At 51.2% G+C, this 121896-nt stretch overlaps 7 protein-coding genes and 3 long non-coding RNA genes across 39 annotated transcripts in view; 7 read left to right on the top strand and 3 right to left on the bottom strand.

The window, feature by feature from the left end:
* The first annotated feature begins 456 nt into the window (after window positions 1–456).
* CASTOR3P (Putative protein CASTOR 3) lies at window positions 457–70944 on the top strand. The gene is given in 8 exon segments (XM_054656117.2): window positions 457–1294; window positions 1296–1333; window positions 39512–39582; window positions 49043–49236; window positions 49420–49474; window positions 49477–49548; window positions 50402–50525; window positions 70857–70944. Coding segments are annotated over 8 exon segments (1329 nt in total). The 5' UTR covers window positions 457–559; the 3' UTR covers window positions 70897–70944.
* Window positions 2065–8298, top strand: LOC107971571 (uncharacterized). The gene is made up of 3 exons (XR_010158634.1): window positions 2065–2147; window positions 4149–6548; window positions 8031–8298. It is a non-coding gene; the product is annotated as an uncharacterized LOC107971571 (long non-coding RNA).
* Window positions 51675–54543, bottom strand: PVRIG (PVR related immunoglobulin domain containing). Of its 3 annotated transcripts, XM_063814878.1 has the most exons (7): window positions 54519–54543; window positions 53737–53911; window positions 53130–53346; window positions 52694–53044; window positions 52485–52611; window positions 52338–52398; window positions 51675–52230 (listed from the first exon to the last, which is right to left on the bottom strand). In XM_063814878.1, exons 3-7 carry the CDS (start codon window positions 53245–53247, stop codon window positions 51907–51909), a joined length of 981 nt encoding a protein of 326 aa, XP_063670948.1. In that variant the 5' UTR covers window positions 53248–53346; window positions 53737–53911; window positions 54519–54543; the 3' UTR covers window positions 51675–51906. The 3 variants fall into 3 exon arrangements, with proteins under 3 accessions (XP_063670948.1, XP_063670946.1, XP_063670947.1); XM_063814876.1 differs by lacking the exon at window positions 53737–53911 and having other exon boundaries at window positions 53130–53445; XM_063814877.1 differs by lacking the exon at window positions 53737–53911.
* LOC134810471 (uncharacterized) lies at window positions 52936–54557 on the top strand. Its single transcript, XR_010158632.1, has 2 exons — window positions 52936–53062; window positions 54330–54557. It is a non-coding gene; the product is annotated as an uncharacterized LOC134810471 (long non-coding RNA).
* On the top strand, window positions 58459–61954 carry LOC129135548 (uncharacterized). The gene is made up of 3 exons (XR_010158633.1): window positions 58459–58529; window positions 60357–60443; window positions 61496–61954. It is a non-coding gene; the product is annotated as an uncharacterized LOC129135548 (long non-coding RNA).
* Window positions 59118–95851, bottom strand: STAG3 (STAG3 cohesin complex component). Of its 22 annotated transcripts, none has more exons than XM_063814817.1 (35): window positions 95463–95562; window positions 92785–92964; window positions 91918–92014; window positions 91267–91369; window positions 90614–90730; window positions 87158–87254; window positions 84939–85015; window positions 84452–84656; window positions 83872–84023; window positions 78083–78156; window positions 76184–76307; window positions 75587–75685; window positions 75297–75376; window positions 74881–74988; window positions 74506–74620; window positions 74092–74197; window positions 73815–73918; window positions 73134–73226; window positions 72920–73009; window positions 72493–72693; window positions 72302–72372; window positions 72111–72198; window positions 71596–71676; window positions 71419–71511; window positions 71120–71288; window positions 70870–71006; window positions 69348–69449; window positions 68691–68839; window positions 68333–68461; window positions 68082–68239; window positions 62306–62480; window positions 61952–62056; window positions 61614–61695; window positions 59686–59757; window positions 59118–59490 (listed from the first exon to the last, which is right to left on the bottom strand). In XM_063814817.1, the coding sequence occupies exons 3-35, from the start codon at window positions 91983–91985 to the stop codon at window positions 59482–59484; spliced, it is 3633 nt and encodes a 1210-aa protein (XP_063670887.1). In that variant the 5' UTR covers window positions 91986–92014; window positions 92785–92964; window positions 95463–95562; the 3' UTR covers window positions 59118–59481. The 22 variants fall into 22 exon arrangements, with proteins under 22 accessions (XP_063670887.1, XP_063670889.1, XP_063670888.1 ...); XM_063814819.1 differs by having other exon boundaries at window positions 61952–62053; XM_063814818.1 differs by having other exon boundaries at window positions 95496–95540.
* Window positions 95721–103945, top strand: GPC2 (glypican 2). 2 transcript variants are annotated; one of them, XM_024357947.3, is made up of 10 exons: window positions 95721–96434; window positions 97103–97261; window positions 97574–97896; window positions 98703–98783; window positions 99463–99625; window positions 101274–101404; window positions 101532–101712; window positions 101813–101952; window positions 102118–102293; window positions 103068–103945. In XM_024357947.3, the coding sequence occupies exons 1-10, from the start codon at window positions 96269–96271 to the stop codon at window positions 103069–103071; spliced, it is 1524 nt and encodes a 507-aa protein (XP_024213715.1). In that variant the 5' UTR covers window positions 95721–96268; the 3' UTR covers window positions 103072–103945. The 2 variants fall into 2 exon arrangements, with proteins under 2 accessions (XP_024213715.1, XP_016813335.1); XM_016957846.3 differs by having other exon boundaries at window positions 95800–96434; window positions 101566–101712.
* Window positions 103946–104791: 846 nt separating this feature from the next.
* Window positions 104792–114288, top strand: GAL3ST4 (galactose-3-O-sulfotransferase 4). 2 transcript variants are annotated; one of them, XM_001147390.7, is made up of 4 exons: window positions 104792–105002; window positions 106277–106589; window positions 106755–107058; window positions 112573–114288. In XM_001147390.7, the coding sequence occupies exons 2-4, from the start codon at window positions 106465–106467 to the stop codon at window positions 113602–113604; spliced, it is 1461 nt and encodes a 486-aa protein (XP_001147390.4). In that variant the 5' UTR covers window positions 104792–105002; window positions 106277–106464; the 3' UTR covers window positions 113605–114288. The 2 variants fall into 2 exon arrangements, with proteins under 2 accessions (XP_001147390.4, XP_009452036.1); XM_009453761.5 differs by lacking the exon at window positions 106755–107058 and having other exon boundaries at window positions 104915–105002.
* A 432-nt stretch (window positions 114289–114720) lies between these two features.
* TRAPPC14 (trafficking protein particle complex subunit 14) lies at window positions 114721–119102 on the top strand. Of its 3 annotated transcripts, none has more exons than XM_016957838.4 (11): window positions 114721–114938; window positions 115589–115684; window positions 115765–115894; window positions 116068–116154; window positions 116313–116433; window positions 116535–116682; window positions 116811–116893; window positions 116978–117141; window positions 117702–117856; window positions 118071–118264; window positions 118362–119102. In XM_016957838.4, the coding sequence occupies exons 5-11, from the start codon at window positions 116396–116398 to the stop codon at window positions 118513–118515; spliced, it is 936 nt and encodes a 311-aa protein (XP_016813327.1). In that variant the 5' UTR covers window positions 114721–114938; window positions 115589–115684; window positions 115765–115894; window positions 116068–116154; window positions 116313–116395; the 3' UTR covers window positions 118516–119102. The 3 variants fall into 3 exon arrangements, with proteins under 3 accessions (XP_016813327.1, XP_016813326.1, XP_016813325.1); XM_016957837.3 differs by having other exon boundaries at window positions 114804–114938; window positions 116068–116234; XM_016957836.4 differs by having other exon boundaries at window positions 114804–115438.
* A 216-nt stretch (window positions 119103–119318) lies between these two features.
* Window positions 119319–121896, bottom strand: part of LAMTOR4 (late endosomal/lysosomal adaptor, MAPK and MTOR activator 4) — a 5332-nt gene continuing 2754 nt past the window's right edge. For 2 of the 3 annotated variants that reach the window (XM_016957839.4, XM_003951083.6), the window contains 2 exons: window positions 120005–120122; window positions 119319–119655 (listed from right to left, as the gene is read on the bottom strand). In XM_016957839.4, the coding sequence (XP_016813328.1) occupies window positions 119558–119655; window positions 120005–120122 (216 nt within the window). In that variant the 3' untranslated portion in view covers window positions 119319–119557. Of the gene's footprint in view, window positions 119673–120004; window positions 120123–121896 lie in introns of all 3 variants that reach the window. The other variant, XM_016957840.4, reaches the window with a different exon arrangement.

The following is a 121896-nucleotide window of genomic DNA, read 5'->3' as shown; positions in this document are numbered from 1 at the left end:
CACCATGTTGACCAGGTTAGTCTTGAACTCTTGACCTCAAGTGATCTGCCCAACTCAAGCCTCTCAACATGCTGGGATGATAGGCGTGAGCCACTGCACCCAGCTGGGTTTTGTTTTTTGGTTTGTACTGTGTTTGTTTTGTTTCTTCGAGATGAACTCTCACTCTATTGCCCAGGCTGGAGTCAGTGGTGCAATCTCAGCTCACTGCAACCTCCGCCTCCCAGGTTCAAGCGATTCTCCTGCCTCAGCCTCCCTAGTAGCTGAGATTACAGTCACTCACCACCATGCCCTGCTAACTTTTGTATTTTTAGTAGAGGCAGGGTTTCACCACGTTGACCAGGCTGGTCTCAAATTTCTGACATCAGGCGATCCACCTGCCTCAGCCTCCCGAAGGCTTCTGTCCTTCAACCGCGCGCCCTCACTCCCTTGCTACGAACTCCCATTCATCCTTCAAAACCCAGCCTGAGTGTCCCCTCCCCCCAGGTCACCCCCTTTGACCTGTCAATCCCCTCCCTCCGGGTCCCCAGCAAGCTTTTCGGTTTGGCTTCTCTGCACTCTCATGACCGATTGCCCTACATCTTGGCGCTCCCAGACTCGGGCCTTCTCCAGCACCGGAGTCGTCTGGTTTGCTCGCTTTACACTCCAAGCGCCTAGTACCGAGCCTGAGTGGGTGCCAGAGGGCGCGCCTAGGCTCAGGCTGGCTCCACCCGCCCCGTGCCTCCCCTCGGCCTTCCCCGTGGTCCTGAGGGTGCCCGCTGTCCTGCATCTCCCGTGCATCGGGCTGCCGGTAGCTCCGGCCGCCCGGCGGCGGCGGCAGCAGCAGCAGCACCGGGAGAGCCCCGCAGGCGGACTACAAGTCCTGGCAAGCCGCGCGCGGGCCGCGCATGCGCAGTGGGGACCGGCGTTTGAGTGGCAAGTTGTTTGTTACAGCGAACACCAGCTGCTCCCCGCGCCGGCGCCCGCGCGCCGCTGCTCCGCAGCTTGGCCCCTCGGCTGCTGCTCCGCTGGCACTGCCTCCCTCGACCCGTGGCTCCCCCTCGCAACTTGGCGGGCCTCCTCCCTTTTGTCCGGCCTGGTCCGGCCGCCGCCGCCCCCCGCGCCTGGCGCCGAGCTCCCGGGTCCCCGGGCCGGCTGTCGGTGCCGGCAGGGCGCGGAGGGGGCGGGGGCCGCGGCTCGTCCCCCCGCGGATGAGCTGCCGCGGACGGGGCGCGGGCGGACGATGGAACTCCACATCCTGGAGCACCGGCTGCAAGTTGCCAGCGTCGCCAAGGAGAGTATCCTGCTGTTCACCTACGGGCCTGATCAAACTTGCCTTCCTGTTCTCCAAGACCAGGTAAGCGCGCGGGGACGCGGCGCCTGCCGGGGACAGACAAAGGGGGCGCACCCCGGGCCGCTGTCCTCGCCGCCGCGCCTCGGAAGACAACTTCGGGCCCCGGGAGCGCCCCCGCCCCGCCCCCGCCGCCGCTTCGCTCGCGTCTGACAAAGCCGGAGCCGCAGGGTCCTGGCTCCCGGACCCCTCGCAACCCTCCACCCCCCGGTGCGCCACCCCCCACCTCTGTCGTCCCCCCCATCTCCCACCCCTTCCCCCATCGCAGCCCCCTTCCCGAAATCCGGGGGGCTGGGGCGGCTGCAGTGACAGATCCGTGAATGGATGAAGGAACGAACGAATGAATGAATGAAAAACAGGTGTGGGGACGAGGCCGTGGAAAAAACAAACTAACGCCCCCATCCCCCCATCCCTCGGTTGGGCCGGCCCCCGTCGCCACGGCGGGGGGAGGGATTCCGCTGAGCGCGGTTACCCAGAGCAGAAAATCATAAAATCATTAGTGGGTGTTTATCTCAAGGTGCCTACGAGGCTTGCTGCGGACGGCCTGGAATTGGGGGGGAAACGGGGGGTAGGCGAGGGCCAGGGAGGGGCTACAGAGGACGTGATTCTTTCTCCTTGGGGTCCTGGAAAGGGGGTGGGGGGATGTTTTGCCCAACCGTAGAAGGGGAGGAGCAGGCATGTTTATGCATCTTCCTTGAGGCTGGGCTTGGATGCTGCTGGGGGAAAAATAGTTGAAGGCCTTGGAAGGTAAAAGATGGAATCACAAACACACACACACAGACACTCACTCTCTCTCTCACTTGGATTTTCCCTATGCCAGGTAAGGGTTTGACATTGTGAGCCCCGGTGTGTGCTTGCATTAGGGTTTTGTTGTTGTTGTTTAAGGACCCTGAGCCGAGGGGAGTGTGAGTGCCAGCTAGCTGCTGTAACTTAAGTCTCATTTGCCCACCATTGTGACTGTTAAAAAGGAATGATAAAGTTGTTACTGGTTGCTTTTTCGCGGTTTGGGGCGGTGGTGGCTCTCCCTCACTGCAAAATGAATGAATACGTTTCGGGTCAAGGTTAGCGTGAAAATGACAGCCCCTGTAGGCTGCCCCCTTTGGCACTGAGCTCAAGGGACACAGGGAAATAATTCCATCCCAGCCTGTTATCTGCCTGTGAAAAGTTCTGGCTTGGAAATCTCACTTTGATGTGTGTGTCTGAGCCGGGTGCTCAGTCCGGCTATTGTTTGCGAGATGGAGCCAGACCTGCCGGTGGCATCTTGTTTACTTTCTTCTCCGGCTGCTCAGTAGGGGATGGAGATTTGAAATAGTCGCCAAGCCTCTGCCAGGGAGCCTGTGCTCCCAGTTGATTGCAAAGGGTAATGATTAAACAGGTCATTTGAAAACAAAAGCCAACAGCTCGGATTCTGAACCGCGCCCCCACCCCTCACACAAAGCCCCCTCTGGCTGTTGACACCTTCAGATCCTGCTTCTGCCTGCCCTCTGCCCCCCACTCCCTAGCCGGGCTTGACGTTCCAAGGCTTGGAGGTAACAGAACAGCCTTGTTTTTCCAAGTCTTGGCCCTCAGCCCTGGGCAGCCCCCTGGCTGATTTCTCGGCCACCATTCAAATGAGGATGATGACTCAGGCTGCGGCTGTGCACAGGGCCTGGGTGCTGGAAGGAGGGGGCATTTGGGGGCTTCTTAGAAAGGCAGCAAAGGACAGGGTCCCTCAGCCCCTTTCCCTTGGTGGAGAGACTGGCCTTCTTCCAGCCCCCAACTCAGGGTCCCCTTTGGGTACTCATGGATAGGCGTGTCTCTGGGGTCAAGCCCCCCTGCTGGCCTCTGGGAACACAAGAAAACCTGTCCCTCAGTGGGTTCCCCTTCCTCCCTCCTGCAGAAAGCAGCCTGTCCTGTCCCAGGCCCAGGTGACCCAGCTGACTAGTCCAGTTTCAAGATGACTCAGAGGCCAAAGGCCATCTCTGTGTTTCCATGGTCCGGCCTCAGAAGGTGCGGAACATTCGTCAAATGCCTGAGGACCTGCCACCCCAAGCACTCTGAGCCCGGATCGTGGCTTCAGGTCATGTGTGACCAGAGCCCGCTGCCTGCGTGGCTGAGGCAAAGTCTCTCCTCTGGCTCACACTTTGTCCGTCTGTAAAATAGAGATAGCACTACTTGGCCCCCTCATGGACACAGAACTGCTGTGTGGATGGTGTGGGATGATTGTGGGAAATGGCTTTTTAGCAAGTGTTAATGGGTCGCAGCCTGCGAACATAGCATTTAAACTGTTTTCAATAATCAGCCATCCAGGTAGAACCCCTTAGATTCTTCCTGTAATACCTGCCCCCAGGTGGTGACCCATAGCTCTGTCACCTCCCTCTCCAAAACCTAAGTTTAGCCCAGACTAGCACAGCATGCCCTGAGGGTCCCTGTGCCACCTGTTTACTTTTCTTTTTTTTTTTTTGAGATGGAGTTTTGCTCTTGTCCGGGCTGGAGTGCAATGGTGCCATCTCGGCTCACTGCAGCCTCCACCTCCCAGGTTCAAGCGATTCTCCTACCTCAGCCTCCCGAGTAGCTGGGATTACAGGCATGCACAACCACGCCTGGCTAATTTTGTGTGGAGACGGGGCTTCTCCATGTTGGTCAGGCTGGTCTTGAACTCCCGACCTCAGGTGATCCACTGGCCTCCACCTCCCAAAGTGCTGGGATTCCAGGCGTGAGCCACCGCTCCCGGCCCGGTTACAGTTTTGTCAGTCACTCTATAGCATCAAATCGTTGCCCTTTGGGATCTAGATCCTGAATCCTCATCTTTATTTTTTTGTTTTTTATTTTTCTCTTTTAGAGACAGAGTCTTGCTCAGTCGTACAGGCTGGAGTACAGTGGCGCCATCATAGATCAATACAGCCTCCAACTCCTGGGCTCAAGCAATCCTCCCACCTCGACCTCCCAAAGTCCTGGGATTACTGCTCCTGGCCTTGAATCCTCATCTTTAGCCCTCCCCCAGCAAATACACAATTTCCCTTATTGTTCCCTACATACCTCTGTGCCTTCGTATCTACCTCTCTTCCATCTGCCTGGAATATTCTCCCCCACCCACCCCTAGTAAATTCCTATTCAATCCTCAAGAGCTAATGATAGCACGCTGAAACCTTCCTGAACCTTTCCCTCCGCCCCTTAGCAGACTTAAGTCACTTCTCTCTTGTGCAGTGGAGTTGTGGAAAGGGAATGGCATTAGGAAACATTCACTCTGTGTGGGGGTGTGGCTGGGTCCAAGGGATGCAGAGATACCTTGCCCCTTCCTCTGCCAAGCCCTAGAGCCTGGTGGAAGAGAAAGAAAGAGGCCATCACTCTACAGCAGGGTGGAGTCAGGGAAGGGCTGGTCTAGCAGGGTACCTAGAAGGCTGGGTGCCTACCTGTAGGAGGTGGCACTAGATCTTAGAGCTTTTTGTTTGTTTAAGAGATGGGGTCTCCGTTGCCCAGGCTGAAGTACAGTGGCACCATCATACCTCACTGCAGCCTCGAACTCCTAGGCTCAAGCAATCCTCTCACCTCGGCCTCCCAAGCACCTGGGACTGCGGGTGCGCACCACCACACTCAGCTAATTTTTAAATTTCTTGTAGCGATGGGGGGTCTCACTGTGTTGCCCGGGCTGGCCTTGAACTCCTGGCCTCACATGATCCTCCCACCTCAGCCTCTCAGAGGTGTGTGTGGACATAACATTTAAACTGTTACAGGCATGAGCTGTTGGTCAGGCTGGTCTCGAACTCCTGAACTTGTGATCCGCCCATCTGGGCCTCCCAAAGTGCTGGGAGGCGTGAGCCACCATGCCTGGCCAGTGAACATTAACGTCTTAAGAGGCATTTATGAGAGAAAAGCTTAAAATTGCAAAAAGTCCATGCAGAGCCCTCGTCATTCCTCGGAGCACATTGGGCTGAGGCCACTGTCTGATTGCAGTTTAGGGAAAGACAGGCTAGCCCAAGGGAGTTAGAGCCCTGGGACACCTCGGCTGGAATCCCAGCACTGCTCATCCTGGCTGTGTGACCTTGGGCAAGTTGCTTGACTTCTCTGTGCTATGTTTCTTACCTGTAAAACAGGGATGATGATCATGCCTGCAACCTAAGTGGTTGTGAGGGCTTGATGAGATAAACCACGCCAAGCACTCTCAAGAGTATCTGGTCTACTAGAAGCTCCAATACGCTTTTTTTTTTTTTTTTTTTTTTTTTGAGACAGAGTCTTGCTCTGTTGCCCAGGCTGGAGTGCAGTGGCATGATCTCAGCTCACTGCAACCTCTGTCTCCCAGGTTCAAGCGATTCTCCTGCCTCAGTCTCCCAAGTAGCTGGGATTACAGCTCTCTACCACCATGCCTGGCTAATTTTTGTGTTTTTAGTAAAGACACCTGGAACTCCCAAAGTGCTGGATTACAAGTGTGAGCCACTGTACCCAGCCATTAAGCATTAACTGGGAAGGCCCTGGGGCCACTGGCTAGCACCAGTTTGTGAGGGCAGAGCCAGAAAAGCCCAGGCTTAGAAGACTTTTTACACACACACATAACGCATCCTGATTCTGGAAAGTGGAGATGCTGTCACTGCTCTCACAGAACTAAGCCAAGGACCTCACCGGTCATTTAGGTGTCAGGCCTCTGGCAGGGGCAGCCAAAATGCTCTAGGACCACAGAGCTGCAAGCCAGTAAGGCTTCCTAGAGGAGGCGGCATCATCTGATCCAAGAATGGGGTGATGGGTGGCATGAGAAAATGTCAGGAGGTGCTGGGGATAAAGCAAGATGAGCAAGCAGAGAACAGGAGTGGGTGGGTACAGATGGATCAGGGGAGGGGTATGGGTGAAGAGTGTACAGGGTGAGCCCCAGAGCCTTGCGTGTGCCCACTCAGGACAGCCATAGTCTGCTGCTGCCTAGAGAAAGGGGCTGGCTCAACCCTAGCTCCCAAATCTTTTTCCTATGACTTTTTCCTTTGTCCTCATCTCTTTCCTGAACTATCCAGATATCTTCCTGCCTCCTGCCTCTAGGGCAGCCCAAATGCTCATTGCTGCCCCATCCCTCTGGGCTGGAGGAGCAAACGCCTGGAGGCTGGAAAGAGAAAGGTGTCTGCAGAGAACAAGCCGCTGTCCTGTGGTGGGTGCAAATTGGTATGCTCTGTTCACGCAGAAACCCCACAGTGTGTACCTGCTGTAGGCAAGGCCCGATAGGAAGCGCGAAAGGAGTTTCTGTCCCATGGGAGGAAAAGACGTGAGTCCTGTGTGTTCTCCAGCAAAGGTAGAGGGTGAGAGGACCAGAGGCCCGCACAGGGGGCATGGCTGGGAGTGCATGGGCAGGGGGGGAGTCCGGGAGGATGGAGGGACACAACTGGAGTGGGTGCTGGGTGGACTTCATGCATTCCTTCAGAATCCCTGGCCACATCTCTGCCTTGTTGGTTTTGTTTGTTTTTTTCAGACAGGGTCTCACTCTGTCACCCAAGCGGGAATGCAATGGCGTGATCTCAGCTCACTGCAATCTCTGCTTCCTGGGTTCAAGTGACTCTTGTGCCTCAGCCTCCCGAGTAGCTGGGATTACAGGCATGCACCACCATGCCTGGCTAATTTTTTGTATTTTAATAGAGACGGGGTTTTGCCTTGTTGGCCAGGGTGGTCTCAAACTCCTGACCTCAGGTGATCCACCCACCTTGGCCTTCCAAAGTGCTGGGATTACAGGCGTGAGCCACCACTCCCGGCCTGAATTCTTTCTTGATCAGATGTCTTCTGTCTATCCACTCTGGCTCTGTCTACTCCCTTCCCAACACATGCTCTATTTTAGGTAACCATGGTAATTTTGTTTTGTTTTGCTTTTGCTTTTGTTTTTGGAGATGGAGTTACACTCTGTCTCCCAGGCTGGAGTACAGTGGCACGATCTCGGCTCACTGCAACCTCTGCCTCCTGGGTTGAAGTGATGCTCCTGCCTCAGCCTCCTGAGTAGCTGAGGTTACAGGTACCACCACCATGCCCAGCTAATTTTTTGTATTTTTAATTCAGATGGGTTTTACCAAGTTGGCCAGGCTGGTCTTGAACTCCTGACCTCAAGTGATCTGCCCGCCTTGGCCTCCCAACGTGCTGGGATTACAGGCATGAGCCACTGCACCTGGCCAACCGTGGTAGTTTTTAGATTTTTTTGTACAGAGGGGGTCTCACTCTGTTGTCCACGCCGGTCTCAAACTCCTGACCTTAAGTGATCCTCCCGTCTTGGTTTCCCAAAGTGCTGGGATTACAGGCATGAGCCACTGCTCCCAGCTGCTGGTGGTTTTAAAAGCTAGGATCGGCTGGGCGCAGTGGCTCACGCCTGTAATCCCAGCACTTTGGGAGACCGAGGAGGGCGGATCACAAGGTCAGGAGATCGAGACCATCCTGGCTAACACGCTGAAACCCCGTCTCTACTAAAAATAGAAAAATTAGCTGGGCGTGGTGGCGGGCGCCTGTATTCCCAGCTACTCAGGAGGCTGAGGCAGGAGAATGGCGTGAAGCCAAGATCGCGCCACTGCATTCCAGCCTGGGCGACAGAGCCAGACTCCGTGTCAAAAAAAAAAAAAAAAAGCTAGGATCCCTCCACCCCCCTCTCCTTTAAATGTCTGTCTTGGCTACTTTCTTCTAAGTCACTAGGAGATAGTAAAAGCAATACCGCGAGACTTCCGAGGCTAGGGCACAAAACGATAGCTTCTGCGTGGTGCTCCCTCTCTCCCAGATCCCTTGCTCTGTGGGAAACCAACCCCCAAGGCCTGAGGACACCCAAGCAGCCCCATGGAGAGGCCCATATGGAGAGGAACTGAGGCATCCCACCCTCAACCGGCAGAGCGGGGCTTTGAAAACAGATCCTTTCGCCCCAGGCAAGCCTTCCAATGGATTGCAGCCCCAGCCAATGCCTTGAACTGCCAAGTTCAGCCACACCTAAATTCCTAACCCATAGGAACTGTGAGAGATAATAAAAGTTTGTTGTTGTTTCAAGCCACTAAGATTTGGGGTAATTTGTTATGTAGCAACAGATAAGGAATGAAATGACCCTGCCATTTATCATTGAGACAGGAACAAACATTTTTTAGAATAGCAGGAAGTACTTAAAATAATTACTAGGTTGGCCAAGTGCAGTGGCTCATGCCTGTAATCCCAGTATGCCTGTAATCCCAGCAAGCCTGTAATCCCAGCACTTTAGGCTGATCGCTTGAGCTCAGGAATTGGAGACCAGCGGAGGCAACATGGTGGGACCCCGACTCTGCAAAAAATACAAAAAAATTAGCTAGGTATGATGGCGCCTGCCTGTGATCCCAACTACTTAGGAGGCTGAGGTGGGAGGATTCCTTGAGCCTAGGAGGTAGAGGTTGCAGTGAGCCGAGATTGCACCACTGTACTCCAGCCTGGACAACATAATGAGACCCTGTCTCCTCCTCCTCCTCCTCCTCATCATCATCATCTTAACAATAATAACAACAACCTGCAGACAATAGGGCAAACCTGACTATGTGATCATGCTACCTTTAGTCCAGCCAGAGAACTCTCATGAGTCCTTAAACCTAACACAGACACTTCTTGAGGTCGGCTTCAGCATCCTCTCCTCCAGGAAGCCACCCTGGTGCCTGGTGAGTGGCTTCCTGGGATCACCCATGCCTCAGGGTGCAGGATGAGAGGGCTGGTCCTGATCCCCTTCTGTCCTCACCCCCAGGTCCATGTCCAGGGCTTAGGACTGGTCGTCCCTCGGTGTTGACTTATCTCCCAGGGATCAAAAAAGTCAGTTGTAGCTGGGCGCAGTGGCTCACGCCTGTAATCCTGGCACCTGTGGGAGGGCCAAGCAGGTGCATCACCTGAGGTCAGTAGTTCGAGACCAGCCTGGCTAACAAGGTGAAGCCCCGATTCTACCAAAAATACAAAAATTAGCCGACGTGGTGGCGGGCACCTGTAATCCCAGCTACTCAGGAGGCTGAGGCAGGAGAATCACTTGAACCCGGAAGGCAGAGGTTGCAGTGAGCCAAAATCATGTCACTACACTCCAGCCTGGGCGACAAGAGTGAAACTCCATCTCAGAAAAAACAAAACAAAACAAAAAAAACCTTGTAAAAGGTTTAATTGGTCTCTTCTGAGCCTGCACACGGCTGGAAAGGTTTTCTCTTATAACAGATCTGCAGTATGAGAAACCAGCCCAGTTGCATCCGCGCTGGGCCAGTGGGATTCTGGGTGTCCAAGGTCCCTGTGGGCTATCCACGGTGCTAAATTAAAACTTTTTGAAAAACATTCTTTTTTTTTTTTTTTTGAGGCAGAGTCTGGCTCTGTCCCCCAGGCTGGAGTGGAGTGGTGCGATCTTGGCTCACCGCAAGCTCCGCCTCCCGGGTTCACGCCATTCTCCTGCCTCAGCCTCCCGAGTAGCTGGGACTACAGGCACCTGCCACCACGCCTGGCTAATTTTTTTGTATTTTTAGTAGACATGGAGTTTCACCGTGTGAGCCAGGATGGTCTTGCTCTCCTGACCTCGTGACCCGCCCGCCTCGGCCTCCCCAAAGTGCTGGAATTACAGGCATGAGCCACCACACCTGGCCTGAAAAAAATTCTTGAGACAGGGTCTCACTGTGTCACCCTAGTTGGAGTGCAGTGATGCAATCTCAGCTCACTCCAGCCTCAATTTCTCAGGCTCCAGCAATCCTCCTGCCTCAGCCCCACTGAGTAGCTGGGACTGCAAGCACTCACCACTACACCCAGATAATTTTTGTTTTTTTTGTAGAGATGGGGTCTTGCTATGTTGCCCAGGCTGGTCTCGAACTCCCGGACCCAAGTGATCCTCCTGCCTCAGCCTTCCAAAGTGCTGGGATTACAGGTGTGAGCTACGGTGCCTGGCCTAAATGGAAAACTGGTGTCTAGGTGCCATATACTCAGGCTTGCCCTCACCATAACACATTGAACATACTCCAACCTCTGAGCTAGATCTCTGCTCAAAAACCTGAGGTTTTGCTTGCACACCCCAATTTTTTTTTTTTTTTTTTTTTTTTTTTGGAGACAGGGTCTTGCTGTCACCCAGGCTGGAGTGCAATGGTGCGATCTTGGCTCATTGCAACTTCCATCTCCTGGGTTCAAGCGATTCTGGTCCCTCAGCCTCCCGAGTAGCTGGGATTACAGGTGCACTCCACCACACCTGGCTAATTGTTGCATTTTTAGTAGAGACGGGGTTTCATCATGTTGCCCAGGCTGGTCTTGAACTCCTGACCTCAAGTGATCCACCAGCCTCAGCCTCCCAGAGTGCTGGGATAACAGGCATGAGCCACCGCGCCTGGCCATGCACCCACATTTACAGCAACCTTATTCACTAAGGCCTAAAGGTGGAAGTGACCCAGGTGTCTACTGATGGATGAACAGATCAACAAAATGGGATGTATTCACACAAAGGAATATTATTCAGGGGGGAAAAAGGAAGGAAATTCTGACACATACTACAACATGAATGAACCTTGAAGACATCATGCTGAGTGAAATAAACTAGTCAAAAAAGAACAAATACTGCATGAGATCCCACTTGTATGAAATACCTGGTGTAGCCGGAGTCATAGAGACAGAAAGAATGGTGGTTGCCAAGAGCTGGGGAGTTGGTGTTTAGTGGGTATGGAGTTGTGTTGGGTAAGATGAAGAGTTCTAGAGATGGATGGTGGCAATTGCTGTCCGTATTGCAAACGTGCTTAACACGATTGAATTGCACACTTAAAGATAGTTAAGATGGTAGGTTTTGTTGTGTGTATTTTACAACAATTAATAAAATTTGAGGCCAGGCGTGGTGGCTCATGCCTGTAATCCCAGCACTTTGGGAGGCTGAGGCGAGTAGATTGGTTGAGCTCACAAGTTGGAGACCAGCCTGGGCAACATGGTGAAACCTCATCTCTACAAAATATACAAAATGTAGCTGGGCATAGTGGCGTGCACCTGTGGTCTTAGCTACTCAGGAGGCTGAGGTGGAAGGATCGCTTGACCCCAGGAGGTGGAGGCTGCAGTGAGCCGAGATTGTGCCACCGTACTCCAGCCAGGCAGTAGAGCCAGACCTTGTCTCAAAAAAATAAAAATTAAAATTAATGTTTAAGATTTTATTTTATTTTAGATTCAAGAGGTACACGTGCATGTTTGTTACATGGATATATGGCATACTGGTAGGGACTGGGCGTCTAGTACGCCCATTACCCAAATAGTGAACATTGTACCCGATAGGTAATTTTTTTAACCTTCCTCCCCTTCCCAACCTCCCCTCTATTGGAGTCCCCAGTGTCTGATGTTCCCATATTTTTTTTTTTTTTTTTTTTTGAGACGCGGTCTTACTCTATCGCCCAGGCTGGAGTGCAGTGCAATCTCGGCTCAATACAGCCTCTGCCACCTGGGCTCAAGTGATCCTCCTGCCTCAGCCTCCCGAGTAGCTGGGACTACAGGCATGTGCCACCACACCCAGCTAATTTTTGTATTTTTTAGTAGAGATGGGGTTTCACCATGTAGGCCAGGCTGGTCTCGAACTCCTGACCTCAGGTGATCCACCTGCCTCGGCCTCCCAAAGGGCTGAGATCATAAGCGTGAGCCACTGCTCCCAGCCATGGCAGTTCCTTCTTGAACACCCACTATGCATGAGGCCTCCGCTGGGAGTTCCCATCATTCACCCTCATAGCAGCTCTACAGGAAGGAGCTGTCTGCCCCCAAGTCACACAATGGACAACAGCAGTTTAGGGTTCAGCCTTGGCCCCCCCACTCTGAACTCCTCCCCGCCTATGCCCTCCACTCCTTTCCACTGTTAACCCAAGATGGAAAAGCTTATGCCAAGGGTCATTTCTCAGGATATGCACATAACAGGAAAATGTGTTTTTATCCAAATTCCCACAACCCACCAGCCATGTGATCTTGGGCAACTTAGAACCTCCAAGGAGGGTCTGGCTCTGTTATCTATGCTAGAGTGCAGTGGCATGAGCATAGCTCACTGCAGCCTCAACTTTCCAGGTGTAAGCAATCCTCCTGCCTCAGCCTTCCAAGTAGCTGGGACCACAGGTGTGCACCGTCATGCCCAGCTAATTTTTAAAAAAGATTTTTAGTAGCAACAGGGTCTTACTATGTTGCCCAGGCCAGTCTTGAACTCTTGAGCTCTGACAATTCTCCTGCCTTGACCTCCCAAAGTGGTAGAATTATAGGCGTGAGCCACCACACTGTGGCCTGGCTTTATCTTTAAAATAGGGATAAGGTGAGGCATGGTGGCTCACACTTGTAATCCCATCACTTTGGGAGGTCTTGCCTGAGGAAGCGGGAGGATTGCCTGAGCTCAGGAGTTTGAGATCAGCTGGACAACATAGTGAGACCCCATCTCTACCAAAAAATAACTGGAGATAATACTATCAACATCTTGGGTGGTTGTGAGAATTAAATGGGGAATTTTATGTTAGGGACCTAGTGAGGTGTTGATTACATAGTGAACCTATTATTCACAGAAATTCAATGGATGTTTATTGAGGTGCCCTCTACTTGATGCAGGCCTCCGCGAGGTGGCAGTGGTGGCCTCTGTCCCCATGGCACGGATGGTCTGTTCTGCTTTGGAAGCACTGGAAGGGCACATCTGACAATTGCAGGATGGCTGATTTTTATTGGAGGAAGGGAAGCTGTTTATTTGTTTCAGATTGGCTGAGCTGTGGGGATGCGGGAGGCTGGCAGGAGGGGAGGGGTCTATAGTAAGGAGACTGGAGAAACTTTGGGGCCAGGCAGGCAACTCCCTGGTAAGAGCTGCTTCTTGGAACACAAAGAGCTGTTGCGTCCTCCAGCCGGCCTTGAGGAAGGTGTGACTTCTCTGCTCCCAGCAACGTCTTGGGCACCCTTCTCTGCCCTGCACAGCAGCTCTGCCTGCAGGGTGCCTGGACACTCTGGGTGTCTACTGTGTCCCCATATGGTGCTTGCAAGTCTTCCTCCCAGACTACCCCCTGCTTCTGTGTCCCCTCCCTGGTGCACAGCGCCACATCCAGCCCTCCTCCCACCCAGCCCACCCAGGTCCTGCCCGTCTGACCCCCAGTCTTTCTCCAGTCGCCCCTCCTCTGCGCGCTGACTGCCATGTCTTGTCCTCTTTTTCTTTTTTTTTTGAGACAGAGTCTTGCTCTGTCATTCAGGCTGCTGGAGTGCAATGGCGCAATCTTGGCTCATTGCAACCTCCGCCTCCCTTGTTCAAGTGATTCTCCTGCCTCAGTCCTCCCTGGGATTACAGGTGTACACCACCATGCCTGGCTAATTTTTATATTTTCGGTAGAGTCAGGGTTTCACCATGTTGGCCAGGCTGGTCTTGAACTCCGAACCTCAGGTGATCCACCTGCCTCGGCCTCCCAAAGTGCTGGGATTACAGGCGTGAGTCCCCATGCCCAGGCTGTCCGCTTCTATTCTAGCTCCCCCACTCCTGATCCACTGACCCTGAGGCCTCAGGACGAAGGTCTCATCCCCTCCAGCCAGGCCCTCCTTGGCAGGGCAGCTTCAATTTGTATAGGAATCAAATCCATCCTGTTGGGGTTTTACCATGTTCCCCAGGCTGGTCTTGAATTCCTGAGCTCAGACAATTCTCCTACCTTGGCCTTCTAAAGTGCTGGGATTACAAGTATGAGCTACCACGCTGGGCCTATTTTTTTTTTAATAATTTTTTTTTTTTTAATGTGGGAGAGTTCAAATGTGAAATCAAGGCCCAGTGCGGTGGTTCACGCCTATAATCCCAGCACTTTGGGAGGTGGAGGCAAGAGGATCGCTTGAGGCCAGGAATTCAAGACCATTTGGGGCAACATAGCCAGACCCCGTCTCTACAAGAAATTTTAAAAATTAGCCAGATGTGGTAGTGCACACCTGTAGCCCCAGCTACTCTGGAGGCTGAGACAGGAGGATCACTTGAGCCCAGGAGTTGGAGGCTGCAGTGAGCTATGCTCACACCATTGCACTCCAGCCTGGTTGACAAAGTGAGACCCAGTCTCAAGAAAAAAAAAAAAAGGTGGGAAGAAGCGTACCCCACCACGCTTCTTCTTTGGGGTTAGAATTTTGGGCCTGCACTGGAATGTGGAACGCTGATAGGGGATGGGGACAGATGGAGGTGTGAGGGGTGCCCTCAGACTCTACCCTCCTTCATTGCCTTCGAGGTGAGGCTGGGGAATGACCCTGGGGTAAGGGGATTGCCCGTGCCCACTCCCCTGCATGCAGGAGCTGGATCTCTGATTCGCTCTTCCCCTTTCCTGATGGGAACTTGCTCCTGCATTTGGCCCCTGGGCCTCCAGGTAACCTGCCCCAGCCACCCAGGGCTTGGCCCCAGGCGAGTGCATCTGTAAGGGCAGATCCCGCGGTGAGTTTCCTGGGTGACTCCTTTGCACACACCCAGGCTGGACTCCCTCCACCCCCTCCCAACTGAGCAATGCTTTTGGGCTGTTTCGTCCACTAGAGCAGCACAGTCAAGAATGAGGGGGTGTATGGGCTGGGCGTGGTGGTTCACGCCTGTAATCCCAGCACTTTGGGAGGCTGAGACAGGCGGATCACAAAGTCAGGAGTTCGAGACCAGCCTGGCTAATATGGTAAAACCCCGTCTCTACTAAAAATACAAAAATTAGCCGGGTGTGGTGGTACACGCCTGTAGTCCCAGCTACTCGGGAGGCTGAAGCAGGAGAATTGCTTGAACCCGGGAAGAGGAGGTTGCAGTGAGCAGAGATCGCACCACTGCACGCCAGCCTGGGCAACAGAGTGAGACTCTGTCTCAAAAAAAAAAAACCAAAAAAAGAATAAGGGGGTGACACCTCAGGACAAGCTGCAGGCCTGGTGTCAACTGCAGATGACAAGGCTACCGTATCCATTCCTCAAGCCAGGCCTCTGAGGAGCCCTGGTGGGTAGGGTGCTGGAGGGAGAACTCAAGCTTGCAGGCAGTAAAACGCATTTTTTTTTTTTTTTTTTTTTTTTGGTGGCGGGGACAGAGTCTCACCCTGTCCCCCAGGCTGGAGTGCAGTGGTGCAATCTCAGCTCACTGCAAACTCTGACTCCTGGGTTTGAGCGATTCTCCTGCCTCAGCCTCCCGAGTAGCTGGGATTACAGGTGTGCACCATGACACTCAGCTAATTTTGGCATTTTTAGTAGAGATGGGGTTTCGCCATGTTGGCCAGGCTGGTCTCAAACTCCTGACCTCGGGTGATCAACCCGCCTCAGCCTCCCAAAGTGCTGGGATTACAGGCGTGAGCCACTATGCCCAGCCACATTTCTTTCTTTCTTTTAAATCTGTGCTTTTCTCCACCCTCTTCAGACTTTGTTCTAGTCTACAATTTCCCTCCTGCAGCTTCTCTCTGATGACATCCCCGCCCCGCCCCGCCCCGCCCCCCACCCAGCCCGTCAGTCCAAATTAGCCTGGTTTAACTGCCTTTATTTGTCAGTTTCTGTAGAAAAATGAAGAAGGTGATAGCACCCACGTTATAGGGCTGTTCACGGGAGGTTTAAGTGAGATCTTACAGAGAAAGTGCTTAGCAGGTGCCCCAGGTCCAGAGTCTGGGGTTGGCTGTGAGTCGTGTGCATCTCCTGCCCTGACCCCCTCTGCAAACTTGGTTCCTGAGTGCTTGAGTGAGGCACACTTGACCTGCTTATGTGGTTCCCATGGCACCATGATGTGGGGAATGTTTCCCAACAAGGCACCTTATCAAGCGCTCTCTCTCCACTCTGCTGTTCCTACCACATATCCCCGGGCAGGTCACCCTGCCTTTCTTGTTTTCTTTTGAAGACAGGTCTCGCTCGATCACCCAGGCCAGAGTACAGTGGCAAAATCATAGCTCACTGCAGCTCCTGGACTCAAGGGATCCTCCTGCCTCAGCCTCCTGAATAGCTGGGGCCGCAGGTGTGTGCCACCACACCTGGCTAATTTTTACAATATTTTGTAGAGACAGGGTCTCACTTTGTTGCCTAGGCTGGCCTCAAACTCCTGGCCTCAAACGATCCTCCTGCCCTGGCCTCCAAAAGTGCTGTGATTTCAGACATGAGCCACCTCGCCTGGCCTGACCCGGCCTTTCTGAGCCTTCAGCCCTCATCTGTGTCTGGGGGCGTTCTAAAAACCAAGGAATAGAATACCAGGGTCAGACTCAGACTTTGCGTTCAGTAGGCCGTCAATACTTGGGTTTTCGCTCAGTTTCTGGGGCATTGAGACTGATAGAAGCAACGGACCCCCTTAGCTCAGGCAGGCAGGCAGGTATTGTCACCAAGAGACCCTGGAGATCAGGGGAGGTTATTTGGGGTTGGGGATCTCCAAGGAGGGGCAGGGAAGTTAGTAGCATCATCGGGCTGGAAATGGGAAGCGTTTGGCTTGATGGAAGTGGTGAGGCTGGGGTGTGGGACCCTCGCCATGTGACCTACATGGGGTGATCTCAGTAGAAATTGGGACCCGCCAACCATGGTTGCCTGGAAGAGTTGAAATGCTGGGTGATACAGAACAACAGGCCAGCTGCCATCTCCCCACCTTTGGGAGGGCACCCTCTGATGGTGGATCCCTGGAGGAAAGGCCCCAGGGACCCAGGAGCCAACACCTCCCTTCCTGCTCCTCTCACTGCTGTTGATGAAGATGACAGGCTCCCCTTGACTCAGGTTCCTATGGGCCAGGCCCACCGCCATGCCCTTTGGATGCATTATCAACTCAGGTGGGTACGTGACCTCCCCCTTGTCACAGATAAGGAAACCGAGGCCCCAGAGGGTGAGGAACCTCCCTAAAGCCTTCTGTATAACTTAGTCGAAGAAGCTAGCTTTGGACTCAGAAGTCTGATTTAAGAGCCACTTGGACACAGTGGCTCACACCTGTAATCCCAGCACTTTGGGAGGCCGAGGCAGTCGGATCGCCTGAGGTCAGGAGTTCAAGACCAGCCTGGCCAATGGGGTTAGTAGAAACCCCGTCTCTACTAAAAATACAAAAATTAGCTGGGTGTGATGGTGCACACCTGTAATCCCAGCTGCTCAGGAGGCTGAGGCATAAGAATTGTTTGAACCCAAGAGGTAGAGATTGCAGTGAGCTGAGATTAAGCCACAGCACTCCATCCTGGGCGACAGAGTGAGACCCTGTCTCAAAAAAAAAGAAGAACCACTCTAGACTGTGCCACTCCTCTCTCTATGAAGGGTGAGCCAGTGAGGCTCTGAAAGATGGGAGGTCTAGCCTCTTCTCAGGGCAGGTCTGGTTCTGGTCCTCGGGGCTCCCACAGAAGCAAAAGTTGAGCCCCTTTCAAGAGTCACTGTCAGGGGGTTGGGGGCAGTGGCTCACACCTGTAATCTCAGCACTTTGGGAGGCTGAGGTGATGGGATTGCTTGAGCTTAGAAGCTCGAGACCAGCCTGGGCAACATAGCGAGACCCCCATCTCTACAAAAAAATATACAAGAAGTAGCTGGGCATGGTGATTCCTGCCTGTAGTCCCAACTATTCTGGAGGCTTAGGTGGGAGGATCACTTGAGCCCGGGAGGTTGAGGCTGCAGTAAGCCAGGATCATGCCACTGCACTCCAGCCTGGGGGACAGAGATTGAGAAAAAGCCTGTCTCAAAAAAAAAAAAAAAAAGGAATCATTGTCAGGAGATCTCAGTTCTGCCCTGATCCTCTCATCCCAGCTCTGCCCTTGCTAACTGTGACAGTGAGCATGTTCCATTACCCCCCAGGTCTCAGTGTCCCGTCTGCAGAGGGGCATGACAGAACCTTCCTTAGGATGGCCTGAGGGTTAGATGGCATCATGGAGAGACCAAGCCCAGCACCGCATATACCACAGGTGGTTGCTCCAGATGGATACCTGGATAGCTCTTTTTTCGTTAAATCATTTTAGCCAATTTCAGCTTTCCATTGACTCCTTCAGCAGATGCTCACCAAGACACCAATGCCACCTTTATTTATTTATTTATTTGGATTTTTTTGAGACAGAGTGTCACTCTGTCACCCAGGCTGGAGGGCGGTGGTGCAATTTTGGCTCACTGCAACCTCCACTTCCCCAATTCAAACAATTCTCCTGCCTCAGCCTCCTGAGTAGCTGCAACTACAGGCATGTACCACCACACCTGGCTGATCTTTTTGTATTTTTAGTAGAGATAGGGTTTCACCATGTTGGCCAGGCTGGTCTCGAACTCCTGACCTCAGGTGATCCGCCCGCCTCGGCCTCCCAAAGTGCTGGGATTACAGGTGTGAGCCACTGCATCTGGCCAGCTCTTTTTTTCTTAAATCATTTTAGCCAATTTCAGCTTTCCATTTACTTCTTCAGCAGATGCTCACTGAGACATGGATGCCACCTTTATTTATTTATTTATTTGGATTTTTTTGATACAGAGTCTCACTCTGTCGCCCAGGCTGGAGGGCAGTGGTGTGATCTCGGCTCACTGCAACCTCCACCTTCCCGGTTCAAGCGATTCTCCTGCCTTAGCCACCCAAGTAGCTGCGACTACAGGCGCGCACCACCACACCCAGCTAATTTTTTTGTATTTTTAGTAGAGATGGGGTTTCGCCATGTTGGCCAGGCTGGTCTTGAACTCCTGACCTCAAGTGATCAGCCCTCCTTGGCCTTCCAAAGTGCTGGGATGACAGGCGTAAGCTGCTGCACCCAGCTGGATACTGTCTTTAGAATATGCCTGCGGGGGTGGATCACAAGGTCAGGAGTTCAAGACCAGCCTGGCCAAGATGGTGAAACCCCGTCTCTACTAAAAATACAAAAAAAGAATTAGCCAGGTGTGGTGGCGGATGCCTGTAATCCCAGCTACTCGGGAGGCTGAGGCAGAGAATTGCTTGAAGCCAGGAGGTGGAGATTATGGTAAGCCGAGATCGCACCACTGCACTCCAGCTTGGGCAACAGAGCGAGACTGTCTCAAAAAAAAAAAAAGCATGGCTGCAGGTCTCAGTGTTGCAGAAGGTTCCCATATCTAGAGCCCCAGGGGCCATGCACTGAGCTCAGATACTGCCTGTGGTGCTTCTGATCACCTGCCCCTTATGCCCCCTTCCAAAAATGTGGGTCTGGGAGAAGGTGGTGATTTTAAGACAGCACAGCTCCTACCTGTACTGCAGGCCCTGCCGTGCACACCACGTGTGTTCCTAGAATATCCCATGAAAAACAAACGGTTTGGCCAGGTGCAGTGGCTCACGCCTGTCATCCCAGCACTTTGGGAGACCAAGGAGGGAGGATCACTTGAGGTCAGGAGTTGGAGACCAGCCTGGACAGTGTAGTAAGACCCCCATCTCGATAAAATTTTTTAAATTTTTAAAAATTTAGCCAGGTATGGTGGCATACGCCTGTAGTCCCAGCTACTCTGGAGGGCAAGGTGGGAGAATCTCTCGAGCCCAGGAGTTTGAGGCTGGCAGTGCACTCCAGCGTGGGCGACAGAGCGAGACCTTGACTTTAAATAACAACAAAAAAATTCAACCATTAGGATCTTCCCCATGTTTATGCTACCAAGGAGTGTTAGTTCTCTAAAGCCAGCACCGGCCGGGCGCAGTGGCTCACACCTGTAATCTCAGCACTTTGGGAGGCCAAGGTGGGCAGATCACTTGAGGTCAGGAGTTCAAGACCAGCTTGGCCAACATGGTGAAACCCCATCTCTACTAAAAATACAAAAATTATCTGGGCGTGGTGGCAGGAGCCTGTAATCTCAGCTACTCGGGAGGCTGAGGCAGGAGAATTGCTTCAACCTGGGAGGTGGAGGTTGCAGTGAGCCAAGATCACGCCTCCAGCCTGGGCAACAGAGTGAGACTCTGTCTCAAAAAGAAAAAAAAAAAAAAAAAAAGATGCCAGGACCCCTAAATCCTCCTATAGAAGAAGGAAGGTTCTTAAGTCGCTCAAACACACACATCTGTTGGGAGGGCAGATTCTCCTGCAGTCTGGGCCTTTCTCCCGCAGAGGGCAGGGACAGGTGGCCCAAGGGAGAGTAATTCAGGCAATTTGTGTGATCCAGGAAGGCCATGCCTCTGGTCTCCCGAGAGCCTGTTCATCACCCCCATGGGGAGTCAGGCCCCTTTCACAGTGGCTGGGGAAGACAGAGACTGAGCAGTGACAAGGTTCTGTCTGGTTTTCTTTTTTTCTTTTAATTTAATTATTTTTTTTCGAGACAGAGTCTTGCTCTGTCACCTAGGCTGGAGTGCAGTGGCGTGATATTGGCTCACTGCAACCTCCACCTCCTAGGTTCAGGCAATTTTCCCACCTCAGCCTCCTGAGTAGCTGGGATTATAGACATGCACCACACAGCTGGCCAATTTTTGTATTTTTAGTAGAGACAGGGTTTTGCCATGTTGGCTAGGCTGGTCTTGATCTCTTGACCTCAAGTGATACACCCGCTTTGGCCTCCCAAAGTGCTGGAATTACAGGCGTGAGTCACAGCGCCTGGCCTTTTTTTTTTTAATAATATTTTACAAAAATTGATATTAAACTGTTCTCACTCTTGGCCTCTGGCTTCCATTGCTCATTGCTCATCTGTTGTTCAGAGATGGCCGAGGTCACGGGCCACTTCTTTTTTTTTTTTCTTTTTTGAGACGGAGTCTCGTTCTGTCACCCAGGCTGGAGTTCAGTGGTGCCATCTCGGATCGCTGCAACCTCTGCCTCCTGGGTTCAAGCAATTCTGCTGCCTCAGCCTCCCAAGTAGCTGGGATTACAAGTGCCCACCACCACACCCGGCTTTTTTTTTTTTTTTTTTTTTTGAGACGGAGTCTCACTCTGTCACCCAGGCTGGAGTGCAGTGGCACAATCTCAGCTCATTGCAAGCTCCACCTCCTGGGCTCACGCCATTCTCCTGCCTCAGCCTCCTGAGTAGCTGGGACTACAGGAGCCCGCCACCACGCCCGGCTAATTTTTTGTGTTTTTAGTAGAGTTGGGGTTTCACCATGTTAGCCAGGATGGTCTTGATCTCCTGACCTCATGATCTGCCCACCTCAGCCTCCCAGATTGCTGGGATTACAGGCGTGAACCACCGCACCCGGCCCAGGCTCCTTTTTTTAAATGGACCTCAGGCGTGCAGAATTTGATGACTCAGAATTTTTGGTTCGTGACATACTTATTGATCCTGCTTTTACTTTATGTTTGTTTATCATTTGAATAACACTGCCCCCTACACCGACCATGACATTGATGGTAACTGCTCTCTGCCCACATTTATCTTTCCCTTGATTTTTGCAAAGGCTTTCATCCCATTTATATGTATGGAAAAGATACCTGGCAGCCTGCGATCTTCTGAGGCATGCTTTTTTTTTTTTTTCATTCCACATTGCATTTCAAAATGCAGAAGATATTCTGTGTTTCTATTACTGTAGGATATTAGGGCATTCAGCCATAACACTGGAGGGAATTTTCCTTTTTTTCTTTTTCTTTTTTTTTTTTTGAGACGGAGTCTTGCTCTGTCACCCAGGCTGGAGTGCAGTGGCGCTATCTCGGCTCACTGCAAGCTCTGCCTCCCAGGTTCATGCCATTCTCCTGCCTCAGCTTCCCGAGTAGCTGAGACTACAGGCGCCCGCCACCACACCCGGGTTTTTTTTTTGTATTTTTACTAGAGATGGGGTTTCACCGTGTTAGCCAGGGTGGTCTCGATCTCCTGACCTCGTGATTCGCCCATCTCAGCCTCCCAAAGTGCTGGGATTACAGGCGTGAGCCACCATGCCTGGCCTTTTTTTTTTTTTTTTTTAATTGAGACAGGGTCTTGCTTTGCCCAGGCTGGAGTGCAGTAGTGCAGTAGTGCAGTTATAGCTCACTGCAGCCTGGACCTCCTGGGCTCAAGCAGTCCTCCTGCCTCAGCCTCCCAAATAGCTGGGACTACAGGAGCATGCCACCATGCCTGGGTAATTTTTGTTTTGTTTTTGAGATGGAGTCTTGCTCTGTCACCCAGGCTGGAGTGCAGTGGCGCAATCATAGCTCACCGCAGCCTCTACCACCCAGGCTCAGGCAATCCTCCCAACTCAGCCACCTGAGTAGCTGAGACTAACCACTGTGTCCACCTATTTTTTTTTTCTGTAGAGATGGGATCTCACTATGTTGCCCAGGCTGGTCTTGAACTCCCGGCTTCAAGCAATCCTCCCGCCCCAGCCTCCCAAAATGTTAGGTATGGGCATGAACCACTGCACCCAGCCTGGATTAATCTCAAAAATAATATATTGAGCAAAATAAACCAGGCAGAAAATAGGACACAATGTGTGTGTTTCCATGGATTTGAAGCGCAAAACAGACACAGTGAATCCACGGCACTAGAGACTAGAGCAGTGGCTGCCTCCAGTTGTTGGGAAAGGAGCACGGAACACTTTCTGCAATGATGGGAATGTCCAATATACTTATCGGGGTGCTGGTTAAATGGGGGATATACACTTGCCAAAAGTCATCTAATTGCCCACCTGAAAATCTGTACATTTTGTTATAGTAAGTTATGCCGCAATTGTAAAAACCGAGTTTGGGGTTAAAAAAAAATACATATCTATAAGAAACCATGACCCGAGCTCAGATTTTATCTTATTAAAAACATGTTTTGGTGCCAGGCACGGTGGCTCACGCCTGTAATCCCAGCACTTTGGGAGGCCAAGGCGGGCGGATCACAAGGTCAGGAGATGGAGACCATCCTGGCTAACACAGTGAAACCCCGTCTCTATGGTGGTGGGCGCCTGTAGTCCCAGCTACTCGGGAGGCTGAGGCAGGAGAATGGAGTGAACCCGGGAGGTGGAGCTTGCAGTGAGCCGAGATGGCGCCACTGCACTCCAGCCTGGGCGACAGAGCAAGACTCCATCTTAAAAAAAATTAAATAAATAAATAAATAAATAAATAAACATGTTTTGACTAGGTGCAGTGGCTTATACCTGTAATCCCAGCAATTTGGAAGTCCAAGGCAGGAAGATCTCTTGAGCCAGGAGTTCAAGACCAGCTTGTGCAACATAGTGAGACCCTGTCTCTACAAAAAATAAAAAATTAGGCTGGGTGCGGTGGCTCACACCCATAATCCTAGCACTTTGGGAGGCCAAGGCGGGTGGATTGCTTGAGGTCAGGAGTTTGAGACCAGCCTGGCCAACGTGGTGAAATCCCGTCTCTACTGAAAGTACAAAAATTAGCCAGGCATGGTGGTGAGTGCTTGTAATCCCAGCTACTCGGGAGGCTGAGGCAGGAGAATCACTTGAATGCGGGAGGCAGAGGTTGTAGGGAGCTGAGATCGTGCCACCGTACTCCAGCCTGGGTGACAAAGTGAGACCCAGTCTCAGAAATAAATAATAAAATAAGAAATTAGTTGAGTGTGGTGTCACGCACCTATAGTCCCAGCTACTCGGGCAGGAGGATCACGTAAGCCCAGGAGTTAGAGGCTGCAGTGAACTGTGATTGGTGCCGTTGCATTCCAGCCTGGGTGACAGAGCACGACCCTGTCTGGGAAAAAAAAAGGAAAAGAAAATCCCCATGCACCTAACCACCAGCCACACTATAGTTGGGCGAGCTGGAAGGTGTGAGCATCTGTAGGTCCTCAGCCCATGAAGATGCCCTGCCTGCCTGGTGGTGGGAGACACAGTGGCCTTTATCACATTCTCCATAATTGGATATGAGGGAAGCATGGGACCGTGACCCCTGGAGGGACTGCAGGGATTGCCCACGCCAGTCATCTCACTGTACAGCTGGAGAAACTGAAGCCAGGACAAGGAGTGGGCCAAGGTTCCATAGTGAGCAGGGGATGCTCTGTCTGCCTGGTGCACAACCCTCCTGTCCAGCTCCCAGTGCCCCCACCCACCCCACCCCAGGCCAGGAGCGGCCTCTGGCACCCAAGACAGGTGCAGAGTCAATCAGCAAATACTACAAGCCTCGCCCAGAACTGGGAGCTGGGGTAGCAGTGACAAAGCCTCCTTGGTCTCTGCCCACTCAGCAGCCCAGGCCAGGGTGGAGTTGGTAAACTTCAGCAGTGATCTAATGGCCAGACACCTCCCTAAGTAGGCACTGACGGTTGGAGGGGAGGTATGGGTAGTGTTGAGGAGGGGACGTAGTGGAGCATGGTTCGTGAAGGTGTCCACCCTGAGACCTGAAGGCTGGGGAGTGGAATGAGGGTCCCGGGGGAGGATATGGCACACTAACGAACGAGGAGGCGCCCAGCAGTGGCCCCATGGGGGCTGGACAGAAACAGCCCAAGTCACGGAGCTGGAAGCCATCCTGGGGCCCTTGGTGTTATCATGGAGACAGTGGGAGCCACGGGAGGTGCTTGACCCAAGGAGCGAGGTCATCACATTTGTGCTTTGAGAAGTACCTTTGCCTGTACTGTACAGCGTGGATGGACAGGGTCTCAGGAGACCCAGGAAGAGGCTTGTGAGATGACAGCAGGGATGAAAAAGGCTGGATTTGAGGTCCCCAAGGGGTCAGTCGAAGAGGGCTTGGTGAATCGAGTGGCACACAGCAGGTGGACACCAGGAAGAGTCTGAGTGGGGGTCAGGGGGATGGGTCACTGCTGGAGGTGAAAGGTCTTCCCAGTTCTGGTCCTGGCTCGTGCAAGGTGTGACCTCTGGCAGATCCCGTCCCTTCTCTGATCCTGGGTTTTTGTTTAAAGATGATCTATTCCATGCTAAAATTCTTTCCCCTTAAGATGCTAATCAAGGGACTATAGGGCCCTGTATGGTGGCTCAATCCTGTAATCCTAACCCTTTGGGAGGCAAAGGTGGGAGGATGGCTTGAGGCCAGGAATTCAAGACCAGCCTCAGCAACATAGTTAGACCCTGTCTCTACACGAAAAGATTTTTTTTTAAGACAGAGTCTCGCTGTGTCACCCAGGCTGGAGTGCAGTGGCATGATCTCAGCTCACTGCAACCTCTTCCTCCTGGGGTCAAGCGATTCTCCTGCTTCAGTCTCCGGAGTAGCTGAGATTACAGGCACCTGCCACCACGCCCAGCTAATTTTGGTATTTTTAGTAGAGACAGGGTTTCACCATGTTGCCCAGGCTGGTCTCGAACTCCTGGTCTCAAGTGTTCCACCCACCTCTGCCTCCCAGAGTGCTGGGATTGCAGGTGTGAGCCACCATGCCTGGCACCCCCCTTTCTTATTTGCTGGTGAACTGGTGGTAAACTGTGCCACAGATTTAAAAAAAAAAAAACACTTGTAATTCTCTTTTCTCTGCTACTTTAGCTGGTTCATAAATCAGACATCTCAGAAAAGGTTTTGCCAGGCAAGTTTACCTGGAAGTGTCTCTCCCCTGCTGCACCCTCCTTCCCCCTCTGCCTTGGGGTTTCAGGTCTGTTGCTGGAACAGGGCTCTGGCTGGGCCAGGGCTCCTCACCCAGGATGCCCGGGGAGAGGCCCCGTGTGAGGGCCTGACTCTGCGGGCTTAGGAATCCCAGAGTAAACAGATCAAGTTACCTGTGTCAGCCGGGCAGTCCACAACAGGCAGCAGCAGCAATTGAAGATGGGAGTGTTCTTCTCAGAGATGACTCAGCTACTCAGCTTCTCGGCCCAGATCGGGGGCCACCCTGGGCCTCAGCTCTGCCCTGGTGCTTGGCTCCAGGCCAAGGCCGGGGTTGGGTGGTGGGGGGAACAATGGATTTTGAGAGTCAGCGACTGGTGTGCAATTCTCTTTCACCCCACCAGGCTGAGGGCACATGTCAACAACTCTGGCAGCGTGAGGGGACCAGCTGCGACCTGGGTCATCTGTAAGGTGGTGGCTCAGCCTCTCTAAGCCTCAGTTTCCTCATCTGTCAAATGGGCAGCAACAACTGTGTCAGAGAGTTGATGGGACAAATGAATCAACTGCCTGGGTGTGGTGGTTCATGCCTGTAATCCCAGCATTTTGGGGGGCTTAGGCGGGTGGATCACTTGAGATCAGGAGTTCGAGACCAGCCTGGTTAACATAGTGAAACCCCATCTCTACTAAAAAATACAAAAATTAGCTGGGCATGGTGGCAGGCGCCTGTAATCCCAGCTACTTGGGAGGCTGAGGCAGGAGAATTGCTTGAACCCGGTAGGCAGAGGTTGCGGTGAGCCGAGATTGCGTCACTGCACTCCAGCCTAGGCAACAAAGCAAGACTCCGTCTCCAAGAAAAAAAAAAAAAGAATCAACCAAGGTGGTTGAAGCCAGGGTGCAGGGAGAGAAGTGCAAGTCTGCAGGGAGAGCCTGGACCATGGTGGTTGGAAGCCCAGGAGTGAGCATCTGGGGAGAGGGTGTAATAGGAGATGAGAGACGACCCCTTGAGAGCTGCCTACGCTGGGGAGGAGAAGAGCAGCCACCACAGGAAGCAGAGGACTGTCAGTGTCCAAGACGTCAGAGGAGACCGTGCGGGAGATTGCAGATTCCAGGGAGGCCTTGGCCAGCCATGTGGGTCCAGGCAACAGGTCATGGGCAGGGAGGCACGAGGGAAGACGTCATTGGGCTGGGCTCAGGGAGGTCACTGATGAACGGAGCGGGATGCCCTGGAGGGCTTGAGGACGTGGCCCAATGGCAGGGGGTCGGGGTAAGGAGGTGGCCTCAGGAGGAGATGGGGATGAAGGAAGACTTTTTTTTTAGGACAGAAGAAACTTGATCCTATTTATTGCTAAGACTAAGAAGCCAAGTATGAAACCGACAGCTCAGGGAGGTGTTTGGGAGAGTCATGAAAGGGGGAAGGAGTTTGCCAGGGTGCTGTTTTCCTGAGGCCAGAGAGAAGGGATCAGATGGGTGGACAGGCCAGACACAGTGGCTGACACAGTGGCTCACATGTAACCCCAGCACTTTGGGAGGCTGAGGCAGGAGGATCACTCGAGGCCAGGAGTTCAAGACCAGTTTGAGCAATATAGTGAGACCCTGTCTTTACAAAAAAATGAAAAAAAAAAAGGCCGGGCACGGTGGCTCACACTTGTAATTCCAGCACTTTGGGAGACCGAGGCGGGCGGATCATGAGGTCAGGAGATTGAGACCATCCTGGCTAACACAGTGAAACCCTGTCTCTACTAAAAATACAAAAATATTAGCCAGGCATGGTGGCAGGCACCTGTAGTCCCATCTACTTGGGAGGCTGAGGCAGGAGAATGGCGTGAACCTGGGAGGCAGAGCTTGCAGTGAGCCGAGATCACGCCACTGCGCTCCAGCCTGGGCAACAGAGCGAGACTGCGTCTCAAAAAAAAAAAAAAAAATTAGCCAGGCATGGTGGTGTGTACCTGTAGTTGCAGCAACTTGGGAGGCTGAGTTGGGAGGATCACTTGAGCCCAGGAGTCTGAGGCTGCTGCAGTGAGCTATGACTGCACCACTGCACTCCAGCCTGGGCAACAGAGCAAGACTTTATCTCAAAAAAAAAAAAAAAAAAAAAAAAAAAGATGGGCGAATGATCAGAGACTTTCTGAGAGGGTGCCCTTCCCAGTTGGTCTGTGTCTTAGGAAATCTGGGGTGTGTGTTGGGGTGCTGAGCAAGGCAGAGGGGCAGGGGTGGAAGAGGTCTGGGGGAGGGAAGGTTAAGCTGACCCAGCAAGGGGTAGATGGGCCCCGGTGGCAGGAAGGGGGATTTCTGAGCTGCATGTCTTTGCTGAGGGTGAGTTTGGGCAGGGGTCATCTAAGGATGGGGCCAGCCGAGGGGGCCCCCAGGAACACCCAGCCCCACAGGCCAGCAGTACACGGTAGGGTTGGAGTGGTGGTGGCCGCAGGAGATGAGTGTGACCGGGAACCAGGGCCACTCCCAGAGTTACCATGTGACAGGACAACAACTCCAGCCCATGCCCCAGCGTGTCCCCAAAGTCCTTTAATAGCAAGGCCTCCAGAGAATGTTGCGTCCCAATTCATAGTGTCAGGGCAGGACTGCAGGTTACTTTAGGGTCAGATATTTCCATTGTGGTCTTCAGCATGTTGACACAAACTGTCTGCATGCTTGGAAAGGTCAGAGATTGTGTGTCTCGGTGTGCTTTCTCAGCTCTGGTGTAAGGAACACAGAAGGTTGAATGTGCTTCTGGTTATGTCGGGAAAGACCAGGGAAGTGTCGTGCCATTAACCAAAACCAGAAATGGATGCTGTTTATGAAAGCAGCCACAGCATGCCTGGTGCTTTTTTTTTTTTTTTTGGAGACAGAATCTCGCTCTGTCACCCAGGCTGGAGTGCAGTGGCGTCATCTCGGCTCACTGCAACCTCCGCCTCCCAGATTCAAGCAATTCTCCCACCTCAGCCTCCTGAGTAGCTGGGATTACAGGTGCCTGCCACCACGCCCGGCTAATTTTTTTTTTGTATTTTTAGTAGAGACGGGGTTTTACCATGTTGGCCAGGTTGGTCTAAAACTCCTGACCTCAGGTGAACCATCCCCCTCGGCCTCCCAAAGTGCTGGGATTACAGGCATGAGCCACCGCGCCCGGCCGCCTGGTGCTTTTTTAATTTTATTTTTTATTTTTTGAGACAAGGTCTTACGCTGTCACCTAGGCCGAAGTGCAGCGGTGCAATCACAGCTCATCACTGCAGCCTCAACCTCCTGGGCTTGAGCAATCCTCCTTCCTCAGCCTCATGAGTAGCTGGGACTACAGGTGCATGCTACCAGGCCCTGTTAATATTTTTTTTTAGATTTTTTTTTTTGGTAGAGGCAGGGTCTCACTGTGTTGCCCAGGCTGGTCACCTGGTGATTTTATTACAAAGGGACATTGATTCCCCACCCTGGTTCCTGAAGGCAGACAGTATATACCCCTCTTGGAAGTTTGGGGAACAGGCTCAGGAGCTGTGTAAATATGCCCAAGACCACAGGATCGGACAGCCAACTCCAAAGCATTGCCTTTTTTTTTTTTTGAGACAGAGTCTCACTAGTCCGGAGTGCAGTGGTGTGATCTACACTGCAGCCTCGAACTCCCAGGTTCAAGCCATTCTCGTGCTTCAGCCCCCCAGGTAGCTAGGATTACAGGCATGTGCCACTACGCCAGGCTAATTTTTGTATTTTTAGTAGAGATGGGTTTTCACCATGTTGGCTAGGCTGGCCTCGAACTCCTGACCTCAAGTGATCTGCTTGCCTTGGCCTCCCCAAAGTGCTGGGATTACAGGCATGAACCACTGTGCCTGGCCAGGTGTTTTTGTTTATTTTTAAATCATAGGTAGTTGTAACTCTGTAAAAAGTGTACCCTGCCATACACAATGTCTGGGGACTTGTTTTTCAACCCACAGTGCTGTGACATTGCTGATACTTGTTTATCTCTTTGCTTAACACTGTGGATGGTTCATGTTGCCTGCTGGGTAATATTCTGCCATTCTTCATGTCCTCTCCTGCTGATGGGCATCTGGGCTGTGGCCAGGTTTTTGTTACTGAGAACAGGCTGTCACGGATCCTCTTGTCTGTGTCTCCCGTTACATATCTGTAAAGGGTGGATGTCTCAGAATGGAAACGCTGAGTCATGGGGCGTATGCTACAAGTCCCCCCTGCCTTCAGGAAGCCCCCAACCTGTAGAGGCAGCTCAGCCCCGGCTCGGCAGACCCCAGGCAGCTAACTCCTTTAACCCAACTAAGCTTCGGTTTTCCCGTCTGTGAAATGGGAATCATTCTACAGCACATTCATTAAGGTCACACTGATTACAGACCTCGTACCAAGCCCTGTGCTGGGCATGGCGGCCCTGGAGGAGGAGATGCAGCCTTGTCTCTTGCTCGCAAAGACAGAAATGGGGCCGGGCACGGTGGCTCACACCTGTAATCCCAGCACTTTGGGAGGCTGAGGTGGGTGGATCACCTGAGGTCAGGAGTTGGAGACCAGCCTGGCCAACATGGCGAAACCCCATCTCTACTAAAAATACAAAAATTAGCGGGGCATGGTGGCACACACCTGTAATCCCGGCTACTCGGGGAGCTGAGGCAGGAGAATCACTTGAACATGGGAGGCAGAAGTTGCAGTGAGCCGAGATCGCACCACTGCACTCCAGCCTGGGCAACAGAGTGAGACTCCATCTCAAAAAAAAAAAAAAAAAAAAAGGCAGACAGACATGGAAGTGATTAATCTCAGTACTATAATGGATATCGCCATGGCTGGGGAGGTGATAGGCTGGTGGGGGTGAAAGGAAGTTGGGCTGGGGACCGTGAGAATTGGGGAGATCCAAAATCAGTGATCATTTTGCACCAAGACCTGACAAGCAGAAGGTATACTCTTGTCTACAAGGACTGAGATCTCCTCGGGGGGAGCCTGGGTTCCTGGGGCTTTCCCCAGATCTTTGTGATTTCTTCTGCCCTATCCATCCCCTTTGGTAGCCCTGCCTCTCCATAATCACCCTGGAATTTGCCAAACACCATCACCCACGCTGTCTGATTGGATTCTCCTGGTCGCCCGTGACACAAGCACATTTTATTTTCTATCTTTTTTTTCGTTTTTTGAGATGGAGTCTCACTCTGTCGCCCAGGCTGGAGTGCAGTGGCGCGATCTCAGCTCACTGCAAGCTCTACCTCCCGTGCTCACGCCATTCTCCTGCCTCAGCCTCCCGAGTAGCTGGGACTACAGGCACCCGCCACCACGCCCAGCTAATTTTTTGTATTTTTTTTTTTTTTCAGTAGAGACACGGTTTCACCGTGTTAGCCAGGGTGGTCTCGATCTCCTGACCTCGTGATCTACCCGCCTCGGCCTCCCCAAGTGCTGGGATTACAAGCATGAGCCACCGCACCCGGCCTTATTTTCTATCTTAAGGCAAAATAACTCCTGTTCAGGATCACCCTTCCAGTTGCAGAACCAATTAAGGGCTTTTTTCTAAGTAAAACTTGAAAGGGCAGCTTCTAGTTGCTAAAGACAAGAGAAATGAAATGTAAATAACACGAGAGACCCATTGAAAACCCAGGAGAAACAGATGAAAAAGCTGCAGCTGGTTAGCAGAACAAAGCCGGGCATTCACCCTCCCCCCGATTTTCCTCTGGGAAGAAAAGCCCCATGAACTGTGGCCCCGAAACACTTCTATCACTCACTGCTTTTTTTTTTTTTTTTTTTTGAGATGGAATCTCGCTCTGTCTCCAAGCTGGAGTGCAGTGGCTGGCGTGATCTTGGCTCACTGCAACCCCTGCCTCCCAGATTCAAGTGCTTCTCCCGCCCCAGCCTCCTGAGTAGTTGGGCACTCAGCCTCCTGAGTGGCAGGCGCACACCACCATGCCCAGCTAATTTTTGTATTTTTAGTAGAGACGGGGTTTCACCTTGTTGTCCCGGATGGTCTTGATCTCTTGACCTTGTGATCCGCCTGCCTTGGCCTTCCAAAGTGCTGGGATTACAGGCATGAGCCACTGCGCCCGGCCGCTCACTGCGTGTTTTAAAAGGCCCCTGTCAGCCGGGTGCACTGGCTTACACCTGTAATCCCAGTACTTTGGGAGGCCGAGGCTTGGGAGGATCGCTTGAGGTCAGGAATTCGAGACCAGCCTGGGCAACATAGCAAGACCCCGTCTCCACAAACATTTAAAAATTAGCCAGTCATGGTGATGTGCATCTATAGTCCCAGCTACTCAGGAGGCTGAGGTGGGAGGACCACTTGAGCCCAGGAGTTGGAGGCTGCAGTGAACTATGATCATGCCAGTGCACTCCAGCCTGGGTGACAGAGCAAGACACTGTCTCTAAAGGAATGAATGAATGAATGAATGCTACTGTTAGCCACATCAGAAAAACATCAGCAGGGAGGCAGCCAGAAGTTGGCTGGCAGGGGCAGGGGTGGGCAGTCTCCGGAAGCAGGTGAGGCCCTGATCCCTTCATTCCCTCACTTGGATAGGCTGCAGGAGATGTGGCCAAACCTCCCTCATTCCAGACAGAATGGGCCACACTTTGAAAGAAACACCCCTGTCCTTCCAGGCTGGTGCTGTAATCCCAAGTGGGCTGAGAAAGGACCTGCTTTAAGTAAGGCCCGAGAATGTTTTGTAAACAGGGCCTATAACATCCAAGACGCCTGTCTTGGGGCCTGTTTGCAGAGCCTCTCTGGTTTGGGTGGGTGGGTCACTTGAGCAGTGAAGGCTCTGGGCTTGTTTCAAAACCCCGCTGGCCAGGCTTTTTTTTGTTTGTTTTTGAGATGGAGTCTCGCTCTGTTACCCAGTCTGCAGTGCAGTGGCACGATCTCGGCTCACTGCAATCTCCACCTCCCCGGTTCAAGCAATTCTGCGTCAGCCTCCCGAGTAGCTGGGACTACAGGTGCGCACCACCACGCCCAGCTAATTTTTTGTATTTTTAGTAGAGGTAGAGATGGGGTTTCACCATGTTGGCCAGGCTGGTCTCGAACTCCTGACCTCAGGTGAGCCACCTGCCTCTGCCTCCCAAAGTGCTGGGATTACAGGCATGAGCCACTGCACCCAGCAGGCCAGGCTATTAATTCCAAAGGTCCTGGCTTGTTCCCAGGCAAGCTAGCAGGTGACCTTGGCAGAGTCTGGCTGACACAGGGTATGGTGACCCTGCAGGAATCAAGCCTGCATCTTTTATTTTATTTTTTAAGACAGGATCTCACTGTGTCACCCAGGCTGGAGTGCAGTGGTGCAATCATGGCTCACTGCAGCCTCCGCCTCCCAGGCCCAAGTGATCCTCCCACCTCCACCTCCTGAGTAGCTGAGACTACAGGGGCACACCACCATGCTCAGGTAATTTTTAAATTTTTTTGTAGAGATGGAGTCTTACCATGTTGCCCAGGCTGGTCTCAAACTCCTAGGCTCAAGTGATCCCCCTGCCTTGGCCTCCAGAAGTGCTGAGATTACAGATGTGAGCCACCGCGCCCGGCCTCCCGCCTGGAGTTTTTTAACGGCACTTAGCACCCATACTGGGTACTTTCTGGCATTTGCTCCTCTTTCCAGCTCTTTGTAGGCAGAGTACAGAGAGGCCACAAACCCCGGGGCCCTGGCATCTGGGGTGTGCACCTGGCCATGACTCATTAGAAAAGGCGGAGAGAGAATTAGAACTGGAGACCTTAGCTTCTCCAAGAGGAGGGTTAAGTCAAGATGATGCCACATGAGGGCAGACAGGGTTTTTTCTCATTGAGGCTTCTTTGATTTTGAAGGCAAGTGTGTGGCCACAGGCCATCCTTTCGCTCAGCAATCCTTGAGTGTTGATTCCATGCCCAGCCAGTGTCAGATACAAGGTGTGTGTACGGAGGACCCTCTGTCCTTGCTTCTGAGCGCTGTGGTCTACTGAGGGAAGTAGACCCTTAAAGTATGATTTGTAATAGATTGTGGGAAGCACTTGGCACTGTCACGTGCAGTTGCATGGGTTGTGCACTGCACAACTCTAAGGGCATAATTCACATAGACTGTGAGATGAACTGTATCCTAGGGCTGTGATGCACCACCAGCCCAGTTGTCCACAGTGGCCTGAAAGTCATCTCATAGACATAGTGTGGGGCTGTAGGCTGTCAAAGGAGGACAACCTCTATGATGGGAGATGAGGGAAAGGAAGTGGCTGGTGTTGATCAGGCAGGGTTTTTGTTTTGGTTTTTGTTTTTGTTTTTTTTTTTCTTTGAATTTTTAGTAGAGGCAGGGTTTCACCACGTTGGCCAGACTGGTCTTGAACTCCCAACCTCAAGAGATCCATTCACCTCCACCTCCCAAAGTTCTGGGATTACAGGTATGAGCCACCATTTCTGGCCAGGAAAGGTTTTACCCCAGAGGAGATGTTTGAACTGGGTCTTAAAGGATGAACATGAAATCTTCAGCCAACAAAGTTGGGAGGCTATGCTGGGTAGATGAAAGAACATTTAGGCTGGGCGAGGTGGGTCATGCCTGTAATCCCAGCACTTTGGGAGGCTGAGGCGGGTGGATCTTCTGAGGTCAGGAGTTTGAGACCAGCCTGGCCAACATGGTGAAACCCTGTCTCTACTAAAAACTCCAGAAAATTAGCTGGATGTGGTGGCAGGCGCCTGTAATTCCAGCTACCTGGGAGGCTGAGGCTGGAGAATCGCTTGAACCCCAGAGGCAGAGGTTGCAGTGAGCCAAGATGGCACCACTGCACTCCAGCCTGGGCAACAAGAGCGAAACTTCATCTCAAATAAAAAAGAAAGAACATTCGTCACTGTTGGAGGCATGAGACTGTGGAGGCAGGTGCGTTGAGGCCAGGAGTGGAAGAGGGAGAAAAGACAGAAGGGTAGTCCAGTCTTGAGTTTGCTTTGTGGGGAGTGGTGGAGAGGCAAAAACGGATCTCAGAGTGACCTTCGAGTAAAGAAGACATGGGGCTGTGTGGAGTGGCTCACACCCATAATCCCAGCACTTTGGGAGGTGGAGGTGGGAGGATCACTTGTGGCCAGGAGTTCAAGACCCACCTGGGCAACATAGCAAGATCCCATCTCTATAAAAATTTAAAAAATTAGCTGGGTGTGGTGGTGTGCACCTGTAATCCCGGGTACTTGGGAGGCTAAGGATGGCCCGCAAGGGGGTGCTGTGCTTGGACTGGGGAATGGCCAACTGCCCAGCAATAGGGAGATGACTTCAAGAAGCAAAGATAGGAAGGTTAAGCTTGATAAGACAAGAAATGCAGCAGATGTAATCCAAAGGCAAAGGGGGGACCTGTAGCTTGAATTAAGAAGTGGTGTGGGCTGGGCGCAGTGACTCACTCCTATAATCCCAGCACTTTGGGAGGCCAAGGCAGAAGGATCACTTGAGCTCAGAAGTGCAAGACCAGTCGGGGCAACGTAGTGAGACCCTGTCTCTACAAAAAATAAAAAATTAGCCGGCTGGGCATGGGTAATGCACGCCTGTAGTCCAAGCTAGTTGGGAGGCTGAGCTAGGAGGATTGCTTGAGCCCAGGAGGTCAAGGCCACAGTGAGCCAAGATCATGCCACTGCACTCCAGCCTGGGCAACAGAGCAAGAGCCTGTCTCAAAAAAGAAAAAAAAAAAAAAAAGGCCAGGTGCGGTGGCTCATGCCTGTAATCCCAGCACTTTGGGAGGCGGAGCCAGGTGGATCACTAGGTCAGGAGTTTGTGACCACCCTGGCTAACACGATGAAACCCTGTCTCTACTAAAAATACAAAAAATTAGTCGGGCGTGGTGGTTGGCGCCTGTAGTCTCAGCTACTCTGGAGGCTGAGACAGGAGAATGGCGTGAACCCAGGAGGCGGAGCTTGCAGTGAGCCAAGATTGCGCCACTGCACTCCAGCCTGGGTGACAGAGCGAGACTCCATCTCAAAAAAAAAAAAACAACAAGGAGGTCAAGGAGAGGGAGGAGTCTGGGGGCTGACTCCTGAGGGTAGTGACCAGAGCGACGGCAGCAGGTGCCTCCGGCTGATCTGCCCTCCCCGAAGCCCACCCGTGCCGAGGTGCACATTCTGAGATGTCCCCTAGCTGGCAGAGCCACAGAATCTCTCAGCCCCTGGGGACAGGTCACTTCAACAACATATTTCTACTCCATTTACACACAGGCCGCTGTTGCCTTCTGCTGGTGTTTATGCCTTCCGGAATAATTTGTGCGGTCTATTTCTGGAGTGTCCCTCAGAGCCGAGGGCGCCGGGAGCAAGGGCCACGTCTGTTTGCCTCCCCGGGGCTCTCGGGCAGCTGGGCAGCCCCACCCCACCCAGGGAGTACCAGCTCATGGCAGTCTGGTGACTGTGGGAGTCCAGGGCTCTTTCTGAGTTCATGGGGGTCCCTAGGAAGGGTCCAGGCCTGACCAGTGATTGCCACTTACTGTGGTGATAATTTGCTGTTGTCCTCAAAGCAATTATAGATTTCACATATCCAGGCAATACTTGCAAATTGGATATGGGACAGGCAGGGACAGAGACGTAATTTGAAAACTGAAGAGCCGGAGGGAAATTGATGAGCGTGGGTGGTTGTTCCAGCAGAATGCGTTACGCCCCTCCCAGGGGGAGAGAGGCCACCTCATGGATGACCCTAGCACAGGATTTTTTTTTTTTTTTTTTTCCCCGAGATGGAGTGGCTCTGTTGCCTAGGCTGGAGTGCAGTGGCACGATCTCAGCTCACAGCAACCTCCCAGGTTCAAATAATTCTCCTGCCTCAGCCTCCCAAGTGGCTGGGATTACAGATGCCCACCACCATGCCGGGCTAATTTTTATATTTTTAGTAGAAATGGGGTTTTGCCATGTTGGCCAGGCTGGTCTCAAACTCTTGACCTCGAGTGATCCGCCCACCTCAGCCTCCCAAAATGCTGGGATTACAGGCATGAGCCACCGCAGCAGACCAAGCATTTTCTTTACATTCAAGTTTATCAAGGTATGACTTACATACAGCGTAATTCACAAATTCACCCCTTTTTAGCAGATAGTTCTTTGGGTTTTGACAAATTTATATGATCTTGTGAGGTTTTTTTGAGATGGAGTCTGAATCTAATCACCCAGGCTGGAGTGTAGTGGTGTGATCTTGGCTCATTGCAACCTCCGCCTCCTGGGTTCAAGTGAGTCTTCTGCCTCTGCCTCCCCAGTAGTTGGGATTACAGGTGCCCACTGCCACGCCTGGCTAATTTTTGCATTTTTTTGTAGAGACAGGGTTTCACCATGTTGGCCAGGTGGTCTCAAACTCCTGACCTCAGGTGATCCTCCCACCTCTGCCTCTCAAAGTGCTGGGATTACAGGCGTGAGTCACCGCGCCCGGCCTAAATTTATGTGAATTTATATGATCTTGTAACCACCGCCACACTCAAGAGGCCCATCCCCCCAGAATTTCCCAGTGCCCCTCTCTAGTCAGTGTCTACCCGTGCCCTGATAACTGCTAATCATTTGTCCCTATAGTTTGGCCTCTTCCAGAATGTCATATGAATAGAAACATACAGTATAGAATCTTTTGAGCTTGGCTGCTTTAACTTAGCAAAATGCACTTTAGATCTACCCGTGTTAATGCATGAATCGGTAGTTTATTCCTTTTAATTGCTGACCCGTATTTCCTCATGTGGACGTGCCTTAGTTTATCCTCTTTCCAGTTGAAGGAAGGACATTTGGGTTGTTTCCAATTTAGAGCAAATACAAACAGGCAATATGTATTCGCATCTAAGTCTTTGTGCGGGCACCTGTTTTCACTTCTTGTGGATGAATACCCAGGAGGAGGATAGCTGAGGCTGGGTGGTCAATGTGTGCTGAACTTTATAAGAAATTGCCAGCTGGGTGCAGTGGCTCATGCCTGTAATCCCAGCACTTCGGAAAGCCAAAGAGGGAGGATCGCTTAAGGACAAGAGTTCAAGACCAGCCTAGACAACATAGCAAGACCTCATCTCTACAAAAACAACTTTAAAAACTAGCTGGACAGTCTGGGCACAGTGGCTCACGCCTATAATCCCAGCACTTTGGGATGCTGAGATGGGTGGATCACCTGAAGTCAGGAGTTCGAGACCAGCCTGGCCAACATGGAGAAACCTTGTCTTCACTAAAAATACAAAAATTAGCCAGATGTGGTGGCGGGCGCCTGTAAGCCCAGCTACTGGGGAGGCTGAGGCAGGAGAATCACTTGAACCTGGGAGGTGGAGGTTGCAGTGAGCTGAGATGCCACTGCACTCTAGCCTGGGTGACAGGGTGAGAGACTCTGTCTCAAAAAAAAAAAAAAAAAAAATTTAGCTGGACATGGTATTGTGTGCCTGTAGTTCCAGCTACTCAGGAGACTGAGGCAGGGGGATTGCTTGAGCCCAGGCATTCAAGGCCTCCATGAGCTGTGATTGCATCACTGCACGCCAGACTGGGTGACAGAGCAAGACCCTGTCTCTAAAAAGAAGAAAGAAACTGCCAAATGAATGTTTGAAGGGCTGGGCCATTTTGTACTCCCACCAGCAGCATAAGAGAGTTCCAGTGGCTCCATATCCTTGTGAAAATTTTCAGGAATAAGTTTTTAAAAGGAGCTGGAGAGGTTCTGTAGATGAGGGGGCTGCAGGGCAGGTGGCAGGAGAGGAGGCCAGGGAGGAGGGCGACCCATGGATACACCAGCCACCCCCATCCCCTGCAACACTGTCCACTCAAAGATCCCTTTTCCATTTGCATATTTGAGAGAGTGATACTTGCCCTTTGCCTGGTGATATGGTTTGGCTGTGTCCCCACCCAAATCTCACCTTGAATTGTAATAATCCCTACGTGTCAAGGGTGGGGGCAGGTGGAGATAATTGAATCATGGGGGTGGTCTCTCTCATACTGTTCTCGTGGCAGTGAATAAGTCTCACGAGATCTGATGGTTTTATAAAGGTAGTTCCCCTGCACATGCTCTCTTGCCTGTTGCCATGTAAGACGTGCCTTGGCTCCTTCTTTGCCTTCTGTCATGATTGTGAGCACCCCCGCCCCCCCAGCCCTGCCAACCACCAACCAGCCACATGGAACTATGAGTCCATTAAACCTTTTCCCTTTATAAAGTACCCAGTCTCGGGTATGTGTTTATTAGCAGCATGAGGACAGACAAATACACCTGGGTTACTTGTGGGCTTCTTTCTGTCCTGGCTCCCCTCAATGGGTGAGGATGCAGAGCCCATGCCCGGCTTTGTGCTTAAGAGCCGGAACACCAGATAAGTGGCCAGGGGTCAGTTTCTTGCAAGCCTCTGCCTGTGCACGCTTGGACTTGCCATCTCTGCTTGCAATACTCTCTAGGGTGCAGTGGGGGTGTGGTTCTGGCTAAATGGGGAACAGGGACACGGGGGTTGAGGGGGTGATGACCCCCATCACCCAAGGACCAAAAGCCTTGAAGCCCAGCCCGAGAGCGGCCTGGACACAGACTTGGGCACCAAAACCATGCCCAGGACTGAGGCCAGCAGGGTCACAGTTCTGGTCCCTGTTTTTGGGGTACAGATGGTCTCGTTTTGGGGGTAGATGAGCAACATACCTCCCCGGCTGAGCGGTGCTATCAGAGGTGATGTGAGGTGGGGCAGAGATCCATGTCCCAAAAATGTCACGGATGGCCGCATTCCTCTCTCTTTAGGGATGGAAAGTTAACCGAGGGCTGGGCTGTCAGTCAGCTGGTGGGAATTAGGCATTTTTGTGACTTGGAGCCCCAGAGTTGCTGAGGACGAGCCCAAGACAATGGGAGGGGAGATGGGAACAGACACCTAGAGGTTACAGTGGCAGGGCCATGGAAAAGACGGCTCCTCTGCCTGACCCACACTGGAGCCACCCTTCGGCCACTTCTTCCCTCCAAGAAAACTTGGGATCTCAGGCCCTCAGGCCTGGACACAATCATAGGGGCTGACTGGCTCAGAGGTCCCCAAAGATTGTGGGGGTACAGTGGGGACAATCAGCATCTCTGTGCCTCTCCTGAGTGAGAACTGAGTAGGGGGACATGAAGGGAGAGACAAACAACTTACCCGCGGTCACCCAGCAGCCTGGGGCTGGAACTCTGGGTAAACTGAGACATCATCCCCGGGGCACGGGTGGGCAGCTGCCCCAGGGGACCTGCCTGGACTAATGAGATATTCTGTGTCTGTCTGTCCATCCATCCAGGTGCAAGTTCTTCAGTCTGACTGAGACGCCAGAGGATTACACTATCATTGTCGATGAGGAAGGATTCCTAGGTAAGTGCTTCTCTCTCTAGGGGCTCGGCTGGACCATGCCCCGAAGTCAGGGCTGGCTACCCACCTCCTTATTTCTGCCCCCACCTACCTTCTTATTTCTGCCCCCATCTGCTGGTCAGCTAGAAAAACAGCAGAGTGTATTTCCTTCTCTCCCTGGGTTCTGGAGGGTCCCCTCCCCTCCTGCTCTTGAGATTGCCCTAGGAAAGACTCCTGAGTAGTAAGTAGGTATGGCATTACCCAGCTGAGAATTAGATCAACCCAGAAGAAAAGGAACATGTTTCACTGAAACCTGCAAAGTGCTTTAGAACATCTTCAGTCGGGCGCAGTGGCTCACGCTTTTAGTCTCAACACTTTGGGAGGCTAAGGTGGGAGGATCACTTGAGCCCAGGAGTTTGAGACCATAGTGAGACCCCGTCTCTACTAAAAAATTACTTTAAATTAACTGGACATGATGGCATGTTCCTGTGGTCCCAGCTACTTGAGAGACCGAGGCAGGAGGATCGTTTGAGCCCAGGAGTTGGAGGCTGCAGTGAGCTGTTATTGAACCACCGCTTTCCAGGCTGGAAGACAGAGCGAGACTCTATCTCTTAAAAATAAAAAAAATAAAAGTGTCTAGCTGGCAAGGGCACAGTTTAAGAGGACTTCCCAGAACTAAAGCAACACTTGAAGTGAACCCAGCTAAGAGTAAAGAGCCAGGCATGGTGGTGTATGCCTCTACTCCCAGCTACTTGGGAGGCTGAGGTGGGAGGATTGCTTAAACCCAGGAGTTTGAGACTGTAGTGTGCAATGATCACGCCTGTGAATAGCCACTGCACTCCAGCCTGGGCAACATAATAAGAACCTGGATTTTTTTTTTTGAGATGGAGTCTCACTCTGTCATCCAGGCTGGAGTGCAGTGATCTTGGCTCACTGCAACCTCCGCCTCCCAGGTTCAAGCCATTCTCCTGCCTCAGCCTCCCAAGTAGCTGGGATTACAGGTGCCCACCACCACGCCTGGCTAATTTTTGTATTTTTTAGTAGAGATGGGGATTCACCCTGTTGGCCAGGCTGGTCTAGAACTCCTGACCTCAGGTGATCCACCCACCTCAGCCTCCCAAAGTGCTGGGATTACAGGCGTGAGCCGCCTCGCCTGGCCTGAGAACCTATTTCTTTTTTTTTTTCTTTTTTTTTTTTTTTGAGATGGAGTCTTGCTCTGTCACCCAGGCTAGAGTGCAGCGGCGCGATCTTAGCTCACTGCAAGCTACACCTCCCGGGTTCACGCTGTTCTCCTGCCTCAGTCTCCCGAGTAGGTGGGACTACAGGCGCCCACCACCATGCCCGGCTAATTTTTTGTATTTTTTAGTAGAGACGGGGTTTTACCGTGTTAACCAGGATGGTCTCAATCTCCTGACCTCGTGATCCACCTGCCTCGGCCTCCCAAAGTGCTGGGATTACAGGCGTGAGCCACCGCGCCCGGCCCTGAGAATCTATTTCTTAAAAAAAAATTAAAATTAAGTGCCCCTCCCCACCCCGCCCCCTGCCAGGTGGAAAACATAATGGAGGGGCACTTTCCAGGCAGAGAGAACCCCATGTGTGTATAGCCACAGCTTGTAGTACTGGGGACACACTTGGCATCCCCAGGGAACTAGAGTGTGGGAAGAGAGAGAGGAGGACAGGGCTTGCCTGGAGGAGGAGGGATCAGGAAAGATTCCTCCATGTGGCTGCACACACATGGGCTTCTCTGCCTGGAAAGCACCCCTCCCTTCATGGTTTCTACCTGGCATGCAGGCACTTAATTTTTTTTTTTTTTTTTTTTTTTTTAGAAACAGGTTCTTGCTATGTTGCCCAGGCTGGAGTACAGTGGCTAATCACAGGTGTGATCATAGTGCATAGCAGCCTCAGACTCCTGGGTTCAAGCAATCCTCCCACCTCAGCCTCCCGAGTAGCTGAGAGTAGAGGCGTGTACTGCTGTGCCTGGCTCTAGACTTTTTCCTGAACTCCTCTCCTGTACTTTATTTGGGTTAGAAGCAGCATGGGGAGACTTCTGCAGCATGGCTCTTTCTGGGGGCTCAAAAGCAGAAGTTCCTGGTGAGCTCACGTGGTCATGGAGGACTTCCTGGAGGAGGTGATATTTTTGCTGGCCTTGTGGGGAAGGAAGAAAACATGTCAGAGGAGAGCTGAATGAGAAAGTACAGGAGCAGAAGCAAGGGCCAGGTCCAGCATGTAAAAAAGGGGAAGACAGAGGTAGGCAGGGAAAGTTTGGATCTTATTCTTCAGGCACTGGGGAGCCACTGAAGGTTGTTCGGCTGGGTTAGGGCTGAGTTGGGGTAGAGTCTCCTGGGGTGTGTGTGTGCAGGAGAGGGAACAAGGAGTGAAGTAGGAAATTCCTGGGGGTGAGTAAGCTCTCTTCATATAGAGGTCCTTGGGCCCAGGCTGAGACCCTCGGCTGGCCCAGGGAAGGAATTGCCCGCAATCCCTCGACCCTGCCATTCCCCAGAGCCTTGTGACTTTTGAAACTGCCTTGCCCTGCCCCTCCCTGAGCCTTTCCCAGCCACAGGCACAGCACTGAGGAACACAGGGACCACTGGGAAAGCAGGTTTCAATTAGCCCAGCAAGGCCGGAGGCTAGCCAGCCAGCCAGCCAGCCTTACCTCTGTGACTTCAGGGTAAGGGCTTCCATTCCAGGGTGCGTTTCCTGGTCAGCAAACTAGGCTGCTTGGAAATCTATTATTGCCCAAGAAAAAAAAAATTGAGTGGATTTGTTTTTTCTCTTTTTTCTTTTCTTTTTTTTTTTGAGACAGAGTCTCACTCTGTCACCCAGGCTGGAGTGCAGTGGCGTGATCTTGGCTCACTGCAACCTCCACCTCCCAGGTTCAAGCGATTCTCCTGCCTCAGCCTTCTGAGTAGCTGGGATTAGAGGCACCCACCACCATGCCTGGCTAATTTTTTTGTATTTTTAGTAGAGGTGGGGTTTGGTTTCACCATGTTGACCAGGCTGGTCTCAAACTCCTGAACTCAAGTGATCCACCTGCCTTGACCTCCCAAAGTGCTGCCAAAATATTAGCATTTTGGCCAGGCACAGTGGTTCACATCTACAGTCCCAGCACTTTGTGAGGCTGAGGCAGGCAGATCACCTGAGGTCAGGAGTTCAAGACCATCCTGGTCAACATGGTGAAACCCCGTCTCTACCAAAAATACAAAAATTACCTGGGCATGGGGACACATGCCTGTAGCTCCAGCTACTCAGGAGGCTGAGGAAGGAGAATCGCTTGAACCCACGAGGCAGAGGCTGCAATGAGCCAAGATCATGCCACTGCACTCCAGCCTGGGCGATGGAGAAAGACTCCATCTCAAAAAAAAAAAAGTTCGAGGCCGAGCGCGGTGCCTCACACCTGTAATCCCAGCACTTTGGGAGGCGGAGGTGGGTGGATCACGAGGTCAGGAGATTGAGACCATCCTGGCTAACATGGTGAAACCCCATCTCTACTAAAAATACAAAAAAAAAAATTGCCAGGCGTGGTGGTGGGCGCCTGTGGTCCCAGCTACTCGGGAGGCTGAGGCAGGAGAAAGTCATGAACCCGGGAGGCGGAGCTTGCAGTGAGCCGGGATCGCGCCACTGCACTCCAGCCTGGGCAACAGCAAAACTCTGTCTCAAAAAAAAAAAAAAAAAATGGAGTTCGAGACCAGCCTGACCAACATGGAGGAACCCCGTCTCTACTAAAAATAAAAAATTAGCTGGGTGTGGTGGCACATGCCTGCAATCCCAGCTACTCGGGAGGCCGAGGCAGGAGAATCGCTTGAACCCGGGAGGTGGAGGTTGCAGTGAGCCAAGATCGCGCCACTGCACTCCAGCCTGGGGGACAGAGTGAGACTCCGTCTCCAAAGAAAAAAAAAAAAAGAGTAAAGACCCATTTTACAAGCAAGAAAGCAAGCAGACATTAACTTGCCCAGAGTTAGTGAGTGACAACCAAGCCAGAACGGAAAGTAGGAAATGCTCTCAAGGCGCCTCTAGCCTAAATAAGGAGAAAGTGCTGCCGGAAAGTAATGGGAGAAGATGGTATACCACCATATGTGGCCTAGGACAGTCTGAGAAGACTCTCAGGGGGCTGTGGCAGGATTTGGGGTGGGCCTAGGGGCTGCAGTATGAGACTAGGAGGACAACTGTACCCCTCATCTCCTTGGACGCTCTGCTTCAGAAGGAGAGTTTAGTTTTTGTTTGCTTGCTTTTCTCGAGGTAGTCTCGCTCTGTCCCCAGGCTGGAGTGCAGTGGCGCGATTTTGGCTCACTGCAACCTCCACCGCCCAGGTTCAAGCGATTCTTCTGCCTCAGCCTCGTGAGTAGCTGGGATTACAGGCATGCACCACCACACCCAGCTAATTTTTTTTTGTATTTTTAGTAGAGACAGGGTTTCACCATGTTGGCAAGGCTGGTCTTGAGCTCCTGACCTCAGATGATCCTCTTGCCTCGACCTCCCAAAGTGCTGGGATTACAGGCGTGAACTACTGCACCTGGCCCACTGGCTAGTTTTGGGGATTTTTTGTTTTTTTTTTTGTTTTGTTTTGAGATGGAGTCTTGCTCTGTTGTCCAGACTGGAGTGTAGTGGCATGATCTCAGCTCACTGCAACCTCCACCTCCTGGGTTCAAGCGATTCTCCTGCCTCAGCCTCCTGAGTAGCTGAGACTACAGGCATGCACCGCTATGCCCAGCTAATTTTTGTATTTTTAGTAGAAACAGGGTTTCACCATGTTGGCCAGGCTGGTCTCGAACTCCTGACCTCAAGTGATCCACCTGCCTCAACCTTCCAAAGTTCCAAAGTGCTGGGATTATAGGCGTGAACCACCGCGCACAGCCCACTGGCTAGTTTTTGTGTTTTTTTGTAGAGGAGTCTCACTATGTTGCCTATGCTGGTCTGGAACTCCTGGCCTCAAGCAGTCCTCCCACCTTGGCCTCCTAAAGTGTTGGGATTACAGGCGTGACCCCGGAAGAAGGATGCTGGCTCTGGCATGGGGAATGAAGGCTGGTGCCCTGTCACCCCCGTTCTGCAAACCTCCAGCGCTGCAAACATTGCCTCCCACCAAAGGGCCTCTTCTGCCACTCTTAAAATGAGCCAGGGTGCGTGTTCACTGGCAGCTTTGATAGTTAGAAGCTAGCAGCTGGCCATGGTTCAGTGGATGCTGGGTCTTTCCTGGGAGGGCAAGGGATGGCTTGTAAATGACATTAGCCAGCAGAGTTCCTTGTTCAATGTGAACGTTGTTAAGAGATTCTTGGTCTGAGCACAGTGGCTCATGCCTGTAATCCCAGCCCTTTGGGAGGCTGAGGCAGGTAGATTGCTTGAGCCCAGGAGTTCAAGCAGGTTGGGCAACATGGCAAAGCCCCGTCTCTACAAACAATACAAAAATTAATCTGGTGTGGTGGCACATGGCTGTGGTCCCAGCTACTCGGTGGGCTGATCACTTGAGCCTGGGAGGTTGAGGCTGCAGTGAGCCATGATTGTACCACTGCACTCCAGCCTGGGTGATAGAGCAACACCCTGTCTCAAAAAAAGAAAAAAAGGTCTTGGCTCAAATGGATGCAGTATGTCTGTGTGGCAGACAGAGGGGTTTGTACATGTGTATATTCTGATTTTTTACGTGTGTGTGTGACTGAGTCTTGTTCTGTCACCCCTGTTGGGAGTGCAGTTACACAATCTCTGCTCACTGCAACCTCCACCTCCTGGGTTCAAGCAATTCTCATGCCTCAGCCTCCTGAGTAGGTGGGATTACAGGCACTCAACACCACGCCCGGCTAATTTTTATATTTTTAGTACAGACAAGGTTTCACCCATGTTGGCCAGGCTGGTCTTGAACTCCTGACCTCAAGTCATCTGCCTGCCTTGGCCTCCCAAAGTACTGGGATTACAGGCATGAGCCACCGTACCTGGCCTCTTTTAAGTATTTAATGAGCACTGTGTGCAGTGCTAGGTGTCCTGACAGATTCAGAATAACGTTAGAAGCCTCTGGGTAATGGGTAGAAGCTTAGACTTGGAGTTAGAGGGGCCCAGTGCTTATCTAGGCTCCACATCACCAGCCCTCACCCATCACAGTCCCCTTGTCTGTGAACTGGGGACAGCGGTACATCATTGTGGTGCATGCCACGCGTGGCAAGGCATGGTCAGCAGGCAGTGACTGATCAAAAGGTGGAGAGGTGGCCGGGCAAGGTGGCTGACACCTGTAATCCCAGCACTTTGGGAGGCCGAGGCAGGCAGATCACTTGAGGTCAGGAGTTTGAGACCAGCCTGCCCAACATGGTGAAACCCCTTCTCTACTAAAAATACAAAAAAAAAAAAAAAAAAAAAGCCAGGCATGGTGGTACGCACCTGTAGTCCCAGCTACTCAGGAGGCTGAGACATGAGAATCACTTGAACCCGGGAGGCAGAGGTTGCAGTGAGCCGAGATCGCGCCACTGCACTCCAGCCTGGGCAACAGAGTAAGACACTCTCCCTCAAAAAAAAAGCAGCAGCAGCTCTGGGTTCTTCCCAGGGTGGAGGCTGTGAGCAGGGCGGGTAGACCAATCCATCAGACAGGCTGCCTGCTCCTGGCCAGCTGCTGATTGACCTGAAATCCTCCAGCCAGCAGCAGCCGCCTCTTCCCCCACACCCATGTTTCCAGCTGGTCTCAGGCCTGGGCTTATCCCCAAGACCACTCTGGGTCTCGTCCAAACCTGCCAAGAGACTCCTAGTGGCAGAGTCTTGGTTATGTCAGCACCCCCTCAAGGTGCACATATGCACCCCAGCACTTCACCACCTCGGAGGCTATATCAGCAGCCGCTTCCGCTGGTGAGGACAGAGCCAGGATTGGCCCCTCGGAGTCCGAAGCCTGCGGCTTTGATAAGAGACAGGCCTCCCACTGCTCAAGACTGGGGCCGCCTTTTCCCATTTCTGTGCAGCTGCCTGCCTCTCTAGCCACCCACTGGCTGACCACTGGTCCTTCTCAGCCAGCGGGACCAATGGGCTCCCTGGGCTGTGGTCACCATGGTGACCAGAGCTGGGCAGGTAGGAACAGGCATGGGCCTCACTCAATTTCCCTCCTCTCAGGCCATCTTGCCTGCCAGCAGAGCCCAGCTCGTCTTTCCCCAGGAATCTTCATCATCACAGCTGCCTTAGCTCACCCATCTCTGAGCCCCTCTCTCCCTTTTTATCGATTTATTTTTTGAGATAGGGTCTGGCTGTGTCACCTAGGCTGGAGTGCAGTGGTGCAGTCATAGCTCACTGCAGCCTTGAAATCCCAGACTCAAGCGATCCTCCCACCTCAGCCTCCCAAGTGTCTGGGACCACAGGCATGTGCCACCACGCCTGGCTCATTTATTTTTTATTTTTTTAGAGATGGGGTCTCACTACGTTCTCCAGGCTGGTCTCAAATTCCTGGTCTCAAGCGATCCTCCCACCTTGGCCTCCCAAAGCAATGAGAGTACAGGCGTGAGCCACTGCCTCCAGCCTCAGCACCTCTCTTTTTAGCCCCCTATTTTCTTAGGGACTTGGTAGTTTTCATTTGGTGCCCAAAATAGAGCCTGGGTTCTTGAGCCAGACCCACACTGGAATCCTGGCTCTGTTACTTCCTAAGTGATCTTCGGCAAATCACTGAGCCTTCCAGGTCCAGAGTTTCTGGACCGTTGAGTGTACAGTGAGCAAAATAACCCTGCCTTGGCCAGGCGCGGTGGCTCACGCTTGTAATCCCAGCCCTTTGGGAGACCAAGGTGGGTGGATCACTTGAGGCCAGGAGTTTGAGACCAGCCAGGCCAACGTGGTGAAACCCCGTCTTTACCAAAAATACAAAAATTAGCCGGGCATGGTGGTGGGTGCCTCTAATCCCAGCTACTCGGGAGGCCGAGGCAGGAGAATTGCTTGAACCAGGAGGCAGAGGTTGCAGTGAGCCAAGATCATGCCAATGCACTCCAGCCTGGGTGACAGAGTGAGGCTCCATCTCAAAAAAAAAAAAAAATCCTGCCTCCTTGTGGGATGCAGTGTCAGAGTTCACCTCCCTGTGCCGTGCCCCCTCCCCACTCAGGGCCTGGCACTAGGTGGGTTTATGCAGGTGCCTGGTGATGTATGAAGAGCCCCAAATGCAGCCTGGGCTCGAGTCTGCGGCTGTGTGTGGTCACACATAGTGTGTGCCTGTGTCCCACGTTCAGGGCTACTCAGGGACTCTGTCTGTAGGACAGGGTGGAAGGGATGGCTCCAGCGTTTGGATTCTGGGTTTTCATGAGCTAGGTAAGGAGGCTTAGCAGTTGCTGCTGCTGTGGACTCCCCCGCCTGCCGAAGCCATTGCCAGCCCCTGGGACTTCCAGGCTCTCAGGAGGGACATGGGTGACAGTCACTGCCCCCCATGATGCAGCCTCTTCAGGGACCCTCCTGGAGTTGCCTGTTCTTCCAGAGAAGCCCAATGTGCAGGGCTGGCTGAAGGGGGAAGAGAAACCCCAAAGCCCCACCCAGAGCCTTCCTGGGAGGTCTCCAGGAACCCAGTTTGAAAGCCAGTTGCACGCGAGACAATGGGCGTGATGACAGCATCAGACCCACAAAAGGGTTGTAAGAACTAAAGATAAGGGCATTACCCACTACTGATGCCATCGTTTTACGGCTGAGGAAACTGAGGCTCGGCACAGATCAACCACTTGCCCACATGGCTCCTACTCTGCTAAGCTGCTGGGGATGTCCTGTGTCATCTGAGGGCCTTCCCTGCCCAGTCCTCCCAGGAAGCAGCCTTTGATTCAAATCCCATCCTGTTGAAGGCCGAGCACAGTGGCTCACGCCTGTAATCCTAGTGCTTTGGGAGGCCAAGGCAGGAGGACCCCTTGAGATCAGGAGTTCGAGACCAGCCAGACCAACATGGGAAAATGCCATCTCTACTAAAAATACAAAAATTAGCTGGGTGTGATGGTGCATACCTGTAATCTCCACTATTCAAGAATCACTTGAACCCAGGAGGTGGAGGTTGCAATGAGCCGAGATTGCACCACTGCACTCCAGCCTGGGCGACAGAGCAAGACTCTCTCAAAAAACAATCCCATCCGGCCAGGTGCGGTGGCTCACGCCTCTAATCCCAGCACTTTGGGAGGCTGACGCAGGCGGATTACGAGGTCAAGAGATTGAGACCATCCTGGCCAACATGGTGAAACCCCGTCTCTATTAAAAATACAAAAATTAGCCAGGCATGGTGGCACGTGCCTGTAATCCCAGCTACTTGGGAGGCCGAGGCAGGAGAATCGCTTGAACCAGGAAGTCAGAGGTTGCAGTGAGCCGAGATCGCGCCACTCCAGGCACTCCAGCCTGGTGACAGAGCAAGACTGTCTCAAAAAAAAAAAAAAAAATCCTGTTGGAAAGTGAGGCAAGGCACAGGGTGGAGCTGGCCCCAGAGCCTCACTCTCCACCTCTCTGGCCTACCTTGCCCTGCCCTTGGGACAGCTGGAACCTCAGCAGTCACAGGGCTGCCTTCTGTGTCTCCCTCCAGAGCTGCCCTCCTCGGAGCACCTGAGTGTGGCGGATGCCACCTGGTTGGCCCTGAACGTGGTGTCCGGCAGTGGCAGCTTCTCCAGCTCCCAGCCTATTGGCGTGACCAAGATCACCAAGTCAGTCATCGCCCCACTGGCTGACCAGAACATATCTGTGTTCATGCTGTCCACGTATCAGACAGACTTCATCCTGGTGAGCTGACCATCACAGACACGCCTTGCACACTCAGGCCCGCCTCTGACACACACACTCCCATCTCCCACCCCTTGCAGCCTTGCCCTTCCACGCTATTCCAGGGTGGGGGCAGAGTCTCAGGGTGAGAGGTCGGTGCCCCAGGGCCACCAGGCACACACAGCCTCAACTTCTTGCCCCTAGGTGCGCAAGCAGGACCTGCCCTTTGTCACCCACACGTTGTCATCAGAGTTCACCATCCTGTGGTCAGTGGCGAGACTGTGGCAGCCGAGAACCTCGGCATCACCAGTGGCTTCGTGAAGCCCAAGCTGGGTGAGCTGGGGGCGGGGGTTTGTGCGGGGAAACCTCACGAAGTTACCAGGCCAAGCCATAGACCAGCCTTGCTCTCAGCACGGGCTTCTGCCCACTGAGCATGAATGGAGTGCCAGGCAGAACGGGATGCAAAGGGCAAGGTGTGGTGGCTCATGCTTGTAAACCCAGCACTTTGGGAGGCCGAGGCAGGCAATTCACCTGAGGTCAGGAGTTTGAGACAAGCCTGACCAACATGGAGAAACCCGGTCTCTACTAAAAATACAAAATTAGCTGGGTGTGGTGGTGCATATTTGTAATTCCAGCTACTGAGGAGGCCGAGGCAGGAGAATCACTTGAACCCAGGAGGCGGAGGTTGCGGTGAGCCGAGATTGTGCCATTGCACTCCAGTCTGGACAACAAGAACAAAACTCCATCTCAAAAAAAAAAAAAAAATGTGATGGAACGGTCCTGGGCAGGCCCTGCTGCCGTGTCTAGCAAGGGTGGTGGACGTGCATGCATACAGCAATGGCCAGAGGCCACTCCTGCTGCAATCCCAGGTGTCAGGGTGGGTTTCCCTGGGCAGGGACTGTGGTGCTGAAGCCTGGAACACAGGTAGGAACGGAGCCAGGTGGTGCCGTTTGGGAAGGGCATCCCAGGCAGCCAGCACAGCATGTGCAAAGGCCCAGGGGCCTGAGAGTGAGATGGGAGAATCAGGACGGTGGTAATTGGTGGTAGAGGCTGGAGAAGCAGCAGTGAATGAGTCTCTCAGGGCCTGCGGCTGAGCCCTCCCCAGCCCTCTTCCCAGGCCCTGCACTCACCAGAGCTGCTGCTTTCAGTCCCAGCCTCAGTGCCTGACATCTTTGTGCTCTTACAGTCCAGATGCCGGTCATCCACCCACTGTCCAGCCCGAGCAACAGGTTCTGTGTCACCAGCCTGGACCCTGACACGCTGCTTGCTGTTGCCACACTCCTCATGGATGTCATGTCCTACTTCAATGGGTAGGGCTGCCTTGGGCATGAGGGGTCGCCAGGTGGACCAGGGGGAGGCACGGCTCTGCCTAGGAGTCTTAGTCTGACGGGGGAGGCTTTGCCAGGAGCTCATCTGAGGGAAGAGACACAGACCTTCCCTGGAGCTAGTCTGAGCGGGGAGACATGGACCCACCCCGGAGCTAATCTGAGTGGGAAGGCAAGGACCCGTTCCAGAGCTAGTCTGAGCAGGGAGACAAAGACCCGCCCCAGAACTAGTCTGAGATGGGAGACATGGACCTGCCCCGGAGCTAGTCTGAGGTGGGAGACACAGACCCGCCCCGGAGCTAGTCTGATGGGGGAGACACGGACCCACCCCAGAGCTAGTTTAAATGGGGAGACACAGACCTGCCCTGGAGCTAGTCTGAGGTGGGAGACATGGACCTGCCCCAGAGATAGTCTGAAGGGGGAGACACGGACCAGCCCCAAAGCTGGTCTGAGGTGGGAGACAGGGACCTGCCCCGGAGCTAGTCTGAGGTGGGAGACACGGACCCACCCTGGAACTAGTTTGGGGTGGGAGACACGGACCCGCCCTGGAACTAGGCTGAGGGGGAGACACAGCTCTACCAAGCAGAAAGGTTGGCTCTGGATGGAACATTTTGTGGGGAGTCCCCCATGTCTGTGAAGGCCTCTGCCTTCCCCGAGAGGAGGTGGGGGAAGTGATTGAGGGAAGATTTCAGGTGAGTCCCCCTACTCTCCACACCCTGCCTAATGCCAGCTGTGGAAGGAGGGCATCAGGACCCCAGCCCAGGCCACAGCAGGGAGCCCAGCAGAGGGAAGCCAGGTCAAACCACAGGGACTTCTCTCAGGCCGAAGCCCCAGGAACCCTTGCTGTTGTCCTAGGACATGGTGGGATTGGAGCAGAGACCATCCCACTGGGATCCCCCAGCCCTATCTAGGCAGCCACAGGTGTCCCTCAGGAAGCTCCCCCAACCCCCCCGCCACTCTGAGAAGCCATGACAGATCTCTAAGATTGGGACACTGCCCTCTCCCTGGGCCAACCCCAGCCCTGCAATGAGGCCCCAACCCACTCTGGTTCTCACCTGGCTTCTGCCTCCCAGGGGTGGAGACTGTCTCCCCACTCTCTTCACCCCCAAAGAAGAAGCACAGCCGAGGCCGACATCAGAGAAACTGTGTTGCTGACTTAGTTGCAGCAGGAAATGACTGAAATGGGGTAACTGTCACTCACACACTCACACCTGTGCCCACACACGCACACACACAGACCACATCCGCAGCAGGTGGGCCTGGCCAGACACCTATGGGACACTTATTGGAGGCCCAAGAATTAAAGTAAGGGGGTGACACCCAGGAGGCCTGGGAGGGGGAAAGCCCAGTGGCCTCATGGTCTCTCTCATCGAACTCCTAAGGGTCCTTCCATGGCCCTGGGCCCCCGAGGGTCAGGGAAAAGAGTGAGGCCGGGACCAGTGTGAGGAGGCCTCTCCCCTGCCTGAGCGTAGAGTCCATTCTCAACAGAGACAAAGCTGCCACGTGCAGGGATGGGTGTGGAGGCCCAGGCGGCAGGGCCCTGGGGCTGGTGTGCAGCGTGGGTGGGGAGTGACGCCCACCAGGACGGCCCCCCATGGGGGTGAGCTGTGTCCAAAGTAGCTGGGCGGCAGCTGGTGTTGATAGTGGCATAAGTGACGTGAAGAGCAGCCTGGGAGGCCTGGCTTGCTGCCTGCGCGGGGGAAGGAGGGTCAAGTGAGTCTGCACAGCTTGGGCCCAGCCCTGGCCCCCCTGCCCCTGCCCCTGTCACCTCATCCCCAAAGCAGGTCCCCTCCTCACCCATGCTCGTGCTCTCGGTGCCTGGGGGCTGGTGCGGGACGGCTGGAGCCTAGGGGCAGGGCTGGGAGAGAGCGAGGATGGTCAGAGCTCTGCAGGGCATGTGGCCAGCCCAGTGTCAGGGGGATGTGGACAGGGACCAGGTCTCACCGGTGCTTCTGTCGGCGCAGCAGATGAAGGAGGTAGACACAGCCAAAGAGGAGGACTCCTGAGACCCCCAAGATCCCGGCCAGGTCTGCCCGCAGAATGGGGGCAGGAGTCGGCGGGGCAGAGAGCCCTGGACACGGAGACAAGAATCAGATGGGTGGCCAGTTCCCGAGCCCCTCCCTGCCCTCCTGGACCCCTCGCCCCAGCCCCACCTGGGTCTGAGCTGGGCGGGAGGCTCCCACAGGCCTCCCAGGAGCCCTCAGGGAAGGATGCAAACTTGCAGCAGAAGGTGGTGTTGGCGCAGGGGCTGCTGGCCCCAGAGCCTTCCAGGATGAGAGAGACACTGCTCTGGGTTTCCCAGCGGGCCTGGCGAGCAGGGGCCCATTGCCGGATGCCACGTTCTGGGTGCAACACAGCCAGCGTGGTCCCCCCAGCACCGTCGGGGCCTCCCCAGCTCACAGTCACCAGGGAGATGGAGCCAGACCCCAGGAACCCACAACGGATGGTGAAGGACGAGAGCTTGGTGGCCTCCATCCGAACTTGCACCCACACCTCCGGGGTCCCTGTGGAACAGCAGCAAGGTGGGTGGGCTGTCGTCCTACATCACCCTCCCTGCAGCCCCTGCCCCTCTCTGGTGCCGGCACTCACCCGCAGTGACACACAAGGTCAGCAGCACCCAGGGCAGGACCAGGGTCCGGTGCCCCATGGCCCCCTCCAGTCCAGGTTCTGGGGGCTGCAGGGCCAGCACCTGTGCCTCTGTTCTCATCGCAGGAAGTCTTCATGTTGTCAGCAGCCAAACAGCCACTTCCTTCTCTCCTCTCACACCTTCCCCAGAGGTGGTGAGCACAAAGTGGCTGATTCCCTTCTTAAAGTGACAGTGAGGGCCCACTTAGTCCCCAAGGCTGTGCTTCCGGGTAACAAGGCAGGGCGGCACAGGTGGGTGAGAACCCAGCCCTGGCTAGGCCTGGGGAGGCCAGGGGAGGGGCAGAGAAGCTGTCAGGGGCTAGAAGGACTCCCCTTCCCCGGACAGCAAGGGGTGCCGGGCTTCCCTAGGAAAGGGCTCTGTCCTGCCCCTCACCCAGCTAAGGAATCTGGGAGGAGAAAGCCCCTGGGAGTGGGAAGCCAGCAGGGAGGACCTGAGAGCCAGCCCAGCATGCATGACCCACTACCAATCTGATGTGGGTCCCACGCTTACACCTGCAATGCAGGCCTCCCCCACAACCCCCAGCCTGGCTCGCCCACTACCCACTCATACCTCCTGATCTACCCTGAATGCACCCCATACTGGGCTCTGCCCCAGGCGCTGTCTCCTCGTCATAGGTGATGGCAACTGGCTTCTGGCTGCTCGGGCCCAAAGCACAGCCACCAGTGCCTCTTCCCTTTCACTTCCAACGCACCAAGATTGTGTCAGCAAACGGCAGTCCTCTGCCCTGGCAGTGCAGAAGCCAGGAGTTGAACCCATGTCTCTCACCAGGTTAAGCTGCCTCGCTAAGTTCGGATGTGACCTCAGAAACAGAGGCTACTCCAGCAATACAAGATGCTTTATTTTTCGGCTTCTACCTATGCCACCCAATCCCTTCACTGGGCCTAACTTAGTGAATCAAATTAAGTATATTTCCCTCCAAGTTTCCCCAGGATTCTGGGCTCCTTTGCACACTACAGGTTTTCTCTAAACGCCCCGGGTTTATCTATCCTTTGGTGAATTTTCAACTCTTCTTATTTCTCTGCCCTGTCCTGACCAAAAATCTTCAGTGCCTGTTTCTCTCTGCCATCCAAATCCCACACACATCTAGGGGTGAATCGGTGAATCTGCGCTGATGAGTGACACGTTTTGTGAATCCTTTCTAGGATCTCAGTATTTCATCCTATCCGGAGGGAAGGCTCTAAAGAGCTCAAGGAAGACCTCACGATGTCTATGTGTGAGAAGAAACCTTTCACCCCTTCACTATCACACCCCATCATCCAAGCACACACTCCTCTTTCATCCCATAAACCCCGGTCAGTGTCACCTGGAGTTATAAGGATGGGGTGACTTACCTAGTAACTGAAGACGCTCAGTAATCTGAAAAAGAAAAATCCCTTCACTTTATAACTCAGGAGATAACACCAACAGTCACTTCCGGCAGAGCTCATGGCCACAGTGCAAGTTAAAAAAGGTAAAGCCTTATTGAAAATAATCTTAAAACAATTATTCAATATTAACAGACAATGCCCAGCAGCGCCATGTGGGAGGCAAGCCACCCAGCTGCCAAGGCAAGAGACCGAGGGCACAAGCTGTTCCAGTATAATAAAGAAAATACATAGAATAAGAATAGTGATACTAGAAATAGATTATAGCTATGATTATATATATTACTAATCATTAGTTTATAGCATAACTCTTTATTCCAATATTATAATAATCTTTGTTCTACAATTATAACCTAGGAAAAACCAGGCCATACAGAGATAGGAGCTGAAGGGACACGGTGAGAAGTGACCAGAAGGCAGGAGTGTGAACCCTCTGTCACGCCCGGACAGGGCCACTAGAGGGCTCCCTGGTCTAGCGGTAATGCCAGTGCCTGGGAAGGCACCGGTTACTTAGCAGACCTTGGTCTAGCAGTGGTGCCAGTGCCTGGGAAGATAACTTACTTAGCAGACCGGGAAAGGGAGTCTCCCTTTCCCTGGGGGAGTTAGAGAAGACGCTGCTCCACCACCTCTTGTGGAAGGCCTGACATCGGTCAGGCCTGCCCACAGCCATCCGGAGGCCTAACCGTCTCCCTGTGATGCTGTGCTTCAGCAGTCACCCTCCTGTTTCACTTTCATGTTCTGCTCTGTACACCTGGCTCCACCTTCTAGATGGCAGTAGCAGAATTAGTGAAAGTATTAGTCTTTGATCTTTCTGAGAAGAGCATAGAAGAAGTAATGACGTAAGCTGTCCTCTCTCTCTCTCTCCGCCTCGGCTACCTAAAAGGTAAAGACCCCTGTCTGGTGGACACGTGACTCATGTGACCTTATCTATCGATAGAGATGACTCCCACTCCTTACCCTGCCCCTTTTGCCTTGTATACAATAAATAGCAGCGCGGTCAGGCATTCAGGGCCACTACTGGTCTCCGCGTCTAGGTGGTAGTGGTCCCCCGGGCCCAGCTGTCTTTTCTTCTGTCTCTTTGTCTTGTGTCTTCATTTCTACCATCTCTCATCTCCGCACAGGAGGAGAAAAACCCACAGACCTAGTAGGGCTGGACCCTACAGTGCCACCCCTGAAAAGCACTGCTCTGCATCACTTACCAGGCTGGGCAAAGGCCTCCATGCCTGCTACCTAAGCTGGCCTCAGCTTGTCCAGCCTGGCCTGGGCCTGGCCAGTGGGAGGTGCTGCTGAGAAGCCAGAGCCCTGGACTGTCCTGGACAGCCGGCAGGGGGCTTGCTGGCATGAACCCTTCACAGCTGAGCCTGTCAGGGTGGGGCGTGCACAAAAAAGTATCCACAGATGTTGTGCAGCAGAAATAAAAATTCTAACCTTTTAAGACAAAAACACAGTATCGCTTCTTGGCCTTTTGGCCAAGATCAAGTGTAGATAAAAACATTGTAACTCATGATTCCCCTGGAATACGATCAGTATCCTGAGGGAAGAGAGGCAAACCCCCAGCCCATCACCACACACTGCAGCTCACACACTTCAGGTTTTGTGCTCCCAGACAATGCCTGTCCTCATGAGAGCACTGTTGTCTGTGCCGGGAAATCATCCTCTGACCTGTTCACAAGTCTTCTAGATGAAGATTTTCAGCAGGTTTGGATCTATTTAAAAAGCGGTAACTGCAAAGAGGCACCTAATCCACTTGGATTTGCCTGTTTTTGAGAGGTACTCCTGGCAGTTATGAAGGTCATTAAAAGTAAGTATCAGAATAAACTGAACTTTTTTTTTTTTTTTGAAACGGAGTCTTGCTGGGTCGCCAGGCTGGAGTGCAGTGGTGCAATCTCGGTTCACTGCAACCTCCATCTCCCAAATTCAAGCGATTCTCCTGTCCCAGCCTCCCGAGTAGCTGGGACTACAGGCACACGCCACCACACCCAGCTAATTTTGTTGTATTTTTAGTAGAGACAGGGTTTCACCATGTTGGCCAGGATGGTCTCAATCTCTTGACCTCGTGATCTGCCCGCCTTGGCCTCCCAAAGTGCTGGGATTACAGGCCTGAGCCACCGCACCCAGCCCTAAACTGAACTTTCAACTGAACTTCAGAAAATGTTGAACCATGATTTTAAAAAATGTTTCTCACTTTGCTCTAAGCCCTTTTTTAAGAGCAAAAAAGCATTTTGCAGTGTTAATCAATGAAATATTTTAAAACTTATTTCATCAACTCATCTGTTACATTTTAAATGTGTATAATATAGAAGAATTAGTATATGTTTATATAACTTACAATTTTTTAAAAAACTGATATAAATGTCCAAACGTTGGGAGTCTTATGACTCTTTTTTTTTTTTTTTTTTGAGACGGAGTCTCGCTCTGTCACCCAGGCTGGAGTGCAGTGGCGCGATCTCGGCTCACTGCAAGCTCCGCCTCCCGGGTTCACGCCATTCTCCTGCCTCAGCCTCCCAAGTAGCTGGGACTACAGGCATGCGTCACCACGCCCGGCTAATTTTTTGTATTTTTAGTAGAGACGGGGTTTCACCGTGTTAGCCAGGATGGTCTCGATCTCCTGACCTCGTGATCCGCCCGCCTCGGCCTCCCAAAGTGCTGGGATTACAGGCGTGAGCCACCGCGCCCGGCCGTCTTATGACTCTTAAGGCCCTGTTCTGGTTGCTATGGCTACATAACAAACCCCTCCAGACTGAGTGCTTTACATCTTATTATGCTCATGGGCTCCACGATCAGGAATTTGGAAAGTGCACAGAAAAGATGGGCTGTCTCTGCTCCCTGATCCCTGGACCTCAGCTGGGAAAACTGAAAAACAGGGAAGGTTGGAATCATCTGACTCCCGTCTGGACTGAGTCTGGCAGCCAACATGGATGTTGGCTGGGACCTCGGTGAGGACTGCTGGCAGGAACACCTACACATGGCCTTTTCCTTCGGCTGCTGGCCTTGCTCACAGAATGGTGACCGGGTTCCAAGTGTGAACCCAGGTACAGGAAGAGACAGGAAATGGAAACTGCCAGTTTCCTTAAAATCTGGGCCCACTAACTAGCATGGCATCATTTCCACCATCTTCTATTAGTCAAGCATCACAAAGCCCATATTCAAGAGGAGACAACCTAGACCCAGCCTCTCAATAAACAGTATCAAAGGCTTTAGAGAGCATGGTGTCAAGCTCCCAGATTCTAAGGCTGTGACTCAACCCAGTGCACTGGGCTGCCTGGCTGTACACAGGTGTCCATATTGATGCAAAGCCCCCAAGCTGCTCTTATCCTCTTGTGAAGCACCCTTAGCTTGGTTAGTATTTAAATAACTCAGGAATCTTTCCCCTCCTGGATTTTGAGAGACCTCCACATCTTCTCCTGTTCTCCCACTCTGTTCCCTCATCCCACAAAACAGGCTCCTTTCCCCAGAACTATTCTACCTGAATACAGGCGAAAGATCGCTCAATGAGTTAGCCTTCCCCCACACCCCAGCTCTGACTCCCCCAGGGCTACCTTTCCAAAAGGAGACTCAACCCAATTTCTTCTAGCTTTCATCTGGGAGGGGCAGGTGGGGGCGGGGAGGGAGAATGAAAGGGGCGAGGTGGTCTTGGCTGAGTGACCTGATCGCAGGAAGTCACGGCTCTTTCTGCACAGATCACTAGCTGGATGGCTGTGTCTGGCCTAGGAGACCACAGTGAGAACCTGTCACTAAAGCAGGTGCCCATGATGGGAAGAACTGGAAATTTTATCTAAAGAGAGAGGCTGAAGTATTCCTTAAACCACAAAAGAAAACAGTGAAAGTACAAAATGACAACAGCCATCTTCAAATACTGCTTGTCAGAGGGACAAGAGAGAACAGAGGTGCTGTGCTGCTCCACAAGGCAAAACAAGAGCAAACAAGTCTGTCTGAATTTCAAGAGGCTGGCCCTGAGGCTGCACTGTGGCAGTCTAGGTGAGAGACGCTGGTGACAATGTGTGGAGGACATAGGCCAGAGAATTTTCTCCACCAAGTCTTGACAGAATTTGGTGAAGAACTAGCTGGAGAAGGCAAGAGTGAAGGTGACATTGTCACTTGGATTTTAGGGTTGGACATTTAGAGTAACTCCTTAGTTTCCTTTTAACTCTCAGATACTGTGATTTGATCAAATTCCAAATTATGACAGGTATCTTTGGGATGAGGATAAAATTTCCTTTGGAAAGAACCCGTGGGTGAAGGCTGCCAGGACACATGGCCTGGCCTGGCTCACGTGGGTGAGACAGGTAGTTTCACAAGGTCCTGCTCCACTCTGCCACCTGTCAGCACAACTTTTACTACTGCAGAGGCTGTGGCCACTAGATAAACTACTCACAGGCAGTCAAACTCTCCCCATCTCTACTGCCTCACCCCACCTCTCAGTTACTAAGCAATACTTTCTGGAAAGCCTGTAGACAAAGCACCTGCGGGGTGTGGAGACACCTATACACTGGGCCATGGGACAAGGCGGACCAAGAACCTGACCTCCATCAGTTTAACGATCTCAAGCCACACCTTGGGAACGTGTGGATTCAAACATGTTTATTGAGCGAATCATTAGGACACAAAATAGGCTGAGAAAGATGTTCCAAAAATCCAGAAAACCATGGGCTATTTCCATTAAACACAGAGGTGCTGCCCTTCTCCACTCCAAACAGAACAGGAAAAAGGCAAGGGGACTGGGCCACAGTGCATTAGGGAGGACAGGGTCTCTCGGCTTCTCTACCCCAGAGGGAAAGGTTAGGTTAGAAAAACAATGCCCAACTCTTTCCCCTCAGAGCCCAGGGCTGAAGCCTGGGGGAATGCTTCATTTTGCTCCTTTTCTCTGCCTTTTCCAAATGGTCACATTCTTGAGGTAGGGAGTGGAGCTGGGGAGGGGCCCAGAGTCCTGTCAGAAATCCTATAATGAGAAAGATGAAAGGAATACACAGGACACAGCAACGGGCCAATGGGCAGACCATCCTCCCCTGGGTTACCCTCAAAGACAGCCCAGAGGGCCACCCTCAGGCTATGGCCTGTCAATTTGATGAGTGCACGGGTTGCCTGCCAGCATTTCCCAAGGATACATAACTCCTCCTGCTCTGGGGACACTCACCTCAATATCCAGCTCTGTAGAATCTAAGAGGTCCAGCCCGCGCTCACTGGTGGAACAGTAGCTACTTGCTTGCTAGAGAGAATGAGGTTAAAAGTCAAAAAGGCCTTTACACACTCCTGTCACTTCGCAAATAAAAAAACCAGTTCCTTTCCCAGCCTCATAAGAACAAATATGGGCAGAGCAGGCCCCTATGGCACCTCCTGGGAGGGAAGTCAGTGTGGGCACGAGGATCAGGCCTGACTGCAGAGCGCTTCTTGGCCTGCTGACTGAGCCCCTTAAATGACTTTGTTTTGGAAACCAGAAAACGGATTTTTTCTGAGATGTTAGGAAATAATATTTTAACAGAGGCCTTGCTCTCTAGTCTCTGGTTTGAAGGTATCAGTTTGGTTTCTCCTTCTGAGCACAAGACTCCCCTGTTCTGTTCTATTCTGTTCTTTTTCCTTCCCTGCAGAGAAGAGAACAGAAGAATAACAGCAGAAGATACACAGCCTGTAATGGACTGAATATCTGTGTCCCCCTAAACCCACATATTGAAATCCTTCCCCCAGTGTGATGCTGTTTGGAAGTGGGGCCTTTGGGAGGTGATTGGTTCATAGGGGTGCAGCCCTCATGGATGGATGAATGCCCTTCTAAGCCCAGGCCAGAGGGCTAGCTTGCTGTTTCTCCTCCAGGTGAGGATACAACTAGAAGCCAGCAGTCTACAGGCTGGAAGAAGGCCCTCACCAGAACCCAACCCTTGGACTTCAGCCTCCAGAACTGTGAGAAATACATATCTGCTGTTTCTAAGACACCAGTCTATGGAATTCTGTTACAGTAGCTTGAACTCAGACATAGCCCTTTTCCATTTATAAGGTGGTTTTACCTTATATTTTATGTAAAAGGTCCATTTTATTTATTTTTGAATTGTTGATTTTTTTTTAAAGAGACACGTGTTTACTATGTTACCCAGGCTGGACTCCAACTCCTGGACTATTGATCCTCCTGTCTCCACCTCCTGAGTTGCTGGAACTACAGGCTAACAGCTCTGTTTTAAAGATGAGAAAATGGGCCCCACGCAGTGGCTCACACCTGTAATCCCAGCACTTAGGGAGGCTGAGGCAGGTGGAGCCACTTGAGGTCAGGTGTTCGAGATTAGCCTGGCCAACATGGCAAAACCCCGTCTCTACTAAAAATACAAAAAAAATTAGCCGGGCGTGATGGTGCGTGCCTGTAATCCCAGCTACTTGGGAGTCTGAGGCAGGAGAATTGCTTGAGCCCAGGAGGCAGAGGTTGCAGTGAGCCGAGACTATGCCACTGCACTCCAGCCTAGGTGACAGAGAGAGACTCTACCTCAAAAAATAAAAATAATTAAAAAATAAAGATGAGAAAATGGAGGCTGAGGAGGGGTAAAGCGCTAACTTGACATGGAGTTGAGGACTAGCACTCATGTCACCTCACTCCAAATGCCAGGCTTTTCCCACTACACCAGCAGCAGTTCCTCCTGGGGAAACAGGCTAGGTTAGAAAGGGAGCGAGGGAAGGGACAGGGAGGGGAAGCCCTCTAGTAGGGAGATGGAGGACAGGGGGTCATGTTTTGGGGGGAGAGACACTGAAGGGGCTGCCACTTGGACTGAATGACCTCCTACCTCCAGCATTAGGACTCCTTCCAATTCCTAGGGGGTTCGGAGGCAACAATATTTATTTAGGGATTGGGAGCGAGAGTGCTATTCCAACCTTCTTTGGTATTTGTAATTTCTTTTCCTTATTCTTTAATAAAAGTAGAGTCCAAGCAAAGTCCAAACCAACATATAACCTGTCCTCCTTTACTCTAGATTCATTCAGCTTTTCGAGACCAGGCATCACCGAGCGGAGAGAGGGGAAACACCCTGGCTTCTCTTTGGCACATCAGCCCCTAGTTCTTGAGAGAGAAGGGCAGGGTGGTCTACTCACCATGTCTGTATCCTGCCGTTCTTCATTTGACTCATCCTGGATTTCTAACTCTTCTTCCTCGTCCTCTTCCATAAGGCTGAGTCTGATGTAGGGGCAAAGAGACTGGCTTTTCAAACTGTTCTTTGAGGACCCCTGAGAGTTTCTCAGACACCCGGGGTGGGGGAAGTGGGGAGCAGTAAGTACAGCATAGTAGGTTTCCCAATTGTGCTGACAGGAAGTGCTTTGTGGCTAAAACAAGTCCAAAAAGTACCCACAGAGAGGCAATGGGTGAGACAGGAATCCCCTCACAGTGGGCGACAGATCTGAAGTGAAGACAGGAGATGATGAGAAAAGCTCACCGCATCAGCTGGTTGCCCAGGCCAGGACCTGAAGGGTTGTGTGGAGTCTGGAAATATTGTGGACCCAAGAACCTTGACCTCTCGGTGCCTGCAACGGGCTGACTGCTGGGAATGAAGCAGGATCAATGATGGGATAAAAATCAAGGGTAAGAAGAGGATGCAAGGCAGCTGGTGTTAATGGGGAGAAAAGCTCAGAGAGATGCATTTTAAAGCTAAACAATGGAGAAGGGTTTGAGAAGAACCCAACAATGTGGGAGTGCTACAGCAGGGAACCATGAAACAGAAACAGCAAGATGGAGGCAGCCAGACACCAAACTGGGAACTCAGACACCCAGATTCCCTCCATGGCCTCACCCCTGGGCAAAATCCAACTCTGAGCCATCTTCTTCCTCCATCTCTTTCAACCCCCACAGGGGCTGCCTGCTCTTCACAGCTGTGGAGGTGAGGGTGGGCGTGGGCGGGATGCTGTTCAGCTGCAGACTTTCTTCCTGGGACGAGGAGACGTCCTCTCTGTTAGGCTTGGCAGGCCCTGCCAAGCAGATGCATACATTAACCACAGCCCAGGGCCTGCGACAGGTGTGCTCTCTTTCCAAGACCTGCCCAGGATTTAGTAAGGGAAAGTCAATCAGGAAGAGAATGGAAAACTTATACAGCTTCATTCTGTTGCCCTCAAATGGGCATAGCCCTATGTACTAAATACATAGCCCTATGTACCAAAAAGTAAGGCTTAGAGAATTGTAGCTGGCCTTGTCCAAGAAGAACTTGCTACACAGCCTAGAAAACAAGATGGAAAGATACATAAATATGCATTTCACAGATAAACTGTAACCGGTGAACACAAACATGAGGGAGGGTTGGAGTCTCTAAGATTGAGAGGTCTGAGTTAGCCAATGAAGACATTTGAGATCCTATCCAAGATTTCTGTGGTCAGAAAAAGCTGTAAATGGCAATAGAGTTTTGGTACCAGAGGCTAGAGTGGACAAATGAGGGCCAGGGAGGAACTGGAAAATGGGAGACAGGATTTTCTAAAAGCTAGAAAAAAAATGAAGTGATTGCAATGCCAGTATAACTGATATGATATGAAGGGGGACTTATCTCCTGCAGAGATTGGAGAAGGTAGAGGAGGAGAAAGAATCCAAAGATTCTCACTGCCTGAGAAAACCCAGGCAATACTATTTTAAAGCATCAGTCAAATTGACATTAACATCTGTTAACTGTAAACAGTCACACTCCCATTACCCTCCCTCTCCACTGAAAACAATAATCCCAAAGTGAGCGCCTATGGGTTTAAGCAGAGGGCTACAGAAAACAGGGAAGAGACATACCCCTGGGCTTGGATTCCCAGAGAGGAAACCTTGGGGCCCCAGGTGTGTCCTCCTGATCTCCCTGAGCTATTAATGGTGTGATGCCCGAGGGCTGGGCCCTTGAGTCTCTCCTCTTCTCCATCTTCACTGGCTTCCCCAGCCACTCACGTTCATGTCCTTAAATATCACCTATACTCTGCCACATCCCAAAGGGATCTCAAGCCTTCAGCTCTCCCCTGAACTCCATCTTAACAGCCCCCATGGTTTGTTCAACATCTCCACCTGTAATCCTGTGGCCAACACCAATGCCCCAACCTTCCCCCACAGCTATCTTCACTCTCTGCCTTCCCCATCTCAGATACTGTCAACTCCATCCTTCTGTCAGGCCAAAATCCTTGGAGCCATCCTCAACTGCTCTTTTTGTCTTACATCCCACATCCAGTTTGTCAGAAAAGCCTATTAGAGATACCTTGAAAATGCACCCAGAATCTGGCCGTTTCTCGGCACCTCCACCATTGCCCCCGGCCTAAGAAGCTCTCTTATCTTGAATCTTGGGCTGGACTCCTACAACAGCCACAACCTCCCTGCTGGTCTCCCAGCTTCTAGCCTTCCCCCATCTCCTGTCGTTTTCGACACAGCAGCCAGAAGGATCCTTTAAAAACAGAGGTTGATCCTGTCGTTCCTCAAAATCCTCCAATGGTTTTCCTACTGCACTCAGAGTAAAAGCCAGTCTCCGCCTTAGATGCTCTGGGATCCTGTACCCTCTCTTTGGTCTCATGTCCTACAATCTGCATTCTGGCCATAATGGTCTTCTCTGCTGTTCCTTGAACATTCCAGGAACATTCCCCCCATCCCCTCGTGGCCTCAGGACTGGCTGCTTCCTTTGGTATGCTATTCTGATACACACTAAGCACCCTCCCTCACCTGTTATAAAAAATTCGCTGGGAGGCCAATAGGCTGAAATGGCTCCTGCACTTTGGGTTCCTAAGTCAGCAAACTGAAACTCAACTCAGAGTGAAAGTGTTGTGTGTAACCTAGGAGCAGGAAACTTCAGCTTAACCAGTCAGAAACTACCGACTAACCTCTAACAAGAGATTTATGGTCAGTTAACCTCTAAATATGAACTTTCCACTCTAACCAATCAAATAGTTTCTTTGTCTTGCTCCCAGAGACACCTTGTAAGTGTCCCCTCTGGTTTCCTCGGTGGTGGCGCCCTGAACTGCTGGCGGTCTGCCACTGCCTGATTGATAAAATTGCTGAATGCTCAAATAAACCTGTTAAAATTGTAATGTGCCTAAGTGTATCTTTTAACTTATTTTTTAGGCTTTTTGCCCAATATTTGTGTTGAGTCTTCCCTTGATCAGTCTTTGTAAGACTGCGATCCCCACCCCGCCAGCATTCCTCACAATCCTCCCTGCTTTTTTGCCATAGTATTTACTACTATCTGACACTCTCTAAAGAAAGAGATTTTTAGCTTTTTTGTTCACTGCTGTATTCCCAGCACACGGTGCTCAGTATCTATTGAATGAATAAAAACAAACTCTTCAGTTCTATCTTGCCTTCACAAACCCTACGCTTTAGGCAGAGCGATCTATGTACCTCCATGCTTCGCCCAGCACACAGCCTTCTATGCTTTGCTTGTGCTATTCTGCCAGCCCATGATGCTCCTCCTTCCTCTGTTCAGCTTATAAAAATCTTACTTATTTTTTAAGTTCCAGCAATTCCATCTTCTTGGTAAAGCTCTGAATTCTACAGCATTCACTTGTACAAGCCCTCAGGCAGTTATTGGCAATTGTTCATAATTCGAGTTTTCCATAATTAAAATTTCTCCCTTTCCTATTAGATAATAAGCTGCTGGATTCTTCATGGCCCCTAAAACACTGAACATAGTATCTTTCATATAGTAGGTCCCTAACAACTATGTATTAGTTAATTAATTAAAGCAGAGTTTCCTGGTGGTATAAGACATAATTTTAGGTGGTACACAGAAGACAACAAAAGGAAATCACACCTCATCTCACACTATATACAAAAATTAACTCAAACTGGATCACAAATCTAAATTAAGAGCTAAAACTATAACTTTTTTTTTTTTTCTGAGACAGTATCTCACTCTTTCGCCCAGGTTGGAGTGCAGTGGAACAATCTCGGCTCACTGCAAGCTCCGCCTCCCGGGTTCACGCCATTCTCCTGCCTCAGCCTCCCGAGTAGCTGGGACTACAGGCGCCCACCATCATGCCTGGCTAATTTTTTGTATTTTTAGTAGAGACGGGGTTTCACCGTGTTAGCCAGGATGGTCTCGATCTCCTGACCTCGTGATCCGCCCGCCTCGGCCTCCCAAAGTGCTGGGATTACAGGCGTGAGCCACCATGCCCGGCTAAAACTAACTCTCAGAAGAAAACACAGGAGTAAATCTTTGTGACCTCATGAATTAGCCAACAATTTCTCAAGATATGGCACCAAAAGCACAAGCAACAAAAGGAAAAAGTTAGATTTCACCAAATTCAAGAACTTTTGTGTTTCAAAGGACACCACCAATAACACGAAAAGACAACCCAAAAAATGGGAGAAAATGTTTGCATATCATAAGGAATCTCGTGTCTAGAATATATAAAGAATACTTACAACTCAACAATAAAAAGACAACCCTATTTTAAAATAGCTAAAGGATCAGAACAGGCATTTCTCCAAAGAAGATAAACAAATTGTCAATAAGCACATGAAAAGATGCTCAATACCATTAGTCATTAGGGAAATGCAAATTTAAACCACAATGAGATACCACACCTCACAGCTACTAGGAGATGGATAAAATAAAAAAAGACATTAATAAGTACCCGTGACAACATGGAGAAACCAGAGTCCCCATACATTGCTGGTAGGATTGTAAACTGGTGTAGGTACTTTGGAAAACAGTGTGGTAGTTCCTCAAAAACTTAAACATAGAATTGCCATACGAACCAGCAATTCCACTCCCAGGTATATCTCAAGATAACTGAAAAGATGCATCCACCCAAAAATGTGTACATGCATGTTTAGCAGCATTATGCATAAAAGAGCCCAAATGTCAATCAACTGACAAGTGGCTAAGTAGAATGTGGCATATCCACACGATGGCATATTGTTTCGGCCATAAAAAGGTATGAGATACTGATATATGTCAAAGTATGGATGAACGTTGAAAACACTGTACTAAGTGAAAGAAGCTGGACATAAAAGGCCACATATTATATGATTCCATTTATATGAAAGGTCCAGAATAGGCAAATCAAGAGATAGGAATTATATTAGTGATACTACCTCAGGCTGGGAAGATGGGCAGAGACTGCGAATGGGTATGTGGTTTCTTTTGGAAAGATGAAAATGTTCTAAAATTAGATAGTTGTGATGGTTGTACAATTCAGTGAATATGCTAAGTGTACACTTTAAAAGGGTGATTTTTGGCTGGGCACGGGGGCTCACCAGCACTTTGGGAGCACTTTGGGAGGCTGAGGTGGGCAGATCACAAGGTCAGGAGTTTGAGACCAGCCTGGCCAACATGGTGAAACCCTGTCTCTACTAGAAATACAAAAATTGGCTGGGGGTGGTGGTGGACGCCTGTAATCCCAACTACTCAGGAGGCTGAGGGAGGAGAACCACTTGAACGTGGGAGGCGGAGGTTGTAGTGAGTCGAGATCACGCCACTGGACTCCAGCCTGGGTGACAGAGCGAGACTCCGTCTCAAAAAAAAAAAAAAAATGATTTTTATGATATGTAAGTTGTATCTCAATAAAGCTGTCACATAAAGTCCCATTTAAAAATGTACACTAGAAAACACATACTTGCATATGAAATAATGATTGCTACAATGTTGCTTAATATGAAGCTGTTTTTTAAAAAGCAAAGAAAAAACCTTAGGCAGCCAGGCACAGTGGCTCACACCTGTAATCCCAGCACTTTGGGAGGCTGAGGCAGGCAGATCATGAGGTCAGGAGATCAAGACCATCCTGGCTAACATGCTGAAAACCCATCTCTACCAAAAATTCAAAAAAAATTAGCCAGGCGTGGTGGCGGGCGCCTGTAGTCCCAGCTACTCGGGAGGTTGAGGCAGGAGAATGGCGTGAACCTGGGAGGCAGAGCTTGCAGTGAGCTGAGATGGCGCCACTGCACTCCAGCCTGGGCAACAGAGCAAGACTCCATCTTGAAAAATAAAAACAAAAACAAAACCTTAGGCAACTTATAAGACAACAGGTGATCTGAAGGTAAAAAACAATGAAGGTTGTGTAAAAGTGTCCAAGGTTTCAAAAATAATGGAATACAAGATGTTGAGGAGGGTACTCTGAATGTATAGATTTCTTAGTTCAATATTTGGTTTTATCATCAGTTTCTTTTTTTTTTTTTTGAGACAGAGTCTCGCTCTGTCGCCCAGGCTGGGGTGCAGTGGCGCAATCTCAGCTCACGGCAACCTCCGCCTCCCGGGTTCAAGTGATTCTCCTGCCTCAGCCTCCTGAGTAGTTGGGATTACAGATGCGCGCCACCATGCCCAGCTAATTTTTGTATTTTTAGTAGAGACGGGGTTTCACCATCTTGGCCAGGCTGGTCTCGAACACCTGACCTCGTGAGCCGCCTGCCTCGGCCTCCCAAAGTGCTGGGATTGCAGGCATGAGCCACCACACCTGGCCCTCTATTTGATTTTTAATACAGGTTTTCAGTTGACTAGATAAACCTTGAAAGAAATTAATACCCTGAATGACAGTAGATGCTCAATGAAATACTTGACAAAATAAGTTTGCAGGCAGCCAAAGACCACCTGCTGGGCACCCCCATACCCACACACAGCACCCTACCTTCAACGCGCCTCCTCTTGGAGCTGGGGAGGACCTGAGGGCTGGTCTCTGCTGTGTTCTCCACAGGGCTGAGGGAGTGGCAGTAGGTGGTGACTGGGCCCCAGGGACGGCCAGGTGCCTGGGAGACATGCTGCAGGCACTTTTCTAGATAGGACAGTCTATGAAAGAGGTAGAACCAAAAGCCTGAAGGGGCTACTGGGCCCTCAGCAGGCCCTTCCCTAATCCACATCTCTATCCACCCACCAACTTACAAAAGCTGCTTGTCCTGATGGAAGAGTCGGGGGGAAAACTCTGAAAGGAGCTCCAGGAATGCCAGATTTGGAGGCTGATTGGAGGAGCCAGCTGGAGGAAGCTCAGACAAGGAGAACTTGATGCCTTCCCTTGGTTGGGCAGAATTATTTTAGGAAGAAAGTCTCTTCCCACTTCCCTCCCAGGGCTGAGCTATCCTGTCCAAATGCACCCTCCCCCCGTCCCCAGCTTGTATCCAAAGGCATACCCACCCCTAACCTGACTGCTATGCCTTGAAACACATACCCTGCCTCCGAGACCTCCCTTCAAGACCTCGTTCCCAGCCCTCCCTGGACACAACCTGCAACCAATACTTCCTACTTGTGTAGCATGACCACGAGGTCACGGTTCTGCAGCTGCTGGGGTCCAAAACTCAAGGCAAACCTCCGGGCCAGGTCCCTCATCTCGATGAAGGCAGGAAGCTCATTCAGGCCCTGGGGCCCATGCTCCTGCAGCAGTTCTGTGTACAGCTGTGTCCAGGAGACATGGTGCATGTGGGAAAGGGAGGAACACGGCGGAAACAGAGAAGTCCAGCATTCTCTTCTCTACTCAGAAATTCCAAAGGCCTTGGGACACCATCTACTACTTTTACTCTTTCCTTCCTTCTAGGGAACTCCCGATACTAACCCCTGCAGCAAACAAAGCCCATCACCTCTACTCCGTCACATTAAATAAAAACGTCTATAGTAACTGAAGGAGGCTGAGAGAGAACAGACTGAAAAATAATTAGGAACTCCCTATTACTTCCTTGTTGGCGTTCCAATGTCCCGATAAGTTACTTTTGATGGGGTTGCCCAGTCAGTTAAAAAAAAAATACTTCCCAAGGGTCTACTAAGAATGAAGGAACCTATCACGTAAAGTTAAGAGTCAAAACAAGAAAAGTTACTGCTCTGAAGGATCTTACATTCTGAGTGGCTGAGGGTAGACAGAGACTTGGGGACAACAGGGCTGGCATGTCCTCAAGGCAGAAGGGCGCACCTGCTTGAGGCTCAGCAGCAGGATTCGGGAACAATGACTTCGGTCAATCTGCCTTGCTCTAGTTAATGTTTCCTTGATAATGTCACCATAGTCATTGTAGAACTGAGGGGAAAGAGTGGGGAAGGTAATGTCTGACTGGTGGAAAAGACCATTTGGTTTCTTTCTTCACATCCCTAATCATGTCTCCCTCCCAAACTGCCTTAGGTAGGAAACATGAACTGAAGCATAAAATAATTCAGACTAGACTTCATCTCTAATCAACAGGTGCAAAGCCCAAAATAAATCAGAGTTTCGGTAAACAAATAATAAGGCCGGGTGCAGTGGCTCACACCTGTAATCCCAGCACTTTGGGAGGCCAAGACAGGCGGATCACGAGGTCAGGAGATCGAGACCATCCTGGCTAATACGGTGAAACCCCGTCTCTACTAAAAATACAAAAAATTAGCCGGGCATGGTGGTGGGTGCCTGTAGTCCCAGCTACTCGGGAGGCTGAGGCAGGAGAATGGCATGAACCCAGGAGCCGGAGCTTGTAGTGAGCCGAGATCACGCCACTGCACTCCAGCCTGGGCGACAGAGCGAGATTCCGTCTCAAAAAAAAAAAAAAAAACCAAAAAATAAAAAACAAATAATGAAACAGGCCAGGCATGGTGACTCACGCCTATAATCCCAGCAGTTTGGGAGGCCAAGTTGGGCGGATCACAAGGTCAGGAGATCAAGACCATCCTGGCGATGGTGAAACCCTGTCTTTACTAAAACTATAAAAATTAGCTGGGTGTGGCAGCGCATGCCTGTAATCCCAGCTACTTGGGAGGCTGAGGCAGGAGAATTGCTTGAACCCCGGGAGACAGAGGTTGCAGTGAGCCGAGATAGTGCCATTGCATTCTAGCCTGGCGACAGAGCTAGACTCTGTCTCAGAAAAAAAAAAAAAAAAAGAAAAGAAAAGAAATAAACACTGCCCCAAGCCCAATTCTTGGAGAAGTAAGCCTGACAGTGCCCTCTCACATAGCACTGACACCTTCACTATTTGTCTCTCCCCAACTACAATGGAAGCTCCACCAAATAGGAACTTGTGTGTTTTGTTCACTGCTGTGGCCTTAGCTCCTGGAATGGTGCTTGGCACACAGCAGGTGCTCAATAAGCATAAATCAATACTGGTGGGTTGAGGAAACTGGGGCACCTATCTAGGTATCCTGTGAGGACTGATCCCTCTTTTATTCTTTTTTCCTTCTTATGTTACCCCATTCCATAGACTGGGGTCAGAGAAAAATAAATATTTCTGGACAGGAAGAATAAGCTATTTCCCCTCCAGTGAATTTCTTCACAGCTTTTTCTCCATAATTATTTACTATTAAGTCTCTTTTCTTTGTCCCCTTATTCTGAACTCCCAGTGCCTTTCCCTCCTACTTCTCCTTTAAGCTTGAAACCATTGGATATCCCCCACCTGTAGTGCTATTATGTTTCCAAGTCATGGCTGTGCTCAACTTGCTCCCTTCTCTTTTATTTCTGTAGGGCCTTGGTGTACCTTGTTGTAGTGTTTGAAAACATCTGAGGCTGCATCCATCTCCAGCACCCCATAAAGCAACAGCTTGCAGAACCCGGCTAGGAGGCGGCGCCGCTGGTGTAGCCGCTCTATCTGTAAATGATCCTCCTGGGAATCACCTGACTCACATGGAAGGCAAAAGGGAATCACAGACTTAAGCTTCCTGCCCTATATTTCTGAGCTACACCCAAGCCCCAGCCCTTACTGAGCCCCAGGTATAGAGTCACTGCACCACTGCCCAGGTCTCCCGGCTGGATGAAGACGTGGTCCATGAGGAAGCTGGCTAGCTCAGACTGGAGAGTAGCTTCAGGAAAAAAGACAAGTGGCCTAAGGAAATCACGGCCCCCAACAATCATCTGAGGGCTAAAGATGAGAAGTAGATCACTTAATAAGACAAAAGCCTGTAGGGGGAAAAGAAAGGATGTTTAAAAGGACAGAATGTTTCCCAAGGTAGAAATGACACTGTCAATTTCTCCTTGGAATGGGGGCAGGGATACTCGCCTTGTTGCTCCCACTTGAGTCAGTACTCACCTGCTCCTGGATCTCAGTATCCACATCTGAGAGGCAACTCTGGCAGAGTTCACAGAAGGCCACCATTCTGTCCCTCAAACTCGACAGCTGCTTCTGTGGGCACAGTGGCTTGAAGGGGAAGAATGAAGACACAGACTCCTCTGTTCCCATTATCCCATCTAAGAGACCCACACTCACCTGGGAAGCATCTGATTTAGAAATGTGGGTTAGTGTCCAGAGAATGGAAAAATAGACAAGAGTCAAGGCTGGCAGGATAACCTGTAACAACAAAGGGTTTGAAAAATGAGGTTTGGGTTAGGAGAGGGAGAGACAGATAGCCAGAAACACACCAGTGAAGAGGAGAGAAAATGAGTAAAGGGAGAGCTAATTCCTTTTCCAGTGGAAAATGAGTGATACTCTGGACACTCTTCAGAGGCTTCTACATGAAGTAGAAATGTCACCACTCCCTAATTTACTCTACGTCTTCTAGAATCCCTCAATATTATCCTTGGCTTCCAGGAAATCCAAGAAGACCCTGGAAGTAGAGTCCACCTTCTAAGAGAGGAATGTAAGAAGTGACCCCCACCCACCTGATCTTCCTCGCTTTGTCCACTCCACGCACAGAGACTTGACACACCTAGTGGCCACCTAGAATGTAGGTCCTTAAAATCTAGCCCCCCAGCCCCCAACCCATCTCTAGCCTGTCCACTCACCTGGTGAGGAACCTCTCCTGTGTCCACAGCCTTCTGCAGGAGTTGGCAACATGGCTCATAGAGCTCCCAGCGAGTCAGGTCATGAGCGCTTTGGGGGAGAAAGGGGAATGTTATACTGGAAAAGAACAGAGGGAACCAACTCCACAGACACCAGTAAAAACGGGATGGGGAAGAGGAGGAAAGCCACTCACTTGTAGAAGGCAGAGAGGCGTTTCAGAGTGGCTGCCAGATTATATACCTCATCCTCATCTAGGAAGGACGACTGAGAAGGAAAGAAGATCCACAATAGCATTTCCCCCAGAACTCATCAGTCCACATCCCCCGTCTTGCAGCCCCTCCCACCCTTGTTTGGGGTGTCCCATTGTCCAGCCCCAGCTCCTACCTGTAACAGCTCTTCAAGCTCCTGCTGGAAGCGGTCAGTCAGCAAATCTACTAGCTGGCTGCGGGCAAAGTCCGCCCGGCTGAAGAAAGTGAATTCGGGATTACAGAGCAGGTAGAGGGCATGCGCCCCAGCCTCAAGCACCGCTGGCTCTGCATGCTTCACCACCACCTCCTGGAGTTGCTGCAGGAACAGCTCCAGGTGCTGAGAAGAAAAGGCAGAAGATGGTGTGCTGTGGGGATGGGAGGAGGACACTCTTCTGGCGGGAAGTGGAACGGGGTTAAAAGCATTAAACTTCAAGGATAAGATGCCTAAGAAAAGGCTTGCTGATTTTTCTGGAACCCAAGTTCTTGGGAAAAAAAGATACTGGCAATAGAACCCTTTGGCCCTGGCAGGCAAGCAGCAAGGTATAGGAAATCTATCTCCCTACCTTCTCCAAGCGCCCAGTGCAGTAGATGTGGAGGTCAAAGCAGCTGAGAAGCTGGAGCAGGGGAGTGACCTTCTCTGCATCAGCTGAGAACTGTGATGATTGACAGGGAGGCCTCCTTACAAGCTGACACATTGCTAATTCCTACTCCCACCCCCACAGAGGCCATTTCCTTTCACTTCTCTTGGTGTGATGCAGAGTGGAGGGGCAGCGGTACCTTGGCCAGGAGCTGGGGCAGCAGGGGGATGAGGTGCTCAGTCAACTTCACCCTGTCATCGGCTTGGGTCTTGCGCTCCTTAGAGGTTAAGCCCTGGAATGAGAGTCACTTGGGGGTGGGGGAGGTGTAGAGAAACACTGGTGCAGGGGGTGTGTGCAGTCCTCCTCCCCATGACCTTATCTGCCTAGAAGGAAAAGAGAACTCGGTAGCTCCCACGAGATTTCTTTTTTCTGGAAATGAAACTCCTTTTTTTTTTTTTTTTGAGACGGAGTCTCGCTCTGTCGCCCAGGCTGGAGTGCAGTGGCGTGATCTTGGCTCACTGCAAGCTCCACCTCCCAGGTTCACGCCATTCTCCTGCCTCAGCCTCCCAAGTAGCTGGGACTACAGGTGCCCGCTACCACGCCCAGCTAATTTTTTTTTTTTTTTGTATTTTTAGTAGAGACAGGGTTTCACTGTGTCAGCCAGGATGGTCTCGATCTCCTGACCTCGTGATCTGCCTGCCTCAGCCTCCCAAAGTGCTGGGATTATAGGCGTAAGCCACTGCGCCTGGCCCTTTTTTCTGGAAATGAAATTCTTTAAAGGGTAGAAGGAGCACCCTAACCCCAGCCTGGGGGATAAGGATGCATATTGCCTGTCAAGACTGAGTATTGCTGACCTACCCACTCTACCCTCACACCATACCTTCCTCCCAGTGACCCGGCCCACAGGCGGGTGCCCCTCTGAAGCTTGCCGGGCACTGGACACAAGGATTTCTATCAGTGTGCTCTCCTGCACATCACCCAGGTCTGGAGTGCCAGGAGGATCAAAAACATAGAATCAAAGATTAGCCACCTTCCAACTCCAAGTTCCCCCCACCCGATGCCACCATTGCTGCCTTGTACAAGTGAAGCAAGCAATCCCTCCCAGTTTCACCCTAGGGGGTGGAAGGTCCCTGTCCCTGGCTCCGTGTGACACGTACTCTGGTCCTTCTCCAGCAGCAGGCTTGTCAGACCCTCCCAGTCCTTCAGCCGAGCCCCTGCACAGTCCCACAGACTGTCTACTAAGTAAGCAGCGTGGTCATGGAGCTAGGGGAGAACGTGCATGGGGAGTTAATGATAGCATGTTAAAAATACCCTACGACGTGGTTACTGATTAAATATCGCTCTCCTTCCTACAGTGTCCACTCCCATCCTTCTCCATTTGTCTTTTTTTTTTTTTTTTTCAATAGAGACAGAGTCTCACTGTGTTGCCCAGGCTGGTCTCAAACTCCTGGGCTCAAAGGATCCTCCCACCTCAGCCTCCCAAAGTGCTGGGCTTACAGGCGTGAGCCACCAACCCCAGCCCACTTGTAGGTCCTATGCACAACAGCCAGACTTCTCTCTGTGTATGTCACCTCGCTCTCCACAAAGAAGGACAGCAGAAGCTGGAAGAAAGTCCTCTGGGCGCCTGGGCTCTGGCGTTGCTCTCTTCCACCCATCATTCTTATCTCGCACTCAGGGTAGAAGAGTCTGGTGGAATGGACACAAGGAAAGGGCTCAGCACAACAGGAAACAAGGAGGTGTAACGACCACAGAGGGAGGAGATGGCCCAAGGAGATGATAAAGGAAAAGGAGGTGAGAGCTAAGGAAAGCCCCAAGGAGCTGTGAGAAGAAAGGAGACACCAGAGAGACTTTCACAGAGATGGGGAGGCCTTAGGTAGGGCAGCAGCAGATGGAGGAGAGAAACCGAGAGCGTGGTTTTAAAGAAACATAAAAGGAGCCCCACTCACTTCCAGTACAGAAATTCGCCTGCGGCAGAGGCCAGGCCTCGATGAGAGGCATACACAACGGGGTAGACGCTCTCACAGTCCGCGTCCGTCAGCACCCCTTCCATGTTCCTGCCCACAGAAAAGCAGAAAGAGTGTGTGAATAGGGACATTGTCTTCTGGCACAACCAAGGCTAGAAACAAAAAGAGGCAAAAGCAACAAGGACATAACTCACAAAAAACTTCTAAATGAAGAGCGGAAGACAAAGGAGTATGGGGAGTTAGAGAAGACAGAAATATTACCCCCTCAACATACTGCAACTCAGGAATGACCTCAGTCAACCTGCACAGATGGAAGAGTCAGCTATGACAGGTGGAGGGAGATGACCCTGGAAGGGCAAAGGTCTGAGACACCGGCCTCCCCTCTTCCCAGGACTCACTTAAGGATAAGTATCAGTAATCTGACAGCCTCCACTGCCACATCATACTCTCTGTCCATGACCATGGAAACCATCCGGTCCTGCAGAAAGGAGAAAGTCACTCAATATCTCATTACACCCATTCCAAACATTCTGTTCTCTTAGAATCAGAGACTCCTAAAGAGAGTGCCTACGTAGAGGCAGATGCTGGGATAGCCAAGACATCTTAGAGCATGAGGGGTAGAAAGATACAAGGTGGGGAAACAGGAACCACGACAAAGAGCCAAGCCATGGAGCACCACCCATTTTACCTTGAAGCGGCTGGTGAAGAGCTCCAGGCGTGTGGTCAGGTCCCGGTTACCGTACAGCCCTTTCAGGGCCTTCACACACTTCAGGCGGACTTCTCGGTGCTGGTGAGGAGGGAAAACCAGGAGAATGGAAATAAGACTAACCACACTCTACTCGCCCCTACTAAGCCTCCAGACTCCCCTCTCCGATCCCTCATTCTAGCTTGGGTGTCCCCTCTACTGAGGACTCTTAAGATGTCAGAAACAATGAACAGCTGTCTTCTTACTTAAAAAACAAAAGGATCACAGCAGTACTCATGATGAGAAGGATCCTTTGGCTGCCCTTTAGCACCTGCATTACCATCCATCAATAACTCTCCTCCATGGGAAAGTCTCTCTCCCCGTACCTCATGTTTTGAGTCATTTCATCTCCTGGGTATGTCTCTCTCTACCTTATCCTACTCTCCCCAGTGCTAGGGGAATTTCAAGGTTCAGCGCCTTGATGGGTTCATCATTGGTCACTAGGTAAAATATCTCAGTGGCAGGCCCAGGAAAAGGTGAAATGTCCTAGGACAGGAAAAAGATGAAGGAAACGGAAAGGGAAACTGACTCGAATCCCACCTTATCATGCAGAGTCCAACCAATATATTTTAAATAGCTGTCGGTGAGGAAAGACGTGCTGTAGCTTTGCATCCAACACCCAATTTCCTCAATGCAGATAGCACGGATCTCAGGAAGGACATCCCTAGACACAGACAGATAAGTTGACTCTTAGAGCCACCCTCTCTCCAAACTCACTTTCCATCCTACCAGATAACTCCCTCTCATGGAAGAATCTATTTTCTTGAAATGCCATGGACCCCATGCCTTTCATTTCTTCCTCCCGATGTAAATACTATATATATAGTAAAATACATGTAAATATATTTTTTTTAAGGGATAGGGTCTCTTGCTATGTTGCCCAAGCTGGCCTTGAACTCCTGGGTTCAAGTCATCTTCCCACTTTGGCCTCTCAAGTAGCTAGGACTACAAAAATGTGCCATACCCAGTTAGTAAATATTTTCTTTCTGTTACCAAACCATAAAATAGTTAAACACCAGCCTTGTACAGCCTAATTCTCCACTCCACCTGTTGCCCAGGCTGGAGTGCAGCGGCACGATCTCAGCTCACTGCAACCTCTACCTCTCGGGTTCAAGTGATTCTCCTGCCTCAGCCTCCCGAGTAGCTGGGATTACAGGTGCACCACCACGCCCAGCTACCTTTTTGTATTTTTAGTAGAGACGGGGTTTTGCCATGTTGGCCAGGCTGGTCTCGAACTCCTGATCTCAAGTGATCTGCCTGTCTTGGCCTCCCAAACTGCTGGGGTTACAGGTGTGAGCCACTGCACCTGGTCTCCATACCTCTTTTAAAAACCAATTTTGAAAGTTCATTCAGGCTGGGCATGGTGGCCAAAAATTAGCCAAGCATGGTGGTGGGCGCCTGTAGTCCCAGCTACGTGGGAGGCTGAGGCAGAAGAATCGCCTAAACCCGGGGGGTGGGGCTTGCCGTGAGCCGAGATCGCACCACTGCACTCCAGCCTGGGCGACACAGTGAGACTCTGTCCCCGCCAAAAAAAAAAAAAAAGTTAATTCAACTGTTGGCCAAAGTGTGTGTGTGTTTTAATTCCACATTAAGAAAAGGTTACATCAGCTGAAAGGCTCTGGAGAGGCAGAAGTGAAACCTAGGTAAGAGTGAGAAACATCTACAATTTTTTTTTCTTTTTTTTTTTTTTTTGAGATGGAGTTTCACTCTTGTTGCCTAGGCTGGAGTGCAATGGCGTCATCTCAGCTCACCGCAACCTCCACCTCCTGGGTTCAAGCGATTCTCCTGCCTCAGCCTCCCGAGCAGCTGGGATTACAGGGATGCGCCACCACATCCGGCTAATTTTGTATTTTCAGTAGAGATGGAGTTTCTCCATGTTGGTCAGGCTGGTTGTGAACTCCTGACCTCAGGTGATCTGCCTGCCTTGGCCTCCCAAAGTGCTGGGATTACAGGCGTGAGCCACCACGCCCGGCCTACAGATATTCTTTTTAACTTAATTTGATCAGGTCATTAAACAGTATAAAACTCCCCTGCCCTTCGCACAGTGAGACAGCAGGCTGGGCCAGGAGAAGGCTCACCAGGCAGCAGGCATCCCTCAGAAAAGCCCCGCCTTTCTATTCTCTGCTCTTATCCTCAAGTCTCCAACCCCAGAAAGATGAGGAGTTGGGGCAGATCTGGGGCAAAGCCAGAGCAGGAAAATACTCAGCAATGCTTTATTCTCTTATTTTCTCCCAGAAGCACTTACAAGATCCTTTGTAGGTGGTGATAAACTAAACCTCACCAATTTGAAACATTTGTTGTTAAGAATTTTTGCTCCAGCTGCATTAATTCTGGGACTAACCAAATAACTAAGGGTTGGAGGGGGGAAAACCTTATTCACTTCCTCAGATTCCATAACCAAAGGCCAGCTGCTTCAATGAGAGAGGCCCATTAGCTCACCTGTACCGATGAACAAAGACACCCCTGAAGAGGGCATTCATCATCCCCTCAATCTCCTCTTGATGCTCTTGGAGCTGGAGGACAGGGAGAAACGGGTTAATCTTTCTTGTACCCTAACAAGCATAAGGCCCTGAAGATACAGAAAAACTACAACTTCCACCTACTTCCTGTTTATTATAGGATAGTGTGAACCCCCGTAATCCTATGCTCTCTTTTAAACCTTCTAATTCTGGAAGAAGCTGTATAGTCAACTAATGCCTCAGAGGTTTGTGTTTAGTAAAAATAATAACCCCTCTGCATGTGGTTATTCGGACTATTCAGAAGCCCTAGGTGGCATTATACAGGCGTATCTCGCTTTATTGCGCTTTATTGATTTGCAGACATTGTGGATTTTTTTTAAACAAACTAAAGGTGTGTGACAACCCTGCATTGAGCATACCTATCAGTGCCATTTTTCTAATAGTATATCCTCACTTTGTGTCCCTGTGGCACATTTTGGTAATTCTCACAATATTTCAAACCTTTTCATTATGGTATCTGTTATGGTTATCTGTGATCAGTAATCTTTAATGTTACATATTTTTTTATGAGACAGGGTCTCACTCTGGCACCCAGGCTGGAGTACAGTGGTGTGACCATGGCTCACGGCAGCCTCCACCTCCTGGACTCGAGCAATCCTCCTGCCTCAGCCTCCCGACTAGCTGGGAGTCCAGATGCATGCCGCCACACCCAGCTAGTTAAAAAAAATTTTTTTTTTTTTGTAGAGACGGGCTCTCCCTATGTTTGCCCAGGCTGGTCTTGAACTCCTGGGCTCAAGCGATCCTTCCACCTCACCCTCCCAAAGCGCTGGGATTACAGGCATGGGCCATCACACCCAGCCTAATGTTACTACTGTAACTGTTTTGGGGTGCCACAAACCATGCCCATATAAGATGGCAAACTTAACAATGTCTGTGTTCTGACTACTCTACCAACAAGAGTTTCTCTGTCTCTCTCTCTCTCCTCAGGCCTCCCTATTCATTCCTTGAGACACAAAAATATTGTAATTAGGTCAATTAATAACCCTTTTAAGTGTCCAAATGAAAGGAAGAGTCACATGTTTCTCACTTTAAATCAAAAGCTAGAAATGATTAAGCTTAGAGGCCAGGCGCGGTGGCTCACACCTATAATCCCAGCACTTTGGGTGGCCAAGGTGGGCAAATCACTTGAGGTCAGTTCGAGACCAGCCTGACCAACATGGCGAAACCCCGTCTCTACTAAAAATAGAAAATTAGCTGGGTGCAGTGGCGGGCACCTATAACCCCACCTACTCAGGAGGCTGAGGCAGGAGAATCACTTGAACCCGGGAGGTGGAGGTTGTGGTGAGCCAAGATCACGCCATCGCACTCTAGCCTGGGCAACAAAGTGAGAATCCGTCTGAAAAAGAAAAAAAAAAAAAAAAGAAATGATTAAGCTTAGTTGAAAGCCAAGACAGGCCAATCGATAGCTAGGCCTCTTGTGCCAAACAGCCAAGTTATGAATGCAAAAGAAAAATTCTTGAAAGAAATTAAAAATGCTACTCCAGTGAACACACAAAGGGTAAGAAAGTTAAACAGTCTTATTGCTGATACAGAGACAGTTTTAGTAGTCGGAACAGAAGATCAAACCAGCCACAACATTCCCTTTGGCCAAAGCCCAATCCAGATCAATGTCCTAGCTGTTTTCCATTCTATGAAGGCTGAGCAAAGTAAGGAAGCCACAGAAGAAAAGTTTGAAGCTAGAAGTTAGTTCGTGAGGTTTAAGGAAAGAAGCCCTCTCCATAACATAAAAGTACACGGTGAAGCAGCAAATACTGATAGAGAAGCAACAAGTTATCAAGAAAATCTAGCTAAGATCACTGATGAAGGTGGCTACACTAAACAATGAATTTTCAATGTGGACTAAACTGCCTTATATTGGAAAACGCCTTATATTGGAAAATCTAGGATTTTCGCAGCTATTGAGGAGAAGTCAATGCCTGGCTTCAAAGCTTCAACGGACAGCCTGACTCCTTGTTAGGGGCTAATGCAGTTGCTGACTTTAAGTTGAAGCCAATACTCATTTACCATTTTAAAAATCCTAAGGCCCTTAAGAATTTTGCTAAATCTACTCTTCCTATGCTCTATAAACGAAACAACAAAGCCTAACTGATATCACATCTGTTCACAGTATGGTTTCCTGAATATTTTAAGCACATGGGTGAGGCCTACTGCTCAGAAAAAAAGATTCCTTTCAAAATATTACCGCTCAATGACAATGCACCTGGTCACCCAAGAGCTCTGGTGAAGATGTACAAGGAGATCCATGTTGCTTTTTTCATGCCCACTAACACAACATCCATTTTGCAGCCCATGAAACAAGGAGTAATTTCAACTTCAAGTCTTATTATTTCAGAAATACATTTCATAAGGCTATAGCTGCCACAGTGATTCCTCTGATGATTTGGGCAAAGTCCATTTAAAACCTCCTGGGGTTAGGCATGGTGGCTCATGCCTACAATCCCAACTTTTTGGGAGGCTGAGGTGGGAGGACTGATTAAGCCCAGGAGTTCAAGACTAGCCTGGGCAACACAGTGAGACCCTGTCTCTACAGAAACAAAACAAAAACTAGCCAGATGTGGTATGCAATCTGTAGTACCAGATACTTGGAAGGATAAGGCAGGAACATCACTTGAGCACAGGAGGTTGGGGCTGCAGTGAGCCATGACTGCACCAGTACATTCCGGTCTAGGCAACAGAGCGAGACCCTGTCTTCAAAACAAAAAACAAAACCAGAAAAACTCAACCCCCCATCCGGGAAGGATTCACCATTTTATCTTATTTTATTTTATTTATTTTTGAGATGGAGTCTTGCTCCATAGCACAGGCTAGAGTGTGGTGGCGCGATCTTGGCTCACTGCAACCTCTGCCTCCTGGGTTCAAGCAATTCTCCTGCTTCAGCCTCCCAAGTAGCTGGGATTACAAGCAGCACCACCACACCTAGCTAATTTTTGTATTTTTAGTTGAGATGGGTTTTTGCCATGTTGGCCAGGCTGGTTTCAAACTCCTGACCTCACGTAGTCCACCTGCCTCAGCCTCCCAAAGTGCTGGGATTACAGGTGTGAGCCACTGTGCCTGGCCGGGATTCACCATTTTAAATGCCATAAAGAACATTTGTGGTTCATGGGAGGAGGTCAAAATATCAACATTAACAAGAGTTAAGTTGATTCTAACCCTCATGGATGACTTTGAGAGGTTTAAGACTTCAGTAGAGGAAGTAAACTACACGCGCAGTGGAAATAGCAAGAGAACTAGAAGTAGAGACTGAAGATGTGGCTGAATTGCTGCAATTTCATGACCTTGAACAAATAAGGAATTGCTTCTTATGAATGAGCAAGGAAAGTGGTTTCCTGAAATGGAATCTATTCCTGGTGAAGAGGTTGTGAATATTGTTGAAATGACAACAAATGATTCAGACTATTACCTAAACTTAGCTGATAAAGCAGCACCAGGGCTTGAGAGAATTGACTCTTGTTTTGAAAGAATTTCTACTGTGGGTAAAATGTCATCAAACAGCATTTCATGTTACAGAGAAATTTTTTGTAAAAGGAAGAGTCAGTAGATGCAGCAAACTTCACTGTTGTCTTATTTCAAGAAATTGCTACAGCCACCCTAACCTTCAGCAACCACTACCCTGATCAGTCAGCAGCCATCAACATGGAGGCAAGACCCTCCACCAACAAAAAGATTTAACTCGCTAAAGGTTCAGATTGTCATTAGCATTTTTTAGCAATAAAACATTTCTAAATTAAGGTACATACACTGCTTTTTAGACAATAGTCTTGCACACTTAACAGACTACAGTGTAAACATAACTTTCATAGGCACTGAGAATTAAAATTTTTGATTTTTTGATTGTGTGACTCACTGTACTTCAATATTCACTTTATTGTGGTGGTCTGGAATTGAATCTGCAATATCTTTGAGGTATGATGCCCGTATATGTTTCTAACAATTTGGAAAACAAATTTTTAGTAAGTTGCAGTTTAATAGAAGTGGAACTAGCAAAAATGAGAAGAAAGGAATTAGATCAGTGGTTCTCAACTGAGGCTAATTTTGTTCCCCAGGGGAGATTTAGCAGTGTCTAAAGATTTTTTTGGCTGCCACAACTTGCTGGGGGAGCAGGGTACTACTGGTATCTATCTAGTAGATAAAGGCCAGAGATCTGCTAAACATCCTACCATGGCAGGACAGCCCCGCAACGTCCATAGTGCCATTGTTGAAAAATCCTGGATCACATGAACAATAGACACCAAAGAAACAGAATTATAAGGAGAAAGGGAACATTCTTTAAGACAACAGGCCCCACCTCTTCAATTATGTAAGAACAACATATCATTTTCGACAGGACATACTTAAGTCTTTAGGGCTGAAGTACCTATATGTCCATATTTTACACTAAAATAGCAAAAATAGGTAAAGCAAATATGTAAAATATTTGGGAAAGGGAGACTGAGAAAAGGCTACTGGCTTTAGGAATTAGGAAGTCATTGGTTTAGAAAGAACAGTTTCAAAGAAAATGGGGAAATAAGCTAGGTAGCAAAAAGGATTCAGTTAGTTGGACATTAAGGAAGTAAGGAAATACTATCCTAAAAGGAAGGATGGAAAAAAGAGTAACTCACAAAGGAGCAGAGTGAAATAAAGATTCAAGAGCCTATATACATTTATAAGTGGAGAGAAGAAAATAGTGGGGAGGAAGAAATTTAGGATAAAATGAGGGGAATTATAATGATAATTGATTAACCAAGAGCCCAGAGAAGCCAAAAAAGAAAAAGAAAAGAAAAGATTCGCACTAGTGTACATAATTTAAAATCCGGGATAGATTAATACTCAAGCTTTTAAGATCAACCTGACAATGCAAAATAACAAAAGAGAATGAGGGAAGTGGAAAGTTTCCTTCCCTAGTGATTTAGAATGGAAGAGATCTTTTGTGAGGGCTAGAGAAACAGCCAAATGATATGGTCAGACATGGTGAGTCCTGCCAACCTCATAGGAGGGGTCTTAGACACTAACAGAGAGTGAGGAGAAAACACCAGTAGTGTTACTCTTATGACAGACCCAGCTGATTAAAGATTTCATCAGCGTAAAAGATTTTGCTATGGCTTATGCCCCCCAGTGGTCATCTTTAAGTTTAAAAGGAAACAAAACAAGTATCTACTATGAGCCAAGTGAGGCAATTTACTCATCTCATTTATTCTTCACAAAAAGGTGAGATTATTCCTTTTTTTAAAGAAAAGAAAACTGAAGAGAGGTTACATAAGGCTATGGAGCTAGTGACTAAATGCAACAGAATTTAAAGCGAGGAGTTCACTGGGAGGCCTGTTTTCTTTCCATTCCTTGAAAATTTGGCCTCCTTTGTCAATGGTTGGCTTTTAGTACTCCTGCACTCACTTGCACACTGCACACTTGACAAGTAGGTCAAAACTTAATTCCCTGCATGACAGGCAGGTACAGCACTTAAACACTCCTGACAATGAGTGCTGACAAAAAAAAAAAAAAACTGAGCAAAAGTGGTATTAGAGAGAACTCTAAATTACACATTATTTGTTGAGCCCACAACCCAGAAACAAGATGAGCATGCAATGACCCCTTACAGGATGGGTCTATGAAACTATTGCCAGACTCCATTATTCATGATCTTGAAAGACTGCCCAGGGCCTGATAAGGGGGTCTGTGGCAGAAGTGGCTGCAAGTTGGGAAAAGGGGAAGGAAGAAGCAGGGAACACTCCTCACCTCTTTGCGTTTCTCCAACAGGCTCTCCAGCCGCTCAGGTGCCCTCTGCCCTGGCCCCTTGTTTCTTTCAGCCTCATACTGACGCTGATTGTTATCTTGGTGCACACTCAGTTGGAGGGCAACTTTTACCAGGGAGGTCATCAGTTTCATAGCTTTGAGTAAGGAAAAAGAGATAAAGAAATCATTACTGAGGTCAGAGGAGAGAGGATGAGTAGAAGGAAAAAATAGAAGGAAAGAAGGGCAATGAAAATGAGAAGTCAGAGCAGGATGACCCTAAAATCCTAAGACGGCCTGTCCTGGAGTGGACTGTTTCCCTCGAACCCTTGTGGTCTTCTTTTAACCATCAGCATACCCCTAGTGGTGAGCTCTGACAAAAATATTAAACCTGGAAATTGTTGCTGTGATCTACCCCTTCTCAAAACTCCACTAGTGAGAAACTGGATTGAAGTTTAGGATAAAAGAGGCATGGCCTTGAAGTGAAGAGCCAAGATGCAGGTAGGAAAGAAGACCCTGAATCAGAGAACAGAGGAAAGTCCTATAAATCCCCAGGAGAATGTCCAGAGTAAAAATGAATGCTCACCAGCCAGGGTGCTAGTGTGACGGAAGGCGCGGACTTGTGAGTCTGAGAGGCCAGTGAGCAGGGAGATGAGGTTGTCCATAGGGAAGCCATCATAGAGGAGGCTGTACTGGCACTGACAGACCAATGTCCTCACAAATTCACAGAAGCTGCCCTGGAACTTCTTCCAGGATGGACCTGGAGCTATGAGAGGGTAGTCCCCCGAGTCCTACAAAAGGATGTATGAAAAGGATGGGGAAGTTATTACCAGGTCCATGAAGTCATAGGGGCTTGGATGTCAAAACCCAACAGTCCAGTAAAAATATCTGTTATACCTCATTTCCTGGTATTCTCCCCAATTTGAGAGGCATATTCAGATCTCTTTTACCCCCAAGAGACTGAATTCCTCCTTCTAAAAGCTACCCTATTTCACAGAATCAAAAAGAAGGGGATAATAGGCATTGTGTTTTGAAATAAGAGGGGTAAGAGGATCCTGGTCATCTTCTTCCACCTCATTAAACTGCTCTGTTAGGTGCTGGATGATCTCTGAGTTGGACATCTTCTTGAACATCTCGGGGGTCACAATGCCTAAAGAATGAAGGATATGAGGTGCTTACAAGGAAAATAACAGGATGCTTTGATCATTTACAGATATACCTGAAGATGAGCAAGGAAACATTCTGCAAAGAGCTTAGGTGGGGAATGAGAAGACCCCCTGGTCAACAGTCTGCCAACATCCAACCATGTATCTGCTATAAGGCAATCTCTCTAAAAACCCAAAGGAAGGGAGCCACAGGTTATGGTGTAGACATGGCCAAATCCAAGAACCACACCTCACACAACCAGGCTGAAAACTGCACAGAAATGGCATCAAGAAACCCCAATCACAAAGATACAAATCTCTTAAGTGGATGGACCCAAATTCCTGAGGAATATGTGCTTTGCCAAGAAGCACAACAAGAACGGCCTAAAGAAGATGCAGGCCAGCCGGGCGCAGTCGGTCATGCCTGTAATCCCAGCACTTTGGGAGGCCAAGGCAGGTGAATCACAAGGTCAGGAATTCGAGACCAGCCTGGCCAACATGGTGAAACCCTGTCTCTACTAAAAATGCAAAAAATGAGCTGGGCATAGTGGCGGGTGCCTGTAATCCCAGCTACTCGGGAGGCTGAGGCAGGAGAATCACTTGAACCTGGGAGGCGGAGGTTGCAGTAAGCTGAGATCGCACTACTGCACTCCAGCCTGGGCAACAAGTGAGACTGTCTCAAAAAAAAAAAAAAAGATGATGCAGGGCAACAATGCCAGGGCCATGAGTGCACATGCTGAGGCTATCAAGTCCCTCATAAAGCCCAAGGAGGTTAAGCCGACTTGCCTACACTGCCCACCCCAAGCTTGAGAAGCATGCTTGTGCCCACAATGCCAAGGGGCTCAGGCTGTGCCAGCCAAAGGCCAAGGATCAAATGAAGGGCCAGGCTGCACCTCCACCTTCAGTTCCAGCTCAGGCTCCCAAAAGTACCCAGGCCTGTACAAAGGCTTCAGAGTAGAGATCTCTCTCTGCCAGCATGAGGTCAGGACTGGTGTCCCCTTGCACTATTTGTACAAATAAACCTGAGGCAGGATTTGTTTCAAAAAAAAAAAAGGAATCAAGCAGTGAAAAACTGCCAAAAAACAACAACGACGACAAAAAAAAAAACAAACCAAAAAACAGGCCAGGCGCGATGGCTCATGCCTGTAACACCAACACTTTGGGAGGTCGAGGCAGGGGGATCGCCTGAGGTCAGGAGTTCAAGATCAGCCTGGTGAAACCCCGTCTCTAATAAAAATACAAAAATTAGCCACGTATGGTGGCACTCGCCTGTAATCCCAGCCACCTGGGAGGCTGAGGCACGAGAATCGCTTAAATCCAGGATGTAGAGGTTGCAGTGAGCCGAGATCATGCCACTGCACTCTAGCCTGGGCAACAGAGTGAGACTCTGTCTCAAAAAAAAACAAAAAAAAACAAAACAAAGACAGCAATAAAACTAAGCCAGATGCTGATTTCTTATATAATACAACCTGACTGAGACCATCTGTCCCAATAAACTAAGCCATGGCAATAAGAGTTCTGGGGGTACCACAGCTACAGAGGAGAAATATGGGCAAAGTAGCTGGGAAACAAAGAGTAACATTATTGCATCTAGAAAGACCAAAGGGTGTCTTCAAATTTGTGCCATAACATAAGCATGATTACTTCTTTTTCCCTAAAGTGTCTTGCCTCTAAACCAACATGGTTCCCTACTGGATCACTTCCCATATTTATCAATAAAAAATTTAGTTAAAGAAGTGAAACTTTTCTCTCTTTTTTTTTGAAGACAGTCTGGCTCTGTCGCCCAGGCTGGAGTGCAGTGGCGCTATCCTGGCTCACTATAACCTCCACCTCCTGGGTTCAAGCAATTCTACAGGCATGAGCCACCATACCCAGATAATTTTTTGTATTTTAGTAGGGGTTTCGCCATGTTTCCCAAGCTGGTTTTAAACTCCTGACCTCAAGTGATCCACCTGCCTCAGCTTCCCAAAGTGCTGGGATTACAGGTGTGAGTCACAGTGCCCAGCCTAAATAAGTAAAATTTTTCTAATGCTTTACCATCTTCCTTTATTTAGGAAATATCTAATCCTACTTATCTAAATGGAGAAAGAATTTCATAACATAGGAACAAAAGGCTGGGAATTAGAAAGGGGGAGCAGTTTCCTCACCTTTACATCCGCAAGATTGGATGAAAAAGTTAACAAGCTCCAGAAATCCTGCATCCTGGTCTTGCTTGTAGCTATCCAGCCACTCATCTACCAAAGACTAGGGAAAAAAAATGTAGATGACTTCTGTTTCTGGCAATATGACAGAATAGAAATCCTATATGATCTTCCCAATTGAACCATCTAAACTTCTGTAAAACATTTAAAACATCTTTCACAATGTACTGGTGAACTAGAATGAAAGGTAAAATTTCATATAGGCCAAAAATGAGGTGTAAGTAGCAACCCTGGGAGGTAAACAAACTGACTTTTGCCCTAAAGGTTTCATTAATCCCTGGGGATTTATGACTTTGTATCCAGATGGCTGCATGGAATGCAGAGCACAGGAGGTAGAGCCTAAGCTTTTTCCAAGACGAGTAGTCCAAGAGGAGGCACCTAAATAAAGCTGGGTCCTGCAAAGAGTCAGATCCTCAAGGAAGTGAGATTGAACACTAAACCTACCGGGCAGATAGAGACAGCAAGAAAACTAGCTTGTTATGACCTGAGGGTACAGTGGAGGGAAAAAAAAATAATTCTTTCTTGAGAATTCATAACCATAGTGAGCCCTCAGATCTGGATTTGCAATCAAGATTCACACCACATACATGATCAGAATAATCTTTTTTTTTTCTTTTCCTTTTTTTTTTTTTTTTTTTTTTTGAGATGGAGTCTCACTCTGTAGCCCAAGCTGGAGTGCAATGGTATGATCTCGGCTCACTACAACCTCCACCTCCCACGTTCAAGCAATTCTCCTGCTTCAGCCTCACAAGTAGCTGGGATTACAGGTGTGCGCCACCACGCCTGGCTAATGGCTAATTTTTGTATTTTTAGTAGATACAGGGTTTCACCATATTGGCCAGGCTGATCTCGAACTCCTGACCTCAAGTGAGATCCACCTTAGCCTCCCAAAGTGCTGAGATTACAGGCATGAGCCACCACACCCAGCCCAGAATAATCATTCAGATAATTAAAAGCGATTCAGGCTGGGAGCAGTAACCCAAGTAAAGTGAAACTCATGTTGCCCAGGCTGGTCTACCAAAAACAGAATAATTTAGTCAGGCATGGTGGCACACGCCTATAGTCCCAGCTATGAGAGGGGCTGAGGTGGGAAGATCACCACCTCGCCACTGAGGGAGGTCAAACCAGCAGGGAGCCGTGATAGCACCACTGCACTCCAGCCTAGAAAGAATGAGACCCTGTCTTAAAAAAAAAAAAAAGTGATTCTGGAGTGTCCCCAGACAACTGTCAAAGCAAAAGCAGGTTCCTTTCTTAAAAACCCAGCTTTGGCCTAGGCCCCAAAGAATTCCAACACATAAGAACTCCAGGGAAAATGAGTGGCTCACAATAAAACCTAGTAAAACATATAAAGAAACAAGGCACTGACAGAATTATACTCACAAAGACTTTAGATAATAATCTATCATAGATTATAAAATGACTATGTTTAATAAAATTTTAAAAATAAAAGGGGGAGAATGGGCTAAAAAAAGAAATAAAAGGCCAGGCATGGTGGCTCACACCTGTAATCCCAGCACTTTGGAAGGCCGAGGCCGGCGGATCACGAGGTCAAAAGATCGAGACCATCCCGGCCAACACGGTGAAACCCCATCTCTGCTAAAAATACAAAAATTAGTTGGGCGTGGTGGCATGCATCTGTAATCCCAGCTACTCAGGAGGCTGAGGCAGGAGAATCATGTGAACCCGGGAGGCGGAGGTTGCAGTGAGCCAAGATCACGTCACTGCACTCCAGCCTGGCGACAGAGCAAGACTCCGTCTCATAAAAAAAAAAAAAAAAAAACTAACACGCTGTACAACTGCATATAAGGTGGAAAAGACTTTGGAATTAAAATGTGCTCAGGTCCTTGCAGAAGATAAGAAATCCAAAGGAAGGCAAGCAAAGGTGGAAAAAGAAACAGAAAAGAAAAAACGAATGTACCAACTCAATACTAGGCCATAAGGCTAAGTCTCCATAAATTTATTTCTTTTTTTTTTTTTGAGACAGAGTCTCACTCTGTCATCCAGGCTGGAGTGCCGTGGCACAATCTCAGCTCGCTGCAACCTCCGCCTCCCGAGTTCAAGTAATTCTCATGCCTCAGCCTCCAAAGTGGCTGGGATTACAGACAAACGCCACCACATGCAGCTAATTTTTGTATTTTTAGTAGAGATGGGGTTTCACCATGTTGGCCAGGCTGGTCTCAAACTCCTGGCCTCGAGTGATCTGCCCGCCTCAGCCTCCCCAAGTGCTGGGATCACAGGTGTGAGCCACTGTGCCCGGCCCCTACATAAATTTCAAACACCACATTCCCTGACTACAACACAATGAAGTTAGAAATCAAATAACGAAAATATAACTAGCAAAATTCTATATGTTTGAAAATTTTAAATATTTTCCCAGAAACTATAAAATTACACATTAATGTGGATAAATCTCAAACAATGTTAACTGAAATAATTAAATCATAGAAGCCTGAATAATGGATTCATTTACATAATTAAAGAACATATTCATAGTGGTAACACTATAATGAGAGACGAGAAAGATTAACACAAAATTCACACTAGTGTTTACCTGTGGGTAATAAGGAGACTGTGAAATGGAGTAGAAAGAAGGTACACAAAGGATCTCTACAGCACTATTAATGTTTCATTTCTTGAGCTGGGGCTAGAGATCTGAGTGATCATTTCATTTTTATTTTTTAAACTACATATAAGCTTTGTACACTTTCAGGTATTAGAACTTCAATAAAATTATAAAAAAAGAAACAAGGAAAAAATAATTAAGTGTAATTGTCAAGATGGAGCTAAAAAATAACATGGGTGAACAAGGTGCCACCCACATCCAAGCTTCCTTCCTGTGTCATGCAATGCCTCTCCTCATCTGCTCCATCAATCAATAAAGGCATAATCACTCCTGTGATACCTTTAAGAAAAGAACATGCTCTCTCAAAGCCAGGTGCAGTGACTCACGCCTGTAATCCCAGCACTTTGGGAGGCCAAGGTGGGCAGATCACCTGAGGTCAGAAGTTGGAGGCCAGCCTGGCCAACATGGCGAAACCCCATCTCTACTAAAAATACAAAAAGTAGCTGGGCGTGGTGGCACACGCCTGTAATCCCAGCTACTTGGGAGGCTGAGGCACAAGAATCGCTTGAACCCAGGAGGCAGAGGCTGCAGTGAGCCGAGACTGTGCCACTGCACTCCAGCCTGGGCGACAGAAAGAGACTCTGTCTAAAAAAAAAAAAGAACATGCTCTCTCATTCAAGGTTACCCTTCTATCACTCCAAGGATTCACCCCATAATTTTATCTTTCTTGACATGTTACACTCACTAAAATGTTCACGTCAAATCAAGTTTGTAGACACTTGTCCTTACCACCTTACAAAAGGTGAGATGGTATCAACAGAGGTGAGACACTGCTTTACCTGCATGTCACTTTTGGCGGCTTTCACAGCATTGAAAAGATCATTGGCTGGTGGCTCTGACTGTTTCCGGCTATAACGATGTACCACTCGGGACCCTTTCTTTGGATGTTTTGCCACCTAATATGTATAAAAAGATCAGAAATATGAAAAAAAAACAAAAAAGGTAACAGTGACATTAACACTTGGTTTCATCATTATCACACAAGTAGGCTTAAGCTGCCAATTCCACAGCAGAGTCTGAGTTAGACTCAGTCCTGAAATAATTGATTTTTATACTGTTATGAAGTTTATTAACTTTTTTCCCTTAAAAAAAAAAAAGTCCTTGAGTCCCCTTCCTGTATCTCTATATCCTAACGTCCTTTTCTCTTCTTTTCTCTTCAAAATTTCTCTTCTTCCTATTTCCATCCCTTAATACTTTGTAAATCTTGTCATTTTATGAACCGTATCACCTGAACCTCTTTTAGGTTTTCTTTTTTTTTTTTTTTTTGAGACGGAGTCTCACTCTGTCGCCCAGGCTAGAGTACAGGGGTGCAATCTCGGCTCACTGCAAGCTCTGCCCCCTGGGTTCACGCCATTCTCCTGCCTCAGCCTCCCGAGTAGCTGGGCTGCTTCCCCCACAAGATTCAAAAACAAAAGAAAACTGGCTGACTCACCGGTGTTGTTTTCGGTGGTCGTTTTGCTGCTCTCTTCTTCACATTGCGATTCAAGCTGTCTTCAAAGTCAGTGTCTTCATCAGCTAACAAAGAGTCGCCATTCCTGTGAGAAAGTATGGTTCTCTTTAAATATAACCACCCTATTCTCTCCATATAAAAGGCTAATTAATTATGGTTTCTCTGTCTCTCACCGCACCCCATCTCCATGAGAAAAACATATCCAGATTTTAAGAAAAAATGAGCTTATTGTTAGTAGGAAGTTGGGACAGTCTTTTTTTTTTTTTTTTTTTGAGACGGAGTTTCACTCTTGTCACCCAGGCTGGAGTGCAATGGCATGATCTCAGCTCACTGCAACCTCCGCCTCCCAGGTTCAAGCGATTCTCCTACCTCAGCCTCCCGAGTAGCTGGGATTACAGGTGTTTCACCGTGTTGGCCAGGGTGGTCTCAAACTCCTGACTTCAGGTGATCCACCCGCGTCGGCCTCCCAAAGTGTTGGAATTATAGGCATGAGCCACCACACCCGGCCAGGACAAAGCCTTAAAGGAAAACTTTCACGTGAAAGCAATGGAGACGAAGAATGAGGAAATGAGGCAGGAGAAGGACAACCCTTCCTAGTATTCTCTCCGAAGAAGAGAATCAAATGATACTCACTTAGCAGGTAGCGAGATCACTGCTCTTTGTAGAGAAAGATAATCATGGCTCAGGAAGTCATCTATCATTCATCCATAAACGGGAGAGTAATATGTACCTAGAGTTAAATTTCACCCCCTTGAAACATAAACCACATGTCTTATCAATTCAAGTTTATAACTTTGATATAATCTGGTCCCCCACAGCAGCACTGACAGAAACAGAAATGATTCAGAGAAAGCCAATTAAAACAGCCAGGGGATAAAGCAGATCTGTATGAAATTCGCTTTTTTCCTTCTGGAAAGGTAAAAAACCAAGATATATTATTATAACCTACACAGAATAAACTCATATATGGTAATAAATAAGGATACACAGACCTATTTACAAAATCCCCAAGTAGAAGAAATAGGGGACACTAGCCAAAAAGTATATACAATTTGCCAGGCAACAAATAAAGAACTCTTTACTCCCCCATCTGCCAGCTCTCAGCCCCCACCAGGGTTGGTACATGCTGAACATAGAAATGTGTTTAAGAGAGGTTTAGACAAGATGGATGATGGATTAAAAACAGGATGTGCTTGAACCCAGGAGGCGGAGGTTGCAGTAAGCCGAGATCGCGCCACTGCACTCCAGCCTGGGCGACAGGGCGAGACTCCGTCTCAAAAAAAAAAAAAAAACAGGATGTACTACTATTTTGATGTCTACAACATCTAGGACCGCCAAAAAAAACACCTGGAGCTGGAGGGAGGGTGTCACTGTGCTGAACGAGTATAGCACTTCTGGTGTTTTCACACAGTCCCACGCATATTATCATCAATGTGGGAAAACGAGGGGGAAGGCTGCCAGGGACACAGGAAGTGGCCACACAATGCAACATCTACTTACCCCTCTGAGGTATGGTTTGAGTCCCTGTCATCAAAGGGTAGACTGGCAGAGGAACTAGAAGATGCAGACAAGGCCCTCTTGGTATCTCCCATAGCTCTTTGCAACGGGGAAGACATGCTTGGAGAGGAGGAGCTATGAGGACAGGAAGATGAGGACCACAGGGTAGGTATGGCGATCCAGCTGGGGAAGAAAGAGAAGAAAGGGCTCCTACCACAGCACTTCTCCATCCCCAGCCCTGACCAGTCCCTTTCTTTCCAAGGGAATGGTTCTAGAACTCTGGGGTCAGGTGAGGGGGACCAAAAACTAAGACAAAGGCTGGGCACCGTGGCTCATGCCTATAATCCCAGCACTTTGGGAGGCCAAGGCAGGAGGATGGCTTGAGCCCAGGAGTTCAAGACCAGCCTGGGCAATACAGCAAGACCCCATTTCTAAAAAAAAAAATAATCATCATCATTAGTCAGGTGTGGTAGAGCATGCCTGTATTCAGCTATTCAGGAGGCTGAGGTGGGAGGACTGCTTGAGTCCAGGAGTTCAAGGCTGCAGTGAGCTACGATCGCACCACTGTACTCCATCCAGCTTGGGTGACAGAAGAAGACCCTGTCCCCCCTCAAAAAAATAGTAATAATAAATAAGACAAATGGCTGGGCACAGTGACTCATGCCTGTAATCCCAGCACTTTGGGAGGTCGAGGCAGGCAGATCACCTGAGGTCAGGGGTTCGAGACCAGCCTGACCAACATAGAGAAACCCCATTTCTACTAAAAATACAAAATTATCCAGGTGTGGTGGCATATGCCTGTAATTCCAGCTACTTGGGAGGCTGAGGCAGGAGAATCGCTTGAACCTAGAAGGCGGAGGTTGTGGTGAGCTGAGATCGTGCCACTGCACTCCAGCCTGGGCAACAAGAGTGAAACTCCATCTCAAAATAAATAAATAAATAAGACAAAGAGCTGACCTAAGGCATCAAGGGATTAAGCACAACAACACCCCAGAAACTGGCCAGCAGGTTTGGAGTTGCTCTCCAAAAGCTGAGGAAGTCACACACCAGGGTAGCTTCAGACACATCTCTCTCTAGAGGCTGTGGAAGTGCAAACTGCCTACTGCAAGGAAATTTAACTCATAAGTTTTTTCTTTAAAAAAAAAAATGCATACTGGGTGTGGTAGATCATACTTGTAATCCCAGAACTTTAGGCGGCTGAGGCGGGAGGACTGCTTGAGCCCAGTAGTTCAAGACCAACCTGGGCAACATAGCAAGACCCCATCTCTACAAAAAATAAGCAAAAACTAGCTAGGTGTTGTTGCGCACACCTGTGGTCCCAGCTACTCAGGAGGCTGAGACAGGAGGACTGCTTGAGCCCAGCAGTTTGAGACCAGCCTTGGCAACATGAGACACACCCAAAAAAAAAAAAAAAAAAAAAACCCAAGCAAGGCACACACCAGGGCAGCTTCAGACACAGCCCTCTCTAGAGGCTTCAGAAGTGTAAACTGCCTGCTGCAAGGGAATTTAACTCATAATTAAAAAAAAAAAAAAAAGGCAAGGTGCCCAAAGTGGCTCAAACCTGGAATCCCAGCACTTTGAGCAGCTGAAGCAGGAGGACTGCCTAACCCTACGAGTTCAAAATCAGCCTGGGCAACATAGCAAGATCCTGTCTCTACGAAAAAACCAAACCAAAACCAAAAAAACTAGCCAGGTGTGGTGGTGCACCTGTAGTCCCAGCTACTCGGCAGAATGAAGCGGGACGATCGCCTGAGCCCAGGAGGTCGAGGCTGCAGCGAGCTATGACTGCACCACTGCACTCCAGCCTGGGCAACAGAGCGAGACTCTGTCTCAAAAAAAAAAAAAAAAAGTAATGACAAATAAATAAAATAAGGCAAAGAGTGGACCTAAAGCACCAAGGGATTACAGACACCAGAAACTGGGCAGTGGGTTTGGAATTGCTCTCCAAAAGCCGAGGCGTGGTGCACAGTGCTCCCGCCTATAATCCCAGTACTTTGGGAGGGCGAAGCGGGAGCATCGCTTGGGTCCAGGAGTTCAAGATCAGCCTGGGCCACATAGCAAGGCCCTGTCTCTAAAAAAAAAAAATTAAATGGAAAAAAAAAAAAAAGCCAAGCAAGGCAGACAGCAGGGCAGCTTCAGACGCACCCCTCTCTGGAGGCTTCGGAAGTATAAACCGCCCTCTGCAAGGGAACTTACAGGTTTTTTAAAATGAAATAAAAAAAATAAAGAAAGAAATAAGAAAAAAAATACAAGAAGACCCCAGGCTTTCGTTTCCAGAGGACTAGCACCTGATTCCACCTGGAATGGAACAGGAGGCTCTTAAGGATTTGGGGGTGGAGGCGCCATGAGAATAGGGCTGGAAACGCAAAAGGAGGAAAGGCAGGTGCGCGTTTCCTATTTTTCCAGAAGGTAAAAATATCTACGACTGCCCCTGGGGTAAGCGGCTCCAGGATAAAGAGCCTTCCAAGCGCCTAAGAGAATGGACTCTCAGTCTATGGAGGCCTGGGGAGAGGATTCTCCAGCTCTGTGGCGGAGGCCATTGGGGGCACGGCCCGGGAAGGCTCCTAGTGTCAGGGCCGGGAGGGTCGCGAGAGGGCCTATTCTTGGGTCAAGGAGAAACCTCACTGTCAGAGCCTGGAAGAGTGACTTCTGGCCGAGCAGGGTTCAGGGAAAGTCCCCACCTCAGGTCCCTCGGGTGTCTCTGGCCACCCCACCTTCCACACAGGCGCCCGCCGCTGCCCTTCCGGGGGCGAAAGATTCCAGAAAAGCGCGGGAACGTACAAGACACGCTGTGCGCAAGCGCAATCCCAACGGCTCGCCCAGGGCCAGTAGCTATCGCGAGGTTTGGAAGTGTGCGAGCTGATGCGCGCCACGTTTGAGACACGCCGCTCCACAGCCTCGTGTGGCCTCAAGCTCTCAGGCGTCCTGCCCTCTCACGTGGGCTTGGGCACGCGGGCGGCCCGCTTTAGCCCCGCCCCCACCCAGGTCCCACCCCCGCTACCCTCAATCTCCTACTCCATTGGGCGGGTTTTGGACCAGACTGGTAGTAACCCCTTTAATCTGGCTTCTCAATTGCCATAGGCTAGGTTCCACCCAGGCCCCGCCTTTTGAGCCGGATCGCCACGCCCCCGATGGAGACCACGCCCCTATTTCACCAACCTCCTGAGTGCCGGCCGGGTCCCGCCCCCCTGCCGAGCTTCCGCGCTACATTGGCTTAATTTCTTCCTTGCCCCCGCCCCTGAAGCCGGCTCCGAGCCATTATTGGTGGGGCCCCGCCTCGGGCCCCGCCCCCTGTCCGGCTCCCCGCTCCCATTGTCTCGGCAGATGCCGCCTGGTCCAGCTATCGTGCTCGGTATTCAGTTTTCCGGGGCAGCGCTCTTTCTCTGGCCCGCGGAGCGGTCCCGCGGCCGAGTACCGGATTCCCGAGTTTGGGAGGCTCTGCTTTCCTCCCTAGGACCCACTTTGCCGTCCTGGGGTGGCTGCAGTTATGTCCGCGCTGCGACCTCTCCTGCTTCTGCTGCTGCCTCTGTGTCCCGGTCCTGGTCCCGGACCCGGGAGCGAGGCAAAGGTCACCCGGAGTTGTGCAGAGACCCGGCAGGTGCTGGGGGCCCGGGGATATAGCTTAAACCTAATCCCTCCCGCCCTGATCTCAGGTGAGGAGAAAGAGGAAGACTAGAGAATTGGGGGTGGGGGGCGGGGGCGGGGCCTCCTCATCTCACAATAACTCTCTTCCTTTTCAGAGTGACCGTTATACTAATCTTTTCATCCCACAGTAATGTCTGTTCTCCTCCTGTAACTTCCTTACCGGGATCACAATAACCCTCCTATGCAAAGAATAGCGCTCTTACTCCATCCCCACCCCAGGAATCCCCTCCTCCTAATTAACACCCCCCATGTGTTTCTTTCTTCACAGCCATGTTCTCCTCGCTGTTTCTATTAGCCCCTTCTATGAGAATACTTTATTGCTCACCAAGTAACCCCACCCTTCCAAGCCCCATTCTTCATCCCCTAGAAGCTGTTCTCCAAGTCCCTCGAGGTCTGGGGTGTGGACATTGGGGAGGGTCACCTGAGGACACTCTGACCACTGACTTGGCCCTCAGGGCAGCTGTTAAATAGATGATCCCGTGGCTAATGGGAGTGAACTTGGGATGGGTCAGGAGACAATAAGGTAGGGGATAGGTTCAGGTGGGGAAGAGGGTGCAGACAATAGAAAAGAGACCAGGCAGGTAGAAGAGAAGGCATAGTCCCCAGAGATAGGTGGGAAATGGAAGGGATTTTAGGATATCACTTCCCACCATTCCTTCACGTCTCCTCTGTCCAGGTGAGCACCTCCGGGTCTGTCCCCAGGAGTACACCTGCTGTTCCAGTGAGACAGAGCAGAGGCTGATCAGGGAGACTGAGGCCACCTTCCGAGGCCTGGTGGAGGACAGCGGCTCCTTTCTGGTTCACACACTGGCTGCCAGGCACAGAAAATTTGATGGTGAGGACCTGGGGTCCCCAAACTCGGCTTCACAGCTCCTCTCGGTGCTTAGGACCCCAGCAAGGCTCCTGTCCCCACTCCTTACTCCATCTGTGAAGACTCCATCCCCTCCCAGCCCGCCCACCCCCCAGACTCTGTCTCCAGGGCCCTGCCCTCCCCCATTCCCTGTCTGCCCCATCTCTGAGAGTTACTCAGTTTCTGATTCACTTGTCTTTTCTCTTCTCTCCCATCTCCTCCTGCCTCTGCCTGTTCACTTTTCTCCCCATTCTCTGGCCTGACCCGCCTTCCACCTGTTCCCTGCATTTGCTGCAGAGTTTTTTCTGGAGATGCTCTCAGTAGCCCAGCACTCTCTGACCCAGCTCTTCTCCCACTCCTACGGCCGCCTGTATGCCCAGCACGCCCTCATATTCAATGGCCTGTTCTCTCGGCTGCGAGACTTCTATGGGGAATCTGGTGAGGGGTTGGATGACACCCTGGCGGATTTCTGGGCACAGCTCCTGGAGAGAGTGTTCCCGCTGCTGCACCCACAGTACAGCTTCCCCCCTGACTACCTGCTCTGCCTCTCACGCTTGGCCTCATCTACCGATGGCTCTCTGCAGCCCTTTGGGGACTCACCCCGCCGCCTCCGCCTGCAGGTGAGGGATCCTGAGGCCTGAGCTTCAACCACTTCTGACCTAGTGACCCCTGAACTGTGCACCACTCACCTCCAAACTGGCGTGCTCCAGTCACCTCTGACCTGGTGATCCCCCATCCTGCATTGAAGCCATTTCTGACCTGGTGATCCCTATCCTGAGCTTTACTCACCACTGCCCGACCCAGTGCCCCTTGGTCTTCTTGAAGCAGATGCCCCTGCCCCTGCCACCTCCCATTCTGAGCCCTAGTTTCACACAAACACTCACCTGCCCTTAGCCTCCAGCCACCTTTGTGCCAACCCCTCCCTAATCCTAACACCTTGACTTCCTCTGGTTCAACTAAACAGGAATTGTGCATTCAATACGCAAAAGGCATTTTCTTTTATAGTATCACATTTAGTTGTCATCATAACCCTGTGGGGTAGACAGTCATCCCCTTATTTTACAGATGAGAAAACTGAGGCTCCCAGAGATTAAGCTTTTCAGCCAGTAAGTGGCAGAGCCGTGGCTCACACCCAGGTCTTCTGGCTCCAAGTTCAGTGTTAGTTCCGATACACAATTTCTCTCTCTCTAAGCCCTGTACAACATAATCCCTCCATCTCTTCCCAAGCCTTCCTTTGTTTTTCTTTAAGACTATAATTCCTGTGGGGGCTCTTGAACCTGCCTCTCTGTACCACCCAACACTCGACCCACTCTGAGAGAACCCCACACACCCAACCCTCACTGCTCTTGATGCAGTCTCTTGGCTCCAGTCTTGACTGACCCATAACAACCTTGTGGTTTTTCTCACCTTCTTTGCCTTCTCCCAGATAACCCGGACCCTGGTGGCTGCCCGAGCCTTTGTGCAGGGCCTGGAGACTGGAAGAAATGTGGTCAGCGAAGCGCTTAAGGTTGGAGGGGGCCTGAGTATGGGCAGGGCCCAGGGAGGGAGAGGCGGAAGTGAGAGAGACCCCACAAGGAAGAAACAGCCACCAGCCAGCAGGACAAGCCTTGGGCTCTGTCTGCCTCCAGGCCCTGGTGTCCTAGGATGAATTAGGAAGGAGGGGGCTGGAGTGAAACCTCCAATGGTCCACGATCCATGATCTCTGACCCCCTCCTCCCCTCCGTGGACCCATACCCTCTTCAGTCCCCAAGGGCCTGCTCATCTCCATAGCAGTAGGAGATTGGTACTGCCCCCGCCCAACCCCCCAGGATCCCTCAATGACTCCACTTCCTTGCTGCTGAAGGCCAGATGCCTGGCTTGGCCTCTCTCACTGCCCATCCTCTACCTGACCTCCCAGCCTCACCTTCTGCCTCCTGACTGCCTCCTCCCTCCCCAGCTGTGATGGGCTCACTCTTGTCCTTGAATGTTCCCTCCACCCCTAACTGCCTCTCTATTTCCACCCCTCCCACGAATCAGAGTCAGCAACCTGGAACCTCCCTCCTCAGATCTGTGACAGTCTCACCTGCTGCCACGTGGGGTCACCAACCCTAGGTGTAGGGTGGGGTATGTGATTTCTGTCTGTGCCCAGCCAGGCTGAGAGCAGCCACAACGTTTGTGGAGGACACAGCCCCACTCTCTGCCCCCAGGTGCCGGTGTCTGAAGGCTGCAGCCAGGCTCTGATGCGTCTCATCGGCTGTCCCCTGTGCCGGGGGGTCCCCTCACTTATGCCCTGCCAGGGCTTCTGCCTCAACGTGGTTCGTGGCTGTCTCAGCAGCAGGGGACTGGAGCCTGACTGGGGCAACTATCTGGGTGAGGGGATTCAAGAAAGCCTGGAGCCAGGCATGGTGGCTCACACCTGTAATCACAGCACTTTGAGAGGCTGAGGCAGGAGGATCACTTGAGGCCAGGAGTTGGAGCCCAGCTGGGGCAACATAGCTAGACGCCATCTCAAGAAAGAAAGAAAGAAAGAGAGAGAGAAAGAAAGAGAGAGAGACAGAGAAAGAAAGAAGGAAAGAAGGAAGGAAAGAAAGAAAAAGAAAGAAAGAAAAAAAAGAAAGAAATCAGCCAGGCATGGTAGTGCCCGCGCCTGTAGTCCCAGTTACTCCTGAGGCTGAGGCAGGAGGATCACTTGAGGCCAGGAGTTGGAGGCCAGCCTGGGCAACGTAGCTAGACCGCATCTCTACCAAAAAAAAAAAAAGAAAGAAATTATCAGGCATGGTGGCACACATGCCTGTTGTCCCAGTTACTCCAGAGGCTGAGGCAGGAGGCTCCCTTGATCCCAGGAGTTAGAGGCTGCAGTAAGCTATGATGATGCCACTATACTCCAACCTGGGCAAGACAGTAAGACCCTGTCTTTAAAAAATCCTAAAATTGGCCAGGCACGGTGGCTCACGCTTGTAATCCTAGCACTTTGGGAGGCGGAGGCAGGCGGATCACAAGGACAGGACAGGAGTTCAAGACCAGCTTGGCCGGCTGGGCGTGATGGCTCATGCCTGTAATCCCAGCACTTTGGGAGGCCGAGGTGGGTGGATCAAGAGATCAGGAGTTCGAGACCAGCCTGGCCAACATGGTGAAACCCCATCTCTACTAAAAATACAAAAATTAGCCGGGCGTGGTGGCATGCACCTGTAGTCCCAGCTACTTGGGACGCTGAGGCAGAAGAATCACTTGAACCCGGGAGGCAGAGATTGCAGTGAGCCAAGATCATGCCATTGCACTCCAGCCTGGGTGACAGATGAGACTTTTTTTTTTGAGACAAAGACCAGCTTGGCCAATATGGTGAAACCCCTTCTCTACCGGAAAAAAAAATATATATATATACACATATATATATACACATATATATACGTATATGTATACACACACATATATATACACACACATATATATACACAGATATATATACGCACATATATACACACATATATACACGTATATATACGTATATATACACATATATATACACATATATATATACACATATATATACACACACACACATATATATATACACACACACACACATATATATATATACAAAAATTAGCCGGCATGGTGGCAGGCGCCTATAGTCTCAGCTACTCCGGAGGCTGAGGCAGAAGAATCGCTTGAACCCAGGAGGCAGAGGTTGCAGTGACCCGAGATCGCGCCACTGCACTCCATCCAGCCTGGGCGACAGAGTGAGACTATGTCTCAAAAAAAAAAAAAAATCCTAAAATCCTAAAATTTAAATTTAAATTTTAAAAAAGTCTGGGATGGAGGAGGGTCCTGAGTAAGGCTGGGGGTGAAATGGAGAGGGGCTCTAAAGCCAAACTGGGGGGAAACATGAGAGGGAGCTCATGTGAGTTTCCCCCAAACACTTTGCTGCTTCTCTAAGGCCCGAGTGAGGATTTTCAGGAACATCCTAGTTCAGTATCACCACTCATCCCATCCTTTCTCTTTCTCTCCCTCCCTTAAGATGGTCTCCTGATCCTGGCTGATAAGCTCCAGGGCCCCTTTTCCTTTGAGCTGGCGGCTGAGTCCATTGGGGTGAAGATCTCGGAGGGTTTGATGTACCTGCAGGAAAACAGTGCGAAGGTGTCCGCCCAGGTACAGGGGAGAGAAGGGTGGAGGTGAGGCCCGGGGCGGGGACGGTGTGGGTGTCAGAGAGGCAGTATAGGGGATCTGGGAAGAGACTCTGGGGTCAGAGTGGGGACGCAGTGTGGTTTCCCCCCAGGGTGACTGTGTGAGGTCTCTTCCCGGTGCCGCAGGTGTTTCAGGAGTGCGGCCCCCCCGACCCGGTGCCTGCCCGCAACCGTCGAGCCCCGCCGCCCCGGGAAGAGGCGGGCCGGCTGTGGTCGATGGTGACCGAGGAGGAGCGGCCCACGACGGCCGCGGGCACCAACCTGCACCGGCTGGTGCGTGGGATGACCAAGAGTTGGGGGCGGGGGGGCCCGGGGCCGGGGATGGTTGTGGGGGTCGCGCTCCAGCTCGCCCCGCCCCCTCTCGCCCGCCCAGGTGTGGGAGCTCCGCGAGCGTCTGGCCCGGATGCGGGGCTTCTGGGCCCGGCTGTCCCTGACGGTGTGCGGAGACTCTCGCATGGCAGCGGACGCCTCGCTGGAGGCGGCGCCCTGCTGGACCGGAGCCGGGCGGGGCCGGTGAGCCTCGGGGGCGTCGGGGGGCAGCAGGGGGCGGGACCGCGGCCGGGAGGGGCGGGGCCGCGGCCGGGAGGGGCGGGGCCGCGGCCGGGAGGGGCGGGGCCGCGGCCGGGAGGGGCGGGGCCGCGCGCGCTAGCTGGCGCTTCGGGGCTGCTCTGCTCGCAGGTACTTGCCGCCAGTGGTCGGGGGCTCCCCGGCCGAGCAGGTCAACAACCCCGAGCTCAAGGTGGACGCCTCGGGCCCCGATGTCCCGACACGGCGGCGTCGGCTACAGCTCCGGGCGGCCACGGCCAGAATGAAAGCGGCCGCACTGGGACACGACCTGGACGGGCAGGACGCGGGTGAGACCCCTGCATCCCTGAGCCTGAGCCCCGCCCACTGCCCTGAAGCCTCTCCCCTCTCCTGGTAGTTCCCGCCCGTGCCTCTGCTCTTAGTGTTCATTCATTAATTCACTAATTCATTCAACGAGCATTTATTGAGCGTTGACCTGAAAGACTGGGGGTAACAGATCAATGAGGGGGTCTGTATCCTTTCGGGCCAGTAGGGGAGACACGAAAACATTCTTAAAGAACAGTGGGAAGCCCCTTATAATGGGCAAAGGGCAGTGGGAAAATGGGGGAGGGGGCAACTTGGGGGAGGCTGGGAAGCCAGGGTGGTGGGTGACATTGAGCTGGCTCCGCAGGGTGGAGTTTGCCAAACAGAGAAGCAAGGCACAGACACTCATTGTTTTCTTCTCTCCTTCTATCTGTCTCTGTCTCTCTTTGTCACTCTTCCTGCACCCCTCTTCCTGGCTGCTTTCTGCTTCTGTGTACTTCTGATTTTTCTGTTTTTTCCTGTTATCCTCTCGCCCCATCTGCCTGTTTTTTTTTTTTTCTCTCTCTGTCTCACTGTCTCCCATCATGATCTCTCCCCCCATGTCTGCTGTCGGATCTCTCTCCTTCCTTCTCTCCCTGCCTTCCTGTCACTCATGGTCTTTCTCCCTTCCCCAACCCGGCATCCACCTGTGTCTCCCTCCCTTGCCTCTCTCTTTCTGTTTTTATCTCAATTTCTTTTCCTCCCTCTGTCTCCCTCTGCTTCTCCCTCCCATCCTGCTCTGTCCCTCTTCTTCCTTGCAGATGAGGATGCCAGCGGCTCTGGAGGGGGACAGCAGTATGCAGATGACTGGATGGCTGGGGCTGTGGCTCCCCCAGCCCGGCCTCCTCGGCCTCCATACCCTCCTAGAAGGGATGGTTCTGGGGGCAAAGGAGGAGGTGGCAGTGCCCGCTACAACCAGGGCCGGAGCAGGAGTGGGGGGGCATCTATTGGTTTTCACACCCAAACCATCCTCATTCTCTCCCTCTCAGCCCTGGCCCTGCTTGGACCTCGATAACGGGGGAGGGGTGCCCTAGCATCAGAAGGGTTCATGGCCCTTTCCCCTCCTGCCCCCTCAGCTGGGCCTGGGGAGGAGTCGAAGGGGGCTGCAGAGAGGGCAGAGAAGGGACTTTGCAGGTGAATGGCTGGGGCCCCAAATCCAGGAGATTTTCATCAGAGGTGGGTGGGTGTTCACAATATTTATTTTTTCATTTGGTAATGGGAGGGGGGCCTGGGGGTATTTATTTAGGAGGGAGTGTGGTTTCCTTAGAGGGTATAGTCTCCAGCCCTCTAAGGCTGGGGCTGGTGATCAGCCCCAACAGAGAAAATGAGGAGTTTAGAGTTGCAGCTGGGGAAGGGGTTTGAAGGAAGTTGGAAGTGGGGAGGGGTGGGGGCATCTGGTCTCAGAAATGGACCAGCTGGATGCAGGGCAGGGGACTGAGAGTGCTTGAGTAGGATGTGAGACTTCATGGGCCTGGGTTCTGTTGAGTTTTTTCAGTATCAATTTCTTAAACCAAATTTTAAAAAAAACAAGGTGGGGGGGTGCTCATCTCGTGACCTCTGCCACCCACATCCTTCACAAACTCCATGTTTCAGTGTTTGAGTCCATGTTTATTCTGCAAATAAATGGTAATGTATTGGACCCCATGTGTGGCTTCTGTGCTGTCACCATCAGTGCCTGAGCCCTGGCTCCTAGCAGAGGTCTCAGAGCCTCTGTGACTGGCTCATTTTCTGCCGGCTTTTCACTTCCCTTGGCACCTGTCCCCCAGGAGGCGGGCCTAGACAATAACCTCTGATCTCCAAATTGCCCACCCTCTGGGCCTCTGAGCATCTTCGTTTGTACAACAGGGAGAATTGTGGGGACCAAATAGAATCTGTGTGAAAAAGCACCTTGTCACCTGCAAAATGCTCTTTGAACATGAGGCTTTTTTTTTTTTTTTGAGATAGAGTCTTGCTGTTGTCGCGAGGCTGGAGTGCAATGGCGCGATCTCAGTTCACTGCAACCTCCGCCTCCCCAGTTCAAATGATTCTCCTGCCTCAGCCTCCTGAGTAGCTGGGATTACAGGCGCCTGCCACCACAGTCAGCTGATTTTTGTATTTTTAGTAGAGACGGGGTTTCACCATGTTGGCCAGGCTGATCGCAAACTCCTGACCTCAAGCGATCCACCAGCCTTAGCCTCCCAAAGTGCTGGGATTACAGGCGTGAGCCACCGCGCCCGGCCACGAAGCATTATTAAGGTGACCACACCACTGCCCCCTGCCTTCAGGATGGGAGGCCTTGTTCTCTGAGTGTCAGTCTCTGGCTACCTTGCCACGTCCTTGACAATGTCTGCTTTCAAATATCACTTTCTCCTTCCTTCCTTCTTTCTTTCCACCGCCTGAATGAATCTTTTGTTCTGCGGCAAGCCAAGAGAAAATGGTAGGATTGATTCCCAAGTGTGAAAGGCGGGGCGGAAGTGGTGTCTTCCAAGAGGAGTCTGGGTGCCCTGCCGAAGAGGGGAAGATGCAGCGAGGGAGAGACCTAGAACCGCGATCAAAGCTGCAGCAGCTGCTGGGGCTGGCGGCACAAAGGGAGGAGGGAGGAGCCTGGGCGCTGAGAAAGTTCTTGGGGAAAGTTGAGCTGAGCCAAGAGTCGGGCGGTGGCTGGGATGGGCGGGAGGGCCCGGCCCGATTTCCCTTGCTGCTCCCCTTGTGGCCTGGTGAGTGGGAAGTGAAACCAAGGATAGGACCAGTGGAGGGACCCTCTAATTTATGGGAGGAGACATGAGGGGTTCATGGAACCCCAGCGGGGGCAACTGGGCAGTCACCAAAGCTGGAGGGGACAGAGGGCTGGGATCTCCAATCATGGGAAGGGAGAGATGGATGGAAGGAAATGAAGAACTCTGGATAGAGGAGACGCGGCTAGACCCCAGGGGCTGTGATCAGGGAGGGAATTGGGGAGTGATGCCAGAGAGGGCAGGTCTCCGGGAGTAAAAGTGTGGCTTCTCTCTGCTTGGGGTTACCCCTGGCTCATCGGAGCAGGGAGCTGTCGGGGCTTGTTGGAGGGGCCGTGGTCCCTGATCGCGAGTTGTAATCTGAAGGGGCGGGGCTGGACTCCCGGTTGATTAGGAAGCTCGGGCTTCAGAAGGAACTCTGCAGTTAGTGTTTGCGCCTTTCTCCTTATCTTTGTGTCATAGTCTCTCTGTCCCTCTGTCTCTCTCTCTCTGTTTCTCCGTGTGTGTGTGTGTGTGTGTGTGTGTGTGTGTGTGTGTGTGTGTGTCTCTATCTGTCTCCCTCTCCAGCCCCACCCTTTCAGTCTCCTCCGGGTGCACTGATAAGGTTGGAAAGTGGAATGGTGGGTAAGTCCAGGGATCTGGGCTTCATAAGTAGCCACACGTCTCCCCCAGCCCCTGTCATACATGGGGGTCTGCACCGTGCTGAGACAGAGAAAAAAGAGGCGTGGGAATTTATAACCCAATGGCTCTTACCCATTGCAATGCCACTCCTGGAAGTCCAACCTCCCTTCCTCCTGCCTGGGTTCATACACCTGTGTCCTGTCTGATCCTCATTCCCACTGTATGGCTTCCCTTCCTGGTCCTGGGATAGGGCTCTTTATCCCCATCTGTGACAGCCAGAGGGGCTCTGGAGGAAACCAGGTTCCCGACCATGGTCTGACCTGACTGTGTTAATGAGCTGATTGATCTGATCTCTCTCTCTCTTGCTGGCTGTTTCATTCATGAGCTGGGGCTTTTTCTCTCCTTCCCTTATAAATCCCCAAGGCTCAGGGACAACTGTAGGTGGGGAGCGGGAGGAACTGGAGATAAGAAAGTGATAGAGCAGAGAGAGTAGTTGTGGGGCCACCTAGGAGAGTCTGGGTATAGACAACATCCTCAGCCACTCCCCTTCCCTGAAGGAGGTCTCAGCTGCAGCAGGAGAGAAGGGGCACTGCCTCTCTCCTTAGACTTCCCTTCTTCCCCCCTCATTTCCCTTCTAGACGCTGACAGAGGCAAAAATCTGCTAACTCAGGGGGCAGACTCAACCAAGACTGTGAGCAGGCCTGGGGAATGACCCCCCGATCTCCAATCAGTGACTTCCGCAGCTGCACGGCTGTCTCCAGCTGTCTCTGCCCCTCTTCCTGGCCCTGGCTCCATCCCTCTGTCACCTCACCCTTCCCTGTGCCACATGGGCCCTCTCTCTCCTGCCAGGACGCTGCGGCTCTGGGGACCTCGGAGCCTGGGGGTGGCTCTGGGAGTCTTCATGACCATTGGCTTTGCACTCCAGCTCTTGGGAGGGCCCTTCCAGAGGAGGTGAGTTCCCACTTTGCCCCAACTCCTTCTAGATGCCCCGTACTTGCTCTTCCCCATCCCACCTGGGGCTGGTGACTCCTGGGGACTCAGAAGCCTCCATGCCCTCTGTCCCTTCTACCCATTTGCTGCTGAGGAACAGGACACTCCCCCTCCATCTCTTCCCAGGCTACCCGGGCTACAGCTCCGACAGCCCTCGGCCCCATCCCTACGACCAGCCCTTCCGTCCTGCCCACCCCGGCAGCGACTGGTGTTCCTGAAGACACATAAATCCGGGAGCAGCTCTGTGCTGAGCCTGCTTCACCGCTATGGGGACCGGCACGGGCTGCGCTTCGCCCTCCCTGCCCGCTACCAGTTTGGCTACCCAAAGCTCTTCCAGGCCTCTAGGGTAAAAGGCTACCGCCCACAGGGTGGAGGCACCCAGCTCCCCTTCCACATCCTCTGTCACCACATGAGGTTCAACCTGAAAGAGGTAAGGAGTGTCGCAGTGGTGGGAGGGACCAGAAACAGATGGGCTCAGGCTGACACCACCAAGGGAGGGGGCCCAGACCTGGGGGCTCCCCAGGCATCATCTCACCCTAAAGTTGGACATAGGGGCCACAAAGTTGGGCTCCCTGCCATCCTCTCTACAGGGGTCCCTTCCCCAGTAGTTTCTGGGAGCCCAAGTCCTCCTCCCTTCTCTCTCTGGCGCTTACTCCAGTCTCTCTCTTTCACCAATGTATTTCCCTGGCATCAGTGCCTTGCCAACTCTGAGCCCCCAACTCTCCCTCCAGGTGCCCCTTACCCTTCTGTTTTTAAATTATTTTTTGGAAGACAGGGTCTTACTCTGTCGCCAAGGCTGGAGTGCAGTGGCACAATCATAGCTCACTGCAGCCTTGACTTCCCAGGCTCAAGTGATCCTCCCACCTCAGCCTCCTGAGTAGCTATGGCTAAGGCATGTGCCACTACACGTGGCTACTTTTTAATTTTTTGTAGAGACGGGGTCTTGCTATGTTGCCCAGGCTGATCTCAAACCCCTGGGCTTAAATAGATAAATAAATAGTCCTGGGCTCAAGTGATCTGCTCACCTTGACCTCCCAAAGGGTTGGGATTACAGGAGTGAGCTTGCCCAGCCTGTGTGTGTGTGTGTGTGTGAGAGAGACAGGGTCTCATTCTGTCATCCAGGCTGGAATGCAGTGGTACAATTATAGCTCACTGTAACCTCAAACTCCTGGGCTCAAGCGATCCTCTCACCTCAGCCTCCCAACTAGCTGGGACTACAGGTGCATGCCACCACACCTGGCTATTTTTTTATTTTATTTTTTGTAGAGATGGAGTCTCACTATGTTGCCCAGGCTGGCTTCAAATGATCCTCCCACCTCAGCCTGGCAAGTACCTAGGACAACACGCCCCTTCCCTTTCTTAGCCTCCCTTTCACTGTCACACCAGGGCCCCACCTCCCCCACTGCCTTCTGACTTGTCTTCTTCAACCCCCTCACATTTTGAGGATCAGCTGTATTTTTAGCCCGGGACTAAGCCCAGGACTTTGGGAGACCAAGGTGGGCAGATCACCTGAGGTCAGAAGTTCGAGACCAGCCTGGCCAACATGGTGAAACCCTGTCTCTACTAAAAATACAAAAATTAGCTAGGCGTGGTGGCACACGCCTGTAATCCCAGCTACTCGGGAGGCTGAAGCAGGAGAATTGCTTGAACCCAGGAGGCAGAGGTTGCAGTGAGCCGAGATTGTGCCACTGCACTCCAGCCTGGGCAACAGAGCGAGACTCCATTTCACAAAAGAAAAAAAAGGCCGGGTGCAGTGGCTCACGCCTGTAATCCCAGCACTTTGGGAGGCCAAGGCGGGTGGATCACAAGGTCAGGAGATCAAGACCATCCTGGCTAACACAGTGAAACCCCGTTTCTACTAAAAATACAAAAAATTAGCCGGGCATGGTGGTGGGTGCCTGTAGTCCCAGATACTCAGGAGGCTGAGGCAGGAAAACGGCATGAACCTGGGAGGTGGAGCTTGCAGTGAGCTGAGATCGTGCCACTGCACTCCAGCCGGGGTGACACAGTGAGACTCTGTCTCAAAAAAAAAAAAAAAAAAAAAAAAGGAAAGAAAGATAAATAAATAAAATTGAAAATTAAAGTGGCAGAGCTGGAAGTTGAGCCCAGGTCCATGCACTCCAAAGTCGAGGCTTCTTCCGAGGCTTGTGCGTGTGTTTGTATCTGGAATGGTGAGAAGACTATTCACCAAAGAGGTGATGCTTTCTGGAGAGGGGGGTTTATTTTACTTTATTATTTAATTTTGATTTTCATTTTATTTATTTTGAGACAGAGTCTTGCTCTTTCCCCTGGGCTGGAGTGCAGTGGCACGATCTCAGCTCACTGCAACCTCTGCCTCCCGGGTTCAAGCAATTCTCATGCCTCCCAAGTAGCTGGGACTACAGGCACCCGCCGCCACGCCTAGCTAATTTTTGTACTTTTAGTAGAGACAGGGTTTCGCCATGTTGACCAGGCTGGTCTCAAACTCCTGACCTCAAGTGATCCGCCCACCTCAGCCTCCCAAAATGCTGGGATTCCAGGTGTCAGCCACCGTGCCCAGCTGAGAGCGGGGGGTTTTAAAGGAAAAGGTGGATGTGGCTTGTGGTAAGGACAGCATGAGGCATTCTTAGAGGGAGCAAAACACCAGCAAGGACATGGTGGGGTGCATGTGTGTGTGTGCATGTAAGAGGGAGAATGTCTGTACTGGGGGTGGAAGTTCCACAGGGGCTGCAAAGTCACCCTTGTTGAAGCTGGAGCTGGAGACACCAGCTGAGGACATGGGCGTGCTCTGATGGGCAGCGAAAGGCCACTGCCAGGAGTGAGGCAATGACAGTGACCTTTGAGGTAGGTTTCTCCAGAGGCTAGGATGATGGCCTTCACTGACGCCACCATTCACTGAATACCTACCATGTTCCAGACACTTGCACATTCTTCCAGGTAAGTGTTACCCAGTTACTCAGATTTCTAGATGGAGGAATGATGGCTCTGAGACCTTCAATAACCCGCCCAAAGTCACAGAATTAGTAAATGGCAGAGTGGGATTTTATTCCAGGTCCAGATGCCAAAGACTGTTTTCTTCGCTTTCCCCTCTGCCTTCAAAGAGACCTGCAGGGCCAGGCATGGTGGCTCATGCCTGTGATCCGAGTGTTTTGGATGCTGAGGTGAGAGGATTACTTGAGCCCAGGAGTTCAACGCCAATCTGGGCAACATAGCAAGACCCCATCACTACAAAAAAATTAAAGATTAACAGGGAATGTTGGTGTGTGCCTGTAGTCCTAGCTATTCAGGAGGCTGAGATTGGGGAATCCCTTGAGCCCAGGAGTTTTCAAGGCTGCAGTGAGCTATGATATGCTGCCTAAGTGACAGAGCAAGGAGACACTGTCTCTTAAAAAATAGTAAGAAGAAAATAAACACTGAAAAGCTAAAATACTCATTTCCTGTCCTCCCCCTCAAAAAAAAAAAAAAAGAGAGTTCACAGGCTGCTATTCAGGTGTGCCATACTTGCAGAGCCGATTGAGGAACACCATGACAGACAGAAGTCAGATTCAATGATGGAAGTCATTTTTGGAGGCAGAAACCCTTCAAGGAGACCAGGAGCTAGGTTCTGACCTGCATCAGCCTGCAGGGCCACGTTAGGGTGTGGTGCAGCCTGATCTCCACCTTCATTCTTGCAGAGCGGTGTAATCACGTGTCCCAGCCCTCAGGGCAGCATCCTACCAGGCAGCCGTGGCTTCCCAGTGTCCCAGCCCAGGGTGTTTTTTGCCCTCTAGGATGCCCAGGAGACCCTGAAGTGCTTTACCCCTCAGCCATTCTGGGCCTGGCCTGCCCACCTGCTGCCTGTGCCCGAGATGGCATTATAGTTGCTCCTTTGTTGCCAGTGATGCCCCCTCCCAGGCACTCAACAGGTTTTTGCTGGAGAAATGAGTACAAAGGTTGGTTCCTAGAGGTTTTACTGACCAAGGCAGACAGAAATGCCCAAGGAAATTAATGTTCTCCAGGAGTTTCCTATCCTCCAGGTTTCCGTCCCTCCCTTCTTTCTTTTTTTTTCTTTTTCTTTTTTTTCCCTTCCTTTTCCTCCCCTCCCCTCCCCTTTAAAATTAGTGCCCGGCTAATTTTTAAGTTCTGGGATACATGTGCAGAATATGCAGGTTTGTTACACAGGTATACATGTGCCACGGTGGTTTGCTGCACCTGTCAACCTGTCATCTAGGTTTTAAGCCTTGCATGCATTAGGCATTCATCCTCATGCTCTCTCTTCCTTTGCCCCTGACCCCGACAAGCCTCTCCTCTTCCCCCTCTCCCTCCCCTCCCCCCCTCCCCTCCCCTCCCCTCCTCTTCCCTTCCCTCCTTCCCTCTCTGGCTCTGGCTGCTTCTTTCTTTTTTTTTTTTTTTTGAGACAGAGTCTCATTTTGTTGCCCAGGCTGGAGTGCAGTGGCGCGATCTCGGCTCACTGCAACCTCTGCCACCCAGCTTCAAGCGATTCTCCTGCCTCAGCCTCCTGAGTAGCTGGGATTACAGGCGCCTGCCACCACGCCTGGCTAATTTTTATAGTTTTAGTAGAGATGGGGTTTCACCATCTTGGCCAGGCTGGTCTTGAACTCCTGACCTTGTGATCTACCCGCCTCAGCCTCCCAAAGTGCTGGGATTACAGGTGTGAGTCACTGCACCCAGCCCCTTTCTTTCAAGGCAGGGTCTTGCTGTGTTGCTCAGGCTTGTCTTGAACTCCTGGGCTCAAGCAATCCTACCACCTCAGCCTCTTGAGTAGCTGGGACTACAGGTGTGTACCAGGATACCGCGCTAATTTATTTTTATTTTAAGTTCTGGGATACATGTGCAGAACATGCAGGTTTGTTACATAGGTACACATGTGCCCTGGTGGTTTGATGCACTGATCAACACATCATCTAGGTTTTAAGTCCTGCGTGCATTAGGTATTCGTCCTAATGCTCTCCCTCCCCTTGCTCCCCACCCCGACAGGCCCCAGTGTGTGATGCTCCCCTCCCTGTGTCCATGTGTTCTCACTGTTCAACTCCCACTTACTTATGAGAACACATGGTGTTTGGTTTTCTGTTCCTGTGTTAGTTTTGTTAGTTTACTGGAGTAGGTTAGTTTGCTGAGCATGATGATGGCTTCCAGCTTCATCCATGCACCTGCAAAGGACATTATCTCATTCTTTTCTATGGCTGCATAGTATTCCATGGTGTATATGTGCCACATTTTATTTATCCAGTCTATCATTGATTGACCTGCTAATTTTTTTAGTTTTTTTTTTTTTTTTTTTTGAGACAGAGTCTTGCTCTGTTGGCCAGGCTGAAGTGCAGTGGCACGATCTCAGCTCACTGCAACCTCCGCCTCCTGGGCTCAAGCAATTCTCCTGCCTCAGCCTCCCGAGTAGCTGGGATTACAGGCGTGTGCCATCACACCTGGCTAATTTTTTTGTATTTTTAGTAGAGACGGGGTTTCACCATGTTGGCCAGGCTGGTCTCGAACTCCTGACCTCAGGTAAATCCGCCCGCCTCGGCCTCCCAAAGTGCTGGGATTACACACCATGCCTGGCTTTTTAGTTTTATTTTTGTAGAGACAGGGTCTCGCTATGTTGCCCAGGCTGGCCTCGGCAACATAGCAATGCTCAAGCCATCCTACTGCCTCAGCCTCCCGAGTAGCTGGGACTACAGGCACACAAAACATGACTGGCTCCATGCTCCAGATTTCTTGTATGTTTTATCTCATGTATCTTTCATAGTCACTTGAGAAAGTATGATTATCCCCATTTGCAGATAAGCAAATTGAGTCTCAGAGATGTTAAGTAACTTGCCACTCAGCAAGTGATGGAAGCTGGGGATTCCTAGCAGAGCTGGGAGGAGGAGGTTTCAGGAGGCTGGTCAGCGGACACATGGCTTGTGCATACTTATGCATACCTTCTCCCCAGCCCAGTTCTCTCTCTTCTGTCTTCCCTCCTCTGCAGGTACTTCAGGTCATGCCTTCTGACAGCTTCTTTTTTTCCATTGTCCGAGACCCAGCGGCTCTGGCTCGCTCTGCCTTCTCCTACTATAAATCCACCTCATCAGCCTTCCACAAGTCACCATCTTTGGCTGCCTTCCTGGCCAATCCTCGAGGCTTCTACAGGCCTGGGGCCCGTGGGGACCACTACGCTCGCAACTTACTATGGTTTGACTTTGGCCTGCCCTTTCCCCCAGAGAAGAGGGCCAAGAGAGGGAATATTCATCCCCCCAGAGACCCCAACCCCCCACAGCTGCAGGTCTTGCCTTCTGGTGCTGGCCCTCGAGCCCAAACCCTCAATCCCAATGCCCTCATCCATCCTGTTTCCACTGTTACTGATCATCGCAGCCAGATATCAAGCCCTGCCTCTTTCGATTTGGGGTCTTCATCCTTCATCCAGTGGGGTCTGGCCTGGCTGGACTCTGTCTTTGACCTGGTCATGGTGGCTGAGTACTTCGATGAGTCATTGGTTCTGCTGGCAGATGCCCTGTGCTGGGGTCTAGATGACGTGGTGGGCTTCATGCACAATGCCCAGGCTGGACGTAAGCAGGGCCTCAGCACTGTCAGCAACAGTGGACTGACTGCGGAGGACCGGCAGCTGACTGCACGGGCCCGAGCCTGGAACAACCTGGACTGGGCTCTCTATGTCCACTTCAACCGCAGTCTCTGGGCACGGATAGAGAAATACGGCCAGGGCCGGCTGCAGAAAGCTGTGGCCGAGCTCCGGGCTCGCCGAGAGGCCCTAGCGAAACATTGTCTGGTAGGGGGTGAGGCTTCTGACCCCAAATACATCACTGATCGCCGGTTCCGCCCCTTCCAGTTTGGGTCAGCTAAGGTTTTGGGCTATATACTTCGGAGTGGATTGAGCCCCCAAGACCAAGAGGAATGTGAGCGCCTAGCTACCCCTGAGCTCCAGTACAAGGACAAGCTGGATGCCAAGCAGTTCCCCCCTACCGTCTCACTGCCCCTCAAGACTTCAAGGCCACTCTCCCCATAAACATCAGACTACAGATTTAGGTGGAAGAGCAGCCATGTTTGAAGGGCACATGTGATGAGTGGGGGGCAGCAAGATGCCATTTCTGCATCTCCCAGAAGGGATGAGTCTTTGTCCCGATGCAAGCCCCCTCTTCGCTGGGCTCCCAGCAGTGCTTCCCTCCTCCACCCTACACTCATTTTGTTCTTTCCCCCCAACTTTTTTTTTTTTTGAAACGGAGTCTTGCTCTGTCCCCCAGGCTGGGGTGCAGTGGCATGATCTCGGCTCACTGCAACCTCTGCCTCCCAGGTTCAAGCGATTCTCCTGCCTCAGCCTCCAGAGTAGCTAGGATTACAGATGCGTGCCACCATACCCGGCTAATTTTTATATTTTTAGAGACAGGGATTCAACATGTTGGTTAGGCTGGTCTTGAACTCCTCACCTCAGGTGATCCACATGACTCTGCCTCCCAAAGTGCTGCCATTACAGGCGTGAGCCACTAGGCCTGACCTCCCCTTCCCCTTTCCTGCCCCAAGGCAGATCCACATCACCAAAGCTCCCTAGAGGGGCAAAAGATGGAGTGAGCCACAGAAAGTTTGGGGCGTGGTGAGTTGGAATGATACGTCCATTTCTCTATGAAATATTTGCTACTAGACTGTTCATTTCTCTCTGAAATGTTTGTTGAATGAATAAATAATTTGAAACTTCTACTTGATTTATGGAGGGTGGAAAGGGGAGGGATGGAGAATCTTCCTGGGAGAAGTGGGGTTGGAAGGGTTTTTTTTTTTTTTCGAGACAAGATCTCACTCTGTCACCTAGGCTGCAGTCCAGTGTCCCAATCATAGCTCACTTCAGCCTCAAACTCCTGGGCTCAAAGGATCCTCCTGCCTAGGCCTTCTAAGTAGCTGGGAATACAGGCGCGCGCCACCGCGCCCGGATAATTTTTAAATTTTTTGCAGAGAGGAGGACTTGCTATGTTGGCCAGGGTGGTCTTGAACTCCTGGCCTCAAGCGATCCTGCCGCCTCGGCCTCCCACAGTGCTGGGATTACTGGCGTGAGCCAACCCGCCTGGCCGACGAGGTCTTCCATTTCTTTTCCAAGAAGCCTGGCCGCAGCCCCCGCCTGCATTCTCGCAGCCTCAGAGCAGCGGGACCCCGCCCCCTCCTCCACGGTCCGGGCACTCGCAGATTCCGGGGCCTCGGCGGCCACGCCCCCTCCCTTCCGCTTCCTGTTTCTCTCCAGTCATTCGGTTCAGTACCCCGGTTCCGGCGCTGCCGGCTGTCGGTTCGGGTTCGTTGCCCCGGTGCCGGGACCGGGCCGGTCTCTCCGGCCGCCCCAGCCGGGCGCAGCAGCCGGAGGTGTCGGGACCCTCTGCACCCACCCTAGCGGGCCCCGCCGGCGGTCGGCCTCCGGTCCGGGCTCCCAGTCGCGCCGTCCTCGCCGCCCCATGGAGTCCCAGTGCGACTACTCGATGTACTTCCCGGCCGTGCCGCTGCCGCCGCGCGCGGAGCTGGCAGGGGATCCGGGCCGGTACCGGGCGCTGCCCCGGCGCAACCATCTGTACTTGGGGGAGACTGTCCGTTTTCTGCTGGTGTTGCGCTGCCGGGGCGGTGCGGGGTCCGGCACCGGGGGCGGCCCGGGCTTGGGCTCCAGAGGAGCCTGGGCAGAACTGGCAACCGCCCTGGCCGCCCTGGCCTCGGTCAGCGCCGGAGGCGGGATGCCGGGGGGCGGCGGCGCCGGCGACCAGGATTCGGAGCCCCCAGGGGGAGGGGATCCTGGGGGTGGGGGTTTGTTCCGAGGCTGCAGCCCCCTTCTCACCCACGGCCCGGGCCCTGCTACCTCAGGGGGAGCGACCACGGTGAGGAGCTTTGGGGGACCTGGCACAGGACGGAGGGGCGGTTTGCTGGGGGCCTGAGGCAGGAGGCAGATGACCTGCCGGTCTTAAAGGGAAAGGCTGCAGGCTGCCTCTGACTTGCTCCTGACCTCTTCACCCCTTTCCCAACCCCAGCTGCCTGTGGAGGAACCGATTGTGTCCACAGATGAGGTCATCTTCCCACTCACCGTTTCACTGGATAGACTGCCCCCAGGGACACCTAAGGCCAAGGTAAGATGAGCAAGAGTGGAGCTATTGTCCTAATTCAGACACCTTTTCCGGGCTCAGCCATCTGTCTTTCCTCTTGACAGATTGTAGTGACTGTGTGGAAGCGGGAGATTGAGGCACCAGAGGTCAGAGATCAAGGCTACCTGCGATTGCTGCAGACCCGATCTCCTGGGGAGACATTCCGGGGCGAGCAGAGCGCTTTCAAGGCCCAAGGTGGGCAGGGCAGCGCAGAGGCAAAGGGCTAGAGTCTGGGAATTGGGGGACAGAGGGGAGGGGTCACACTGGAAAGTGGCTAATGGGCTCTGAGAAGAGGAAAGTGAGAATTCTGGGTTGGAGGTGAGGTCAGCCTCCAGACCATCACTTCTTGCCCCCACCCCCTCCCGCAGTGAGCACGCTGCTGACTCTGCTGCCCCCTCCGGTTCTGAAATGCCGGCAGTTCACTGTGGCTGGAAAACACTTGACCGTGCTCAAGGGTAAGCAGGGCTGCCGGCTCCAGCCTCCGGGAGCAACAAGGGAACTGATTGGATGCAGTTCCTCTGGGCAGGCTGGTGGGGTAGGTCCGGTTTTTTCTGGGTAAAGGTGGGGCCTGAGGGGTCCAGCTATTCTGAGCCAAGCTGGTCCTCTCCCACAGTGCTGAACAGCTCCTCTCAGGAGGAAATCTCCATCTGGGATATCCGAATCCTCCCCAACTTCAACGCCAGTTATCTACCTGTCATGCCCGATGGCTCTGTGCTGCTGGTGGACAATGTCTGGTGAGGTCCTGGGAGGGGCGAGGCTGTGAAGTGGTGGGGATGGCTTCAGGGGCTGAGCTCTGGCATGGGGAGACCATGCCTTGTCCTCTTTTCTGAGCTAGTCACCAGTCTGGGGAAGTCTCCATGGGCTCCTTCTGCCGCCTACCCGGGACCTCTGGCTGCTTCCCCTGCCCGCTGAATGCCCTAGAGGAACACAACTTCCTGTTTCAGCTGAGAGGGGGTGAGCAGCCCCCTCCAGGGGCCAAGGAGGTGAGCATAAGGGGCTGGTGTGTTCAAAGAAAAGTGATAAGGCAGTGGGAGGGAAAGACCAGGCAGCTAACTCAAGATGGGAGGGGCACTCTTAATACCTGTGCCAACCCCCTTTGTCCCTCCTGCAGGGCCTGGAAGTTCCCCTGATTGCTGTGGTTCAGTGGTCCACCCCAAAGCTGCCCTTCACTCAGAGCATCTACACCCACTACCGGTGAGTGTGGGTCCTGGAGGAATCATGGCGTTCGCCTTTGTGGCCTGACACACACAGCCAGCATCCCTCTCTCACCACTCCTAGCCTGCCCAGTGTCCGCTTGGACCGCCCGTGTTTTGTGATGACCGCTTCTTGTAAGTCCCCTGTTCGGACCTACGAGCGTTTCACTGTCACCTACACGCTGCTTAACAATCTCCAAGACTTCCTTGCTGTGAGGCTCGTGTGGACCCCAGAGCATGCACAGGCTGGTAGGTCAGCTGCCAGGTAGGAATTTGGTCCCCAGGGAGGGGAAGAGAAAGGAAAATGTCAGGGAGGCAGGACAGTGAAAACAGCCAAATTTGGTGCCAGCCCCATCACAGGAGGTGACTTGTGGCAGGTAGCTTCCGCCCTGTACCTGGGTGGTCTCCCCAGTGTCCTAGATGGAGAGTTTAGAGAGGCAGTGGGGCAGAGTGACTTTCAGGGCATAGACACTGGAGCTGCACTCGCTGGTGTGAACTCTACTTCTCTCCTTTACTAGCTGTGTGACCTTGAATAAGTTACTTAACCTCTCTGGGCCTCAGAGTCCTCACCTTTAAAATAGAGCAACTCATATCTGATGGGGCTGTCATGCAGATACTGAGTTAATATACGTGACGTGCCTTGCACGCAGTACGTATTAGCTGTTGTTATCTACAACATGCACAAAAGATAACGTTTGCTCAGTTTACTCCACAGAGTGGCTTTGAGAATCAGATGAGACTGTGCTGGCGAAGGCCCTGTGGGAATGAGGAACGCTGTAGTGTTTGCTGGTCCCTGTTTCTGCCCCCAGGAAAGCAGCTGTGTGAGGAGGAGCGCCGGGCCATGCAGGCTGCCCTGGACTCCGTCGTCTGCCACACGCCCCTCAACAACCTTGGCTTTTCCCGGAAGGGCAGCGCGCTCACCTTCAGTGTGGCCTTCCAGGCTCTGAGGACGGGGCTCTTCGAGGTGGGCTGGGGAGGGTCTGGGCTGAGTGCTGAGTGATGCAGAATGCTGGGGTGGACGGAGGCAGGACCCTTAGATTTTGGGGATGAAATAAAAAGCTGGGCAGAGGGAAGGTGGGATTTAGATTTGACATCAGTCTGTCACGTGGGGAAGACCATTTGGAAGGAGGCCTGGGCCCTGGAAGCTGAGCTGGCATGCTGACTGTGTCTCCCCCCAGCTAAGCCAGCACATGAAACTGAAGCTGCAGTTCACCGCCAGCGTGTCCCACCCTCCACCCGAGGCCCGGCCCCTCTCCCGCAAGAGCAGCCCCAGCAGCCCTGCTGTCCGGGACTTGGTGGAGAGGCATCAGGCTAGCCTGGGCCGCTCCCAGTCCTTCTCCCACCAGCAGCCTTCCCGAAGCCACCTCATGAGGTACAGAACCAGGGGGCGTGGCATGGGACCGGGTAGAGGATGGGAGCAGCGAGGGTGCCAGGTCTGACCAGCGCCCACAGCCTCTGCCTTCCCCCAGGTCGGGCAGTGTGATGGAGCGCAGAGCCATCACGCCCCCTGTGGCCTCTCCTGTTGGCCGCCCCCTCTACCTGCCCCCGGACAAGGCTGTGTTGTCTCTGGACAAGATTGCCAAGCGCGAGTGCAAGGTCCTGGTGGTGGAACCCGTCAAGTAGCACCGTGCCAGCTCTGTTCCCTCTTACACTCCAGAGACCCAACGCCCCCAGAGGGGATCCCTGCTCCCAGGCTGTGCCTCCCCTGGGATGCCTCCCAGACGGGGGTGAAGAGGCCTGGCAGAGCTGCCTGTCTGTGTCTGCTGATGAGGGATGGGGGAAGAAGCTGTGAAGTGGGCGGGCATGGCTGGGACTAAGCCACCAGTATTCCCCAAGTTCCTGTGGCGGGGGCTGGCCCCACCCCTAGGGTAAGGGTTCCCAGAGCTCCCTTGTCCCCGGCCCTTTACCCTGGTTCTGAGTTTACAAAGTCTCTTCCTCATTCCCGTTGAGTTCTTTCCCACCTCTGACATTCCCTCCCTCCCTCCCGCAGGGCTGAGATTAGAGGGTGGTGATGGCTAAGAGCCCCTGACAGTGACCTTCCTGTCTCAGGGGTTGGGGACAGGGCCAGGTAGCCTCCTGCCCCTTATGTTTACCTTTGCAGCCTGAAGCACTTTAATTTTTTTTTTTTTTTGGTCTGTTCCTGTAACTTATTTTCCAACTATTGCTTCCAACTGAAATAAGACTATTAAATGCCTGTTCAGGAGGGAGAAGGATGACTAGTTTGTGTACTGATGGGAAGAGCAGAGGTCGCCAGGGCTCAGGGTGACTCCCTTCCCCTCCAGCTTTTTCTGCTTCCCAGTTTTATAGCACACAGAGGTGGCCCTGCCGCACCCAACTTGGGCTAAGGTGCATGACTTTCTCCCCAGAAGGTGGAAGACAGACATGGGGTGTAACCATTCCGACACTAAACACACATGTCCCTGGGCTGGAGAACATCAGACTCATGTTTATTAGGGAGGGAGGGAGCACAAAGGGAGGTCTCCTTGCCCTTGTTCTCCTTAACACAGCTCAGAGTCCCCAAGCCTCGGCCCGTCCAGGTAGGGGTGGGAGGTGGGCGAGCAGAAGGCCCTAGTTCTAGCAGCAAGCCAAGACCGACGGGTGTGCCTGCCTCATCACAGAGGCCCAAGACCCAATCCGCTTCTCCGACCCTCGCCCTCCGGCAGGCTCAGACATCAATGGGCTCCCGACCTCGGTTCTGCCTCTTCACCACAAACACCCTCTGTCCTGACACCGTCACCAGCAGTGTGTGTTCTCCAAAGACCACTGGAGGAGAGACACACCTTCCCCCGCCCCAGGAGAGGGAAGGGAGCACAGAGTTAGTGGGTGCAACAGACTCCATGGGGCGGGGCCACACGCACATTGGCTGGGATCAAAGCCAAAGAAGTTCTATAGTTCCAGGCTCAGAGATTCGAAGATGAGTGGCCTCTGCTAGATCTCCTTTCTCTTGCCTTCTCATTCACAATTCTGATACAGGGGAGTCCCAAAGGGAGGAAAGTGGCCAGACCAGAGACCCCAGGAGATGGTAGGAGGCTGGAAGAAGAGAAGCCGAGAAGCCCCTGGAAGCAGCCCCCCGCTCCCAGTACCACCACCAAGGGCAGGGGCAGGGGCTCACCAGACAGGCGCTTGAAGGGCACATTCATGCCGCGGTGCAGCCGGAAACCACAGGCTGTGCTGACCAGCTCAGAGATGGCACTGGCTGCCTGCTCATCATTCTCCAGGTCCCCAGATGACTGCACGCAGACGGAGGAGGGAGACGGGCAGGCATTACGGCACAGGCTCAGGAAGGAATTCAGGCACAGTCCCCTTGGCTCTCACACTTAGACCCTCTCCCCCTTGGCTTGCCAGTACCCTCAGCTTTGGAAAAAAACAACCTGAAATCTCCCCCTATAATGTTGTCACCCTCCAGATGCCATCCTGTTTCCCATAATACTGGCCTTCCCCGGATGAGCAGTAACTTATCCATCTTTTTTTTTTTTTTTTTTTTGAGACGGAATCTGGTTCTGTCACCCAGGCTGTAGTGCAGTGGTGCAATCTCGGCCTCTCGGGTTCAAGTGATTCTCCTGCCTCAGCCTCCCAAATAGCTGAGATTACAGGCACGTACCAGCACCACCACATCTAGCTAATTTTTTATATTTTTAGTAGAGACGGGGTTTTACCATATTAATCAGCTGGTCTCAAACTCTTGACCTCAAATGATCTGCCCGCCTCAGCCTCCCAAAATGCTGGGATTACAGACGTGAGCCACCGTGCCTGGCCATCCATCTCTTTATTGACCATGCTTTTCTAACCCCATGAAACTGGATTTCTCCCATGTCCCTGCCTATTTGATAAAGCCACATTCTCCAAAATGAATGCCTGCCCACCACTTACCTGTTAATGGCTCCATCTTTTTCTGTCTTCACACTTGCCCTGTTTGCAGAATCTCAAACATAAACATTCCCTTTGTCCTTGAATACCTCCCTCTGTTGACCCCTAGAGTAAGTGATGGGACAGTGGCTTGGGCTTCCTCTTTTCTGGTGACTGTCTCAACTTCCTCTTCCCTCTTCCTTGATATGGGCCTCCACTAGATTTAGTTCCTTTTGCTGAACTAGCAATATATATTAACTGCTATTTTATATCAAACTCAATGTCTAAAGTTGGGCCATCAAATTTCACCTTATCCTTATCCACCTCCTTCCCAATTCACTTCTTTTTTTGATTTCCTGTTTGTTTGTTTGTTTGTTTTTTGAGACAGAGTCTCACTCTATCACCCAGGCTGGAGTACAGTGGTGCAATCTTGGCTCGCTGCAACCTCTGCCTCCTGGGTTCAAGCAATTCTCCTGCCTCAACCTCCCAAGAAGCTGGGATTACATGCATGTGCTTCCATGCCAGGCTAATTTTTTGTAGAGATGAGGTTTCACCATGTTGGCTAGGGTGCTCTCGAACTCCCAACCTCAAGTGATCCACCCACCTCAGCCTCCCAAAGTGCTGGGATTAAAGGCGTGAGCCACCACGCAGGGACATGTTTCTTAAGGCATCATCACTCTTCCAGGCTTTAGAGTTCTGGCTACAGAAATATTTCCTCTATTACCTATTTCTAGTCATTAGCAAGATATACTGATTCCTCCTTTAAAATAACTTCTTCCGGCCAAGCACAGGAGCTCATGCCTGTAATCTCAGCACTCTGGGAGGCCAAGGCAGGAGGAATGCTGGAGGCCAGGAGTTTGAGACCAGCCTGGGCAACATAGCAAGACCCCTGTCTCCACACATTTTTTTTTTTTTTAATGGCTGGGCGTGGTGGTGCTTGCCTGTAGTTCTAGTTACTTGGGATGCTGAGGCGGGAGGATTGCTTGGGCCCAAGAGTTCAAGGCTACAATGAGATGTGATCGTACCACTGCACTCCAGCCTGAGTGACGGCGAGACTCTATCTTAAAAACAAACAAACAAACAAAAAAACAGGATGGGGTGCTGTGGCTCACACCTGTAATCCCAGCACTTTGGGAGGCCGAGGTAGACGGATCACGA

Source organism: Pan troglodytes, chromosome 6, assembly GCF_028858775.2.
Source record: "Pan troglodytes isolate AG18354 chromosome 6, NHGRI_mPanTro3-v2.0_pri, whole genome shotgun sequence".
NCBI lineage: Eukaryota > Metazoa > Chordata > Mammalia > Primates > Hominidae > Pan > Pan troglodytes.
The sequence above is the reverse complement of the archived record's forward strand: the minus strand, read 5'-3'. Positions and strand labels throughout refer to the sequence as shown.

Excerpts from the sequence above, each read along its gene's own strand:
- PVRIG (XM_063814878.1), bottom strand. The coding sequence starts at position 53,247 with ATGAGAACAGAGGCACAGGTGCTGGCCCTGCAGCCCCCAGAACCTGGA. Across the intron at positions 53,045-53,129 it reads GACCTTGTGTGTCACTGCGG|GGACCCCGGAGGTGTGGGTG; the intron begins GTGAGTGCCGGC and ends GCTGTTCCACAG. Across the intron at positions 52,399-52,484 it reads CTGCGCCGACAGAAGCACCG|CCCTGCCCCTAGGCTCCAGC; the intron begins GTGAGACCTGGT and ends GCTCTCTCCCAG.
- TRAPPC14 (XM_016957836.4), top strand. The coding sequence starts at position 115,028 with ATGGAGTCCCAGTGCGACTACTCGATGTACTTCCCGGCCGTGCCGCTG. Across the intron at positions 115,685-115,764 it reads CAGGGACACCTAAGGCCAAG|ATTGTAGTGACTGTGTGGAA; the intron begins GTAAGATGAGCA and ends TCCTCTTGACAG. Across the intron at positions 117,857-118,070 it reads TGAGGACGGGGCTCTTCGAG|CTAAGCCAGCACATGAAACT; the intron begins GTGGGCTGGGGA and ends GTCTCCCCCCAG.
- GPC2 (XM_016957846.3), top strand. The coding sequence starts at position 96,269 with ATGTCCGCGCTGCGACCTCTCCTGCTTCTGCTGCTGCCTCTGTGTCCC. Across the intron at positions 97,897-98,702 it reads CCCGCCGCCTCCGCCTGCAG|ATAACCCGGACCCTGGTGGC; the intron begins GTGAGGGATCCT and ends GCCTTCTCCCAG. Across the intron at positions 101,953-102,117 it reads ACCGGAGCCGGGCGGGGCCG|GTACTTGCCGCCAGTGGTCG; the intron begins GTGAGCCTCGGG and ends CTCTGCTCGCAG.
- GAL3ST4 (XM_001147390.7), top strand. The coding sequence starts at position 106,465 with ATGGGCCCTCTCTCTCCTGCCAGGACGCTGCGGCTCTGGGGACCTCGG. Across the intron at positions 106,590-106,754 it reads GGAGGGCCCTTCCAGAGGAG|GCTACCCGGGCTACAGCTCC; the intron begins GTGAGTTCCCAC and ends ATCTCTTCCCAG. Across the intron at positions 107,059-112,572 it reads TGAGGTTCAACCTGAAAGAG|GTACTTCAGGTCATGCCTTC; the intron begins GTAAGGAGTGTC and ends CCTCCTCTGCAG.
- STAG3 (XM_024357945.3), bottom strand. The coding sequence starts at position 92,900 with ATGTCTTCCCCGTTGCAAAGAGCTATGGGAGATACCAAGAGGGCCTTG. Across the intron at positions 73,010-73,133 it reads TGCCCCAGCTCCTGGCCAAG|TTCTCAGCTGATGCAGAGAA; the intron begins GTACCGCTGCCC and ends CAATCATCACAG. Across the intron at positions 69,450-70,869 it reads TTTTCAAACACTACAACAAG|TTCTACAATGACTATGGTGA; the intron begins GTACACCAAGGC and ends CTTTCCCCTCAG.